Below are 137,958 nucleotides of genomic sequence, written 5' to 3' on the forward strand. Positions count from 1 at the left end.
ACTCATCTTGTTGTGCTGTGCTCACTTGAAAAGGAAGATGACACGGAGGTCCTTCTTGTGGGCAAATGTTGTCATCAAAGTCTGTCATTCTCTGGATTTATGGTGCTTTCAAGACAACTGGGAACTCTGAAAAAAAACAAGGTTGAATCATGATGACGTCAGTGATCTTCAGCTCATAGCTCTAGAAAAGGGCCCGAGTTCCGGATTTACAATTCAAATCAAAAATCAAATCAAATCAAATGTATTGGTCACATACACATGGTTAGCAGATGTTATTGCGAGTGTAGCGAAATGCTTGTGCTTCTAGTTCCGACCGTGCAGCAATATCTAACAAGTAATATCTAACAATTCCACAACAAATACCTAAAACACAAATCTAAGAAAAGGAATGGACTAAGAATATATAAATATACAGTATGAATGAGCAATGTCAGAGTGCACAGGCTAAGATGCAATAGACCGTATAGAATACAGTATATACATATTAGATGAGTAATGTAAGATGTAAACATTTTAAAGTGGCATTATTAAAGTGACTAGTGTTCCATTTATTAAAGTGGCCAATGATTTCAAGTCTGTATGTAGGCAGCAGCCTCTCTGTGCTAGGGATGGCTGATTAACAGTCCTTGCGATAGAAGCTGTTTTTCAGTCTCTCGGTCCCAGCTTTGATGCACCTGTACTGACCTCGCCTTCTGGATGGTACTGGGGTGAACAGGCAGTGGCTCGGATGGTTGTTGTCATTGATAATCTTTTTGGCCTTCTTGTGACATCGGGTGCTGTAGGTGTCCTGGAGGGCTGTTTGTGAGGGTTTTAATTGACAAGCCAAATTTCTTCAGCCTCCTGAGGTTCCCTCTGCTGTTTCCTGAAGTCTACGATTATCTTCATTGTTTTGTTGACGTAAGGAATATAACTTCTCACTCAACACCACAATCAGAGAGCCCTGACCTCCTCCCTGCAGGCTGTCTCGTCGTTGTTGGTCTGCAAACTTGATGATGGCCACGCAGTTATGGGTGAACAGGTAGTACAGGAGTGGGCTGAGCACGCACCCTTGTGTGGCCCTGGTGTTGAGGACGACTGACCACCTGGGGGCGGCCCGTCGGGAAGTCCAGGACCCAATTGCACAGGGCGGGGTTGAGACCCAGGGCCTCAAGCGTAATGATGAGCTTGGGGCGTACTATGGTGTTGAATGCTGAGCTATAGTCAATGAACAGCATTCTTACATAGGTTATCCTCTTGTCTAGATGGGATAGGGCAGTGTGCAGTGTGATGGCGATTACATCGTCTGTGGACCTATTGAGGCAGTAAGCAAATTGAAGTGGGTCTAGGGTGACAGGTAAGGTGGAGGTGAAATGATACTTGACTAGTCTCTCAAAGCAGTGAGTGCTACGGGGCGATAGTCATTTAGTTCAGTTACCATTGCATTCTTGGGTACAGGAACAATGGTGGCCATCTTGAAGCATGTGGGGACAGCAGACTGGGATAGGGAGAGATTGAATATGTCTGTAAACACACCATTCAGCTGGTCTGCGAATGCTCTGAGGATGCAGCTAGGGATGCCACCTGGGCCGGCAGCCTTGAGAGGGTTAACAAGTTTAAATGTCTTACGTCAGCCATGGAGAAGGAGAGCCCACAGTCCTTGGTTGTGGCCGCGTCGGTGGCGCTGTGTTATCTTCAAAGCGGGCAAAGAACATGTTTAGCTTGTCTGGCAGCAAGACGTCGGTGGTTGGTTTTCCTTTTATAGTCCGTGATTGACTCTAAATACTGCCACCTCCGTCTCATGTCTGAGCCGTTGAATTGTGACTCAATTTTATCTCGATATTGACGTTTTACCTGTTTGGTTGCCTTGTGGAGGGAACGACTACTCTGTTTGTATTCTGCCATATTCCCAGTCACCTTGCCATGGTTAAATGTGGTGCTTGGTGCTTTCAGTTTTGTGTGAATGCTGCCATCTATCCATGTTTTCTGGTTAGGGTAGGTTCAATTAGTCATAGTGTGTACAACATCTCCTATACACTTCTTGATGAAATCATCTCAGTGTACACGTCAATATTATTCTAGGAAGCTATCCGGAACATATCCTAGTCCCCGTGATCGAAAAAATCTTGAAGTGTTGATTCCGATTGGTCAGACCAGCATTGAATAGTCCTTAGCATGGGTGCTTCCTGTTTGAGTTCATGCCTCTAGGAAGGGAGGAGCAAAATGGAGTTGTGGTCAGATTTGCCGAAAGGAGGGAGGGGGAGGGCCTTGTATGCCTCCCGGAAGTTAGAGTAGCAGTGGTCCAGTGCGAGTGCTACAGTCAATATGCTGTTAGAATTTGCTTTGTGAAAATCCCTAGCTACAATAAACACACCCTCAGGATATATGGTTTCCAGTTTGCATAAAGTTCAGTGAAGTTCCTTGAGGGTCGTCGTGGTTTCGGCTTGAGGGGGGATATACACAGCTGTGACAATAACCAAAGAGAATTCTCTTGGGAGATTATACAGTCGGCATTTGATTGTGAGGAATTCTATTTCAGGTGAACAAAAGGACTTGAGTTCCTGTTTGTTGATACAATTACACCATGAGTGGTTAATCATGAAACATACACCCCCGCCCTTCTTCTTCCCGGAGAGTTGTTTATTCCTGTCAGCGCGATACACTGAGAATCCAGTTGGCTGTACCGGTTCTGACAAGATATCCCGATAGAGCCACGTTTCCGTGAAACAGAGTATGTTACAATCCCTGATGTCTCTGTGGAAAGCAACTCTTGCCCTGATCTCGTCAACTTTGTTATCTAGGGACTGGATATTAGCGAGTAATATATTCGGAAGCGGTGAAGGGTGCGCGCGCCTCCTAGGTCTGACTAGAAGACTGCTCCAGCTCCCTCTCCTCTGGCGGCGTTGTTTTAGGTGGGCCTCTGGAATCAGCTCAAATTCCGAAATGGATGACCGTTCAAAACATATTTTTCCAGTCGGAACCTGTTTTTTCCCCCGAGGTCCCAGTTGTCTTGAACTCACTGAAGTCAAGTTTTCGCAGTTCCGAGTTAACTGTTGTTTTGAGCGAGGCACAAATCATGCTTCATTGACAGCATGGCAAAGTTGAATGTTAATTATTTTAAACTTGGAAAAGAGACCCTTAATCCAAGATTTGGTTCCACACAGCCAGTCCACTAAATAGCAGGCTAGAGATTGCTTTGCAATGCTTGCAGTTAGCCACAGTTAGACTCCTTCCAAACTACTCATTGTTCAATTTGCGATTTCCAACTTGTTGTGAAATGTTTATATCCAATGGCCGTTGAGCACCGATACGTTTAAGCTATAATTTCTCTTCATATGGCAAGGATTAACAGTTTTTGCCAGTAGATTATCGACTTGATTCATGATGATGACTGCTAGCTAAGATTTTGAAAGTATGATTTTGACATGATCAGTCCAATCAATGCTGTTGATATAACGTAATTTGACATCCTTTTCTCTGTGGCCAATGACCTTGAGACCTCCTTGGATGGGCACTTCTAGTGTAACTCTATGGCAGAACCCAAGGGGCTTGAATTTTCCAACTCTACCCTTAGACTTGGCAGTCACGTTGAGCTAATCACGGCGCAACTAGAGAACATTACCAACACCTGCGCTCCGTATATTCCCGCTGGCTGCCTCACCACCACAGAAAGCATTGAGCTTAGGTGGCTGGAGTCTAAATCTTTTCCAGTCCTTCCTGATTTGGGATGGGGTCGTCCGACATGATTGTGTTCAAGTGCTTTTGAAGTCTGAACAATTCTTCATTATAATGTCAGTTAGCTTGCTTAACATTGACAGTATGTCAAAAACGTATTTGTTGTAATCTTTTGGTTGAAAGTGGGTAAAAGGTCAGTGGAGAAACATCAACATTTCATCATTTTATCAGAGTTTGGCACTTGTAAATCCGACTTCAAGTAGAATTTCTAGGAGGTTCCGATAACTCTGACACAGCATAAGGCGAAAGGTCAGGTCATAGGTTAGGTTTAAACGTAGATTCTGCGAGATGACGTAGATGCACAAAGTAAACAGTTATAGCACAGGAGGTTGGTGACACCTTAATTGGTGAGGAAGGGTTCGTGGCAATGGCTGGAGCGGAATGGTCTCCATGTTTTTGATGCCATTCCATTTGCTCCGTTCCGGGAAATTATTATGAGTCATCCTCCCCTCAGCAGCCTCCACTGAGATGTATTAGGTACATTTCCGCAACAACCAGAAGCGTTGAAGGCGAGACTAAACTTCTCCACTCTTTTGATCCGGTAGCTACCACGTTGAAGCAGTGTGAAGCGCACCTGTGCACATGCTCGGGTACTCTGTGTGAGAACAATGTCTTGCGTCTCATCTCAATCTGTGGTGCTGCAACATCACGCTTAGTCAACCTTTAAATTAGTGTGACCTGCCAGGTTCAGAAGCTTAAACTCCATTCGAAAAAAACGAGAAAACCCCATTCGATTTTTGCCCAAAATGTGGAGAAAAAAACCTAGAACTGAACATAAATCTGAACATATTTTAGTTTGTTTTGGAGTCAATGATAATTGTTCCAGTATAGTTTCAGTATTTTAAATGTGTTTGAATGATAGGGCAACATTTAGATTTCCGCCTAAATAGACATACCAAAACATTATTATTTTTTCATGAGATGACCATAAACAAACTGGTAATGCTGCATAATTTTATTAAGGTCTGGAACTCACCTTTCTGGTAATTTTTTTAAATAAATTGCTGAGGTGTATTCCCTTTTAAAGGTACAAGCTCAAGTACCCTACCCTTCAAAAGTTTACCTACAAAAGCATCCCGGAGTCACCTCGTCACTGTTGACATTGAGACTGGTGTTTTGCTGCAACTATTTAATGAAGCTGCCAGTTGAGGACTTGTGAGACATCCGTTTCTCAAACTAGACACGCTAATGTACTTGTCCTCTTGCTTAGTTGTGCACCGAGGCCTCCCACTCCTCTTTCTGTTCTGGTGAGAGCCAGTTTGCACTGTTCTGTGAAGGGAGTGTTGTGTATATTTTGGTGTATATTTTTTTGTGTATATTTTTTTTGGTAAACTCAGATTCTCTTTATCTAATAGTTGACTTTGGTTGAAGATCTGATAACATTCGATATAACAAAATGCAAAAATAGTGAAAATCAGAAAGGGGGCAAATACCTTTTCACGGCACTGTAGAAGCAACAGTCATTTTTCATACTTTGGTTTCTTAAAAGATCATAACATTTCATGAAACACATGGTTTTGACTGTTCATGAACTTTAATGTTGCACAAACTCAAGATAGAAAGATTATAGGCTAATGCCCAATGTAAAATTCCACGCACCACTCCCTCCTTATAAGGATGTTTTCAGACCCTTCAACCACATTTATTTAGGTCTAGCATTAGTTTAAAGATCAATATTTACCCGAAATATGAATGGCATTAATTACATTGTATAGAAGATGAAAGTGACTTCAAACAAAAAACAAAATTCTGTCAGCTTTATTGTTTCAAGACAAGTTAAATATGCATTTGTGTGTTATTAAAAAGGATGCATCATATGTCATATAGCAGTGGTTAATTTTAGTTGATAAATCTATTATACTTTTATATCAGAAATGATGATGAAATTATATCAATTAAAGAAAGATAGAAATGACAAAAACATGAAGTTATAAAATCAACCATATAGTAACCTAAACATTATACTGAAACATTGCATTACAATACACTATCAATATTAAACTGTCAAATTATTCAGATCAGTAATGTGGTGCTAACCGTTGCCTGGCTTGGATCAGAAAAATAGGCCCAGAGAACACAATTTCAACAAGAAAAAGAACAATGTATTCACTGAGGCCCAATTCTCAAGGGATGACAGCAGTGTATTGAGGAGGCAGGTGGTTCTGTTGAAACCCTGTACCCATATCGCCTCCCTCAGGACCCTTTGGGTAGTTCCCAGTCTGTAGAAACAACACAGTACATATATGACCTTAACTACTGTATAGTTATGTTCCAAATGGCACCCTATTCCTAATATATAGTGCTCTACTTATGACCAAAGCCTGCACAATATACCCTATATAGTATACTGGGCCAAAGTAGTGCACTATATAGGGATTAGGAAGCCGTTTGGGTTGCATGCTGATAGAAATTCTACAATAAAGAGATGTTAACAAAAAAGCAACAGTACACATGCTCAGTATCTTTACATTAAACTGATTACTTACTGGGTTGAGCATGCTTTGTAAACAACAGGTGTAGACTAACAGTGAAATGCTTATTTACGGGTCCTTCCCAGCAATGCAGAGAGAAAAATAGAAAAGGTTTTGAAAAATAGTAAAACAAGGAATAAATACACAATGAGTAATGCTAACATGGCTATATACACGGGGTAGCCGTAACCCTGCACAGAGTCGATGTTCAGGGGTACGAGGAAATTGAGGTAGATATGTGCATATAGGTAGGGGTAAAGTGGACCAGGCAACACAATAGATAATAAGCAGTAGCAGCAGCGTAGGTGATTAGTCAAAAGAGTTTGTGAAAAAGGGGGTCAATGCAGATAGTTTGTGTAGCTACTTGGTTAACTATTTAGCAGTCTTATAGCTTGGGGGTTGAAGCCGTTCAAGGTCCTGATGGTTCCAGACATGGTGCATCCATACCGCTTGCCATGTGGTAACAGAGAGAATAGTTTATGACCTGGGTGGCTGCAGTCTGAATATGTTTAAGGCCTTCTTCTACCACCGCCTGGTATAGAGGTCCTGCCAGGTCACTGCTATTCTCCTTATAAGCTGATTCATCGTTGTCAGTGATCAGGCCTACCACCGTTGTGTCGTCAGCAAACTTGATGATGGTGTTGGAGTTGTGCGTGGCCATGCAGTTGTGGGTGAACAGGGAGTACAGGACGGGACTAAGTACACACCCCTGAGGGGCTCCCGTGTTGAGAGTAAGCATGGCGGATGTGTTGTTCCCTACCCTCACCACCTGGGGCGGCAAGTCTGGAAGTCCAGGATCCAGTTGCAGAGGGAGGTGTTCAGTCCCAGGTACCTGAGATTGGAGTGCACTATGGTGTTGAATAGAGATTGCGGGATCTGTGGATCTGTTGGGACGGTATGCAAATTGGAGTGGGTCCAGAGTGTCTGGGATGATGGTGTTGATTTGAGACATGGCTCGCTTTTCAAAGCATTTCATGGCTACAGATATGAGTGCTAAGGGGCAATAGTCATTTAGACAGGTTAGCTTGGGTTTCGGCGGCTGGGTGTCCCTTTGTAGTCCATGATAGTTTGCAAGCCCTGCAGAGCGTAGTAAGATTCAATCAGTCCTGTATTGATGGTTTGCCTGTTTGATGACTTGAGGAGGTGGTAGCGGGATTTCTTAAAAGCGTCCGGGTTAGTGTCCCGCTCCTTGAAAGTGGTAGCTCTAGCCTTTAGCTCAGTATGGATGTTGCCTGTAATCCATGGCTTCTGGTTGGGATATGTACGTACAGTCACTGTGGGGACAACATTGTCAATGCACTTATTAATGAAGCCGGTAACTGATGTGATTAACATTGAGAAGTTTGATGAATTCCGGAACATATTCCAGTCTGTGCTAGCTCGTCTTGTAGCTTAGCATCCGCTTCATCGGACCACTTTCGTATTAAGCTCTTCACTGGTACTTCCTGTTTTGAGTTTTTGCTTGTAAGCAGGAATCAGAAGGATAGAGTTATGGTCAGATATAGAACAGAGGTTAAGGGCGGTTTATTTGCTTGCCAACATAGTCTTGTCAGGATGCCGGCTCGTTTGGCTTCTCTTGTGCCGTCACTTCCTCTTGAGTCCCAGGGCCTGGTCTGGAGTAAGCAGAACGTCCAGAGCTGCCCACTTGTTGAAGTAGAAATTGCCATCCAACTCAAGGTTAGTGATCTATGATCTGATGTCCAGAAGCTGTTTTCAGTCATAGGAAATGACGGAGACATTATGTACAGCAAAAGTTACCATCAATGTAAAAAAATAAAACACAATAATAGCAGAATTGGTCAGTAGCCCGTAAATTGTTTGCTATCCACTGCAGTGCCATCTGGTACCCAGAAAGCATGGGAGGATAGGAGCCATTTGGATTGTATAGTTTGAGTGCTTTTTGGGATATCACTTCTTGCAAACGGGGAGAAGTAACACATAATGTGATGGGTCAGGTCATAGGTTTGGTTAGCCCTTTTGGGCTCCCGAGTGGCGCAGCGGTCTAAGGCACTGCATCTCAGTGTTAGACTACAGACACCCTGGTTCGAATCCAGCTGTATCACAACTGGCCGTGATTGGGAGTCCCATAGGGCGGTGCACAATCGGCCCAGCGTTGGCTGGTGTAGGCCGTCCATTGTAAATAAGAATTTGTTCTTAACTGACTTGCCTAGTTAAATAAAGGTTAAATAAATGTAAAAAAAAAACATTTCTGTACATTGGAGTCATTCCATGTCCCTTTTGAATAGCTGAGGTGATTTGGTCAAGTGTAAAATGCTCCATCTACAAACAATTGATTCTTGATTGCGATGTGGTTTTGGGTACCATGAACACTCAGTTAAATTGTCATCCAAAAATAACCGTAGAAATACAAAAATATACACTTACTGTTTTCTGTTTTACCACACATTTCCACTGAGGTTTTTTGTGTAACACAAACTGTAAACCCCAATGTGCTGTCATTGCTATTTTATTTTAAGAAACCTGTTGCACTTAAAAACTGTTTGGGCTGCAGGGGCAGTATTGAGTAGCCGAATAAAAGGTGCCCATTTCAAACGGCCTCGTACTCAATTCTTGCTCGTACAATATGCATATTATTATTACTATTGGATAGAAAACACTCTCTAGTTTCTAAAACCGTTTGAATTATATCTGTGAGTAAAACAGAACTCTTTTTGCAGCAAACTTCCTGACAGGAAGTGGAAAATCTGAAATCGATGCTCTCTTCTAGGGGCTGCCTATTAAAGTCCTTGATATTTATTAGTTTAGATGCACTTCATACGTCTTCCACTAGATGTCGACAAGCAGTGAGAGAAGAAATTGAGTGTGTAACTTGATCTGGGCTCGCATAATAGCTCTTGGCATGACGTGTCACCAGTTTCCTGTTTTCTGGAGAGCGCGCGAAGGGACCTGGTTTTGCCTTCTGTACAGCTGTCGTTATAGACAACTAATATCTCCGGCTTTGATTTTATTTGATACATATGACAATATCATCGTAAAGTATGTTTTTTCAATATAGTTTCATTAGATTATTGACATTTTTTCGGGACGTTAGGCGTGTTGCGTTGTGTGCCTTTGTTCAGGAAGGAGAGCTTAGCGCCACTTTGCTAGCTTTCTGTGCTAATTGACTGGAGAAGAGGACATTCTAAATGCAAACAACGATTGTTCCCGACAAAGGACCCCTTGTACAACATTCTGATGAAAGATCATCAAAAGTAGGACCCATTTTATGATGTTATTTCATATATCTGTCGTACATGTGAACTAGTCGTTTGCGGCCAGGTTTTGGGTACTCTCTCGCCATAACGTAAACTGCATATCGTAATGAAGTTATTTTTAGAATTCTAACACGGCGATTGCATTAAGAACTAGTGTATCTATCATTTCCTATACAACATGTATTTTTTAGTTATGTTTATGAATAGTTATTTGGTCAGAATATGTGTGTCAGAAAAAGTGTCAGAAAAATATCCGGACGTTGTGGGAAAAAGATGCTACGTTAGCACAATGTATAATCACTGATTTCAGCTCTAAATATGCACATTTTCGAACAAAACATAAGTGTATGTATAACCTGATGTTATAGGACTGTCATCTGATGAAGCTTATCAAGGTTAGTCAAACATTATCTATCTTTTGTTGGTTTGTTACGATCGCTAACTTTTGCTACTGGGGAATGGCTTGTGTTTCTGGCTATTGTGGTAAGCTAATATAACGCTATATTGTGTTTTCGCTGTAAAACACTTAAGAAATCGGAAATATTGGCTGGATTCACAAGATGCTTGTCTTTCATTTGCTGTACACCGTGTATTTTTCAGAAATGTTTTATGATGAGTATTTAGGTATTTGACGTTGGTGTCTGTAATTATTCTGGGTGCTTTCGGTGCAATTTCTGATTGTAGCTGCAATGTAAACTATGATTTATACCTGAAATATGCACATTTTTCGAACAAAACATAGATTTATTGAATAACATGTTATAAGACTGTCATCTGATGAAGTTGTTTGTTGGTTAGTTTGGTTGGTTCTTGGTTAGTTAGGTTGGCTTTGTGCATGCTACCTGTGCTGTGAAAAATGTCTGTCCTTTTTTGTATTTGGTGGTGAGCTAACAAGAATATATGTGCTGTTTTCGCTATAAAACATTTTATAAATCGGACATGTTGGCTGGATTCACAAGATGTGTACCTTTCATTTGCTGTATTGGACTTGTTAATGTGTGAAAGTTAAATATTTCAAAAAAATATATTTTGAATTTCGCGCCCTGCACTTGAAGTGGCTGTTGTCATATTGTGGCCAGCCTCGGGCTTGCAGCCAGAAGAAGTTAATATTCCAGAGTTACTTGGTGATTTTGTTGTCATTACTCAAATCTGGACCCTGTAGTGGGACCAGATTTGAGTTATGTCAACTTGAAAATTCTGAGTAACCCCCCCCCACTAAGCCTTCCCAGTGTGCCTTTTCCAGTGAATTGTAGAGTTACCACCCATAACTGTATTTGTTAGTGACAGAGATGTGGTTGTTACATTTTTCACTCTCACTCTGTGGCCTTCACCTGTGAGTTGCAAGACAAATGTTATCATTATATTTAAACTTCATGAAAACACACGAGGCCTATCTTTACCCTATTTCAGTGGCCTGAAATGCATGGTTTACAGACCACATGAGGCCTGCAAGTAAGGTTGCAAATTTCCAGTAACATTCCCAAATTCCAACTGAGATTTCTGGAAAACCTGGGAAATTTACCAGAAATTTGCCACCCTACCTGCTAATCAGATTATGCTGGCTTGCAATGTGATGTTACAGAGTTACAATATCCAACAGTTTAACATTTGAATCGCCTGCAACCTGAATGAATAACTACTGCCAGGGTTAGGAGACAACCTAAGCCATTTATTAATAAACTAGAACAACCATTTTAGTAATGGAAGCAAAAAATCGAACTAAATGATTGGATTAGTTTAGAAAATGTGTTATGTTATTTAACTTTGTGTAGCACAAGATGAATCAATCATTCAGTCAAGGTACATGCATTTTTTATTTTTTATTCCTCCCCCAAAAACCTACATGCAGTAGAGCATGCTGGGGGATAAAATCACAACTTAAAAAAGTAGAGTTGTGTGACTTCTCATTTAGTTGAGTCAGTATCACATTAATATTTTAATAATAATTTAAGGACCGACGCTGGAGTCGAGAAGCAGGTACGGGGTGGGGTGTCAAACATTTAATGAGGAACAGACAAGGAACAAGACAGGAACAGCGTCAGCACACAGTTAACAAAACGACATACAAACATTAATGTGAAAACGGGAAACAGAGCTGGGGGACAGACAGATATAGGGAAGGAAATAACAAAGGTAAAAGGTTTCTTTCTTTTCTTCTGAGTTTCCATTAGCTCAGGAAGAGCAATGCAAAACACCTCCGTGGGAATCTGTGTTAAAACAGCGCAGAGTAAGTGTGTCTTTTTTATTTGTAAAATCATTTTGGGGTGATATGAAAGTAGAATTTTCCAAAACCGTATTGCACGCAGTGATTATTAACGGTTAGACAGAGCATCGGGAAAGTTTAACATGTTGGCCCTGCTGTGGTTAACTGTTCAAATTAGAACCCTATGGCTGTATCGGCTTGGGTTCTCAAGAGCTATGGTTAGGTTAAAATTATAAAGTCACAAATGGCAAAAATCACCAGGGGCTAATCATTTAGTTGAAAATTGTTGTGTTTTAGTAACTTTGATTAGCAGATGGTTCTGTTTGACTTTTTTTCAAGGTGATGGAAAAGTGTTTTAATGATGTATATGTAACGGATGTGAAATGGCTAGCTAGTTAGCGGGTACGCGCTAGTAGCATTTCAATCAGTTACGTCACTTGCTGTGAGACCTGAAGTAGGGTTTCCCCTTGCTCTGCAAGGGCCGCGGCTTTTGTGGAGCGATGGGTAACGACGCTTCGTGGGTGTCAGTTGTTGATGTGTGCAGAGGGTCCCTGGTTCGCGCCCGTGTCGGGGCGAGGGGACGGTTTAAAGTTATACTGTTACATATATAAACCCTGGATTGTATTAGCCATTGAGAGCTTTGAAGTTTAGCTCACATAATACAATGTGAAAGTATGCATTAAGGTGTCTGTAATAGAATAAACATGTCAAAAACGAATGTAGACATTAATAAAAGCATTTCGATAGCTTACATAATCTTATTTACATTGGAGGAGAAAAGCCAAGATGGCTGTGCGGTGGCTTCAATACAGCAACCCCTGTCAGTCATACAGGGTTTATACACACTGGTTCTATCACGTGCAACGACGTCAACGATTTTAATTGGACGACGCTTAAACTTCAACTCAAACGTTTTCTAATGTTCGCAAGTACGGACCCACAGAATTTCATCATACAGTGACCAATGTTTTGGTGATTACACATTTTAAAATGAAAGTTTTCGCAGTGGAAATGTAAAAAATTACTGCAGAAACTAAGAAACTACGACTCTGGGGAGATCTTTTTAATTCAAATTTTAGATAACAAGCAGCCTATTTGATATGGCGACCTTGCAGTTCAACCTCCAAAAGATGTCATACCTCGTAGTTGTTCTGAGGAGGGTAAGGTGCGTTGCTTGGAGTCATGCTGCCATGAGGTACCGGTATTTGATTCCCAATGATGAACACTTGCTAAAAGACAGACATGTCAATTTTAAGTCCATTTCTAGTAATTCATTATCGAATATACAGGTGTCATGACTGCTCAGTGCTCTTACAGTTGCCAAAACATACACTATATATACACAAAAGTATGTGGACACCCCTTCAAATTAGTGGATTCGGCTATTTCAGCCATACCCGTTGCTGTCAGGTGTATAAAACCGAGCACACAGCCATGCAATCTCCATAGACAAACATTGGCAGTAAAATGGCCTTACTGAAGAGCTCAGTGACTTTAAACGTGGCACCGTCATAGGATGCCATCTTTTCAACAAGTCTGTTCATCAAATTTCTGATATGATTTCGGTAGAAACTGTAAGCTCTCTCACCATCCACACACACACCATACCTTCAAACACCTGTGTCTTTATAGATCACCTGATGTGTGTTTACCACCATTTGTCTTCCCCTAGTGGTCGGGAGTGTAATTGCCTTAAAAATACCATAATATAAGACACACCCAAATTGGCTCTGACACTGGGTAAAGTTCATGATGCACTTGACCTTAACAAGGGGCCCAAGGAACAGTGGAAGAAAATTAGCCCAATAACATCAAAGATCCACCACCATATTTTACAGTAGGTATGGTGATATTTTCTGCTCTTGCGTTCCAATTTCGATGCCAAACTCACCACTGGTGTGTGTGGCCAATGAGTTATATTCATGTAATCCAACAAACGTAAACGCCTGGAGTTTGCTAAACGGCATTGGCACTTGGATTGAACCCTGTGATTTGATCAGATGACATGAACAAAGAGCTCTTTCGCCTCACACACACCAGTGGTGTGTTTGGTGTTGAAATAAGAATACATTAAGCAGAAGAAAAAAACATTAAATAAGTGCAGACGAAGGATGTCAATGATGTGGAAGTATTCTGTATGGATGAATGGTCTAAGATCCCTCCCAATGGGGTCTCCAAATCATAAAACATTTTAGAAAATGTGTCAGTGCTGTTATCCTTGCACAGTGAGGTATTGAAAACAGGGGTGTCATTAATATTGACCCATACCTGTTAGAAAAAAAAAATACTACTTGTTAAGCAAAAACACTTTCTCTGAGCAATTGTATTAATACACATTTTTGGGCACATACGATGCATCTCAGTATTGTATTATTTATTTTAAACAGTCATTTTTGCTCATTTTTATCAAGGGTGTCAATAATTTCGGGCCACACTGTATATGGAACTAGATTTCTATGTCCAAAGAAATCTATGTCCAAAGACTCACCTCAGGGGTGGAACGGCAGCACAGGCAGACAGCTCTGCAGGCGAATGACGAGACACAGATGGACACTATAAACTCCAGCAAGGAGAAAACAGCCAAAACACCTGATATTCCCTGGGACCTGACCTTTAGACAGATAAGAACAGGAAACAGCATTTAACTAGACTACACCTCCATTTTGGAGCAATTATGTACAATTAAACTTTGACTCCTGTTTCACTGTGGGCTAACAAGAAGTATAAGTAATAGCATCTATATAGCATAGCATCTATATAGCAACTCAATAGCATCTAATTCACTATTGCTTGCATGTTCGAGATATCACATATCTGCTCCAAATGGAGTATAATTTAAACGAATAAAAAACATTAAACAGTACGTACATTAGTCTAGTAATACGATTATAGATGATAAATACCCCTTTACCGATTTACAAATATCTCCTGACTAAAGGAATAAGCATTTGGTATATACCCGATACTGTTGACAGACAGAGGACGTAGGGTAGTAGACATAGGATGGAGGGTAGTATGAAGGATTGCCTGGATAGTCACAGTAGTACAAGAGGATCCCAGCACTGTCTAAAGAATGCATAATGGTGCCAGTAAGAGCAGTAACTGTGGCGACAACATTCATTCCAAGGGAGCCTTTTACCTAAGGGACAGAGAGCAGAAAGAGAACATGGGATTGAATGATTGGTTGTGAAGAATGAAATGCAATATAAAATACAGTGTGTTGACAATCATTATTGCAAGTCTTTATTAAAGGGGCAATTCGCAGTTGCTGAATCGTCAGTGCGGGAAAAGGAGGAAAACAAACAGATTGAATGAAAACATGAGTGCCTATATGTGAAGTAGATTCTATGTTGTTAAATAGAGTGGAACTATATAAATCAAAAGCCAAAACTTTATTGAGGCAAAAATAGTTGATACTGACCAGACATTTGTTCAGTTTGTTGTCAGCAGCAACAGTTAGAGAGCCTGCAACTACATACTGAGAAGGAACAAGGAAGAGATTATACAAGCCTACATACCAAATGGCACCCTATTCTCTACATAGTACACTACAAAAGTAGTGCACTATATAGGGAGTAGGGTACCATGTGGGACAAAAATATTTCTACAGTATGACCAAAATTCAAATTCAAGTTGAATTCCTCCCACATAGAAGTCAACAGAAACTGAAATGCATGAGTGTATGAATGGCACAGGCCTAGCCAAATACATATACATTGATAAAAGTCATTTGTTAAGTCATTCATTATACATTAAAGATTTTATATATATTTTTTAAATTGCACATACTGTATTGTTTTTAATGCATTTCTTTTCAAAATATGACGATTCAATTATTAGGATGTTTTGTTTGCATCACGACAGACAGGAAATGTAAGAAATTATTATTCGACAGAGCAGCTCACTCACAATGATAGATCCCCAGACAAATATTCCACTAAATACTCCAATATTGTCTACTTGTGGTCCGGCAGTCATCACGATTCCTGTCAACAGCATCATCAAACCAATCACGATCTGTACGGTCTGTGAGAGAAAAACAAAGCAGAAAATTCATTTTTCTCTTCGTTCAACCAAAATTAAAAATCGTTTTCAAATGATGTAAAACATAAATTCTTACTCCCAGCGCTTTTGGATGCCCTGCCCGGAAACTTCCCAGCACTGAAGAGACCGTCTGTCCCAGACAGTGAGGAGCAGATGCGACCCCTGCGACCCCCATCCCGTTCCCATAGGGGTAGACATGGGTGAATACCACCGCCCCGTTAGTGGTGGTTGTTTGAGAGCTGGACATCTTCAGAGGACAGAAGGATGTTTGTAGTACAGTAAGAGGTGATATGGCTGGTCAGCGGTGTTTTGTTGAGCCTCCTGCAAAGTTTGTACTCTACCTGGGACTTCCAGAAAATAATTTACCAGGAAATGTAATGCACAATAGGTGTGTGCGTCAGCCACTAATCCGACTTTGAACACTCCCCATTTAAATATGGGTGGGTGGTAGGCTGTGTGTGTCTGTGGTTACTGTATCATCTGTTTAGTTGACTAACTTCCTCATGGCTGAGCGACCTTTAGTTCATTCTTTATTGTCATAACTTCCCATCTTGGGCTTGAAGTTCCTTGCCTATAGAATACAGGCTATAAAAGAAACTCATACACTTCCATGAAAGTTGCATAAGTTTCTATTTCATGCTACATAGCATGGAAGTGTACACATTTATTGTGTTCCGTATAAGTAACCATCTTCAAGGTGTAGTATAATAAAGCAATTTAATTTAACCAAATACTTTGCCCCTCTGCGGGGAGACATCCTGAATTAAAGAAGTAGGTGAAAGAACCGGAACTGTTTATTAGTGATTGTTGGTGAATGGACATTAGATAATCATGACAAACAAAAAAGAGCTTAGTAAAGTGGAGTGTAACGGCAGCCTTCCCTCTCTTCATGAGAAGAGAGGGTGTAACAGGGATCGGACCAACACGCAGCGTAGCCAGTGCTCAACATGTTTAATAAAACGATAAACAGTGAAGACTTAACACGATACAAAATAACAAATGTGGCAAACCGATACAGCCCTATCTGGTGCAGAGAAAACACAAAGACAGGAAACAACCACCCACAAACCCCAACACAAAACAAGCCACCTATATATGATTCCCAATCAGAGACAACACAAAACACCTGCCTCTGATTGAGAACCATATTAGGCCAAACATAGAAACAGACAAACTAGACACACAACATAGAATGCCCACCCAGCTCACGTCCTGACCAACACTAAAACAAGCAAAACACACAAGAACTATGGTCAGAACGTGACAGTACCCCCCTCCTGAGGTGTGGACACCGAACGCACCCCCTAAAACTCTAGGGAAGGGTCTGGGTGGGCATCTGTCCGCGGTGGCGGCTCCGGCGCTGGACGAGGACACCACTCCACCATTGTCTTTGTCCCCCTCCTTAGCGTCCTTTGAGTGGCCACCCTCGCCACCGACCTTGGCCTAGGAACCCTCACAAAGGGCCCCATCAGACTGAGGAGACAGCTCCGAACCGAGAGGTAGCTCCGGACCGAGAGGTAGCTCCGGACCGAATGGCAGCTCCGGACCGAATGGCAGCTCCGGACCGAATGGCAGCTCATGACCGGAGGGCAGCTCATGACCGGAGGGCAGCTCATGACCGGAGGGCAGCTCATGACTGGCGGGTGGCTCTGGCGGCTCCTGACTGACTGGCGGATTTGGCGGCTCCTGACTGGCTGGCGGCTCTGGCGGCTCCTGACTGGCTGGCGGCTCCTGACTGGCTGGTGGCTCCTGACTGGCTTCTGACTGGCTGGCGGCTCAGACGGCGCTGGGCAGGCAGGCAGGCAGCTCAGACCTGCTGAGGCGCACAGTAGGCCTGGTGCGTGTTGCCGGAACTTGTGGTACCGGCTTGTAGACACGCACCTCAAGGCTAGTGCGGGGAGCAGGAACAGGGCACATTGGACTCTCGAGGCGCACTATACACCTGGTGCGTGGTACCGGCACTGATGGTACCGGGCTGAGGGCACGCACCTCAGGGCGAGTGCGGGGAGAAGAAACAGTGCGTACAGGGCTCTGGATACGCACAGTAAGCTTGGTGCGTGGTGCCGGAACTGGTGGTACCGGGCTGGAGACACGCACCACAGGGAGAGTGCGTGGAGGAGGAACAGAGTTCTGGAGACGCACAGGAAGCCTGGTGCGTGGTGTAGGCACTGGTGTTACCTGGCTGGGACGAGGAGGTGGCGTCGGATATACCGGACCGTGAAGGCGTACAGGAGCTCTTAAGCACCGAGCTTGCCCAACCTTACCTGGTTTAATGCTCCCCGTAGCCAGGCCAGTGCGGCGAGGTGGAATAGCCCGCACTGGGCTGTGCTGGCGAACCGGGGACACCATGCGTAAGGCTGATGCCATCTACACCGGCCCGATGAGACGTACTGGAGGCCAAGCACACGTACAGGAGACCGGGCTAAGCACACGTACAGGAGACTCCGTGCGCTTTTCCGCACAACACGGTGTCTGCCCGTACTCTCGCTCTCCACGGCAAGCCCGGGAAGTTGGCGCAGGTCTCCTATCTGACTTCGCCACACTCCCCTTTAGCACCCCCCCCCCCCCCCCCCCCCCCACCAAGACATTTTTGGGGTTTCTTCTCGGGCTTCCTGGCCAGCCGTGTTCCCTCATAACACCGGTTCCCCTTTGCGGCTGCTTCCGCTCTCCTAGCTGCCTCCACCTGTTCCCATGGAAGGCGATCCTTACCAGCCAGGATCTCCTCCCACGTGTAGCAACCCTTTCCGTCCAACACCTCTTCCCAAGTCAATTCCTCCTGGTACCGCTGCTGCTGTTGCTGCCGCTGCTGCCCGTTGCTACGCTGCTTGATCCGAGATTGGTGGGTTGTTCTGTAACGACAGCCTTCCCTCTCTTCATGAGAAGAGAGGGTGTAACAGGGATCGGACCAACACGCAGCGTAGCCAGTGCTCAACATGTTTAATAAAAACGATAAACAGTGAACACTTAACACGATACAAAATAACAAATGTGGCAAACCAATACAGCCCTATCTGGTGCAGAGAAAACACAAAGACAGGAAACAACCACCCACAAACCCCAACACAAAACAAGCCACCTATATATGATTCCCAATCAGAGACAACACAAAACACCTGCCTCTGATTGAGAACCATATTAGGCCAAACATAGAAACAGACAAACTAGAAACACAACATAGAATGCCCACCCAGCTCACGTCCTGACCAACACTCAAACAAGCAAAACACACAAGAACTATGGTCAGAACGTGACATGGAGTGTATATAAATCCTGAGATATCATGTAAACATAAGCTTATGTCTATCTTGCACCTCTCTCTCTCTCTCTTCTCCCCACTCTCTCCCTCATCTTCCTCTCTCCTATTCTTCCCTCTCATCCTCCCCTCCCCTCTCTTCCTCTCCTCCTGTCTCTTCCTCTCCTCTTTCTTCCAAGGTTTTTATAGTTTTGTGTTTTAAAAGTTGTAGAAACATCTCAAGGATGATCAATGGAAACAGGATGCACCTGAGCTCAATTTCGAGTCTCATTGAAAAGGGTCTGAGTACTTAAGTAAATAAGGTATATCTGTTTTATATTTGTAATAAATTAGCAAAAATGTCAAAAAAACAGTTTTCAATTTGTCATTATGGGGTATTGTTTGTAGATTGATGAGGAAAAAAATATTTAATCAATTTTAGAATAAGGATGTAACAAAATGTGTAAAAAGTGAAGGAGTCTGAATACTTTCCAAATGCACTGTATCTGGTTTAAAAAGGAAGGAAAATACAATCACGAGTATCAACTTTTGTAGACAATATACTGACGCACAGACAGTGCATTGCGCAAACAAAACAACCCTCACAATTTCAACTGGAATTACTTTTTTTACTTTTTGTTGAAAACAAATATTTGATTGCGAAGAGACTGTCACTGGCAAACATGGTTACAGACCCAACAACATTATATAGTATCTCCTCCTCATCAAGAAAAGCACATCAGCTAATTATAATACACAAAGTAAGCAAAACAATGAAATCATTCCAACATTGCCTAAAATGATGAATAAGATATTAATGAGATAGACCTATATAAGCTATATAACAATTGAGATGTACAAAATATTGCATAAGGGAACGATGAGCGGATAACAGGCAAGCCGTCATTTTGTTTAAGACGTTAATGAGTGAGTTGTTGATATACTGTAACTATTTGTTCAGCACTTTTTAAATGTACAATGACAGATTTCAGAACATGGGTCATTCTTACATTATTCTCCCTGTATACCAAGTCAGAACTGTAGGACAAATAACGGGGGCATATAAGCAGACAATGAAAGCTCTTACAATATTCAATAGATTACATTTCTCGAAAAACAGGCTACAGGTTACATGTGCACCACCTAGTCAGAACAGTAGGCTAAGTCCTGAGGGGGAGAGGGACCAAATTCTAAGGGTGAGACACATGGGCTACTAACAGCTTACTACACAACATACACTTACTATTACTTTCTTGGCTACAGTATACATATCTTCCCTGCATATTACAATACATTTTTGGACTCATCTTGTTGTGCTGTGCTCACTTGAAAAGGAAGATGACACGGAGGTCCTTCTTGTGGGCAAATATTGCCATCAAAGTCTGTCATTCTCTGGATTTGTGGTGCTTTCAAGACAACTGGGAACTCTGAAAAAAACAAGGTCGAATCATGATGACGTCAGTGATCTTCAGCTCATAGCTCTAGAAAAGGGCCCGAGTTCCGGATTTACAATTCAAATCAAAAATTGAATCTGTGCTGTAGGTGTCCTGGAGGGCTGTTTGTGAGGGTTTTAATTGACAAGCCAAATTTCTTCAGCCTCCTGAGGTTCCCTCTGCTGTTTCCTGAAGTCTACGATTATCTCCATTGTTTTGTTGACGTTGAGTGAGAAGTTATATTCCTTACACCACAATCCGAGAGCCCTCACCTCCTCCCTGCAGGCTGTCTCGTCGTTGTTGGTCTGCAAACTTGATGATGGCCACGCAGTTATGGGTGAACAGGGAGTACAGGAGTGGGTTGAGCACGCACCCTTGTGTGGCCCTGGTGTTGAGGACGACTGACCACCTGGGTGCGGCCCGTCGGGAAGTCCAGGACCCAATTGCACAGGGCGGAGTTGAGACCCAGGGCCTCAAGCGTAATGTTGAGCTTGGGGCGTACTATGGTGTTGAATGCTGAGCTATAGTCAATGAATGGCCAGTGTGCAGTGTGATGGCGATTACATCGTCTGTGGACCTATTGAGGCAGTAAGCAAATTGAAGTGGGTCTAGGGTGACAGGTAAGGTGGAGGTGAAATGATACTTGACTAGTCTCTCAAAGCAGTGAGTGCTACGGGGCGATAGTCATTTAGTTCAGTTACCATTGCATTCTTGGGTACAGGAACAATGGTGGCCATATTGAAGCATGTGGGGACAGCAGACTGGGATAGGGAGAGATTGAATATGTCTGTAAACACACCAGTCAGCTGGTCTGCGAATGCTCTGAGGATGCATCTAGGGATGCCACCTGGGGCGACAGCCTTGAGAGGGTTAACAAGTTTAAATGTCTAATTCTAATTAATTAAAAAGAATAATTCAACTTAATTGTGTTAATTTATTATGTGTCTGAGATTGTTTTAAATGGTGTCTGTGAAAGACAAACAATTTAGTGTACATTTTGTTTACTTTCTGCTCACTTTATTGCATTAGTGAGCCCTCAAGTGATACTTTAGCCTAATTTGCTACATAGGTGTCACGCCCTGGCCTTAGTTATCTTTGTTTTCTGTATTATTTTAGTTAGGTCAGGGTGTGACATGGGGGATGTTTGTGTGTATTTGTCTCGTCTTGGGTGGTTGTATTGTATAGGGGGTTTTGTAGAGTGTATGGGGTTATGTTCAGTGTAGGTGTTTAGGAAAGTCTATGGAATGCCTGGTTTGGTTCTCAATCAGAGACAGCTGTTTATTGTTGTCTCTGATTGGGAGCCATATTTAAGGCAGCCATAAGCATTAGGCTATTGTGGGTAATTGTCTATGTGATGTTGCATGTTTGCACTCAGTATTATAGCGGTCACGTTCATTTTGTATTGTTTGTTAAGTGCTCTTCGTTATTAAAAAGAAGAATGTATTTCTCTCATGCTGCGCCTTGGTCTCCTCACTACGACGATCGTGACAATAGGTCATCTGCCTTTTTTGCAATTATTTTGCATTGGACAAAAGATGTAACCCACAAATGTTGGCTTAGGTTTTCTTGCCAAACTAACAACGTCTTACTATATTTAAATTATTTTATTTGATTTCAACTAACTTGTTTTAATTCAATTAAGTTACGTCAGCCATGGAGAAGGAGAGCCCACAGTCCTTGGTTGTGGCTGCGTCGGTGGCGCTGTGTTATCTTCAAAGCGGGCAAAGAACATGTTTAGCTTGTCTGGCAGCAAGACGTCGGTGGTTGGATTTCCTTTTATAGTCCGTGATTGACTCTAAACACTGCCACATACGTCTCATGTCTGAGCCGTTGAATTGTGACTCCATTTTGTCTCGATATTGACGTTTTACCTGTTTGGTTGCCTTGTGGAGGGAACGACTACTCTGTTTGTATTCTGCCATATTCCCAGTCACCTTGCCATGGTTAAATGTGGTGCTTGGTGCTTTCAGTTTTGCGTGAATGCTGCCATCTATCCATGTTTTCTGGTTAGGGTAGGTTTTAACCTGTTTGGGCTGCAGGGGCAGTATTGAGTAGCCAGATAAAAGGTGCCCATTTCAAACGGCCTCGTACTCAATTCTTGCTCGTACAATATGCATATTATTATTACTATTGGATAGAAAACACTCTCTAGTTTCTAAAACCGTTTGAATTATATCTGTGAGTAAAACAGAACTCATTTGGCACAAACTTCCTGACCAGGAAGTGGAAAATCTGAAATCGATGCTCTCTTTTAGGTCCTGCCTATAAATGGGCATGATACGTATTAGTATACATGCACGTCATACACCTTCCCCTGGATGTCAAGAGGCTGTGAGAGAAGAAATGGAGTGTTTATCTTGGTCTGAGTTGGAATGAATCCTCTTGGAATGACGTGTCACCCATTTCCTGTTTTCAGGAAGACGCGAGAAGGAACCGGGGATTGCCTTATGAAAAGCTGTCGTTATAGGCGACTACTATCTCCGGCTTTGATTTTATTTGATACATGTGACCATATCATCGTAAAGTATGTTTTTTCAATATAGTTTAATCAGATTATTGAATTTTTTTCGGGAGTTTTGCCGTGTTCCGTTCTCTTCCGTTTGTTGACATGGAGAGCTTCGTGCCACTTGGCTAGTGTGCTTGCTAAATCGAGAGGGAAAAAGGACGTTCTAAATCCAAACAACGATTGTTCCCGACAAAGGACCCCTTGTCCAACATTCTGATGAAAGATCAGCAAAAGTAGGAAACATTTTATGATGCTATTTCATATATCTGTCGTACATGTGAACTAGTCGTTGGCGCCCAGCTTTTGGGTACTCTCTAGCTATACCGAAGCTGTATGTCGTAATGAAGTTATTTTTAGAATTCTAACACGGCGATTGCATTAAGAACTAGTGGATCTATCATTTCCTATACAACATGTATTTTTTAGTTATGTTTATGAATAGTTATTTGGTCAGAATATGTGTGTCAGAAAAAGTGTCAGAAAAATATCCGGACGTTGTGGGAAAAATATGCTACCTTAGCACAATGTATAACCACTGATTTCAGCTCTAAATATGCACATTTTCGAACAAAACATAAGTGTATGTATAACCTGATGTTATAGGACTGTCATCTGATGAACCTTATCAAGGTTAGTCAAAAATTATATATCCTTTGCTGGTTTGTTACGATCGCTAACTTTTGCTACTGGGAAATGGCTTGTGTTTCTGGCTATTGTGGTAAGCTAATATAACGCTATATTGTGTTTTCGCTGTAAAACACTTAATAAATCGGAAATATTGGCTGGAATCACAAGATGCATGTCTTTCATTTGCTGTACACTATGTATTTTTCAGAAATGTTTTATGATGAGTAATTAGGTATTTGACGTTGGTGTCTGTAATTATTCTGTCTGCTTTTGGTGCAATTTCTGATTGTAGCTGCAATGTAAAACTATGATTTATACCTGAAATATGCACATTTTTCGAACAAAACATAGATTTATTGTATAACATGTTATAAGACTGTCATCTGATGAAGTTGTTTCTTGGTTAGTTTGGTTGGTTCTTGGTTAGTTAGGTTGGCTTTGTGCATGCTACCTGTGCTGTGAAAAATGTCTGTCCTTTTTTGTATTTGGTGGTGAGCTAACATAAATATACGTGCTGTTTTCGCTGTAAAACATTTTAAAAATCGGACATGTTGGCTGGATTCACAAGATGTGTACCTTTCATTTGCTGTATTGGACTTGTTAATGTGTGAAAGTTAAATATTTCAAAAAAAATATATTTTGAATTTCGCGCCCTGCACTTGAAGTGGCTGTTGTCATATTGTGGGCGGCATCGGGCTTGCAGCCAGAAGAAGTTTTAATAGTCATAGTGTGTACAACATCTCCTATACACTTCTTGATGAAATCAGTAACCATCTCAGTGTACACGTCAATATTATTCTAGGAAGCTATCCGGAACATATCCTAGTCCCCGTGATCGAAACAATCTTGAAGCGTTGATTCCGATTGGTCAGACCAGCATTGAATAGTCCTTAGCATGGGTGCTTCCTGTTTGAGTTCATGCCTATAGGAAGGGAGGAGCAAAATGGAGTTGTGGTCAGATTTGCCGAAAGGAGGGAGGGGGAGGGCCTTGTATGTATCCCGGAAGTTAGAGTAGCAGTGGTCCAGTGCGAGTGCTACAGTCAATATGCTGTTAGAATTTGCTTTGTGAAAAGCCCTAGCTACAATAAACACACCCTCAGGATATATGGTTTCCAGTTTGCATAAAGTTCAGTGAAGTTCCTTGAGGGTCATCATGGTTTCGGCTTGAGGGGGGATATACACAGCTGTGACAATAACCAAAGAGAATTCTCTTGGGAGATTATACGGTCGGCATTTGATTGTGAGGAATTCTATTTCAGGTGAACAAAAGGACTTGAGTTCCTGTATGTTGATACAATTACACCATGAGTCGTTAATCATGAAACATACACCCCCGCCCTTCTTCTTCCCGGAGAGTTGTTTATTTCTGTCAGCGCGATACACTGAGAATCCAGTTGGCTGTATCGGTTCTGACAAGATATCCCGATAGAGCCACGTTTCCGTGAAACAGAGTATGTTACAATCCCTGATGTCTCTGTGGAAAGCAACTCTTGCCCTGATCTCGTCAACTTTGTTATCTAGGGACTGGATATTAGCGAGTAATATATTCGGAAGCGGTGAAGGGTGCGCGCGCGCCTCAGGTCTGACTAGAAGACTGCTCCAGCTCCCTCTCCTCTTGCGGCGTTGTTTTAGGTGGTCCTCTGGAATCAGCTCAAATTCCGAAATGGATGACTGTTCAAAACGTATTTTTCCAGTCGGAGCCTGTTTTTTTTCCCCCCGAGGTCCCAGTTGTCTTGAACTCACTGATGTCAAATTTTCGCAGTTCCGAGTTAACTGTTGTTTTGAGCGAGGCACAAATCATGCTTCATTGACAGCATGGCAAAGTTGAATGTTAATTATTTTAAACTTGGAAAAGAGACCCTTAATCCCAGATTTGGTTCCACACAGCCAGTCCACTAAATAGCAGGCTAGAGATTGCTTTGCAATGCTTGCAGTTAGCCACAGTTAGACTCCTTCCAAACTACTCATTGTTCAATTTGCGATTTCCAACTTGTTGTGAAATGTTTATATCCAATGGCCGTTGAGCACCGATACGTTTAAGCAATAATTTCTCTTCATATGGCAAGGATTAACAGTATTTGCCAGTAGATTGTCGACTTGATTCATGATGATGACTGCTAGCTAAGATTTTGAAAGTATGATTTTGACATGATCAGTCCAATCAATGCTGTAGATATAACGTAATTTGACATCCTTTTCTCTGTGGCCAATAACCTTGAGACCTCCTTGGATGGGCACTTCTAGTGTAACTCTATGGCAGAACCCAAGGGGCTTGAATTTTCCAACTCTACCCTTAGACTTGGCAGTCACGTTGAGCTAATCACGGCGCAACTAGAGAACATTACCAACACCTGCGCTCCGTATATTCCCGCTGGCTGCCTCACCACCCCAGAAAGCATTGAGCTCAGGTGGCTGGAGTCTAAATCTTTTCCAGTCCTTCCTGATTTGGGATGGGGTCGTCCGACATGATTGTGTTCAAGTGCTTTTGAAGTCTGAACAATTCTTCATTATAATGTCAGTTAGCTTGCTTAACATTGACAGTATGTCAAAAACGTATTTGTTGTAATCTTTTGGTTGAAAGTGGGTAAAAGGTCAGTGGAGAAACATCAACATTTCATCATTTTATCAGAGTTTGCCACTTGTAATTCCGACTTCAAGTGGAATTTCTAGGAGGTTCCGATAACTCTGACACAGCATAAGGCGAAAGGTCAGGTCATAGGTTAGGTTTAAACGTAGATTCAGCGAGATGACGTAGATGCACAAAGTAAACGGTTATAGCACACGAGGTTGGTGGCAATTTAATTGGTGAGGAAGGGTTCGTGGTAATGGCTCGAGAGGAATTGGTGGAATGGTCTCCATGTGTTTGATGCCATTCCATTTGCTCCGTTCCGAGAAATTATTATGAGTCATCCTCCCCTCAGCAGCCTCCACTGAGATGTATTAGGTATATTTCCGCAACAACCGGTAGCGTTGAAGGCGAGACTAAACTTCTCCACTCTTTTGATCCGGTAGCTACCACGTTGAAGCAGTGTGAAGCGCACCTGTGCACATGCTCGGATACTCTGTGTGAGAACAATGTATTGCGTCTCATCTCAATCTGCGGTGCTGCAACATCACGCTTAGTCAACCTTTAAATTAGTGTGACCTGCCAGGTTCAGAAGCTTAAACTCCATTCGAAAAAAACTAGAAAACCCTATTTGATTTTTGCCCAAAATGTGGAGAAAAAAACCTAGAACTGAACATAAATCTGAACATATTTTAGTTCGTTTTGGAGTCAATGATAATTGTTCCAGTATAGTTTCAGTATTTTAAATGTGTTTGAATGATAGGGCAACATTTAGATTTCCGCCTAAATAGACATACCAAAACATTATTATTTTTTCATGAGATGACCATAAACAAACTGGTAATGCTGCATAATTTTATTAAGGTCTGGAACTCACCTTTCTGGTCATTTAAAAAAAAAATTGCTGAGGTGTATTCCCTTTTAAAGGTACAAGCTCAAGTACCCTACCCTTCAAAAGTTTACCTAAAAAAGAATCCCGGATTTACCTCGTCACTGTTGACATTGAGACTGGTGTTTTGCTGCAACTATTTAATGAAGCTGCCAGTTGAGGACTTGTGAGATGTCCGTTTCTCAAACTAGACACACTAATGTACTTGTCCTCTTGCTTAGTTGTGCACCGAGGCCTCCCACTCCTCTTTCTGTTTTGGTTAGAGCCAGTTTGCACTGTTCTGTGAAGGGAGTGTTGTGTATATTTTGGTGTATATTTTTTTGTGTATATATTTTGTGTAAACTCAGATTCTCTTTTTCTAATAGTTGACTTTGGTTGAAGATCTGATAACATTCGATATAACAATATGCAAAAATAGTGAAAATCAGAAAGGGGGCAAATACTTTTTCACGGCACTGTAGAAGCAACAGTCATTTTTCATACTTTGGTCATCATACTTTGGTTTCTTAAAAGATCATAACATTTCATGAAACACATGGTTTTGACTGTTCATGAACTTTAATGTTGCACAAACTCAAGATAGAAAGGATATAGGCTAATGCCCAATGTAAACATCCACGCACCACTCCCTCCTTATGAGGATGTTTTCAGACCCTTCAACCACATTTATTTAGGTCTAGCATTAGTTTAAAGATCAATATTTACCCAAAATATGAATGGCATTAATTACATTGTATAGAAGATGAAAGTGACTTCAAACAAAAAACAAAATTCTGTCAGTTTTATTGTTTCAAGACATTAAGTTAAATATGCATTTGTGTGTTATTAAAAAGGATGCATTATATGTCATATAGCAGTGGTTGATTTTAGTTGATAAATCTATTATACTTTTATATCAGAAATGATGATGAAATTATATCAAATAAAGAAAGATAGAAATGACAAAAACATGAAGTTATAAAATCAACCATATAGTAACCTAAACATTATACTGAAACATTGCATTACAATACACTATCAATATTAAACTGTCAAATTATTCAGATCAGTAATGTGGTGCTAACCGTTGCCTGTATTGGAGCAGAAAAATAGGCCCAGAGAACACAATTTCAACAAGAAAAAGAACAATGTATTCACAGAGGCCCAATTCTCAAGGGATGACGACAGCAGTGTATTGAGGAGGCAGGTGGTTCTGTTGAAACCCTGTACCCATATCGCCTCCCTCAGGACCCTTTGGGTAGTTGCCAGTCTGTAGAAATAACACAGTACAATATATGACCTTAACTACTGTATAGTTATGTTCCAAATGGCACCCTATTCCCAATATATAGTGCTCTACTTATGACCAAAGCCCGCACCATATACCCTGTATAGTATACTGGGCCAAAGTAGTGCACTATATAGGGATTAGGAAGCCGTTTGGGTTGCATGCCGATAGAAATTCTACAATAAAGAGATGTTAACAAAAAAGCAAAAGTGCACATGCTCAGTATCTTTAAATTAAACTGATTACTTACTGGGTTGAGCCTGTAGAGTGCCAATAATGCATGATCATCACATCCTTGCAAGGTTATTATATAGTTACGTTTTAAATTACATGTATTTGTTTTCAATGTTTATTTTGAATTTAGTGTCAGTTAGGTTTTCAGAACAATATTGTTCGTTTTAATTTAGTTTACGTTGAATTAACATTTATATTTCGTTATATTATTCATTTTGTATTTTTAGTGTTAGGGACAGACACAAATCTAATTTGATACATGCTTCGGAAACAACAGGTGTAGACTACCAGTGAAATGCTTATTTACGGGTCCTTCCCAGCAATGCAGAGAGAAAAATAGAAAAGGTTTTGAAAAATAATAAAACAAGGTATAAATACACAATGAGTAATGCTAACATGGCTATATACACGGGGTACCCGTATCCTGCACAGAGTCGATGTTCAGGGGTACGAGGTAATTGAGGTAGATATGTGCATATAGGTAGGGGTAAAGAGGACCAGGCAACACAATAGATAATAAGCAGTAGCAGCAGCGTATGTGAGTCAAAAGAGTTTGTGAAAAAGGGGGTCAATGCAGATAGTTTGGGTAGCTATTTAGTTAACTATTTAGCAGTCTTATAGCTTGGGGGTTGAAGCCGTTCAGGGTCATGTTGGTTCCAGACATAATGCATCCGTACCGCTTGCCATGTGGTAACAGAAAGAACAGTTTATGACCTGGGTGGCTGCAGTCTGAATATGTTTAAGGCCTTCTTCTACCACCGCCTGGTATAGAGGTCCTGCCAGGTCACTGATCTTCTCCTTATAGGCTGTTTCATCGTTGTCAATGATCAGGCCTACCACCGTTGTGTCGTCAGCAAACGTGATGATGGTATTGGAGTTGTGTGTGGCCACACAGTTGTGGGTGAACAGGGAGCACAGGACGGGACTAAGTACACACCCCTGAGGGGCCCCCGTGTTGAGAGTGAGCATGGTGGATGTGTTGTTCTCTACCCTCACCACCTGGGGCGGCCAGTCTGGAAGTCCAGGATCCAGTTGCAGAGGGAGGTGTTCAGTCCAGGGGACCTGAGATTGTAGTGCACTATGGTGTTGAATAGAGATTGCGGCATCTGTGGATCTGTTGGGACGGGATGCAAATTGGAGTGGGTCCAGGGTGTCTGGGATGATGGTGTTGATTTGAGACATGGCTCGCTTTTCAAAGCATTTCATGGCTACAGATATGAGTGCTAAGGGGCAATAGTCATTCAGACAGGTTAGCTTGGGTTTTGGCGGCTGGGTTTCCCTTTGTAGTCCATGATAGTTTGCAAGCCCTGCAGAGCGTAGTAAGATTCAATCAGTCCTGTATTGGTTTGCCTGTTTGATGACTTGAGGTGGTGGTAGCGGGATTTCTTAAAAGCGTCCGGGTTAGTGTCCCGCTCCTTGAAAGTGGTAGCTCTAGCCTTTAGCTCAGTATGGATGTTGCCTGTAATCCATGGCTTCTGGTTGGTATATGTACGTACAGTCACTGTGGGGACAACGTTGTCAATGCACTTATTAATGAAGCCGGTAACTGATGTGATTAACATTGAGGAGTTTGATGAATTCCGGAACATATTCCAGTCTGTGCTAGCAAAATCGTCTTGTAGCTTAGCATCCGCTTCATCGGACCACTTTCGTATTAAGCTCTTCACTGGTACTTCCTGTTTGAGTTTTTGCTTGTAAGCAGGAATCAGAAGGATAGAGCTATGGTCAGATATAGAACAGAGGTTAGGGGCGGTTTATTTGCTTGCCAACATAGTCTTGTCAGGATGCCGGCTCGTTTGGCTTCTCTTGTGCCGTCACTTCCTCTTGAGTCCCGGGGCCTGGTCTGGAGTAAGCAGAACGTTCAGAGCTGCCAACTTGTTGAAGTAGAAATTGCCATCCAATTCGAGGTTAGTGATCTATGATCTGATTTCCAGAAGCTGTTTTTGGTCATAGGAAATGACAGAGACATTATGTACAGCAAAAGTTACCATCAATGTAAAAAAAATAAAACACAATAATAGCAGAATTGGTCAGTAGCCCGTAAAATGTTTGCTATCCACTGCAGTGCCATCTGGTACCCAGAAAGCATGGCGTGGGAGGATAGGAGCCATTTGGATTGTATAGTTTTTGAGTGCTTTTTGGGATATCACTTCTTGCAAACGGGCGGAAGTAACACATAATGTGATGGGTCAGGTCATAGGTTTGGTTAGCCCTTTTGGGCTCCCGAGTGGCGCAGCGGTCTAAGGCACTGCATCTCAGTGTTAGACTACAGACACCCTGGTTCGAATCCAGCTGTATCACAACTGGCCGTGATTGGGAGTCCCATAGGGCGGCGCACAATCGGCCCAGCGTTGGCTGGTGTAGGCCGTCCATTGTAAATAAGAATTTGTTCTTAACTGACTTGCCTAGTTAAATAAAGGTTAAATAAATGTAAAAAAAAAACATTTCTGTACATTGGAGTCATTCCATGTCCCTTTTGAATAGCTGAGGTGATTTGGTCAAGTGTAAAATGCTCCATCTACAAACAATTGATTCTTGATTGCGATGTGGTTTTGGATACCATGAACACTCAGTTAAATTGTCATCCAAAAATAACCGTAGAAATACAAAAAGATACACTTACTGTTTTCTGTTTTACCACACATTTCCACTGAGGTTTTTTGTATAACACAAATTGTAAACCCCAATGTGCTGTCATTGCTATTTTATTTTAAGAAACCTGTTGCACTTAATATTCCAGAGTTACTTGGTGATTTTGTTGTCATTACTCAAATCTGGACCCTGTAGTGGGACCAGATTTGAGTTATGTCAACTTGAAAATTCTGAGTAACCCCCCCCCCCCCCCCACTAAGCCTTCCCAGTGTGCCTTTTCCAGTGAATTGTAGAGTTACCACCCATAACTGTATTTGTTAGTGACAGAGATGTGGTTGTTACATTTTTCACTTTCACTCTGTAGCCTTCACCTGTGAGTTGCAAGACAAATGTTATCATTATATTTAAACTTCATGAAAACACATGAGGCCTTATTTTGAGGCCTATCTTTACCCTATTTCAGTGGCCTGAAATGCATGGTTTACAGACCACATGAGGCCTGCAAGTAAGGTTGCAAATTTCCAGTAACATTCCCAAATTCCAACTGAGATTTCTGGAAAACCTGGGAAATTTACCAGAAATTTGCCACCCTACCTGCTAATCAGATTATGCTGGCTTGCAATGTGATGTTACAGAGTTACAATATCCAACAGTTTAACATTTGAATCGCCTGCAACCTGAATGAATAACTACTACCAGGGTTAGGAGACAACCTAAGCCATTTAATAAACCGGAACAACCATTTCAGTAATGGAAGCAAAAAATCAAACTAAATGATTGGAATGGTTTAGAAAATGTGTTATGTTATTTATCTTTGTGTAGCACAAGATGAATCAATCATTCAGTCAAGGTACATGCATTTTTTATTTTTTATTCCTCCCCCAAAAACCTACATGCAGTAGAGCATGCTGGGGGATAAAATCACAACTTAAAAAAGTAGAGTTGTGTGACTTCTCATTTAGTTGAGTCAGTATCACATTAATATTTTAATAATAATTTAAGGACCAACGCTGGAGTCGAGAAGCAGGTACGAGAAGCAGGTACGGGGTGTCAAACATTTAAAGAGGAACAGACAAGGAACAAGACAGGAACAGCGTCAGCACACAGTTAACAAAATGACATACAAACATTAATGTGAAAACGGGAAACAGAGCTGGGGGACAGACAGATATAGGGAAGGAAATAACAAAGGTGAAAGGTTTCTTTCTTTTCTTCTGAGTTTCCATTAGCTCAGGAAGTGCAATGCAAAACACCTCCGTGGGAATCTGTGTTAAAACAGCGCAGAGTAAGTGTGTCTTTTGTATTTGTAAAATCATTTTGGGGTGATATGAAAGTAGAATTTTCCAAAACCGTATTGCACGCAGTGATTATTAACGGTTAGACAGAGCATCGGGAAAGTTTAACATGTTGGCCCTGCTGTGGTTAACTGTTCAAATTAGAACCCTATGGCTGTATCGGCTTGGGTTCTCAAGAGCTATGGTTAGGTTAAAATTATAAAGTCACAAATGGCAAAAATCACCAGGGGCTAATCATTTAGTTGAAAATTGTTGTGTTTTAGTAACTTTGATTAGCAGATGGTTCTGTTTGACTGTTTTTAAGGTGATGGAAAAGTGTTCTAATGATGTATATGTAACGGATGTGAAATGGCTAGCTAGTTAGCGGGTACGCGCTAGTAGCATTTCAATCAGTTACGTCACTTGCTGTGAGACCTGAAGTAGGGTTTCCCCTTGCTCTGCAAGGGCCGCGGCTTTTGTGGAGCGATGGGTAACGACGCTTCGTGGGTGTCAGTTGTTGATGTGTGCAGAGGGTCCCTGGTTCGCGCCCGTGTCGGGGCGAGGGGACGGTTTAAAGTTATACTGTTACATATATAAACCCTGGATTGTATTAGCCATTGAGAGCTTTGAAGTTTAGCTCACATAATACAATGCGAAAGTATGCATTTAAGGTGTCTGTAATAGAATAAACATGTCAAAAACGAATGTAGACATTAATAAAAGCATTTCGATAGCTTACATAATCTTATTTACATTGGAGGAGAAAAGCCAAGATGGCTGTGCGGTGGCTTTAATACAGCAACCCCTGTCAGTCATACAGGGTTTATACACACTGGTTCTATCACGTGCAACGACGTCAACGATTTTAATTGGACGACGCTTAAACTTCAACTCAAACGTTTTCTAATGTTCGCAAGTACGGACCCACAGAATTTCATCATACAGTGACCAATGTTTTGGTGATTACACATTTTAAAATGAAAGTTTTCGCAGTGGAAATGTAAAAAATTACTGCAGAAACTAAGTAACTACGACTCTGGGGAGATCTTTTTAATTCAAATTTTAGATAACAAGCAGCCTATTTGATATGGCGACCTTGCAGTTCAACCTCCAAAAGATGTCATACCTCGTAGTTGTTCTGAGGAGGGTAAGGTGCGTTGCTTGGAGTCATGCTGCCATGAGGTACCGGTATTTGATTCCCAATGATGAACACTTGCTAAAAGACAGACATGTCAATTTTAAGTCCATTTCTAGTAATTCATTATCGAATATACAGGTGTCATGACTGCTCAGTGCTCTTACAGTTGCCAAAACATACACTATATATACACAAAAGTATGTGGACACCCCTTCAAATTAGTGGATTCGGCTATTTCAGCCATACCCGTTGCTGTCAGGTGTATAAAATCGAGCACACAGCCATGCAATCTCCATAGACAAACATTGGCAGTAAAATGGCCTTACTGAAGAGCTCAGTGACTTTAAACGTGGCACCGTCATAGGATGCCATCTTTTCAACAAGTCTGTTCATCAAATTTCTGATTTGATTTCGGTAGAAACTGTAAGCTCTCTCACCATCCACACACACACCATACGTTCAAACACCTGTGTCTTTATAGATCACCTGATGTGTGCTTACCACCATTTGTCTTCCCCTAGTAGTCGGGAGTGTAATTGCCTTAAAAATACCATAATATAAGATACACCCAAATTGGCTCTTACACTGGGTAAAGTTCATGATGCACTTGACCTTAACAAGGGGCCCAAGGAACAGTGGAAGAAAATTAGCCCAATAACGTCAAAGATCCACCACCATATTTTACAGTAGGTATGGTGATATTTTCTGCTCTTGCGTTCCCATTTCGATGCCAAACTCACCACTGGTGTGTGTGGTCAATGAGCTATTTTCATGTAATCCAACAAATGTAAACGCCTGGAGTTTGCTAAACGGCATTGGCACTTGGATTGAACCCTGTGATTTGATCAGATGACATGAACAAAGAGCTCTTTCGCCTCACACACACCAGTGGTGTGTTTGGTGTTGAAATAAGAATACATTAAGCAGAAGAAAAAAACATTAAATAAGTGCAGACGAAGGATGTCAATGATGTGGAAGTATTCTGTATGGATGAATGGTCTAAGATCCCTCCCAATGGGGTCTCCAAATCATAAAACATTTTAGAAAATGTGTCAGTGCTGTTATCCTTGCACAGTGAGGTATTGAAAACAGGGGTGTCATTAATATTGACCCATACCTGTTTGAAATAAAAAAAAATACTACTTGTTAAGCAAAAACACTTTCTCTGAGCAATTGTATTAATACACATTTTTGGGCACTTAAGATGCATCTCAGTATTGTATTATTTATTTTAAACAGTCATTTTTGCTCATTTTTATCGAGGGTGTCAGTAATTTCGGGCCACACTGTATATGGAACTTGATTTCTATGTCCAAAGAAATCTATGTCCAAAGACTCACCTCAGGGGTGGAACGGCAGCACAGGCAGACAGCTCTGCAGGCGAATGACGAGACACAGATGGACACTATAAACTCCAGCATGGAGAAAACAGCCAAAACACCTGATATTCCCTGGGCCCTGACCTATAGACAGATAAGAACAGGAAACAGCATTTAACTAGACTACACCTCCATTTTGGAGCAATTATGTACAATTAAACTTTGACTCCTGTTTCACTGTGGGCTAACAAGAAGTATAAGTAAGAGCATCTATATAGCATAGCATCTATATAGCAACTCAATAGCATCTAATTCACTATTGCTTGCATGTTCGAGATATCACATATCTGCTCCAAATGGAGTATAATTTAAACGAATAAAAAACATTAAACAGTACGTACATTAGTCTAGTAATACGATTATAGATGATAAGTACCCCTTTACCGATTTACAAATATCTCCTGACTAAAGGAATAAGCATTTGGTATATACCCGATACTGTTGACAGACAGAGGACATAGGGTAGTAGACATAGGATGGAGGGTAGTATGAAGGATTGCCTGGATAGTCACAGTAGTACAAGAGGATCCCAGCACTGTCTAAAGAATGCAGAATGGTGCCAGTAAGAGCAGTAACTGTGGCGACAACATTCATTCCAAGGGAGCCTTTTACCTAAGGGACAGAGAGCAGAAAGAGAACATGGGAATGGATGATTGGTTGTGAAGAATGAAATGCAATATAAAATACAGTGTGTTGACAATCATTATTGCAAGTCTTTATTAAAGGGGCAATTCGCAGTTGCTGAATCGTCAGTGCGGAAAGGAGGAAACCAAACAGATTGAATGAAAACATGAGTGCCTATATGTGAAGTAGATTCTATGTTTTTAAATAGAGTGGAACTATATAAATCAAAAGCCAAAACTTTATTGAGGCAAAAATAGTTGATACTGACCAGACATTTGTTCAGTTTGTTATCAGCAGCAACAGTTAGAGAGCCTGCAACTACATACTGAGAAGGAACAGGGAAGAGATTATACAAGCCTACATACCAAATGGCACCCTATTCTCTACATAGTACACTACAAAAGTAGTGCACTATATAGGGAGTAGGGTACCATGTGGGACAAAAATATTTCTACAGTATGACCAAAATTCAAATTCAAGTTGAATTCCTCCCACATAGAAGTCAACAGAAACTGAAATGCATGAGTGTATGAATGGCACAGGCCTAGCCAAATACATATACATTGATAAAAGTCATTTTTTAAGTCATTCATTATACATTAAAGATTTTATATGTATTTTTAAAATTGCACATACTGTATTGTTTTTAATGCATTTCTTTTCAAAATATGACGATTCAATTATTAGGATGTTTTGTTTGCATCACGACAGACAGGAAATGTAAGAAATTATTATTCGACAGAGCAGCTCACTCACAATGATAGATCCCCAGACAAATATTCCACTAAATACTCCAATATTGTCTACTTGTGGTCCGGCAGTCATCACGATTCCTGTCAACAGCATCATCAAACCAATCATGATCTGTACGGTCTGTGAGAGAAAAACAAAGCAGAAAATTCATTTTTCTCTTCGTTCAACCAAAATGAAAAATCATTTTCAAATGATGCAAAGCATAAATTCTTACTCCCAGCGCTTTTGGATGCCCTGCCCGGAAACTTCCCAGCACTGAAGAGACCGTCTGTCCCAGACAGTGAGGAGCAGATGCGACCCCTGCGACCTCCATCCCGTTCCCATAGGGGTAGACATGGGTGAATACAACCGCCTCGTTAGTGGTGGTTGTTTGAGAGCTGGACATCTTCAGAGGACAGAAGGATGTTTGTAGTACAGTAAGAGGTGATATGGCTGGTCAGCGGTGTTTTGTTGAGCCTCCTGCAAAGTTTGTACTCTACCTGGGACTTCCAGAAAATAATTTACCAGGAAATGTAATGCACAATAGGTGTGTGCGTCAGCCACTAATCCGACTTTGAACACTCCCCATTTAAATATGGGTGGGTGGTAGGCTGTGTGTGTCTGTGGTTACTGTCTCATCTGTTTAGTTGACTAACTTCCTCATGGCTGAGCGACCTTTAGTTCATTCTTTATTGCCATGACTTCCCATCTTGGGCTTGAAGTTCCTTGCCTAAAGAATACAGGCTATAAAAGAAACTCATACACTTCCATGAAAGTTGCATAAGTTTCTATTTCATGCTACATAGCATGGAAGTGTACACATTTATTTTGTTCTGTGCTGTATAAGTAACCATTTTCAAGGTGTAGTATAATAAAGTAATTTAATTTAACCAAATACTTTGCCCCTCCGTGGGGAGACATCCTGAATTAAAGAAGTAGGTGAAAGAACCGGAACTGTTTATTAGTGATTGTTGGTGAATGGACATTAGATAATCATGACAAACAAAAAAGAGCTTAGTAAAGTGGAGTGTATATAAATCCTGAGATATCATGTAAACATAAGCTCATAGCTATTCCTGCACCCCTCTCTTCCTCTTCTCCCCCCTCCCTCATCTTCCTCTCTTCATATTCTTTCCTCTCATCCCCTCCTCCCCTCTCTTCCTCTCCTCTTTCTTCCAAGGTTTTTATAGTTTTGTGTTTTAAAAGTTGTAGAAACATCTCAAGGATGATCAATGGAAACAGGATGCACCTGAGCTCAATTTCGAGTCTCATTGAAAAGGGTCTGAGTACTTAAGTAAATAAGGTATATCTGTTTTATATTTGTAATAAATTAGCAAAAATGTCGAAAAAACAGTTTTCACTTTGTCATTATGGGGTATTGTTTGTAGATTGATGAGGAAAAAATATTTAATCAATTTTAGAATAAGGATGTAACAAAATGTGTAAAAAGTGAAGGAGTCTGAATACTTTCCAAATGCACTGTATCTGGTCTAAAAAGGAAGGAAAATACAATCACGAGTATCAACTTTTGTAGACAATATACTGACGCACAGAAAGTGCATTGCGCAAACAAAACAACCCTCACAATTTCAACTGGAATTACTTGGGTCTATTGCTGGACTTTTTGTTAAAAATAAATATTTGATTGCGAAGAGACTGTCACTGGCAAACATGGTTACAGACCCAACAACATTATATAGTATCTCCTCCTCATCAAGAAAAGCACATCAGCTAATTATAATACACAAAGTAAGCAAAACAATGAAATCATTCCAACATTGCCTAAAATGATGAATAAGATATTAATGACATAGACCTATATAAGCTATATAACAATTGAGATGTACAAACTATTGCATAAGGGAACGATGAGCGGATAACAGGCAAGCCGTCATTTTGTTTAAGACGTTAATGAGTGAGTTGTCGATATACTGTAACTATTTGTTCAGCACTTTTTAAATGTACAACGACAGATTTCAGAACATGGGTCATTCTTACATTATTCTCCCTGTATACCAAGTCAGAACTGTAGGACAAATAACGGGGGCATATAAGCAGACAATGAAATCTCTTACAATATTCAATAGATGACATTTCTCAAAAACAGGCTACAGGTTACATGTGCACAACCTAGTCAGAACAGTAGGCTAAGTCCTGAGGGGGAGAGGGACCAAATTCTAAGGGTGAGACACATGGGCTACTAACAGCTTACTACACAACATACACTTACTATTACTTTCTTGGCTACAGTATACATATCTTCCCTGCATATTACAATACATTTTTGGACTCATCTTGTTGTGCTGTGCTCACTTGAAAAGGAAGATGACACGGAGGTCCTTCTTGTGGGCAAATGTTGTCATCAAAGTCTGTCATTCTCTGGATTTATGGTGCTTTCAAGACAACTAGGAACTCTGAAAAAAACAAGGTCGAATCATGATGACGTCAGTGGTCTTCAGCTCATAGCTCTAGAAAAGGGCCCGAGTTCCGAATTTACAATTCAAATCAAAAATCAAATCAAATGTATTGGTCACATACACATGGTTAGCAGATGTTATTGCGAGTGTAGCGAAATGCTTGTGCTTCTAGTTCCGACCGTGCAGCAATATCTAACAAGTAATATCTAACAATTCCACAACAAATACCTAAAACACAAATCTAAGAAAAGGAATGGACTAAGAATATATAAATATACAGTATGGATGAGCAATGTCAGAGTGCACAGGCTAAGATGCAATAGACCGTACAGAATACAGTATATACATATTAGATGAGTAATGTAAGTGTACTATGGTGTTGAATGCTGAGCTATAGTCAATGAACAGCATTCTTACATAGGTATTCCTCTTGTCCAGATGGGATAGGCCAGTGTGCAGTGTGATGGCGATTACATCGTCTGTGGACCTATTGAGGCAGTAAGCAAATTGAAGTGGGTCTAGGGTGACAGGTAAGGTGGAGGTGAAATGATACTTGACTAGTCTCTCAAAGCAGTTAGTTCAGTTACCATTGCATTCTTGGGTACAGGAACAATGGTGGCCATCTTGAAGCATGTGGGGACAGCAGACTGGGATAGGGAGAGATTGAATATGTCTGTAAACACACCAGTCAGCTGGTCTGCGAATGCTGAGGATGCAGCTAGGGATGCCACCTGGGCCGGCAGCCTTGAGAGGGTTAACAAGTTTAAATATCTTACGTCAGCCATGGAGAAGGAGAGCCCACAGTCCTTGGTTGTGGCCGCGTCGGTGGCGCTGTGTTATCTTCAAAGCGGGCAAAGAACATGTTTAGCTTGTCTGGCAGCAAGACGTTGGTGGTTGGTGGTCCTTCTATAGTCCGTGATTGACTCTAAATACTGCCACATACGTCTCATGTCTGAGCCGTTGAATTGTGACTCCAGTTTGTCTCGATATTGACATTTTACCTGTTTGGTTGCCTTGTGGAGGGAACGACTTCTCTGTTTGTATTCTGCCATATTCCCAGTCACCTTGCCATGGTTAAATGTGGTGCTTGGTGCTTTCAGTTTTGCGTGAATGCTGCCATCTATCCATGTTTTCTGGTTAGGGTAGGTTTTAATAGTCATAGTGTGTACAACATCTCCTATACACTTCTTGATGAAATCAGTAACCATCTCAGTGTACACGTCAATATTATTCTAGGAAGCTATCCGGAACATATCCTAGTCCCCGTGATCGAAACAATCTTGAAGCGTTGAATCCGATTGGTCAGACCAGCATTGAATAGTCCTTAGCATGGGTGCTTCCTGTTTGAGTTCATGCCTATAGGAAGGGAGGAGCAAAATGGAGTTGTGGTCAGATTTGCCGAAAGGAGGGAGGGGGAGGGCCTTGTATGTATCCCGGAAGTTAGAGTAGCAGTGGTCCAGTGCGAGTGCTACAGTCAATATGCTGTTAGAATTTGCTTTGTGAAAATCCCTAGCTACAATAAACACACCCTCAGGATATATGGTTTCCAGTTTGCATAAAGTTCAGTGAAGTTCCTTGAGGGTCGTCGTGGTTTCGGCTTGAGGGGGGATATACACAGCTGTGACAATAACCAAAGAGAATTCTCTTGGGAGATTATACGGTCGGCATTTGATTGTGAGGAATTCTATTTCAGGTGAACAAAAGGACTTGAGTTCCTGTATGTTGATACAGTTACACCATGAGTCGTTAATCATAAAACATACACCCCCGCCCTTCTTCTTCCCGGAGAGTTGTTTATTCCTGTCAGCGCGATACACTGAGAATCCAGTTGGCTGTACCGGTTCTCACAAGATATCCCGATAGAGCCACGTTTCCGTGAAACAGAGTATGTTACAATCCCTGATGTCTCTGTGGAAAGCAACTCTTGCCCTGATCTCGTCAACTTTGTTATCTAGAGACTGGATATTAGCGAGTAATATATTCGGAAGCGGTGAAGGGTGCGCACGCCTCCTAGGTCTGACTAGAAGACTGCTCCAGCTCCCTCTCCTCTGGCGGCATGGTTTTTGGTGGGCCTCTGGAATCAGCTCAAATCCCGAAATGGATGACCGTTCAAAACGTATTTTTACAGTCGGAGCCTGTTTTTTCCTCGAGGTCCCAGTTGTCTTGAACTCACTGAAGTCAAGTTTTCGCAGTTCCGAGTTAACTGTTGTTTTGAGTGAGGCACAAATCATGCTTCATTGACAGCATGGCAAAGTTGAATGTTAATTATTTTAAACTTGGAAAAGAGACCCTTAATCCCAGATTTGGTTCCACACAGCCAGTCCACTGAATAGCAGGCTAGAGATTGCTTTGCAATGCTTGCAGTTAGCCACTGACTCCTTCCAAACTACTCATTGTTCAATTTGCGATTTCCAACTTGTTGTGAAATGTTTATATCCAATGGCCGATGAGCACCGATACGTTTAAGCTATAATTTCTCTTCATATGACAAGGATTAACAATATTTGCTAGTCGATTGTCGACTTGATTCATGATGACAACTGCTAGCTAAGATTTTGAAAGTATGATTTTGACATGATCAGTCCAATCAATGCTACCGTAGATATAACGTAATTTGACATCCTTTTCTCTGTGGCCAATGACCTTGAGACCTTCTTGGATGGGCACTTCTAGTGTAACTCTATGGCAGAACCCAAGGGGCTTGAATTTTTCAAACTCTACCCTTAGACTTGGCAGTCACATTGTGCCCCCATGAGTGACAGAACACTGAGCTAATCACGGCGCAACTAGAGAACATTACCAACCCCTGCGCTCCGTATATTCCCGCTGGCTTTTATAGGCTCAGAGATTAAATAGAAAATTATGTTGTGCTCCTATTCCACAGCGATACTATACATTTGACATTTTAGTCATTTAGCAGACACTCTTATCCAAAGTAACTTGGTGCATTCATCGTAAGATAGCTAGGTGAGACAACCACATATCACAGTCATACATAAACTAATTTAGGGTGTTGATTACTTATTGCTTTCTTCTGTGGAAATACAGAATTTGTATAAAAATGACAAATATACCAAAAGATAAATCAAGCATAGATGTACGACTGTTTAACCATGTTAATTATTACTGATAGATGATGAATACATGACAACTAGATACAAATATTTTATTAAAAATAATTCATACAAAAGTCAAGAGTTGGCTATAACATGATTACAAACAAAGTGAGTGTGTGTAAATGTTTATGTGCGTGTGTATTAATTTCCCATCATAAAAATTGATCCCCATTACCCACATTAACTGTGAGATTAGGTTAATTTGCCTAAATATCTTGAAATAACTTTTTATTTTAAAGAAAGATGGAGTGTGAAACCAAGGAGGTATTAGTTGCGCAATTTTACATCCTACTAGGGTGTTTGGTGCAGTATTTATCAAGTAAAAAAATGTGTGACTTGTTGTTTTATGTCAAAAAAAAGTCTGAGCTGCTGGGCAGGACTGTCTCACTGTCTGTGCCATCGGATAGATAGTAATAACCGCATCTGTTCATCCCGTGTTAGTGAACAAATTGACATTGTCGAAATCAAAACCGAACCTTCAGCTACATCCTGATGAACTCTTGTCCACAAATCTCCGTTTTGAACTATACCAAGACCAAAATTGACCTAATTGTACTTTTTAGTCAGGCACTTGAATAAATGTTTGACATATCGATGTCACATATGCCATTTTCGAAGAGAGAGGTTGGTTGTTCGATTCATTCCCACTTTAAAGCTTGAAATGGGCATGGTCTAATTGACTCAACAACCGAAAAATACACACATGTATCAAATGTTATCTTTCTTAATGAACCAGAAATACTGTAGTTATTTCTGGTTGCTCATCAAAGTTAGCTGACTAAATAACTAATTGATCTTGTTTTGAAGCATATTTCTCATGGCATCTTGGGTATTCCCTGTTGTTTCATTGTAAAATAATGTTGCAGACTTCATGATGAAGGCTCTACTGGACGTTGGATGTAGTTAGATGCTGCAGTTGGATGCTGAATGTACACTTGAACTGCTGCTTAAATAGATCCTTCAAACTTTCGGACATCCCATGGAACTCTGCGTTATCCTTCAGGGGAAAAAAGACAGACACAATTGTATTAAAGTTGCACTACGCAGAAGTCGCTCCTCCATTTCCTGGTTGCTAAAACTAATAGTTTGCCTAATTGTAGTTTATTTGACAAAATAAGCTAGTATAGTGTAGATAATCATTGTACCGTCTAAATCGCTGTGAAATATATTTTCCAAATGCAAAAATATTGTATTTTCAGCTGTTTGAAGCTGGCGTACAAAACCGAAAGTAAAAGACGCAAAAACAAAAACGTAATAATGGGAAGCATAGAAATAGCACACATAGAACAGATATACCGCTTCTTACACTTGCTTTCAAGTAGAATTATAGATCTATGACTCACATTTCTATGTGAACTTGGTCAATTTCCAAAAAAGTGACATATTGCCACTTTAATAGAAAACACAATAAAAAAGCTGGAAATGCAATTAACACAACTCATTTAGCCTAACGCAGCTTTGTTGTGGTTCAAACAAAAGTACACTTTCAAGTAAAGTTGATGAGCATAACTCCCAAGATTTCCTTCAGAATTTGTATCAGATTTTAGCCCTCAGTCTTCACATTCATACTGCAGGAGTGCAGTCTTACCCTGTTGAACGTGGCACAGTTGGTGAAGATAAGCAACACGTCAGACTCAAAGTGTTGCACTGACTGGTAGAGATTCTGCTGCAGCTTCTCCACAACCCTGTCCAGCCACATCGGAGTCTTTATCACACTGGTGTAGTTTCTCACCTGGCATTGAAAGGCAGTGATATATACAGACAGTAAAATAAGTTCATGTTGACACCCACATACAAACTCAAGACACTAAAAACCTACACAGGCAAGCATGCATGCACAGACGCACACATTTAAACACACAGAACTAAACAATACATACATTGATGCAAGGATCTTTCACAAAGATGTGGTCCTCATCTGCATGGTAGAGACACAGCAGGAGGTACTGGCATTCCTGTCAGAGTAAACACACAATTATTACACCCGTATGTGTCATATACCACTACTGCTCTAAGCGATTGCTACTTAAATACACAGTTCAAACAGAATTCATTCAGAATGTAATATTTCATGTCATGGATATTGTGACACTCATGATTGAATGATTAACTGATAAATTATTGCTTGATTCTCACCAGTAGGTGGTCAGAGATTCGGCAGGTCAAGGCTTCCTGGTAGGTCATTTGTTTGGGGTAGCGCCACGGCTGACTGGTCCTCAGTACACAATATGTACACATCCACTGAATATTATCCCTGTGTTGATACACCACATACACACAAAGCATGCACGCACGCACGTACGCTCACACAAACAAACAAACATTACAAAAGTGCACTAATAATAAGCTGACAGTTGAGTGTCCCCACACAGAACAAACAGATCTCTATCTCTCTCTCTCCCTCTCCCAGAACTCTTTTCACCCCAGCATAGCATCATCCACATTAGGAAGATGACATCTCTGATGGAAGGAGCGAGGACACTCATCACAGCATATCAAGCTGCCCTGGCTTCTACAGATGTAGCAGTCGTCATCGTTATCCTGATCGTGCTGCCAAGACAGAGAAGAGAGGAAGGTGAGAAGGAATTGGTTAACAATAATCCCTGATACAGTGATGTTAAGAAACATCCTGGAAATCATAATTACTACTGAAACATCTGTTTAAATGAGGTGATTGACTGAGAGTGGGTTCCACCGTATTGCTTGAGGGTAACTTACCACGTCTTTGGTCGTGATGCTGCACAGGTTGCATGGACACTGGACGGAGTGGATTTCCAAAAGCCCACTCTGAAAGCGAGAGACAAACAAAGATTGACGATAAATCAATCGACTACGGTTCTACTACAGTTGTTTAGTAAGAACAAAACACATCCCTCTCGCTCTGTTCTCTCTGTTTTTTTCGTTCTTTCTCGCTCTCACTTTCTGTTTTTTTTTCTTTCTCTCTATTTTTCTCTCTCTCTGTTCTCTCTCTCTCTGTGTACCTTGATGAGGACGCTGAGTGGTTTCCCATCCCAATGGATGTCTTTCTTCCAGGAGGGATCTGCCCGAGCTGACCCCTCCTGCACAAACTCCACCGGGGTCATCCAGCGCTGCTCCGATCGAATGCTCTTCCCACACAACCCTGGGCCACAGAGAGACAGAGACAAGTAAAATCTCACTTCATACATTAATAGTGTACTAATTTTGGACCAGAGTGACATAAGGCTTAGCTACAGAATTGTTAACGGGATATGTTACAGATTGGGTAATGGAAAGCCTTGCAAAAAATGTTTTAACTAATCTGTTATTGCCGATACTTTCTTTGCTCTTGATTTGGCATCTTATTAATGTCCGTGTCCAGTTTCAGGTGCCAAAAAACAGATTATATTCAGGGTTTACACCGAGTGAGTAGTTCCCTCGCCATTTTAGCTGCCATAAATCTTGTATTTCCCAACATCTTTGCAGGGACTAGTTACATTACATTTAAGTCATTTAGCAGACGCTCTTATCCAGAGCGACTTACAAATTGGTGCATTCACCTAATGACATCCAGTGGAACAGCCACTTTACAATAGTGCATCTAAATCTTTTAAGGGGGGGGGGGGGGGGGCAGAAGGATTGCTTTATCCTATCCTAGGTATTCCTTGAAGAGGTGGGGTTTCAGGTGTCTCCGGAAGGTGGTGATTGACTCCGCTGTCCAGTTGTTTCTATGTGGTTGTTTCTATGTGACCACGTGTAGAGGTAGACGTCAGGCCGTCAAACAGTGCGACCAAAACAAAGATCTACACACATGCAAGACACACTTATCACTCGATACAAAACGTGGATTTAACATCTTTCTGGTTTTGGAGAACCACCCGCAAATGGACACTGACATTTATAAGACACACTTTTTACCGAATCGAGAACAAAGAAAGTATCGCCAAGAACAGCTTAGCTGAAAGAGACTTTCCATTAAACAATCAGTAACGGGTATGGAGTATCACAATTATGTAGCTACTACATAGGGCTATGTTTATTACACCTCGAAAATCATATATGTACCAGATGCAAACCGATCCTTATGTAGCGTTCCATTGATGGCCACACAGGTGACTTTGAAGACGGACTTTCCCACAACACCATGGCTGCGTCCTGCACTGCTCTCTCCTCCAGCCGTGTTTGCCCGCTCTCCTCCCTGCATCTTCTGTCTTTCCTGCTCAGCTTCCTCTTCTTCATCCTCAAACGCATCATCATCGTCATCTTCGTCAGGTTTTGAGTCTGACATTGAAGTAAAGATTGAAATATAAACTAAGGTTTAGGGAAAGATGGCTTACTATATCAATGGATGAGTTTGAAGGGTCAAGCTTGTGTTATTCATGAAACCTTGTAACAACACACAGTTGCATTATCTTTACAATTGATATTTAGAAAGATAACAACATCCCCTTTACCAGAGCGTCATGTCTGAAGGATTCAGAAAGATTCTATTGAGATTGATGTAAATACCTGTGATTGAGTTTGCTGATTGGTTGGAGGGGAACGGTGCTTTCTTGGCCTAAATAGGACCAAAGTGACAGATCAGGTTAACACTGAATAGACCGTTTATTTACTTTGGTAAGAATATGTACAGTACCAGTCAAAAGTTTGGACACAACTACTCATTCCAAGGTTTTTCTTTATTTGTACTATTTTCTATGATTTAAGACATCGATAGGCTAAGAGTTTAACCACGTGGTATGTTTAAAAGATTCACAAGTCTGGTCTCAAACCTTTGCCCTCTCGTTATCGAGGGAAGCTGGTCTACTGAGAATTTCTCAAAGTTGGGTTTTATTCGGAATTGCAGAAAAGGGGCTGTCCCAGGATGCCTGACCCTAACTGGGCTCATGGGCGGTCCTCTGATTTAGTTCAACTCAAAAGGGAATTGGAGTTTCCTTCATTAAACAGTCCAAAATCACATTACACAATTTTACAAACAGTATCATACTCACTCATTCATCTTATACAACAATTAGATGTAAACCTCATATCTGAGGCTATTATATAAACAGCGTTATGGTAATGTGGCCGCCCCATCTCCCATGAGCTTCCCCAAGTTGTAACAAACGGACCAGTTCATAGCTGGATTCTTCACCGATCTTTTATACCTTCCCCGGAACGTAAATGTTGTTCGGACCCCAAGTTCTGGGAGGTGGAAGAAATTCCTTTGTTCTCTATGAAAGCTCCCTCTATCTCTATACTGTGTGGCCATAAGGCAGGGTCTTCCCTAGGAATTTACGACCTCACTGACCACAGCAGCCTAGTTGTAGGGGGCAGGGAGAGGGGGATGGGGCTTGCTGTACCCAAACAGGGCAACGTCATGACACTATTCTGATTTCAGAGCACTCTCGCGCAACGTTGAATATGGCAGTAAACATTGGCAAAAAAAAAAAAGCATAAATCTTCTTAGCACTAGGGGTCATATTATTTTTTATTTTTTTCAAATAACGTACCCAACGTAAACAGAAATTTTCTCTGGCCCAGATCGTAGAATATGCATATAATTTACAGATTAGGATATAAAACACTCCAAAGTTTCCAAAACTGTCAAAATATTGTCTGTGAGAAAAGCAATACTTATTCTGCAAGCGAAATCCTGAGAAAAATTTACCCGGAAGTGATATAAAAAAATAAAAATAACTTTGTTTCCTGGCCTGTCTAACCTCCATTTAAAGGGGTATCAACCAGATTCTTTTTCCAATGGCTTCCTCAGGCTGTGACCAGGCTTTAGACATAGTTTCAGGCTTTTATTTTGAAAAATGAGTGAGATGTTTCAAAAGAGGTCAGGTGTCCTCTGAATACTTCCTGCGCGCGCGGGAGGAGCTCACCATTTTCCCTTTCTCTCTTAATGAATAGGTTATGCTCCGGTTGAAATATTATCGATTATGTTTGTTAAAGACAACCTGAGGTTTGATTATAAAAAACATTTGAAATGTTTCGACGACCATTTGCCAACAGCATACCACCCTGCATACCACTGTTGGCTTGCTTCTGAAGCTAAGCAGGGTTGGTCCTGGTCAGTCCCTGGATGGGAGACCAGATGCTGCTGGAAGTGGTGTTGGAGGGCCAGTAGGAGGCACTCTTTCCTCTGGTCTAAAAAAAAAATATCCCAATGCCCCAGGGCAGTGATTGGGGACACTGCCCTGTGTAGGGTGCCGTCTTTCGGATGGGACGTCAAACGGGTGTCCTGACTCTCTGAGGTCATTAAAGATCCCATGGCACTTATCGTAAGAGTAGGGGTGTTAACCCCGGTGTCCTGGCTAAATTCCCAATCTGGCCCTCAAACCATCATGGTCACCTAATAATCCCCAGTTTACAATTGGCTCATTCATCCCCCTCCTCTCCCCTGTAACTATTCCCCAGGTCGTTGCTGCAAATGAGAACGTGTTCTCAGTCAACTTACCTGGTAAAATAACGGTTAAAAAAATAAATAAAAAAAAATTTAAAAAAAATCGGCTACTTTTTGGGATTTGTCGAACGGAACAGGGCTTTTGTTTTCTCAAAATTTTGCGCAACCCAAATGGCGTTTTTTTGTGATAAAAGTAATATTTATCGAACAAAAAGAAGATTTGTTGTGTAACTGGCAGTCTCGTGAGTGGAAACGTCCGAAGATTATCTAAGGTAAGCGATTAATTTTATTGCTTTTCACATTTTCGTGACCATGCTAATTTGGGGCTAGCTGATGTAGCATTGAAAGCTACACTCACAAAAGCTTGGATTTCTTTCGCTGTAAAATATATTTTCAAAATCTGACACGATAGGTGGATTAACAACAAGCTAAGCTGTGTTTTGGTATATTTCACTTGTGATTGCATAATTATAAATATTTGTAATAATATTTATGCATTTGGCGCCCTGCAATTCTAGCGGTTGTTTAGGAAAGTGATCCCGTACTAGGGATGCGTAGCGCAGAGGTGATAATAAATTGTTGCCAGCAGCACAGTTACAGTCACTAACGCTCTGGAACTTCACTGGACTCTATGTAAAATGGAAACTATATACCCAGAGGCTGCATCTATTGTAGCTGGGGATTTTAACAAAGCAAATTTGAGATCAACGTTACATAAATTTTATCAGCATATTGATTGCACGACACGTAGGGCTAATACTCTCGACCACTGCTACTCTAACTTCCGCGATGCATATAAAGCCCTCCCCCACGCTCCCTTCGGCAAATCCGAAGCCCATGTATCTAGATGCATATCGAATCGTTCATGAAAGGAGAGATGCGCATCCCTAGTTTTTAGTGGTCGCACCATATGACATTGAAAATGATCCCCTGTCATTAGTTAAATGTTAAATGTGTGAAAATTTTTTGAGATGCAATTATCTTTCTTCTAAACTAGGGAGTTCACTACAGTGTATGCTTTGATGTCGTATCATAACACATGGAGAAAAATTATGTTATGTGGTCAAAAATTGCATTCTAATTTTGGTTGCACCATATGTTTTTCAAATGTGCAGACAAAAGTATTTTAAAGAATATGATTCCTTCCTAGGTAAATATTTATACAACATTTCATAATATAATCACATACCCTTGTAAATGTATGCCAAAGTTATATAGATATTTACTGCTGTTATGAATTACACCAATTCACAACACTATTGTTGTTCAAATTCAACCTTGGCGGTTACAGCATATTATATTTTCACTCTTTGACATGCCAAACCTGTAAAAATTGATCATGCTTTATGATAAATTGATGTGGTGCCAAACAGAGGAGATTGTGTAGAAATGTGCTGCAAGAAGATGTTTTGTATTCATAGTTTTTTTTTTTTTTTTTTTTTTTAAATAAAGTCTTATCCTCGGACACAAAAAAACGTCAAGTAAATTGCCCATCTTCCTTTATGTGCACTCATTACCATGTTTATCTCTCAATATCACAAGGATGATGCAAGTGAAGTTTAGTCTACTGCTGTATCTTTAAAAGCAACCCACAGCAGTAACCAGGGTCAAACTCCCCGCCCAAGGGCACAAGTACAGATCCCCTACCCAGTCGAATCGGGGAACCTAACCAGCGACCTCTCGGCCACCGGCTCAAGCTCCCAACCGCCAAGCCACATTCTCACAGCTGTAATAAGCCGACTGTGCAAGGGGCAGTACTTCCAGGTTTCTAATTTCCCCTAATAAAAATATTTTCACTACGTTCAGACCACATAATAGGGCAAAAATATGTGATTATCAGTGGAGGCTCCTCAAAGGAGGAAGGGGACGACCATCCTCCTCAGTGATTTTCATAAAAAAAGAAATATAGTGAAATATTAAAAAAGTGATCCTTTTTAGATAAAACTATACTAAATACATTCACGTCAACAAATAATAGATTAAAACACACTGTTCTGCAATGACGGTCTACAGTGGCCTCAGCAGCACTCTGTAGGGTTGCACCATGGTGTAGCTGGAGGACAGCTAGTTTCTGTACTCCTCTACGTACATTGACTTCAATACAAAACCTAGGAGGTAATTATGACAACTTCTGGAGGATGTCCTCCATCCTACCAGAGCTCTTGCAGCATGAACTGACATGTTGTCCAACCAATAAAAGGATCTGAGAATGAATCTAGTACTGAAAGCATAAGCTACAGCTAGCTAGCACTGCAGTGAACACAACGTGGCGAGTAGTTGACTCAGAGAAAGACAATAGTTGAACAGTTTAGAATTTTTTTATTTCTTCCAAAATTAAGGAGAAGAAAGATAGAGCTATATTTGGATGTATGTTTTTTAACTTTCACTTTCACTTAGCTAGCTAGTTTAGCCTACTCAAACAGAGAGGGATGCTATGTTAGCTAGCTGGCTATGGCTATTCAACACTGGGTCTCTTCCAAGTCAACGTATGCTTTTGGTTTTATGAATTTATTACCACCGGGGCCCTCCGTTGAAACTATTACACTGCTTTCTGCTTTCTGACTGTACACTGTACTGCATGATTGTAGCGGGTTTACTAGTTCTAGTAGTTCTAGTTGACTATGACGTGACAACGATGTAGATTGTGTGTAGACGTTAGCGGTCATGATATGAAGGTTTGGCTTGGAAAAGTTATTTTGCCTTGTCACAGACAGCTGATGTGTTGTGCTCTGAAGTCCCCAAGCGAAGGGAAAAGGTGAGAGGAGGAGAGCGCATAGATAGGTGCGAGAAGGAATTATATATACAACGAGCAAAGTGATCATGCTGTTTTAATATGGCTGCTATGAAAGAGAACTGTGTTTACGCGTGATCAGGGGTGTATTCAACCACTGATTCTGTTGAAAAACGTTTTTTAAACGGAAGCAAACAGAACGAAACGGGGATAAACATACCTGAATTTGTCCAATAGAAACTCTAATTTGCAGCTGTTGGTCTAATGATTACACCTTAGATCAGCTAGATGGAGGCAAAATGTGCAAGGCGGTATTGAATGTCTGTCACCTTGATCACTCAAAATTATCTCGACCTGTAAGGTTGTAAACTTTCATTCCTAGGCTAGGTTGTAGCAACCTCATGATGGGTACAGGGAAAATTCTAGTATCATGTAGTAGCATAAACCTATTGATGTTACATTGAACTGGGTGAAGGGAATATGAATGACAGTCATCCAATATCATGTAATAGAAATAAGGCCATTCTCATAAAAAATACAATAATTCTTCCTCATCTTAAATGGCACTGACTGCCACTGGTGATTATACAGATATACTAATCAGTATATTTCATGTTGTTTGTCTGCATAATTTAAATCTAACACTTGATCAATAGTTATTGCTCTAGTATCCAATGGTGCCACTGGTGCCAATTAAATCTATAGTGCCATCAACTGGTCTGGGGCAGCCATCTAAGGTTGCAGTGATTTTATATTAACACAGCTTCTAAGGACATATACAGTTGAAGTCGGAAGTTAACATACACTTAGGTTGGAGACATTAAAACTCCTTTTTCAACCACTCCACAAATTTCTTGTTAACAAACTATAGTTTTGGCAAGTCGGTTAGGACAACTACTTGTGCATGACACAAGTAATTTTCCCAACAATTGTTTACAGACAGATTATTTCACTTATAAATCACTGTATAACAATTCCAGTGGGTCAGAAGTTTACATACACGAAGTTGACTGTGCATTTAAACAGCTTGGAAAATTCCAGAAAATTATGTCATGGCTTTAGAAGCTTCTAATAGGCTAATTGACATAATTTGAGTCAATTGGAGGTGTACCTGTGGATGTATTTCAAGACCTACCTTCAAACTCAGTTCCACTTTGATTGACCTCAGAAAAAAGACCTCAGAAAAAAGAACACAGAAAAGACCTCGGGAAAAACATATGTAGACTTCCACAAGTCTGGTTCATCCTTGGGAGCAATATCCAAACACCTGAAGGTATCACGTTCATCTGTACAAACAATAGTACGCAAGTATAAACACCATGGGACCACGCAGCCGTCATACCGCTCAGGAAGGAGACGCGTTCTGTCTCCTAGAGATGAACGTACTTTGGTGCGAAAAGTACAAATCAATCCCTGAACAACAGCAAAGGACCTTGTGAAGATGCTGGAGGAAACAGGTACAAAAGTATCTATATCCACAGTAAAACGAGTCCTATATCGACATAACCTGAAAGGTTGCTCAGCAAGGAAGAAGCCACTGCTCCAAAACCGCCATAAAAAAGCCAGACTACGGTTTGCAACTGCACATGGGGACAAAGATCGTACTTTTTGGAGAAATGTCCTCTGGTCTGATGAAACAAAAATAGAACTGTTTGGCCATAATGACCATCGTTATGTTTGGTGGAAAAAGGGGTAGGCTTGCAAGCCGAAGAACACCATCTCAACCGTGAAGCACGGGGGTTGCAGCATCATGTTGTGGGGGTGCTTTGCTGCAGAAGGGGCTGGTGCACTTCACAAAATAGATGGCATCATGAGGGAGGAAAAGTATGTGGATATATTGAGGCAACATCTCAAGACATCAGTCAGGAAGTTAAAGCTTGGTCGCAAATGGGTCTTCCAAATGGACAATAACTCCAAGCATACTTCCAAAGTTGTGGCAAAATGGCTTAAGGACAACAAAGTCAAGGTATTGGAGTGGCCATCACAAAGCCCTGACCTCAATCCTTTAGAAAAGTTGTGAGCTGAATTGAAAAAGCGTGTGCGAACAAGGAGGCCAACAAATCTGACTCAGTTACATCAGTTCTGTCAGGAGAAATGGGCCAAAATTCACCCAACTTATTGTGGGAAGCTTGTGAAAGGCTACCTGAAATGTTTGACCCAAGTTAAACAATTTAAAGGCAATGCTACCAAATACTAATTGAGTGTATGTAAACTTCTGACCCACTGGGAATGTGATGAAATAAATAAAAGCTGAAATAAATCATTCTCTCTACTATTATTCTGACATTTCACATTCTTAAAATAAAATGGTGATCCTAACTGACCTAAGACAGGGATTTTTTACTAGGATTAAATGTCAGGAATTGTGAAAAACTGAGTTTAAATGTATTTGGCTAAGGTGTATGTAAACTTCCAATTTCAACTGTTGATAAATTAACTTAAGCGTTAATCCAGAGGATGTGGTATATTGAAAGATTGGTCTCCTACCTGTGCACTCTTTCTTCTTTTAAAGTCTGGTGAAGTTAAATGACCTTCCTGAGGTTGGTGGGATGATGATGGGAGGGGTTAGAGAAAAGGGGGACAGATTGAATGGCATATCAGTGTACAGTTAGTTTCTTAATTAACAGAATTACAAATAGAGTTTAATGTAGCTGTAGTTTGTTGCTGTGTCTGTCCCAATTTGATGGTACAGGAAACACCTACATACTGTTGTAAGAGTAATAAATATTAAAGGGGAAAATCTGCCCATGTTTCTAAACCCCTCTGTCGCGTTATGGACTTTTTGTAAAAGCACTTTTCTCATGGAGAGCGTGGTGAAACGAAAGCGAAAGCTACGTCACATGGTTAGACAGTCCCCCGCTCACTGCAGCGCTAGATAGAATTTCGTGGAATAACACAAATATGCAAAAAATATAAACGTTCTGTCACAGCGAAAATACTAAATTTGGGAAGTCCAATCGATTGTGACATTTGGCATATAAATTGTATGTGACACATTTGCGTCGCAGGTTCACAATTTTTACATTTTCTGAGATCTCTGCCAAGAAAGGAAGAAAGGAGCCGATCTAATCCCGCCCCCCACTTTAAACTTTCAACGCCATTGGACATAATTTCACCCAGGCTCGTCACCAGTTTCATAATATTCGGGGCTCAGTCCTGAAGACCAGGGGCTGAGAGGTTTGTGGAATAGAAACAGGTTAGAATGCGCTTTTAACCAATCAGCATTCAGGATTAGACCCACCCGTTGTATAAATGTATAATGCTATAAGTGGCTAAAGGAAAATGTTCTACATTTAAAATCCTAAAACACCAAATTACGCTGACCTTATTATAAATCAGGCCATCATCACTCTCAATCGTAAATGATGATTCTTCACGTTTTACAGGTGAAACGCCCATAATGCATGCATGTCAATAATTTGATCCTTATCAGTTTCATGGGAATATGCATTTTGATCTTCTTGACTGATGTAAGTAAGCGTGGCTAACCGGCTGAACTAATCACATTTTAGAGCAGATAGTTAAACACAGCCACAGCATGATATAAAAAAGCAACATTTCAGCACAATCATCCTAAATTGTCTTAAGAAATTACATGGTGTTTTTGGTATAACCGTAGCCTGATATTATCATGCTATTAGTCGGGTTGTTATGTAGAATACTAATTAATCATTAAGTGATCTTGTGAGACATATCACCATTCTGAGAAATGGCGCATTCAGTTCACGACGTTTTTTTTTTTTTTTTTTTTTTTTTAACACCATTACAGCAGGTCCTGGTGAAGTCCATGATTTTCCCCTGCTAATCAACATTGTTTATCTTCCCTCTCTGACTGTATGTTAGGCCCCCCGGTGAATGGTGTGATCTGATCCTTACGGCAAAATATATCTACTAAAATGTGAGGGAAAGACAAGTGATTGTGTAACATAACGTCCACTTCATAAAATGAAAGGCTAATTTATGTTAAAAAATAATTCATTAGATAGTAACTTTCCTATAGTAGCCAGCTGACATCGAACATAACCTTGTAATTTAATTTATGTTGCAAATATAATAGATAGTCTAGGTTCTGATGTGGGTGAGACTTTGCTTCAGTAGACATTCCTCGAGCTTGTTATGTGTCTTGTTTTGTGCACGGTACTCGAGCCTGGAAGGACTCACAGCTGGTAAAAACCTTATAGCCTATTGCACAATATAATCCCAAATTCTAACAAAATACACCAGCGACATTATTTAGGAGATAAAAGGTTGTGAGCACAGTGTTTCTGATCAGATCAACAATTATCTTCTAATGTATTTGTGTGGCTACGATGCCATCTTCAAAGAGCACCGCTTGGTTTCCAGAGCATTGAAAGAGACCAATTAAATAGGCAACGACCGGGGTCTGATGTTGCTTCTGACAATATAGTAAAAGGCGCTTTGTGTTGGGTCTGGTGATGTGCTGAAGTCTGACGTAGGCCATTTTGAAAACTGCCGTTGTGTTTTATTTATGAGGAGCCCCCTCCTGTGTGTGTTGTTGCATGAGCTGGCTGCTTTTTCCTCCTTGCTTGGCAGAGATCTCAGAAAAGATAAAACTGTGAGCCCGCTACCCAAATGTATCACAGAAAATGTATATGCCATATCTCAAAATCGATTAGACTTCCCCAATGTAGTGTTTTCGCTGTGACAGAACGTTTACCTTTTCCGTAGATGTGCGTTCTATCCTAGCTCTGTGACGTAGCTCTCGCTCTAGCTCTCCCTCGCTCTCCCTTAATGATAGGGGTAGGGCCTCCCGGGTGGCGCAGTGGTCTAGGGCACTGCATCGCAGTGCTAACTGCGCCACCAGAGTCTCTGGGTTCGCGCCCAGGCTCTGTCGCAGCCGGCCGCGACCGGGAGGTCCGTGGGGCGACGCACAATTGGCATAGCGTCGTCCGGGGTAGGGAGGGTTTGGCCGGTAGGGATATCCTTGTCTCATCGCGCTCCAGCGACTCCTGTGGCGGGCCGGGCGCAGTGCGCGCCAGCCAAGTGGGCCAGGTACACGGTGTTTCCTCCGACACATTGGTGCGGCTGGCTTCCGGGTTGGAGGCGCGCTGTGTTAAGAAGCAGTACGGCTGGTTGGGTTGTGCTTCGGAGGACGCATGGCTTTCGACCTTCGTCTCTCCCGAGCCCGTACGGGAGTTGTAGCGATGAGACAAGGTAGTAATTACTAGCGATTGGATACCACGAAAATTGGGGAGAAAATGGGATAAAAAACAAAAATAAAAATAAAAAAATAAAAAATATGATAGGGGTGCGCACTTTGACAGACATTCCAACACCGAGTCAGAGGGGTTTAGCAACATAGACAAATGTTCTGTTATTGCCCTTTAAGACTATACAGTAATACAGACCTATGTAGGCCAACATCTAGACCAAGAGTGTAGTATGTGGCAACATTTTACAAATCTTATGGGCTTGATAAGAGTATGAAAAGCAGCTATATGCTGTACCTGGATCAGTTTTCCCAGAGGGGTGTCTCTACAGCGGACACTGTACTTCCAGTTCTTCCTGCTCTTCTTCCCCCCAAACTCCTCAAACCTACTGGGGGTTAACCAATGACCCTGGACCAAAATGCAACTTTCCCCTGAGACAGACCAATGAGGAAGTCAGATATCATACACACCAGGGTTTTATATTTTTCCTCAAATATAACATTTATAGTTTTGATTCAAGATTTAAATGAACACTCAGTGACATTACAGAACCCCAGTGTTAGTGTTAAGGTCTTAGGCAAGGTTATTCAGGCCGAACGACCCACCTTTGGCCAGCTTGTCCCTGTTGAGCATGCCCTCTTTGTCCCCACAGGTGACCGGGAGCTCCACCAGGAGCTCAACTGGGATCGGGAGCTCCACCGGGACCGGGAGCTCCACCGGGATCACCGAGCGCTGTGACTTATGGGTACTCTTCCGACCCGACACTAGAGCACAGAGAAAGACAGGTAAAAACCCTCTGTGGAAAGGAACATGGACCCCCCATTTTTTTTTAATACCTGGAATCCAAAAGGGTTCTTCAAAGAGTTTTCCTATGAGAACAGCCAAATAACCCTTTCAGCTTCTAGCTTTTACCATTTTTTAGAAGAGTGTAGTATATACCCAATTTAGCGCACAACTTTTGAGCAGAGTGACATAGTGTATAAGGTATTATTTTAAATGCAGACAGAGTGTTCCCAGTACCTCCAATCGTTTCTGACACATGGTAAAAGCTATAGGATTTTCTGATGTTTATCACATGTACAGTAGTTAAGAAAATTAACATATAAGAAAAGCAATGCCAGTAATACTATTCCTGCAATAATGAATACAGAGAATAAGTTCATTACTGGTGCCAATCGGTCCAGCGGTTCTGGAGAAGAAGACATTTAAAGTAGTCAACATGATTAAAAATAGTCCAAAATACATCGAAAGCATTTTGCATAATCAGTTGGATTTTGAGTTTTGATATTAGGCAAGCGTGTCCTCTTTGTCCTGTTGGTGGCACATTGGGCCCACAGCTAAACCCCGGCATTGCTGCTTGCAGCTGTAGTGTATGTTTGAAGTTACAGAGGGACTTTAGACTTTCTAACAAGGCCTCATCTCCCCCCCCCAACCAGCCTGGGACTCACCGTAGGTCGGCCTCTGGACCATCCTCTTCTGACTGGGGGTGGACTGGGTGGATGTGCTGGGCTGTTCCTCCTTCTTAGCACTCTCGCTTATCTTCTGTTTCCTCTTTTTCCGTCCTGTCTTCTTTTCCTCCTCCTCCTTCTCTTCCCCCTCCACCTTCCTCCCCTTCTCCTCTTTCCCCTCCTCTTCTTTCTCCAAGTTCTCTGGCAGTTTTGTGTTGAAGGTGAACGACCCTGGGATTGGATGCCGAATGAAACAAACATCTTCATATTCGAGTTATAGGCTGGGACAATCATATGGACCTCATAAATGGAAAGCATTTCAAGTATTCAAGTAACCTCAAACCATAATAGTAGTAGTAGTAACAAACACAGTGACATCCCTTGTGACTTGTACGACAAATCAAAATACTACCAGAGAAATAATAATAATACTAACAGAGAGAAAATACCCACTGACCATCCAGCAGGCTGTTTTGTAGCGTGGGGTACTGCTGAAGGAGGTGGTCCCTGAATACACAGCTCCAGAACAACTTAATGCTGTGAGGTCTCTCTGTCTCCAGCCAGTCCAGCACCTTGTACACGCCCTTCCCAGTGAGCAAAATTCAATTGAAAAGACGTCTATCAGCTAACCACATCATATGTTATAGCATTCTGGTGCCCGACATTACAGTGGACGATGTGGCATGCAAAAATTGGTTGATGCATGCAACATCTGAGCAGGGGAACACAACCCAGACTGGGGCAGTCCGGACTGGACAAAGTCCGAACTAATCATAGACATCTACTGTACACTACAGGTCAAAAGTTTTAGAACACCTACTCATTCAAGGCTTTTTCTTTATTTTTACTATTTTCTACATTGTAGAATACTAGTGAAGACGCCAAAACAATGAAATAACACATATGGAATCATGTAGTAACCAAAAAAGTGTTAAACAAATCAAAAATATATTTCATCTTTGAGATTCTTTCAATAGCCACCCTTTGCCTTGATGACAGCTTTGCACACTCTAGGCATTCACTCAACCAGCTTCATGAGGAAGGCACCTGGAATGCATTTCAATTAACAGTTGTGCCTTCTTAAAAGTTAATTTGTGGAATTAATTTCCTTCTTAATGCGTTTGAGCCAATCAGTTGTGTTGTGACAAGGTGGGGATAGGTCATACAGAAGATAGCCCTATTTGGTAAAATACCAAGTCCATATTATGGCATGAACAGCTCAAATAAGCAAAGAGAAACGACACTCCATCATTACTTTAAGACATGAAGGTCAGTCAATACGGAATATTTCAAGAACTTTTAAAGTTTATTAAAGTGCACTTTCAAAAACCACCAAGCACTATGATGAAACTGGCTCTCATGAGGACCGCCACAGGAATGGAAGACCCAGAGTTACCTCTGCTGCAGAGGACAAGTTCATTAGAGTTACCAGCCTCAGAAATTGCAGCCCAAATAAATGCTTCACAGAGCTTAGGTAAGATACACATCTCAACATAAACCGTTCAGAGGACTGTGTGAATCAGGCCTTCATGGTCAAATTGCTGCAAAAAACACTACTAAAGGACACCAATAAGAAGAAGAGACTTGCTTGGGCCAAGAAACACGAGCAATGGACATTAGACCGGTGGAAATTTGTCCTTTGGTCTGGAGTCAACATTTTGAGATTTTTGGTTCTAACTGCTGTGTCTTTGTGAGACGCGGTGTGGGGAATGGACAATCTCCGCATGTGTATTTCCCACTGTAAAGCATGGAGGAGGAAGTGTTATGGTGTGGGGGTGCTTTGCTGGTGACACTGTCTGTGATTTACTTAGAATTCAAGGCACAGGCCTCCCAGGTGGCGCAGTGGTCTAGGGCACTGCATCGCAGCGCTAGCTGCGCCACCAGAGACTCTGGGTTCGCGCCCAAGCTCTGTCGCAGCCGGCCGCGACCGGGAGGTCCGTGGGGCGACGCGCAATTGGCCTAGCGTCGTCTGGGTTAGGGAGGGTTTGGCCGGTAGGGATATCCTTGTCTCATCGTGCACCAGCGACTCCTGTGGTGGGCTGGGCGCAGTGCGCGCTAACCAAGGGGGCCAGGTGCACGGTGTTTCCTCCGACACATTGGTGCGGCTGGCTTCCGGGTTGGATGCGCGCTGTGTTAAGAAGCAGTGCGGCTTGGTTGGGTTGTGTTTCGGAGGACGCACGGCTTTCGGCCTTCGTCTCTCCCGAGCCCGTACAGGAGTTGTAGTGATGAGACAAGATAGTAACTACTAACAATTGGATACCATGAAATTGGGGAGAAAAGGTGGTAAAATAAAAAATAATACAAAAAAATTAAAAAGAATTCAAGGCACAGCATTCTGCAGCGATACGCCATGACATCTGGTTTGGGCTTAGTGGGACTATCATTTGTTTTTCAACAGGACAATGACCCAACACCGCCAGGCTGTGTAAGGGCTATTTGACCAAGAAGGAGAGTGATGGAGTGCTGCATCAGATGACCTGGCCTCCACAATCACCTGACCTCAACCAAATTGAGATGGTTTGGGATGAGTCGGACCGCAGAGTGAAGGAAAAGCAGCCAACAAGTGCTCAGCATATGTGGGAACGCCTTCAAGTCTGTTGGAAAAGCATTCCAGGTGAAGCTGGTTGCCAAGAGTGTGCAAAGCTGTCATCAAGGCAAAGGGTGGCTATTTGAAGAATCTCAAATATAAAATTGGTTACTACATGATTCCATATGTGTTATTTCATAGTTTTGATGTCTTCACTATTATTCTACAATGTAGAATATAGTAAAATAAAGAAAAACCCTTGAATGAGTAGGTGTTCTAAAACTTTGACCGGTATAGTAGAGTGCAGTACAGTAAAGTATAGTAGAGTACAGTAGGGTATGGACATTTTTGGTATAGGGACACGTCATCTCCACTTTCGAGTCTGTCCGACCAGGGCCGGCGTCATGGGCAGCCCCGTTATGGGTGGCGCGCGTCTCGTCATTTATTTGACCGAGACGCGCGCCGACAGAAAGACGCATAAATCTCAAATAAAGCATCCGTGCTTGTGAAACAGTGTCCCTCTGGTTAGTAGACCATGTATCTTGTGCTGTCTGGACAAAAGGAGTATGGCATGTCATACTTTTTCTGGCCAGACAGCATCAGACACACGGGCTACATAGTAAGATAGAGGGGCGCTGTTTCGCTTGCTAGTTTCAGCAGAGAGAAAGAGGCGATGCGAGAGGGCTCACTCTCTACAAAATCTGATCTGAATAAGTCCAATGCATTTCTATGGGCATAAGCAGACCTAAGCTTGTCACCTGCATTCCCGCCTTTGGGACAACGACAGGGCAGGGATATGAGCATCTCATAATTATATACAGAGCCACTTGTGTCATTATATTTCAGCCTCTTGCGAATTAGAAAGGAAAGTTGACGAGTGCACAGTACACTGTTCGTATGCTGGCTTCCCCTAAATTAAAATGATGTTTTGACAAAATTATATAATTATTCCTGTCTAAATAAAATCATTCAAAATACTTTACCAGAGAGTTTGACTTAGCCACAGATGATCATTAGCTTATTTTTTTATTTTTTAAATAGCTGTGGATAGACCTGTCTATTTGGGAAACCAGCCATTTGGGCAGCACGCATGGCAATAGGCCTAGTTGATTATTGAGTTGAGGCTGTCAGTGAAAAGCATCTAATATGTGTGAAGATAATGTGTCTTGAGTATAATTTAAAATGTTAAGACAAGAAGAAGGGGAGGGGTGTGTGGCGAAGATATGAGCGTCTCTCTCTCAAAATGCATGCACTCAGCTCTCCAGAATGTGCTCCGCTGTCTCCCACCAATTCTTGCGCATTCATGGTTTCATTGTGTGAGTTGTTTGCCCTTTGATTGTTTATTTTGATCAATTCCCCGTTACATATGTCACCAGTAGGCCTAGTAAATGTACCGTTAATCCCTGTAATTTGGTTACATTAATTTCTGTTAACACATGTATTAGAGTCATTTACCTTTATCATTCTCAGAGCGGAAACGTTGTTTGCAGAGTTCACAGCCTGCTACACTTGTGAGAAACAAGTTTTGGTTAATTTCATAACCATCATTTAGGAGTTTTATCATTTTTTTCATTGTCTTTTGTTTGGAGTGCTCCATGTGAGTAATGAGCATGTGTGTGGTTTCTCTGTCCTGATGACTTTGAGAGATTGTATGAGCCTGAGCACCCCAACCTGCTGAGTTGATACAATGTTGCATGATAGCTCAAGTCAAGACAAAGAGAAAGGGAGGCAGACAGGCTGAGTATAGTGATTCATGCGATTGAAAGAACCTGCATTTTCATCAGGATATTTTTAGACTGTTTTTATTTGTCGGCTTTAGGCCTATGTATTTAACTTAGTTGACAATAGAAGTTATAGGCCTACTGCTGCATTAGCCTATCGCCTAGGCTATGTCCCTGAGTTCCATGTGCTAATTTCTTTAGCCGCAAATGAACCTGTCACACCCTGATCTGTTTCACCTGTCTTTGTGCTTATCTCCACCCCCTTCCAGGTGTCGCCCATCTTCTCCATTATCCCCAGTGCATTTATACCTGTGTTCTCTGTTTGTTTGTTGCCAGTTCGTCGTGTCTCGTCAAGCGTACCAGCGAGGATTTTTTCCGTGCTCCTGGTTTTTCTAGTCCTCCCGGTTCCGACCTTTTCTGCCACCCTGTTTCCTCGGACTCTGACCTGGTTAATGAACCTCTGCCTGTCCTCAACCTGCCTATTGCCTGCCTCTTGTATTTAATAAATATTAGAGACTCAAACCACCTGCCTCTCCATCTGTGTCTCGCCCTGTGTCGTTATATGATCAAGGTGTATCAATGTGTCCATATGGCAATGGCGGGTGCTCTTGCATTAGTTTTTAATTTGAACTTCTCAAACTTTAAACTTCTCGATTTTAATTCAGATTTTTTTGATGAACCAGGTGACAATTTTGATAAATGAAAACGTGCATATAAAAATTATCCTAACTGGCAAACAGATACTGTAGGTAGAAATGGTAGGCTAAATTGTAAGCTACCCCAAACTTGAAACTCGAGCTGCCTATGGTCTTAATTATTATAACACCCATTAACTAAATTCGTGCACAAAAATCGGGCCGCCCATAGAAATCAAATGCCCATCCAACTGATTCGTTCTGGTCCTGGCCCTTTGTATGACTCCCATTGAGAAAGCGGAAATCACGGATACTTTTAAAATCAACGTGCCAGTTTTGCCGCGCCCTTGCTCCTCATCCGAATCAGTTTCTGCTGGAGGGGTCAAATACAAAACTATGGTCCAATTTGTGTTTTTTTAGGGTGGAGTGGAGTGATAAGATTATATTCTCTAGAAGAAACTACCATCTCAATCATCAGTTCACGTGACAGACATGAATATATAGACACACGTCAGGCGTCACTTATTAATGATTATCAACTCCAATTTCTACTTTTACAACATTCAGAGACCTGTTATTTCTGTTGTATCTAAATAGGAGAATGAATGTTACCGAAGATTTTCTCTACAATTTGTTATGTTACCGTTGAATGTCAGCGCTGCTTGGTTAAACGTTGAGTTAGCTGCTTTGTCTATAGAAGCTTGGGGGCCTCTACTGCTCTCACCTTATACATTTCCTCTGGAATGAGGTGGTGGTCTCGGACCTGATTAAGGAAGGTGTGTGGTTGCTCCATGCATAACATCTCTGCTCTACTACAGCGGAAAAACCGCAGTAACTGCTCATCCGTCAGAAAATTAAAAATGTCCATTGTAGTTTACCTCATCAATTCAGATTTTTTGTTGTTGAAAACTTGGTCCATAACTAAGGCAATATTTACCAAGTCACTTCGTTAACAATCAAACCGAAAATAGACAATATCCCGTTTGGACAAGAGGCTGTAGTCAAAAAGTTTAAGCTGTTACGTGTTGTTATTATTTTCGAGGGTAAAATAGATCTCCCGCCTACATGGAAGTCCGCCCACAATGACGTTTAGAAAGTGAGTGTTCATTGTACGGAACACATATTAGGAACATCACAATTCCTCCACCTGAGACACCCCTCTATAGTTACGTATCAACCCTGCACTAGTCAAGTGTCACCCCTCCTCAGAAAAGGTCAGTATTTGTTACATGTAATTGAAGTACGTATTTGATAACTTCTTCCAATGTATTTTGTAGCAAGATACTTCGAGACCTGTAATATGTATTTTCGTCAGGTAGCGTTGGTTTGAATCCCCAAACTGACTAAGTGAAAAATCTGTCGATGTACCTTTGAGCATGAAATTGAACCCTAATTGATACTGTAAATCGCTCTGGATAAGATTATCTATTAAAATGCTTTTCTATACCATTTTTCATAGCAATTCGTAATGTTGTGCCCCGCTTTTACCCTGCATTTGTATCAGAAGTCTGATGGTACTATGGTGTGATAAATGTGTCTGCTAAATTACCTAAATGGAAATGTAAAAATAACACTTGCAAAGCATGCTGGGTATTATGCTCATGAAGCAAGGACAGTAATAACCCCTAGTATTTTTTGCAATTGTTTATTTTTACATTTAGTTCATTTAGCAGAGCAACTTAGTCAGTGAATTCAACTAAGGTAGATAAACAACCACATATCATAGTCATAGCAAGTACAACGTGTTTTTTTTAACCATTAATGAGAATGTTGCTGTAGTGAAGGTGTGTACTTGCAAATGTTTTGTATTTTAACACTTTTGAAAATACAAAATACAATTTTGTATTTAAATTTTATATATTGCTTTTTAGAGTATCTGTATTTGTAACAAGATATATATTTTGCCCATCTCTGCCCCTCTTCCTTAACCCTCACCCACCCCCTAGTCAAGTATCAACCCTGCACGAGTGGAGTGTCACAACCCTCACCCCTGCATTGGTCAGGTATCACCCCTCTGCCTCACCTCTCTCACCCATACATCATTCAGTTCTCACCCTGGCAAACCACTTCTTTCTTTTTAAATCACAATGAGCATGTTTATTGGCTAAAATACATGTCAATTCAAAGAGCCAGCTAGCAATTATAATTTATCATCATGATGAATAAATTAATTTCAAAGATACTAGCAACAACAGCTTAGGGAAATGACATGTCTACATACACAAACTAGAGAACTTCACTTTCTTGCTAGAGATGTTATTTTATTTACAGGCTAGCTAGCACACAAACTTTACTGAAACAAAAATGTAAACATAACATGCAACAATTGAGTTACAGTTCATATGTGACCAGCCTGCACGATTCGGTCTGATGTAGCAAAATTGTCATTTTTTCTTACATTGAATAAAAGTAGAGACTCAGAGCTATAAAATGGTATATCATACACTACAATTGAGGAACAATGGGGAAGTAATTCTGCTTTGAAAGTTGATAAACTTGTAACCTCATTTTTGAGAAAATGGCCCTTGAATGTTTTGGTAAACCTACTGGATAGCTCTTCTTTGTCTACACCCATTCAGCATCGTTCAAAAAGTCTTAACTTCTTATGACTGAAGGGGCACTATTGAGTAGCTTGGATGAAAGGTGCCCAGAGGTGCCCAGAGTAAACAGCCTTCTCCTCAGTCACAGTTGCTAATATATGCATATTATTATTAGTATTGGATAGGAAACACGCTGAAGTTTCTAAAACTGTTTGAATGATGTCTGTGAGTATAACAGAACTCATATGGCAGGCAAAACCCTGAGAAGAAATCCAAACAGGAAGTGAGAAATCTGAGGTTGGTATATTTTCAAACCATTCCCTATTGAAATCCCATTGGGATATGAATGAAGATTCACTTCCTAGGGCTTCCACTAGATGTCAACCATCTATAGAAACTTGAATGAGGCTTATACTGTGTTGTGGGACTGAAGAAGAGTGGAATGAGTCAGACTACTGGCAGTCAGCCATTTCCCAGTCATGCGCATACCACATGATATCTTCCTGCGTTCCATTCCTCCTCAAGACACAATGGAATTCTCCGGTTGGAACTTTATTGAAGATTTATGATAAAAACATCCTAATGATTGATTCTGTACTTAGTTTGAAATGTTTCTTTGACCTGTAATATAACTTTTTGAAGTTTTTGTCACCAGCGTTTGGATAGGTGTACCAAACGCACTAACAAAAGTAGCTAATTGGACATAAATAACGGACATTATCGAACAAATCAAGCATTTATTGTGGACCTGGGATTCCTGGGAGTGCATTCTGATGAAGATCCTCAAAGGTAAGGGAATATTTATCATGTAATTTCTGGTTTCTGTTGACTCCAACATGGCGGCTAATTTGACTATTGTTCTGAGCGCCGTCTCAGATTATTGCATGGTTTGCTTTTTCCATAAAGTTTAAAGAAAAATCTGATACAGCGGTTGCATTAAGGAGAGGTGTATCTATAATTTCATGTGTATAACTTGTATGGCATGGTTGCCCTTAGTTTGAAGATGTAATCCAGAGACAGGTGTTTTATACAACAGCCTTCTGTGTTCTCTTTTCGACTCCCTCTGCATATTTACAATCAAACGCCAGAATTTTCTCCATCTCCTTAGCTATCATACATATAAAAACTTGGTCCTCCAGAAAGTGGATAGCAAACCTTTTGCAGTTCTACTACGTGATATATATATTTTTAAAGCAGCTTTAGAAAGGATTACCTACACATACTGACCAGCTCAATCAACCAATGAATCAAATGTATTTATAAAGACCTTCTTACATCAGCTGATGTCACAAAGTGCTGTACAGAAACCAAGACTAAAACCCAAAACAGCAAGCAATGCAGGTGTAGAAGCACAGTGGCTAGGAATAACTCCCTAGAAAGGCCAGAACCTAGGAAGAAACCTAGAGAGGAACCAGGCTATGAGGGGTGGCCAGTCTCTTCTGGCTGTGCCGGGTGGAGATTATAACAGAACATGGCCAAGATGTTCAAATGTTCATAGATGACCAGCATCTGGTCAGTGGTTTTCGAGAGTGCAACAGGTCAGCACCTCAGGAGTGCTGACCTGTTGCACCTCAGTTGGCTTTTCATAGCCAATCATTCAGAGTATCTCTACTGCTTCTGTTGTCTCTAGAGAGTTGAAAAAAACAGGTCTGGGACAGGTAGCGCGTCCGGTGAACAGCTCAGGGTTCCTTAGCCGCAGGCAGAACAGTTGAAACTGGAGCAGCAGCATGGCCAGGTGGACTGGGGACAACAATGAGTCATCAGGCCAGGTAATCCTGAGGCATGGTCCTAGGTCTCAGGTCCTCTGAGATATATTTAAGACGGAGAATAGTATGTTCAATAGTGAAGATAAATAACCTCATTCACGCGCCAACAAGACTATTTTTCTAATGAGAGACACCTTCTAGTTCTTCCAACTACTTGCTCGTTTTTCCCCAAAAAGCCTGAAACCCTTTCTAAAGACTGTTGACATCTAGTGGAAGCCATAGGAACTGCAATCTGGGTCTATTTGTGTTTCCCATAGGATAGCACTGAAATGGCCAGTGACCTCAAAAAAATAAATAATTCCGGATGGTTTTTCCTCTGGTTTTTGCCTGCCATTTCAGTTATGTTATACTCACAGGCATTATCTTAACAGTTTTAGAAACGTCAGAGTGTTTCTATCCAATGCTACCAAGTATATGCATATCCTAGCTTCCGGAAGTTTACTTTGGGCACATCAGTCATCCGAAATTCCGAACAATAACTAGGGCGCTAGCGGAACCCCTCGACAACATTCCGCTGAAAAAGCAGCGAGCGAAATTCAAAAATATTTTTTTGAAATATGTAACTGTCATACATTCACAAGTGCAATACACCAAATTAAAGCTTAGCTTCTTGTTAACCTGTTTGGGATAGGGGGCAGCATTTTCACGTTTGGATGAAAAGTGTGCCCAGAGTAAACTGCCTGCTACTCAGGCCCAGTTGCTAATATATGCATATTATTGGTACATTTGGATAGAAAACACTCTGAAGTTTCTAAAACTGTTTGAATGATGTCTGCTGGTATAGCATAACTCATATGGCAGGTGAAAACCTGAGAAATATCCAACCAGGAAGTGGGAAATCTGAGGTTTGTAGTTTTTCAACTCATCGCCTATCGAATATACAGTGTCTATATTGCATTTCCTAAGGCTTCCACCATATGTCAACAGTCTTTAGAACCTTTTTTGATGCTTCTACTCTAAAGGAGGGGGGAATAGGAGCTGAATGAGTCGGAGGTCTGCCAGAGTGGCATGAGCTGGTCACACGCGTTCACGTGAGAGTTAGCTCTGTTACATTGCATTTCTACAGACAAAGGAATTCTCCGGTTGGAACATTATTGAAGATTTATGATAAAAACATCCTAAAGATTTATTCTATACTTCGTTTGACATGTTCCTACGAACTGTAATGGAACTTTTTGACTTTTCTTCTGAACTTTCGCCTGGACCGGCCCGCGCGCCGTGAGTTTGGATTTGTGAACTGAACGCACTAACAAAAGGAGGTATTTGGACATAAATGATGGACTTTGTCGAACAAATCAAACATTTCTTGTGGAACTGGGATTCCTGGGAGTGCATTCTGATGAAGATCATCAAAGGTAAGTGAATATTTATAACGCTATTTCTGACCTCTGTTGACTCCAACATGGCGGATATCTGTATGGCTTGATTTGTTGTCTGAGCGCTGTACTCAGATTATTGCATGGTTTGCTTTTTCCGTAATTTTTTTTTTTTAAATCTGACACAGCGGTTGCATTAAGGAGAAGTATATCTCTAATTCTGTGCATGACACTTGTATCTTATATTAAAGTTTATGATGACTATTTTTGTAAATTGATGTGGCTCTCTGCAAAATCACCAGATGTTTGGGAAGCAAAACATTACTGAACGTAACAAGCCAATGTAAACTGAGATTTTTGGAAATAAATATGCACTTTATCGAACAAACATACATGTATTGTGTAACATGAAGTCCTATGAGTGCCATCTGATGAAGATCATCGAAGGTTAGTGAGGTTAGTGAATATCCCAGAGAGGTTAACTTAAACTCACTCACTTTTGTACATCGCGCTGGTCCGTACAATTGAGCTTATTTTTGCGCCCAAAAAACGTAATACTTCCAGATCAACTGTAATATCAATACCAATGTAAAGCACAATTTCTCCCCTTTCCAACAAAATCAATGACGAGTCCTTCATGATGCCCATCTCTGCATAATTCAAGAAGGCAATGAGCTCCGTCGGATCTTTTTAAAAATGGTGGGTGGGGAAGCTAAACCTATTGCGTGATAGTGAGAAGGAGAGATGTCGTGTGGGGAAACTGCTTTTTTTCACTCGATCTGTCCAACTTATCACCTTATTGCCTCTAAAATGTAAATAAAACACTATAAAGAGTTTATATAATGTGTCATTACATACCTATTTGAAGGTTTGTGTCGAATTTGAATCAGGCTTTTTGGGCGGTGCTAAAGTGATCTTCAGAAGTAAACAGCGGCTTTTGAGAGTCATGATAGCTTGCAGTGATGACGCAAAAATGACTAGGTATCCCACCTTACCCTGTCCCTGTCCCTTTCTTGTTTTTAAACGGTGAGATAAGTGCTACACCTGGTGGAGAGAGGCTGTAAGACAGAATTAGTTGCTTTCTGCGTGCTGTACGTTACGCCATGACACGTCACGATGTAACATACAGCGTCAGAGGGGTCAGTTTTTTAAACTTTTCTCCAATACTATAGAGCCATTACCATGTCAATCAACACTTGAATAGAAACATAGTTCACACCCCAGATTTTGGGGTCAACACAGTCACTACAGTCCCTTTAGTTTTCTTTGCAGCCTCGTTTGAATGTCGCGGTTGCGCACATTTGTATGGAATGTGGTTAGCCTACATTACCACTCCTTTCACCTCTCCCTGCCGTCTGCCACAATATTGATATAAGCTGTACAGGGCTCTGTAGCATCAAAAATATGTTAGACATTCAGATATATCCAAATAATGTTTATTTGTCAAAAACAAAAATACAAGGGCGTGTACAATATATGATGCTAACTAAAAAGGAGAACTGGGTATTCAACAAGAATGGTACTGTATATGGTAAAAGTAACATACAGTACAAAAAAATACACAATGAACAGTGTAGTACAGTTCAATGTGTCTCGGGTGTAGTAAAAGGCAGAGAACTGGTAGCTACGCATTGTTACTACAGATAATGTGATTTAACCAAATCATTTTGGTATCCAATATTGGGAGTTGCAGAATAGGTACTATTTGGTATAGCACAGAGAATGTTCGACCAACCTCAGCGATGCCGTCTTCGTCCTCAATTGGTGGAAACAGGAGTCTCAAAATGTCTGTGTCCAGTTGCAGGGGATGAGTTTGAATTTAGAAAATGCTCCGTTATTAAAATAAAACATTTTTGCTCCATGAAGTAATCCAACAGTGTACACCAACATCTTATCTATTTCTAGTCTTCTCTAATTGATCGAGACAGGTGAGTGTCCACCCTAAAGTGCCGCATGTCATTGTGACACACACACAGCCAGCCACAGCCACGCACGCACGCGCATGCACACACACACACACACACAGCCTATAATCAATGGAGAGAGTTCAAAGTTTCATGACTGGCTGACACACTTGCTATTCATGTCAGTGACATGTAACTTATTATCAGGAAGTCCCAGGTAAAGTATAAAGCATGACACACAACAACCAGTCAGATCCCCTCTTACACAAACATCCTTGCCTCCTCTGTGAAGATGTCCAGCTCTCAAACAACCACCACTAATGGGGTGGTGGTCATCACCCATGTCTACCCCTATGGGAACGGGGTGGGGGTCGCGGGGGTCACTTCTACCCCTCACTGTCTGGGACAGACGGTTTTCTCAGTGCTGGGAAGTTTCCGGGCAGGGCATCCAAAAGCGCTTGGGGTAAGAATTTTCAAATTAAAATGACAATTTTGGTTGAATGTAATGGAAGAACAGAAAAAAGAAATTTCCTGCTTTGCTCTTTGTTTTTCTCTCACAGACCGTACAGATCATGATTGGTTTGATGATGCTGTTAACAGGGATTGTGATGGCTACAGCCCCGTGGTTGGATAATATTGGAGTAGTCAGTGGAATATTTGTCTGGGGATCGATCATTGTGAGTGAGCTGCTTGAGCTGCTCTGTCTAACAATCCTTCCTTAAGTTTCCTGTCTGCCTGGATGCAAAACAAAACGTCCTCATAGTTGAATCACGTCACTTTAAAAATATATTTCTTTCATTTGAAGTAATGCTTTATAAATAATGACTTGTCTTAACTAACAATTTGTCTTAACCAAAGACTTTTATCAACATATATGTATTTGGCTAACTTTGGTCATACTGTAGAAATATGTGTGTCCCAAATGGCACAGTATTCCCTATATAATGCACTATGTAGGAAATATGGATACAGTATAAATATGGTGCACTATGTAGGAAATAGGGAGCCATTTAGGATCCAGCCTTGTATAATCTCTTCCTTGTTCCTTCTCAGTATGTAGTTGCAGGCTCTCTCACTGTTGCCGCTGACAACAAACTGAACAAATGTCTGGTTAGTATCAATATTTTTTCCCCAATAAAGTTTAGGCTTTTGATTTATAAAGTTCCTCTCTATTTGAAGACATAGAATCTACTATACGATAGGCCCTCATGTTTTCATTCATCTGCTGGTTTCCCTCCCAAAACACAACTAGTGGTGGGGCCACTGGCGTTAACTGTGGATTGCCCGTTTAAAGAATCGTAATAACAATGATAAGGAATAACAACATACTTAATTCGGTATTGCGTTTAATTCTTCTGAAATTTCCTTCCACAACCAGCCATTCCCATGTCCTCTTTCTGCTCTCTCTCACTGTCCCTTAGGTGAAAGGCTCCCTGGGAATGAATGTTGTCGCCACGGTTACTGCTCTTACTGGCATCATCCTCCATTCTTTAGATAGTGCTGGGATCATGTTGTACTGTGACTCTACATACGATTTCTGTCAACAGTACTGGGTATATACCAAATGCTTATTCATTTTTTACATTCATTGGCCTGGAGGTATTTGTAAATTGATAAAGGGTTATTTATCATCTATAATCTTTTATATTGTACTGTTGGATATTTTTTATCAGGCTAATTTAAATTATGCCTACATGTGACATTGGCAACATGGAAGCAATAGTAAGGTAGATAACTGCTATAAAGTTAGTTTATAGTTCATTTTAGTCCACATTGAAACTGAAAGTTCACAAAGTGCTCATAATTGCTACAAAATGGCGGTGTAGTTTATTTAAGTCCACATTGAAACTGGGAGAGTTCACAAAGTGTTCATAATTGCTACAAAATGGCGGTGTAGTCTAGTTAACTGCTGTTTCCTGTTCCTCTCTGTCTATAGGTCAGGTCTCAGGGAATATCAGGTGTTTTGGCTGTTTTCTCCTTGCTGGAGTTCATAGTGTCCATTTGTGTCTCGTCATTCGCCTGCAGAGCTGTCTGCCTGTGCTGCCGTTCCACCCCTGAGGTGAGTCTATAGACTTAGATTTCTGTCCATTTTTTTTTTTTTACAAAATGTTGTAAATCTCAAGGTTATCTACATTACCAAAGTTCTCTGATATTATGAGTTAAGTACATATTTCACAAGTGGAATTTCATTCCAAAAGTCTCACTTTGGGGTCACTAACCATTCCAGCCCGTGGGGCTACCGTGCATAACAGCGCAGTCGAAAGTGTGACGTAGCGCGTCAGGCATTGTTGCAAAAGGCTCATGAAGAAACTGAGGGCCAGACTTCTTAATCCACTGCCAATAGGACAGCTATGAGACAGGTATGTCTTGTTCCTGCTCTGTGTAGAGTATGGTGTGTTGTACTGGCTATACCTGAAGCTCCGAGAGGATGTTCCCGAGTTCTCCGAAACGAGCTAAGTAAACTACACCATGTGGAGTGAAGGCCGCCCAAAGCCAGAAAGGGCTGAGGGGCATTCACTGGTAACCCTATAAACCTTATCCTGTATAAAGGGGAGTTAGGGTTTAGGATCCCTTTACTAGAACATGTGGGAAGACAGCACCGTTAAAGGCAAAGGCAGTAAAGCGATCCATCTTACCAGGGAGTGTGGCGTCGGTAGTGGAACGTACACGGCACAAGGCGTAGATGTGGTTGGCCAGAGATGGATCCACCTTGAGAGGGCTGCAAAATCGGATTCCTCCATGTTGTGCATGTCCAAGTTCGGGGCGTCCTTAATTGGCATCTTGCCAGTAAGTGGCTTATCCCACAAACGTTTTTCGGAGACAAGCTGGGACAACAGGAAGCAGTTGCTTCGCGGTGGATGTACTAGTGGGAAGTGTCCTCCCATCGTACAGATCCGTTTCTCGGTTTCCGTTCCTCAGGGGAGCCGGCCACTTGATCTCATGTCTGGTGGCGGCTCGCTTAAGCTGTATGCGACATATTGGCACAAACCCATTACACCTTTTTGTTCATCCATGACCTAGCACCAGCTGGGCTTGGTCGTGGGACGGAAGAGCCACAGCGTCCGCTGGTGGCTGGGAGGCGAACAAGGCTTGAGCCTCTTTTTCAGGACTCAAATTCCAGAGTGCAACACCCTGGCACGCACCCTTCCCAAGCAGATAATGCATAGAAGGAGTGGATTCTTCTTAACAATCTTTGAACCACAAGCACAAGAACGTTGGGATTTGAGTGTTAGCCTCATCTTGGGTAAGGGTAGCGGTAGCGACATCCACAAATCAATACAAACCATATGAAACATAATATATCATACTAAATGGAGTGTCTAGGATTTACGTACAGAATCATTTGAAATGCTCTCTGATCACTTTGGTCATGTGGAGAAAATCAAGAACCAGTCTCGTAGAGCTCTTCAATGAGGAAGCGAACATGGACAGTGAGCTGGAGAGTATCGCTTTTATACAGGGTAAAGTTTTGAGACTTTCGGAACAAAATCTCACAGAATAAGTCATTGAAACAGATCTACATATACATGTAAGTCTTACTATACTGTAAAACATAAATATTAAACTAAGTCAAGTATGTTCTGGCAACTGTAAGAGCACTAAGCGTCCATGGCACCTCAAATAGTAGGAGGAGAACAATCAAGCTGAATGAAACTGTTACTATCATGTTTACATGAATACACTGTATTTTTGTTTAAGCAAAGACTTGAAATGGACTTAAAATGGACATGTCTGTCTTTTAGCAAGTGTCCTCCATTGGGTATCAAATACCGGTACCTCATGGCAGCATGACTCCAAGCAACGCACCTTACCCTCCTCAGAACAACTACGAGGTATGATATCTTGGCCGGTTGAATTTCAGGGTTACCATGTGAAATAGGTGGCTCAACATGAATATAATTAAAATATATATATATATATAAATAAGATCTCACCGGTGTCCTAGTAACTGAGTTTCTTGTGTCATTTAAAACATCCACAGTGTGTCCCAAGTGGCACCCTATTCCTGATATAGTGCACTCCTTTTTGACCAGGGCCTATGTAGTGAATCGGGTGTCATTTGGGATGCCACGAAAGAGATTCTGCAATGATTAAATATTATGTACTACAATTTTGACTCACCCTGTAGGCTAAACTCAGAATTCAGTTTAAATTGTAGATACTGTAGCATGTATAATGTAGCTTTATTGTACACAGCAAAGTCAATGGTATACATTTAACTTGAGAAGTCTGAAAGTGTAACATGTACACTATTTTCAGTCAACATATGAGTCCCACTGAACCATGTATATTCCCCCTCGAGACGATACCACTACGGCCCTCAAGGAACTACACTGGACTTTGTGCAAACTGGAAATCACATATCCCGAGGCGACATTTATTGTAGCTGGGGACTTTAACAAAGCAAATATGAGGGAAACGCTATGGAAATTATATCAGCACATTTGAAATAACACGTTTGAAAGTGTTAAAGATTTAACTCTGTTGCAGTGTTCCCCATTTAACTCTGAACGGGTCAAATAAACACTATTTTCAAAGTACGCTATGGAAATTATACCAGCACATTTGAAATAACACGTTTGAAAGTGTTAAAGATTTAACTCTGTTGCAGTGTTCCCCATTTAACTCTGAACGTGTCAAATATACACTATTTTCAAAGTACAAAGTATCTATAACTGGGCTAAAATGTAGCCACGTGTGCACATTTGTTCATATCCTTTGCTAGTTAGTGAATTATTAGCCCAGTTATAGATACTTTGTACAGTAGTCAGCAATGGGGAAGTGAATGCTTCCTAGAAGAGAACAAAACATGTGCATTTCAATCCATCTTTGAAAAGCGAGTCTTAAAGGGGCAGTGTTGTATTTAGAGACAGGCTTGAATAAACTAAGGAGACAATAGGCAGGGAGTAGAATATTTTGTCTGATTCTCTGTAATAATGGTATGGGGGGGAAAAATGAATTTTATTTTGTAAAGTGGTTTCTTACATCAAACAACAACAAAATGTTCAGTCACCTCCTTGTCTGAAGGACAAATGGATAAACAGGTTAATGTCAAGCTCTGCATGTTTTTTCCAAAAGTCTTATGGAATGTAGACCTACACTGAACACCACACATTGGCTGCTACTATAAGCTGAATGATAGAACAGCTATTTCCATGGTAAAATGGTATGGGATGCATTTTCTCCATTGTTCTTTATGTTAGGCCACTCTGGTAGGCCTCCATTATGATCAAATAGCCACACTAGCCTACTTGACCACTGTTAGAACTGTAACTTAAAGCAGGTACAGCCTCAGTGTTCACAATAAACATGCGCCATAACTTTCAGAAGTTCTGTGCAGCAGACCTGAAATTTGTCTTGCCGATTTGAGGGAGCATTGCTGGACATTGTACTTCCAAATATAGTTCAGATGTTGTACTTGTAGTTTCATCTGACTGGTAGCTTAGCAGGTAGAGTACGGGACTATAGAACGTTCAGGGACATGAGGGCATGAGGTCGAATTCTGGTAAAGGCACACTTTTTTTTAAATGTGAAACCACACTTTCTGCAAATTTTTGTTTAAAAAAAGTGTTTATTTAGTATACAGTAGTATAAGCTTCTGTCTTAAGCATCCTAAATAATGCCAAAGATTCAGTTTTTTTTAAATGGTCAACTGTAAGGCAAAAAATGGAAGCATGATGTGAATCTGGTTTCCAACTGATTTGTAAGCTACTAAAGCCAACCATTTACTGCTGCGCCACAGAGTTTTGCTGAAAATAGTGGGGGGAAAACATCTGTTCATCAAACGCTGCTATTTATTGTTGACCAGCAGATGTCACTAATGTGCATTGTGAACCGATAATGAATCTCTGAGTAATGAACCGTTTTTCTGCACAATTTCGTGAAAGCCTTCAGAAATCCTAGATTTCCCATCACAATTAATTATTGGCCTAGTAAGTGGCCTAGATTTACCCTAATTCAGTGGTGTTAGGAAACTCCTAGTTTACAGGCCACGTCAGGCCTGCAAGTTTCATTATACTGATTATGTGTAATTCTTATTGGAATCCAGTTAGGATATCCAACATTTTTTTATTCACCCTCAACCTACATTCAGAATGACTGTCAGGATTAGGAAACCTGATTATAAAAAATCACTACCTAAACAAATTAAACCAGAACAACCATTTCAGTAATGGTCCAATAAATCTAAGTAACTGATTGGATTAGTTCCGAAAAATGTATGTTATTTATCTTTGTGTAGCATAAGATTAATCAAACAATCAATCAATGTACATGCAAAATCACATATGAAAATTAATCCTAACAAAAACATCCTGCAGTGGAGCATGCTTGGAAATATGATAATGAATGGTGTGGTTTTGATGGGACTATTTTACTCTCCACAGTGTAAAACAATAAATCTGGTTATTAACTCCAACACTGGGGGTTATTTTACACCACTGAGTGTTAATATCACTCTTACAGAGTGATTGTAAACACTACAAATGTTACACTGAAAAATCAACACTGGCCAATTTGCTCATTTATTATCATTTGATGCATCTCAAATGGCATCCTATTCCCTATACTGCACTATACTTTTGACCAGTGCAGTATAGGGGATAGGGTGCAGGCTCTGGTCAAAAGTAGTGCACTATATAGAGGAGGGGGTGCAATTTGGGACATAACAATAGTCAAGGTCATATGATGTCCTGTGTTGTTTTCTCTACAGACTGGGAACTACCCGAAGGTTCCTGAGGGAGACGGTATGGGTACAGGGTTTCAACAGAACCACCTGCCTCCTCAATACACTGCCTGAGAAACAGGCCTGTGAATCCATTGCTATTTTTCTTGTTGAAATCATGTTCTCATGGAGACCTATGTTTCTGATCCAAGCCAGGCAATGGTTAGAAGCACCACATCACTGATCTGAATAATTTGACAGTTAAATACTGTTAGTGTATCGTAATGTTATATATGATCTTTTGGCTACTATATGGTTAACATTTTAATGTTTTTTCTGTCTCTCATAATTTTCTATAGAAAAATAGTAGCCTTCATTTATCAACAAAAATCAACCACAGTGTATCCTTTGTCAATGTTTGTAAATGACATGGGCCTATAATGATGACATTTATTGCAAATACATATCACTGAATAAACTGGAAAAAAAATGTCAAAAAATCGAGTTTTGAGTAACTTTTGTCTTCTGTAGGGTACAATGTAAGTAATGACAAAGTAATAAAGTAAATAAATTTATATTTTCGGAAGAGTGGTTGAAGGGTCTGAAAACATCTTGATAAGGAGGGAGTATTGGATGTTTGCATTGGGCATTAAATCCTTTCTGTATTGAGTTTGTACAATATTAAGCCTGGAGCCGAGGCTAGTGCAATAGGCCTATTGGGTAAATCTATATGAATTCAATCACTTTTTGACAGCACTTTTTGATTTGAACGAAAGCTTCCATACATTGTAAGAAGTGCTCAGAAAGTGACTTTTTGGACCTGAATGCCAAAACATTCGTGAGATAACGGTGCTCAAAGTTGATCCATTTTGCATACCCCACCATACCATGAGAAATGCATGTCTTCATCACTGGAAAAGTTAAATGTTTGAGATTGATATAATTTAAAATCTTGTTAACAGGGTTATCAAACAAAAAAAATCCCAATTATGTAAAAAAAAAAATGTTATCATCAATTATCTAAAAAGGCATAAACTCAGCTAATTTTTTCACATACTGTTTGTTGTGGCTTAGACGCGATTTTACATCATCTAAGATTTTTGTGTTGTGCACGCCATCAGTTGAGACACATCCGACTCTTGAATACAGGGTGGGTGTCATGTTTTGGCTGATAAATGTATACTAAATGGGAATAACGTAGACATTTCAACTTTTAAATGGTACCACAAAGATTGTTGGAGGTCTACACATCAGAGCATGTTGACTTGAATGGAAATGTATGTTTTAAATTATACTGTCAATCCTCCATAGACAAGCTATTGAAATCATAGAAATATAGATATTAGAATAGACATGACCATTTAAGTTGACATTCGATGGTGAGTGGACCGGCAGTCATCTTTGTAGTAGTAACTCCAACTTAAAATGTCAATTAAAATTCAGTTTCAATGGTGTACCAGCTAGGTCTATTCCATGGATTATATTTCTATGATTGAAATTACACCAACCCTGTATTAAGGAGCATGGTGTGTCCCAACCAAAAGCGGGCATAATACAAAAACCTCTGATTTTCGAAAAAAAACAAAGCTTCTGTACAACATATGCGAATATTTAAAAAATCGGAGTTTACGAGTTTTTAGATAATTTACCTTAAAGATGCATTATGCAGAAATCGCTCCGCCATGTCCTGGTTACTAAAATTCAAATAGATTGCCTAATTTCAGTTTATGTGACGAAACAAGCAAATATAGTGTATAGAATCATTGTACCATGTAAACCGCTGTGAAATATATTTTCCATAGACAAAAATAATGTACTTTCAGCTGACTGAAAAAAAGACGCAAAAATGAAACTTGCGAATGGGAAGCATAGAATAGTCCACATAGAACAGATCTACCAGTTCTTAGATTTGCTTTCAATGAGAATGACACACCTATAACACACATTTCTATGTGAATTTGGTCCAGTTACCCAAAATGTTACATATTGCAGCTTTAAAGGTTTAAAATATTATTTTTTTCAATAAATAATTAAATAGTTAGACAACACATTTGTAAGCTTTTAAATTATATCAAACTCAAACTCCAGTAATAACGACATTGATGTCTCATGGTATGGTGGGGTATGCAAAATGGCTAAATTTTGAGCACCATTATCTCATGAATGTTATGGCATTCAGGACCACTTATTCCATGGGAAAACATGTATGGAAAGTTGTATTTAAATCAAAAGGGATGCTGTCAAAAGGTGATTGCAGTAGGGTAAATCCCTCTGAATTCATACAAGGCAACAATAAACATGTCGTCCCCCATGAATGATGCGTTCTCCCTTGGGCCAATTGAGATATTGCGTGTGACTAACAAATGTCAGTTATCGTGTGTGACCACAGATTATGCATAATATTGACCAAATACTCAAGTGACCACCCTAACAATGAAAATAAACGTCTTCAAAAATGGATAATGCTAAAATTAAAGAGTACACTTTCTATGCAAAGAGGCACAAAATATTCTCCCGAATCGATTTTGTATGATTATCTACTCTATTTTCCTGATTAAATTCAATACATGAGCCTATCTGATCATCATAATTATTACTGCCAGATACATATTTCAGAATCTTCTAAAAGAACAAGAAGATGGCGCTTTAATGTTTCCTATATATATATACACATTTTTGCAATTTCTTTTTAGAAAAAAAATATATATATATACAGTTGAAGTCGGAAGTTTACATACACCTTACATACACCAAATACATTTAAACTCAGTTTTTCACAATTCCTGACATTTAATCCTAGTAAAAATTCCCTGTATTAGGTCAGTTAGGATCACCACTTTATTTTAAGAATGTGAAATGTCAGAATAATAGTAGAGAGAATGATTTATTTCAGCTTTTATTTCTTTCATCACATTCCCCGTGGGTCAGAAGTTTACATACAGTCAATTAGTATTTGGTAGCATTGCCTTTCAATTGTTTAACTTAGGTCAAACATTTCAGGTAGCCTCCCGCAAGCTTCCCACAATAAGTTGGGTGAATATTGGCCCATTTCTCTTGACAGAGCTGGTGTAACTGGGTCAGGTTTGTAGGCCTCCTTGCTCGCACACACTTTTTCAGTTCTACCTACAAATTGTCTATAGGATTGAGATCAGAGCTTTGTGATGGCCACTGCAATACCTTGACTTTGTTGTCCTTAAGCCATTTTGCCACAACTTTGGAAGTGTGCTTGTGGTCATTGTCCATTTGGAAGACCCATTTGCGACCTAGTTTTAACTTCCTGACTGATGTCTTGAGATGTTGCTTCAATATATCCACATAATTTTCCTCCCTCATGATGCCATCTATTTTGTGAAATGCACTAGTCCCTCCTGCAGCAAAAGCACCCCCACAACATGATGCTGCCACCCCCGTGCTTCACAGTTGGGATGGTGTTCTTCGGCTTGCAAGCTACCCTCTTTTTCCTCCAAACATAACGATGGTCATTATGGTCAAACAGTTCTATTTTTGTTTCATCAGACCAGAGGATATTTCTCCAAAAAGTACCATCTTTGTCCCCATGTGCAGTTGCAAACCATAGTCTGGCTTTTTTATAGCGGTTTTGGAGCAGTGACTTCTTCCTTGCTGAGCGGACATTCAGGTTATGTCGATATAGGACTCGTTTTACTGTGGATATAGATACTTTTGTACCTGTTTCCTCCAGCATCTTCACAAGGTCCTTTGCTGTTGTTCTGGGATTGATTTGCACTTTTTGCACCAAAGTACGTTCATCTCTAGGAGACAGAATGCGTCTCCTTCCTGAGCGCTATGAAGGCTGCGTCGTCCCATGGTGTTTATACTTACGTACTAATGTTTGTACAGATGAACGTGGTATCTTCAGGCGTTTGGAAATTGCTAGCAATGATTAACAAGACTTGTGGAGGTCTAAAATTTGTTTTCTGAGGTCTTGGCTGATTTCTTTTGATTTTCCCATGATGTCAAGCAGAGAGGCACTGAGTTGGAAGGTAGGCCTTGAAATACATCCACAGGTACACCTCCAATTGACTCAAATGATGTCAATTAGCATATCAGAAGCTTCTAAAGCCATGACATACTTTTCTGGAATTTTCTAAGTTGTTTAAAGGCACAGTCAACTTAGTTTATGTAAACTTCTGACCCACTGGAATTGTGATACAGTGAATTTTAAGTGAAATAATCTGTCTGTAAACAATTGTTGGAAAAATGATCTGTGTTATGCGTAAAGTAGATGTCCTAACCGACTTGCCAAAACTATAATTTGTTAAAAATACATTTGTGGAGTGGTTGAAAAACAAGTTTATATTATATATTTTTTTTAAATTGGGGTCGGCTTGCCTGTTTTGCATGTTATTTTGCCATTAATATGTGTCACATATCACTTTGCGATCAATGTAAAATATATATATATATCATTGAGTTAATAAATCTGCATACAAACAGGTTTGTATGGTTTGTATGAGATGGTTTGAGATGGTTTGTGAGATGGTTTGTAGTGAGCCAATTTGACTATAGATTATTGACAAGATGCCTTTCAGAGTAGAAGGTCGGATAAGAAATGTGTCGAACTGTGTTTCACCAGGAAGGGTGGGGAATCCTGGATCTATGCTGTGGACATAACTCCGGACTTGTAAGAAGCTAAAGCAATGATGTCTGGGGAGACCAAATTTAGCTGAGAATTGTTCAAACGTACTAAATGTATTGTTAATATACAGATCCCTGAATCTTTTAATACCGAGACTAGACCATGTTGAGAAAGCACCGTCAACCATAGATGGGGGAAAAGCTGGGTTTGAGGCTACCGGAGCCAAATAAGAGGTTGTCTGAAACCCAAAGTGGCGCCTAAATTGATTCCAGATCTTCAATGTTGTTTTGACACATATTTTTGGGGTGAAGGAGGCGTGAGAGTCTGTAACGGAGGAGTGAGCGAGGGAATACAATGATGCCGGTATAGATGAGGCGGCCTCCATCTCTAGCCAAATTGGGGGTGGGAATATCTCTGCTCTGAAACCAGTATGAATGATCCTAAGGTTAGCGGCCCAATAATAGAATCTGAAATCCGGTAGAGCTAGACCACCGTCTAGTTTGGGCCTCTGCAAAAGCTGTTTTTGTATCCTGGGGGCTTTTTGTCTCATTTAAAAGGCTATTATTACGCCGTCGATCTTTCTGAAAAATCTATTGGGAAGAAAAATTGGAAGGCACTGAGAGATACTGAATAAGAATTTAGGGAGAGTATTCATTTTAATAGAATTAATTATTGCGACTAAGGAGAGGTGTAGCAAAGACCAGAGTTCCAAATCGTCCTAGGTACAAAGTTGGTTTGAAAAAGGTTTTCAAATCTGATTGTGACACGTACCCCAAGATAAACCAAAATATTGTGAGCAATTTTAAATGGCAAGTTATGTAAAGGGGATTTTTTTTGCGGCCATATTAAGCGGCATCAATTCGCTTTTACTGAGATTCAGTTTATACCCTGATAAGTGACCAAAGGATGCGAAGGTGGCAAGGGCAGCAGGAACAGAGACAGAATGATTGGATGTGTATAATAATACATCTGCATATAAAGACAGTTTGTGTTCGTGTCCGTATCTGACTATACCTTTGATGGGGGCTTGGAGTGAAGTGCTATTGCAAGTGGTTCTATGTCGAGCGCAAACAGTAAGAGACTTAAAGGGGAACCCTGGCGTGTCGATCGTTGCAAAGGGAAGCAATCTGACTGAGTGTTATTAGTCCTGACAGAGGCTTGAGGGGATGAGTACAGAAGTCTTATCCAAGTCATGAAGTTGGAGCCAAAGCCAAATTTATTTAGAGTGTAAAAGGTATTTCCATTCCACCATAATCTATAATCTAATTTGTAGGTAGAACTGAAAAAGCGTCTGCGAGCAAGGAGGCCTACAAACCTGACCCAGTTACACCAGCTCTGTCAAGAGGAATGGGCCAATATTCACCCAATTTATTGTGGGAAGCTTGTGGGAGGCTACCTGAAATGTTTGACCCAAGTTAAACAATTGAAAGGCAATGCTACCAAATACTAATTGACTGTATGTAAACTTCTGACCCACTGGGAATGTGATGAAAGAAATAAAAGCTGAAATAAATAATTCTCTCTACTATTATTCTGACATTTCACATTCTTAAAATAAAGTGGTGATCCTAACTGACCTAATACAGGGAATTTTTACTAGGATTAAATGTCAGGAATTGTGAAAAACTGAGATTAAATGTATTTGGCTAAGGTGTATGTAAACTTCCGACTTCAACTGTATATATATATTTTTTTTAAATCTAAAAAGAAATTGCAAAAAATGTGTATATATATATATATATATTTGTTTTTTTCTAAAAATAAATTGCAAAAAATGTGGGGCTCAAAACAGGCCCCATCTGCCCTGAATTACGGGTCGCCACTGATTGTTTTAAATATAACCTTTAATGGCATCCCATAAAATGCAAGGATCATCGACTGAATTTTTGTTCATCATTATAAATTCATTAAATTCAATTTCAAATTGTTCACAGAAAGTAGGATTTTGTAGAAAGGAAACATTAAAGCGCCATCTTCTTGCTCTTTTAGAAGATTCTGAAATATTTATCTGGCAGTAATAATTATGATGATCAGATAGGCTCATGTATTGAATTTAATCAGGAAAATACAGTAGATAATCATACAAAATCGATTCGGGAGACTATTTTGTGCCTGTTTGGATAGAAAGTGTACTCTTTAATTTTAGGGTTATCCATTTTTGAAGACAATTATTTTCATTGTTAGGGTGGTCACTTGAGTATCTGGATCTATATTATGCATAATCTGTGGTCACACACGATAACTGACATTTGTTAGTCACACGCAATATCTCAATTGGCCCAAGGGAGAACGCATCATTCATGGGGGACGACATGTTTATTATTGCCTTGTATGAATTCAGAGGGATTTACCCTACTGCAATCACCTTTTGACAGCATCCATTTTGATTTAAACACAACTTTCCATACATGTTTTCCCATGGAATAAGTGGTCCTGAATGCCATAACATTCATGAGATAATGGTGCTCAAAATTGAGCCATTTTGCATACCCCACCATACCATGAGACATCAATGTCGTTATTACTGGAGTTTGAGTTTGATATAATTTAAAAGCTTACAAACAGTGTTGTCTAACTATTTAATTATTTATTGAAAAGAATAATATTTTAAACCTTTAAAGCTGCAATATGTAACATTTTGGGAAACAGGACCAAATTCACATAGAAATGTGTGTTATAGATCGGTCATCCTCATTGAAAGCAAATCTAAGAATTGGTAGATCTGATCTATGTGGACTATTCTATACTTCCCATTCTCAAGTTTCATTTTTGCGTCTTTTGTACATCAGTACATTATTTTGTCTATGGAAAATATATTTCACAGCGGTTTACATGGTACAATGATTCTATACACTATATTTGCTTGTTTCGTCACATAAAGTGAAATTAGGCAAACTATTAGAATTTTTCGCAACCAGGACATGGCGGAGCGATTTCTGCATAATGTATATAAACCACAAGAAACAGTATGTGAAAAACTTATCTGAGTTTATGACTTTTTAGATAATTGAGGATAACATTTCTTTTTTACATGATTGGGATTTTTTTTGTTTGATAACCCTGTTAACAAGATTTTAAATTATATCAATCTCAAACATTTAACTTTTCCAGTGATGAAGACATGCATTTCTCATGGTATGGTGGGGTATGCAAAATGGATCAACTTTGAGCACCGTTATCTCACGAATGTTTTGGCATTCAGGTCCAAAAAGTCACTTTCTGAGCACTTCTTACAATGTATGGAAGCTTTCGTTCAAATCAAAAGTGCTGTCAAAAAGTGATTGAATTTAAATAGATTTACCCAATAGGCCTATTGCACTAGCCTCGGCTCCAGGCGTAATATTGCACAAACTCAATACAGAAAGGATTTAATGCCCAATGCAAACATCCAACGCTCCCTCCTTATCAAGATGTTTTCAGACCCTTCAACCACTCTTCCGAAAATATCAATTTATTTACTTTATTACTTTGTCATTACTTACATTGTACCCTACAGAAGACAAAAGTGACTCCAAACTCCATTTTTTGTCATTTTTTCCCCAGTTTATTCAGTGATATGTATTTGCAATAAATGTCATCATTATAGGCCCATGTCATTTACAAACATTGACAAAGGATACACTGTGGTTGATTTTTGTTGATAAATGAAGGCTACTATTTTTCTATAGAAAATTATGAGAGACAGAAAAAACATTAAAATGTTAACCATATAGTAGCCAAAAGATCATATATAACATTACGATACACTAACAGTATTTAACTGTCAAATTATTCAGATCAGTGATGTGGTGCTGCTAACCATGCTAACCATTGCCTGGCTTGGATCAGAAACATAGGTCTACATGAGAACATGATTTCATGATTGGCCAGTGTTGATTTTTCAGTGTAACATTTGTAGTGTTTACAATCACTCTGTAAGAGTGATATTAACACTCAGTGGTGTAAAATAACCCCCAGTGTTGGAGTTAATAACCAGAGTTATTGTTTTACACTGTGGAGAGTAAAATAGTCCCATCAAAACCACACCCATCATTATCATATTTCCAAGCATGCTCCACTGCAGGATATTTTTGTTAGGATTCATTTTCATATGTGTTTTTGCATGTACATTGATTGATTGATTGATTGATTAATCTTATGCTACACAAAGATAAATAACATAAATTTTTCGGAACTAATCCAATCAGTTACTTAGATTTATTGGACCATTACTGAAATGGTTGTTCTGGTTTAATTTATTTAGGTAGTGATTTTTTTAAATCAGGTTTCCTAATCCTGACAGTCATTCTGAATGTAGGTTGAGGGTGAATAAAAAAATGTTGGATATCCTAACTCTGGCTGGATTCCAATAGGAATTACACATAATCAGTATAATGAAACTTGCAGGCCTGACGTGGCCTGTAAACTAGGAGTTTCCTAACACCAATGAATTAGGGTAAATCTGGGCCACTTACTAGGCCAAAAATTAATAGTGATGGGAAATCTAGGATTTCTGAAGGCTTTCACCAAATTGTGCAGAAAAACGGTTCATTACTCAGAGATTCATTATCGGTTCACAATGCACATTAGTGACATCTGCTGGTCAACAATAAATAGCAGCGTTTGATGAACAGATGTTTTCCCCCCACTATTTTCAGCAAAACTCTGTGGCGCAGCAGTAAATGGTTGGCTTTAGTAGCTTACAAATCAGTTGGAAACCAGATTCACATCATGCTTCCATTTTTTGCCTTACAGTTGACCATTTAAAAAAAACTGAATCTGTGGCATTATTTAGGATGCTTAAGACAGAAGCTAATACTACTGTATAACAAATAAACACTTTTTTTTTACAAAAATTTGCAGAAAGTGTGGTTTCACATTTTTTTAAAAGTGTGCCATTAAAAGAATTCTAAGAATTTGAATTCGAATTCATGTCCCTGAAAGTTCTATAGTCCCGTACTCTACCTGCTAAGCTACCTGTCAGATGAAACTACAAGTACAACATCTGAACTATATTTGCAAGTACAATGTCCAGCAATGCTCCCTCAAATCGGCAACGACAAATTTCAGGTCTGCTGCACAGAACTTCTGAAAGTTATGGCGCGTGTTTATTGTGAACACAGAGGCTGTACCTGCTTTAAGTTACAGTTCTAACAGTGGTCAAGTAGGCTAGTGTGGCTATTTGATCATAATGGAGGCCTACCAGAGTGGCCTAAAATAAAGAACAATGGAGAAAATGCATCCCATACCATTTTACCATGGAAATAGCTGTTCTATCATTCAGCTTATAGTAGCAGCCAATGTGTGGTGTTCAGTGTAGGTCTACATTCCATAAGACTTTTGGAAAAAAACATGCAGAGCTTGACATTAACCTGTTTATCCATTTGTCCTTCAGACAAGGAGGTGACTGAACATTTTGTTGTTGTTTGATGTAAGAAACCACTTTACAAAATAAAATTCATTTTTTCAACCCCATACCATTATTACAGAGAATCAGACAAAATATTCTACTCCCTGCCTATTGTCTCCTTAGCTTATTCAAGCCTGTCTCTAAATACAACACTGCCCCTTTAAGACTCGCTTTCAAAGATGGCTTGAAATGCACATGTTTTGTTCTCTTCTAGGAAGCATTCACTTCCCCATTGCTGACTACTGTACAAAGTATCTATAACTGGGCTAATAATTCACTAACTAGCAAAGGATATGAACAAATGTGCAAACGTGGCTACATTTTAGCCCAGTTAAAAATACTTTGTACTTTAAAAATAGTGTATATTTGACCCGTTCAGAGTTAAATGGGGAACACTGCAACAGAGTTAAATCTTTAACACTTTCAAACGTGTTATTTCAAATGTGCTGATATAATTTCCATAGCGTTTCCCTCATATTTGCTTTGTTAAAGTCCCCAGCTACAATAAATGTGGCCTCGGGATATGTGATTTCCAGTTTGCACGAAGTTCAGTGTAGTTCCTTGAGGGCCGTAGTGGTATTGGCTCGAGGGGGAATATACATGGTTCAGTGGGACTCATATGTTGACTGAAAATAGTGTACATGTTACACTTTCAGACTTTTCAAGTTAAATGTATACCATTGATTTTGCTGTGTACAATAAAGCTACATTATACATGCTACAGTATCTACAATTTAAACTGATTACTGGGTTTAGCCTACAGGGTGAGTCAAAATTGTAGGACATAATATTTAATCATTGCAGAATCTCTTTCTTGGCATCCCAATTGACACCCGATTCACTACATAGGCCCTGGTCAAAAAGGAGTGCACTATATCAGGAATAGGGTGCCACTTGGGACACACTGTGGTTGTTTTAAATGACACAAGAAACTCAGTTACTAGGACACCGGTGAGATCTTATTTATATATATATATTTTAATTATATTCATGTTGAGCCACCTATTTCACATGGTAACCCTGAAATTCAACCGGCCAAGATATCATACCTCGTAGTTGTTCTGAGGAGGGTAAGGTGCGTTGCTTGGAGTCATGCTGCCATGAGGTACCGGTATTTGATACCCAATGGAGGACACTTGCTAAAAGACAGACATGTCCATTTTAAGTCCATTTCAAGTCTTTGCTTAAACAAAAACACAGTGTATTCATGTAAACATGATAGTAACAGTTTCATTCAGCTTGATTGTTCTCCTCCTGCTATTTGAGGTGCCATGGACGCTCAGTGCTCTTACAGTTGCCAGAACATACTTGACTTAGTTTAATATTTATGTTTTACAGTATAGTAAGACTTACATGTATATGTAGATCTGTTTCAATGACTTATTCTGTGAGATTTTGTTCCGAAAGTCTCAAAACTTTACCCTGTATAAAAGCGATTCTCTCCCACTCACTGTCCATGTTCACTTCCTCATTGAAGAGCTCTACGCGACTGGTTCTTGATTTTCTCCACATGACCAAAGTGATCAGAGAGCATTTCAAATGATTCTGTACGTATATCCTAGACACTCCAGATAGTATGATATATTATGTTTCATATGGTTTGTATTGATTTGTGGATGTCCATCGTCCATTTTGTATGATATGTTATAAATTACAATTCATATGATATGTTACGAATTGCAATTTGTGCAATATATTACGAATTTCAATTTGTACAATATATTACGAATTTAAATTTGTACAATATGTTACGAATTTGCAAAACGTATGATATGTTACCAGAGCTGACAAGGTAAAAATCTGTCTTTCTGCCCCTGAGCAAGGCAGTTAACCCACTGTTCCCCGGGCACACCTTCAGATAGCTGCTAGCTAGCTAACACGTCTCAGCCTCGTGGCTATAGCGTTCTCTACTGTGCTAACCATTATTAGCCATCAGCCGCTGGGTTTCTTTCTTCACAATGGCTACCGCTACCCTTACCCAAGATGAGGCTAACACTCAAATCCCAACGTTCTTGTGCTTGTGGTTCAAAGATTGTTAAGAAGAATCCACTCCTTCTATGCATTATCTGCTTGGGAAGGGTGCGTGCCAGGGTGTTGCACTCTGGAATTTGAGTCCTGAAAAAGAGGCTCAAGCCTTGTTCGCCTCCCAGCCACCAGCGGACGCTGTGGCTCTTCCATCCCACGACCAAGCCCAGCTGGGGCTAGGTCATGGATGAACAAAAAGGTATAATGGGTTTGTGCCAATATGTCGCATACAGCTTAAGCGAGCCGCCACCAGACATGAGATCAAGTGGCCGGCTCCCCTGAGGAACGGAAACCGAGAAACGGATCTGTACGATGGGAGGACACTTCCCACTAGTACAACCACCGCGAAGCAACTGCTTCCTGTTGTCCCAGCTTGTCTCCGAAAAACGTTTGTGGGATAAGCCCCTTACTGGCAAGATGCCAAATAAGGACGCCCTGAACTTGGACATGCACAACATGGAGGAATCCGATTTTGCAGCCCTCTCAAGGTGGATCCATCTCTGGCCAACCACATCTACGCCTTGTGCCGTGTACGTTCCACTACCGACGCCACACTCCCTGGTAAGATGGATCGCTTTACTGCCTTTGCCTTTAACGGTGCTGACTTCCCACATGTTCTAGTAAAGGGATCCTAAACCCTAACTCCCCTTTATACAGGATAAGATTTATAGGGTTCACAGTGAATGCCCCTCAGCCCTTTCTGGCTTTGGGCGGCCTTCACTCCACATGGTGTAGTTTACTTAGCTCGTTTCGGAGAACTCGGGAACATCCTCTCGGAGCTTCAGGTATAGCCAGTACAGCACACCATACTCTACACAGAGCAGGAACAAGACATACCTGTCTCATAGCTGTCCTATTGGCAGTGGATTAGGAAGTTTGGCCCTCAGTTTCTTCATGAGCCTTTTGCAACAATGCCTGACGCGCTACGTCACACTTTTGACTGCGCTGTTATGCAAGGTAGCCCCACGGGCTGGAATGGTTAGTGACCCCAATGTGAGACTTTTGGAATAAAATTCCACTTGTGAAATACGTACTTAACTCATAATATCAGAGAACTTGGGTAATGTATATAACCTTGAGATTTACCACATTTTGTACAAAAAAATGGACAGAAATCTAAGTCTATAGACTCACCTCAGGGGTGGAATGGCAGCACAGGCAGACAGCTCTGCAGGCGAATGACGAGACACAGATGGACACTATAAACTCCAGCAAGGAGAAAACAGCCAAAACACCTGATATTCTCTGGGAGCTGACCTATAGACAGATAAGAACAGGAAACAGCAGTTAACTGGACTACACCGCCATTTTGTAGCAATTTTTAACACTTTGTGAACTCTCCCAGTTTCAATGTGGACTTAAATAAACTACACCACCATTTTGTAGCAATTATGAGCACTTTGTGAACTTTTAGTTTCAATGTGGACTAAAATGAACTATAAACTAACTTTATAGCAGTTATCTACCTTACTATTGCTTCCATGTTGCCAATGTCACATGTAGGCATAATTTAAATTAGCCTAATATAAAATATTCAACAGTACAATATAAAAGATTATAGATGATAAATAACCCTTTATCAATTTACAAATACCTCCAGGTCAATGGATGTTAAAAATGAATAAGCATTTGGTATATACCCAGTACTGTTGACAGAAATCGTATTGAGAGTCACAGTAAAACATGATCCCAGCACTGTCTAAAGAATGATGGATGATGCCAGTAAGAGCAGTAACCGTGGCGACAACATTCATTCCCAGGGAGCCTTTCACCTAAGGGACAGTGAGAGAGAGTAGAAAGAGGACATGGGAATGGCTGGTTGTGGAAGGAAATTTCAGAAGAATTAAACGCAATACCGAATTCAGTATGTTGTTATTCCTTATCATTGTTATTACGATTCTTTAAACGGGCAATCCACAGTTAATGCCAGTGGCCCCCCCACTGCTTGTGTTTTGGGAGGAAAACCAGCAGATGAACGAAAACATGAGGGCCTATCGTATAGTATCAATCAATCAATCAATTTTATTTTATATAGCCCTTCGTACATCAGATAATATCTCGAAGTGCTGTACAGAAACCCAGCCTAAAACCCCAAACAGCTAGAATGCAGGTGTAGAAGCACGGTGGCTAGGAAAAACTCCCTAGAAAGGCCAAAACCTAGGAAGAAACCTAGAGAGGAACCAGGCTATGAGGGGTGGCCAGTCCTCTTCTGGCTGTGCCGGGTGGAGATTATAACAGAACTATGCCAAGATGTTCAAAAATGTTCATAAGTGACAAGCATGGTCAAATAATAATCATGAATAATTTTCCGTTGGCTTTTCATAGCTGATCATTAAGAGTTGAAAAACAACAGGTCTGGGACAGGTGGCGGTTCCATAACCGCAGGCAGAACAGCTGAAACTGGAATAGCAGCAAGGCCAGGCGGACTGGGGACAGCAAGGAGTCACCACGGGCGGCAGTCCCGACGCATGGTCCTAGGGCCCAGGTCCTCCGAGAGAAAGAAAGAGAGAAGGAGAAAATTAGAGAGAGCCAAGATTTTCAAAATGTTCATAAATGACAAGCATGGTCAAATAATAATCAGGAATAAATCTCAGTTGGCTTTTCATAGCCGATCATTAAGAGTTGAAAACAGCAGGTCTGGGACAGGTAGGGGTTCCATAACCGCAGGCAGAAGAGTTGAAACTGGAATAGCAGCAAGGCCAGGCGGACTGGGGGCAGCAAGGAGTCACCACGGCCGGTAGTCCCAACGTATGGTCCTAGGGCTCAGGTCCTCCAAGAGAAAGAGAGAAGGAGAAAATTAGAGAGAGCCAAGATTTTCAAAATGTTCATAAATGACAAGCATGGTCAAATAATAATCAGGAATAAATCTCAGTTGGCTTTTCATAGCCGATCATTAAGAGTTGAAAACAGCAGGTCTGGGACAGGTAGGGGTTTCGTAACCGCAGGCAGAAACAGTTGAAACTGGAATAGCAGCAAGGCCGGGCGGACTGGGGACAGCAAGGTGTCAGCATGCCCGGTAGTCCTGACGTATGGTCCTAGGGCTCAGGTTCTCAGAGAGAAAGAGAGAACGAGAGAATTAGAGAGAGCATACTTAAATTCACACAGGACACTGAATAAGACAGGAGAAGTACTCCAGGTATAACTAACTGACCCTAGCCCCCCGACACATAAACTACTGCAGCATAAATACTGGAGGCTGAGACAGGAGCGGTCAGGAGACACTGTGGCCCCATCCGAAGAAACCCCCGGACAGGGCCAAACAGGAAGGATATAACCCCACCCACTCTGCCAAAGCACAGCCCCCACACCACTAGAGATTCTATGTCTTCAAATAGAGAGGAACTTTATAAATCAAAATCCTAAACTTTATTGGGGAAAAAATATTGATACTGACCAGACATTTGTTCAATTTGTTGTCAGCGGCAACAGTGAGAGAGCCTGCAACTACATACTGAGAAGGAACAAGAAAGAGATTATACAAGGCTGGATCCTAAATGGCTCCCTATTCCCTACATAGTGCACCATATTTATACTGTATCCCTATTCCCTACATAGTGCATTATATAGGGAATACTGTGCCATTTGGGAAACACATATTTCTACAGTATGACCAGAGTTAGCCAAATACATATATGTTGATAAAAGTCCTTGGTTAAGACAAATTGTTAGTTAAGACAAGTCATTATTTATAAAGCATTACTTCAAATGAAAGAAATATATTTTTAAAGTGACGTGATTCAACTATGAGGACGTTTTGTTTTGCATCCAGGCAGACAGGAAACGTAAGGGAGGATTGTTAGACAGAGCAGCTCAAGCAGCTCACTCACAATGATCGATCCCCAGACAAATATTCCACTGACTACTCCAATATTATCCAAACACGGGGCTGGAGCCATCACAATCCCTGTTAACAGCATCATCAAACCAATCATGATCTGTACGGTCTGTGAGAGAAAAACAAAGAGCAAAGCAGGAAATTTCTTTTTTCTGTTCTTCCATTACATTCAACCAAAATTGTCATTTTAATTTGAAAATTCTTACCCCAAGCGCTTTTGGATGCCCTGCCCGGAAACTTCCCAGCACTGAGAAAACCGTCTGTCCCAGACAGTGAGGGGTAGAAGCGACCCCCGCGACCCCCATCCCGTTCCCATAGGGGTAGACATGGGTGATGACCACCACCCCATTAGTGGTGGTTGTTTGAGAGCTGGACATCTTCACAGAGGAGGCAAGGATGTTTGTGTAAGAGGGGATTTGACTGGTTGTTGTGTGTCATGCTTTATACTTTACCTGGGACTTCCTGATAATAAGTTACATGTCACTGACATGAATAGCAAGTGTGTTAGCCAGTCATGAAACTTTGAACTCTCTCCATTGAATATAGGCTGTGTGTGTGCGTGCGTGCGTGCGTGCGTGGCTGTGTGTGTGTGTGTGTGTGTGTGTGTGTGTGTGTGTGTGTGTGTGTGTGTGTGTGCATGCGCGTGCGTGCGTGGCTGTGGCTGGCTGTGTGTGTGTCACAATGACATGCGGCACTTTAGGGTGGACACTCACCTGTCTCGATCAATTAGAGAAGACTAGAAATAGATAAGATGTTGGTGTACACTGTTGGATTACTTGATGGAGCAAAAATGTTTTCATTTTAATAACGGAGCATTTTCTAAATTCAAACTCATCCCCTGCAACTGGACACAGACATTTTGAGACTCCTGTTTCCACCAATTGAGGACGAAGACGGCATCGCTGAGGTTGGTCGAACATTCTCTGTGCTATACCAAATAGTACCTATTCTGCAACTCCCAATATTGGATACCAAAATGATTTGGTTAAATCACATTATCTGTAGTAACAATGCGTAGCTACCAGTTCTCTGCCTTTTACTACACCCGAGACACATTGAACTGTACTACACTGTTCATTGTGTATTTCTTTGTACTGTATGTTACTTTTACCATATACAGTACCATTCTTGTTGAATACCCAGTTCTCCTTTTTAGTTAGCATCATATATTGTACACGCCCTTGTATTTTTGTTTTTGACAAATAAACATTATTTGGATATATCTGAATGTCTAACATCTTTTTGATGCTACAGAGCCCTGTACAGCTTATATCAATATTGTGGCAGACGGCAGGGAGAGGTGAAAGGAGTGGTAATGTAGGCTAACCCCATTCCATACAAATGTGTGCAACCGCGACATTCAAACGAGGCTGCAAAGAAAACTAATGGGACTGTAGTGACTGTGTTGACCCCAAAATCTGGGGTGTGAACTATGTTTCTATTCAAGCGTTGATTGACATGGTAATGGCTCTATAGTATTGGAGAAAAGTTTAAATAACTGACCCCTCTGACGCTGTACGTTATATCGTGATGTGACGTGGTCCCGTGTGGCTCAGTTGGTAGAGCATGGCGCTTGCAACGCCAGGGTTGTGGGTTCATTCCCCACGGGGGGACCAGGATGAATATGTATGAACTTTCCAATTTGTAAGTTGCTCTGGATAAGAGCGTCTGCTAAATGACTTAAATGTAAATGTAATGGCGTAACGTACAGCACGCAGAAAGCAACTAATTCTGTCTTACAGCCTCTCTCCACCAGGTGTAGCACTTATCTCACCGTTTAAAAACAAGACAGGGTAAGGGGGATACCTAGTCATTTTTTGCGTCATCACTGCAAGCTATCATGACTCTCAAAAGCAGCTGTTTACTTCTGAAGATCACTTTAGCACAGCCCAAAAAACCCAATTCAAATTCGACACAAACCTTCAAATAGGTATGTAATGACACATTATATAAACTCTTTATAGTGTTTTATTTACATTTTAGAGGCGATAAGGTGATAAGTTGGAATAATCGAGGGAAAAAAGCAGTTTCCCCACACGACATCTCTTCTTCTCACTATCACGCAATAGGTTTAGCTTCCCCACCCGCCATTTTTAAAAAGACCCGAGGGAGCTCATTGCCTTCTTAAATTATGCAGAGATGGGCATCATGAAGGTCTCGTCATTGATTTTGTTGGAAAGGGGAGAAATTGTGCTTTACATTGGTATTGATATTACAGTTGATCTGGAAGTATTGCGTTTTTTGGGCGCAAAAATAAGGTCAATTGTACGGACCAGCGCGATGTACAAAAGTGAGTGAGTTTACGTTAATTGAGGAGAGATCTTGCAGGTAGCTGGCTCCAACCCCAAGCGTTATATGGACTTCCTGCCCCAACGAGAAAAGGCTGTGGTCGTTAAGCCAGGGAGTGCTTGGGGATTAATGAGGAAGCAGCCTGAACAAAGGGGCAGAGGAGGTGAGAGACAAGAGAGGTATGAAGAGTGAGTGAGTGAGTGAGTGAGTGAGTGAGTGAGTGAGTGAGTGAGTGAGTGAGTGAGTGAGTGAGTGAGTGAGAAGAGAGGTATGAAGAGTGAGTGAGAAGAGAGGTATGAAGAGTGAGAGAGAAGAGAGGTGTGAAGAGTGAGAGAGAAAGAGAGATATGAAGAGTGAGAGACAACGGAGGTATGAAGAGTGAGTGAGTGAGAAGAGAGGTATGAAGAGTGAATGAGAAGAGAAGTATGAAGAGTGAGAGAGTAGAGAGGTATGAAGAGTGAGAGAGAAGAGAGATATGAAGAGTGAGAGACAAGGGAGGTATGAAGAGTGAGTGAGAAGAGAGGTATGAAGAGTGAGAGAGAAGAGAGGTATGAAGAGTGAATGAGAAGAGAGGTATGAAGAGTGAGAGAGAAGAGATGTATGAAGAGTGAGTGAGAGGAGAGGTATGAAGAGTGAATGAAAAGAGAGGTATGAAGAGTGAGAGACAAGAGAGGTATGTAGAGTGAGACAAGAGAGGTATGAAGAGTGAGAGACAAGAGAGCAAAATCTGTGTGATTGCCCATTGTGACCATTGTGACCATGAGGGAGGAAAATGATGTGGATATATTGAGGCAACATCTCAAGACATCAGTCAGGAAGTTAAAGCTTGGTCACAAATGGGTCTTCCAAATGGACAATAACCCCAAGCATACTTCCAAAGTTGTGGCAAAATGGCTGAAGGACAACAAAGTCAAGGTATTGAAGTAGCCATCACAAAGCCCTGACCTCAATCCTATAGAAAAAGTGTGGGCAGAACTGAAAAAGCGTGTGCGAGCAAGGAGGCCTACAAACCTGACCCAGTTACACCAGCTCTGTCAAGAAGAATGGGCCAAAATTCACCCAACTTATTGTAGGAAGCTTGTGGAAGGCTACCCGAAACGTTTGACCCAAGTTAAACAATTTAAAGGCAATGCTACCAAATACTAATTGACTGTATGTTAACTTCTGACCCACTGGGAATGTGATGAAAGAAATAAAAGCTGAAATAAATCATTCTCTCTACTATTATTCTGACATTTCACATTCTTAAAATAAAGTGGTGATCCTAACTGACCTAATACAGGGAATTTTTACTAGGATTAAATGTCAGGAATTGTGATAAACTGAGTTTAAATGTATTTGGCTATGGTGTATGTAAACTTCCGACTTCAACTGTAGCTAAATTAACATAAGCGTTAATCCACAGGATGTGGTATATTGAAAGATCGGTCTCCTGCCTGTGCACTCTTTCTTTGATGAAAAGGGTATCAACAAGTACAAGTACTTCTTGTTCGATGAGTGTCTCACATTTAAACCCCACATAGAGGGTCTTGTGAAAAAGCTCAAGCCCAAGTCAGGGTTTTATTTTCAAAATAAGTCATGTTTTTTTTTTTTTAGCGAGAAAGAGACTTGTTTCTGCCACGTTCTCGCCTGTGATCGACTATGGCGATACCTTGTACACATTTGCCCCTGTGCCGTCATTACGTATGCTGGACACTGCTGAGGTTTGTTACGAACTTCAAATCCCTCACTCATCCCTGAAATGTTGAACTTTTTTGTCATTTCTCAGAAACTCTTATCCAGAGCGACTTACAGTAAGTAGTGAGTACACACATGTTCACACTAGTCTGCCGTGGGAATTGAATCCACAACCCTGGCGATGCCAGCGCCATCGTCTACCAACGGAGCTGCACGGACTGTTCCGTCCTTAGCTCTTCAGAGACTAAGTCATTGGTAAGTTGTTTTTTTTACAAGGCCATGCTAAGACAGCTCCCATTTGACCTGTGTACCTAAATTGTCCAACAGATTAATGACAATTATCGCCTATGCTCACAGGACAGTATCTCCTTGACGGTGCTTTTTTGCCTGTGGAGTGCTACAGTAGGTATAAAAGCAGTCCAGGACTCTGTCCCCTCTACTTGGAATGAGCTACAAAACGACTTGAAACTACAGGAGCTCGTCTCCTTGAGTGATTTTAAAGCTAGGGTAAAAACTATGGTGGAAAATGAGTTAGGGGGATGTCAATATTTTGACCCCTAGTTGAAACACTCCTCCTAAAACCAATGTGCCTGTTAAATGTGATAACTGATGTTTTTAAACTGTTTTGCGTTTTATGTTGTAAATGTTGAAACTTGCTCTTTCGGCCAGGTCTCTCTTGCAAAATAGAGTTTTCATCTCAATGAGACTAACCTGGTCAAATAAAGGTCAAATAAAGGTCAAATAAATACATCTCATATATCATCGTATCGTGGATTTTCACCTCATGGCTTGTCCGTAGGTGAGCAATGACATGGTCAGCTTGAGCTGGGTGCCCCCACTCTGCACTGAAACACGCATAACAGACAACGCACCAACATCACCGTAATGATCACACACCAGCATGCAGACCCTCAGAACGCACAGGCATAACACGTACATTAAAACGCAGGAAAGTCACGGGGTCTCCACAACGTTCAAGGGAAAATACACCATAATTACTTGTCATTGACTGCACTGATGGTGTTATTTTGGTAATAGTGTAGTATTTCCTGTGGATTTTTAAATACATGCAGTTACCCCAGTTCTCCACAGGAGGTCATCATTATGTAAAGTACAGAATGTGGCTGAACATCAAAAACTGTCTGCTATCAGTGGTGGTGATTCATAGAATCTAGGGGACTTTATAGAGGAGGAGGAGTAAGAAGAAGAGGAAGATGAGGAGGAGTATATGAAACGTGGCTATGGGCCAGCCCACACACAAGCTGATTATTGCATGAACTTTTATGCTCAACACAATCTCCATACAGTATTCAAAGTGTGTGTGTGTGTGTGTGTATGCGTGTGTTTGTGTGTGAGCATATGTTCGTGTGTGTGTGTGTATACGCGTGGGTGTGTGAGTGGGATTTTTTTTATGATCAGTGCAGGATTATACTGACTGACCTCAGAACAAAAGATCAGAGGAGCTGGAGATTTATTTATGACGTTCGATTATCTGGCTTTCACGTTTCTACTCAGATTGTTTCTTCCCTCTCATTCATTTGCTGCCGTTCTGGTTTGGTATAATCACTTTGTGGATTTTAAAGTTTAAGACTTGGAATCTTTTTGAGTGGTTTTAGTTTTTATCCTAACAGTCTATGGTTGAATGGTTAGTGTTTAAGAATTGCTTTTGGCTTTTGTTTGTTTCTTCAGATTGTGTGTTTAATTATTACACACACACACACACACACACACACACACACACACACACACACACACACACACACACACACACACACACACACACACACACACACACACACACACACACACACACACACACACACACACACACACACACACACACACACACACACACACACCCCCCAATCCCCAATCCCCTTCCCCACACACTCAAACCCATACACAGTGGCCTGGCACACAAAAAAATGCTGGTTTAAAAACAACCCAATTTGGGTAAATATTGGACAGAACACACGCTGGGTTATTTTGACCCAGTTGGGTTGGGTTGTGTGAATATGGATTATACAAAATGGGTTTATTTTACCATCAATTGTTTGTTTTTTACCATTAGTTGGAATGACATAGAATCTCCATAAGTTATTTTCAACGAGGTGTGGCCTATAGAGATGTAGGTTTCAGACAATTATTTTTGGCCACCTGTAACAGTAAATGTATCTCAAAGCCACGCCCCTGCTAAGCCACGCCTCTTGTCTTCTGAGCTCACCTACTGTGTCATATCTCTAACTCAGCATCAATAACTCATCACCCAGCATCAATAACCTAGCAGTTTTTAAAGAAAACAACCCAACTAAGTGACCCAACGCCTGCAACACAGCACTTAGTTCAACCAAACAACCTAGCATTTTTTGAGTGCATGCTACTTCCCTGTTTACATGTGAAAGATAAACAAATGGATCCCAACTAAGGCTTCTGAACATTCTCATAACAGACAGGATTTGAGGGCCATCAGAAAAGGTTTTACAGCCTCCCAGGGTAATCTCTTCATTCACTGTAATGCCAACTCTTTTGTGTATCTTGTGTATGTGTGTGCGTGTGCGTGTGACGTCTCGCTAGTGCTCCTCATGGAAGTTAGCACTCCTAAAGGAAGTTAGAGGTAGTTTCGCGAGCTAATGCTAACTAGTGTTAGGGTTGAATGGGCCCGTGGACATGAAGCTAGGTTTAGGATTGGTGTTATGGCTAGGCTTAGGGTTGAGCCGTGGTGTGGACATGAAGCTATGGTTAGGGTTATGGCTAGTGGTCTGTATAATTCAGGAACGGCATTGTACATTGAACAAAAATATAAATGCAACATGTAAAGTGTTGGTCCCATGTTTCATGAGCTGAAATAAAAGATCCCAGAAATGTTACATACACAAAAAAAGCTTGTTTATCTCAAATGTTATGCACTAATTTGTTTACATCCCTGTTAGTGAGCATTTCAAATTTTCCAAGATAATCCATCCATCTAAAAGGTGTGGCATATCAAGAAGCTGATTAAACAGCATGATCATTACACAGCTGGACCTTGTGCTGGGGACAATATAAGGCCATTCTAAATTGTGCAGTTTTGTCACACAACGTAATGCCACAGATGTCTCAAACTTTGAGGGAGCATGCAATCTGCTGACTGCAGGAATGTCCAACAGAGCTGGTGTTCATTTTTATTTCTGTACCATAAGCCAACTCCAACGTAATTTTAGAGAATTTGGCAGTACGTCCAACTGGCCTCACAACCGCAGACCACGTGTAACCACACCAGCCCAGGACCTCCACATCCGGCTTCTTCACCTGCAGGATCGTCTGGGACCAGCCACCCGGACAGCTGATGAAACTGTGGGTTTGCACAACTGAATACTTTCTGCACAAATTGTCAGAAACTGTCTCAGGGATCTGCGTGCTCGTTGTCTTAACCAGGGTCTTGACCTGACTGCAGTTCGGCGTTCCTGTGGTGGTGGGGTTATGGTATCGGCAGGCATAAGCTATGGACAACAAAAACAATAGGATTTTTATTGATGGCAATTCGAATGCACAGACATATCATGACAAGATCCTGAGGCCCATCGTCGTGCCATTCATCCATCACCATCACCTCATGTTTCCCGCCTGGCTGAGGTACCACCTTGGGATCTCTCGCTGGGAGCTGTATGACAAGAATTATCCTAGTGTTGCCGAGGTGACTCAACAGATGGCCACACAACACATCCTCAGCGCAGGTGAAAGGGTTGAGCAGGGGTGTGAACATGTAGCTAAGATTACGATTAAAATTAAGGTTAGGGTTGAGCCGGGGTGTGGACATGGTGAAGCGAAGGTTAGGGTTCGGGTTATGGCTAGGGTTAATGTTGAGCTGGGATGCGGACAGGAAGCTATCTTCCTCCTCACTGTCCTCCCCCTTATTCTTTGGCTTCAACTTCAGCAGCCAATCGTCTTCCAGCAGATGTGGGTGTGGCAGGTTGTACAACGGGTGGCTGAAGAGGGCCTCAAGCTTGGGGCGACTGTGGACCTGTTGGTTCCAATCAGCTTTTTGTCCTTCTCCTTCTCCTTGACCATGTTGAATGAGGCCTCCGCCTTGTGGTCTATGTGGGCGGCCATTTTGGTAAAGTCTCCATTCATGAGACTTGTTGGTAATTTGTGTGGGCTGCTTTGTGAGAAAAGGGAGTGAGATCTCCCCTGTTGTCCAAGGGGACTAGTTCCAGGAAAAGAGAAAGAAGAGGAGGAGGAACAGGGCGAGGTGGAGAGCCAGGGACAGATATGCCAATACCAGACAGACGGAATTAGAGAGACGTACCACGCCCTGCCTCACCATGCTGAGAGAGAGTGAAAACTTCAATTCACATTACCTCCAAATATAATGTGCTTTATAATATTAAAAACTCTGAAGGAGGCAGTTGTTGAGTCAAGAGTCATGACAGGTTAACAGGCATAAAGGAAACAAGAGGAAATATAACAGAGACATAGCCTATTAAGCAGGTGGACAGACAGACAGAAAAGACAGCCAGCCAGCTATCAAGCCAACCAGCCAGTATTCCTGGTGCTTCAGAAAGAGACAGACAAGGCCTCCCAGGTGGCACAGTGGTCTAAGGCAGTGCTAGCTGTGCCACCAGAGATTCTGGGTTCGAGCCCAGGCTCGGGCCGGGAGGTCCATGGGGCGACGTACAATTGGCCCAGCGTCGTCTGGGTTAGGGAGGGTTTGGACGGCAGGGATATTCTTGTCTCATCGCGCACTAGTGACTCCTGTGGCGGGCCGGGCGCAGTGCACGCTGACCAGGTCGCCAGGTGTACGGTGTTTCCTCCGACACATTGGTGCGTCTGGGTTGGATGTGTGTTGTGTCAAGAAGCAGTGCGGCTTGGTTGGGTTGGGTGGTGTTTCGGTGGACGTATGGCTCTCGACATTCACCTCTCCCGAGTCCATGCGGGAGTTGCAGCGATGAGACAAGACTGTAACTACTACCAATTGGATACCATGAAATGAGGATAAATAAGGCGTAAAAAAAAGAGACAGACAACTATGCAACCAGACAGAAACAGCCAGACAGTATTCTTGGTGCCTCAGAAAGAGACAGACAGACAGCGACCTGGCGCCATCCAGCTAACCAGACAGAAACAGCCAGACAGTATTCTTGGTGCCTCAGAAAGAGACAGACAGACAGCGCCAGACAGCTATCCCGCCACAGTATTCCTGGTGCTCCAGAAACACCTCTTATAATCTCTTCTCTCCATCAAAGCACCGCGAAATATAATCAATGTATTATTCAAGGCCCACCACTCCAACATTCAGAGCAGCAGGCTGGCTAATGCATTACTAACATTGTTTTTTCACAATGTGCCAAGAAGTTGTAAGACTCCATCTTCCTCTCTCTCTCTGGCTCCTCAAAATGACATTTGTAGTATATTTTCATTTGGTCCATTTTTCCCTTTCTCTCCCTGACAGACTGCTAATAGTGATCTGGTTATCTGTGTGGTCACGCTAGTTCAAACATAACAGAGGGAGGAGCCAGGTTAGAGGAAGGGACAATCATACACTTTACCCTTTTATTTTAGGATTTGTTTTTTTAGAACACCAGATACTTGCAATAGAAATACATATTTTAATGTGTAATTGGATTGAATTGTAGATGATGTATTAGACATGACACTCACGCACGCACGCACACACACACACACACACACACACACACACACACACACACACACACACACACACACACACACACACACACACACACACACACACACACACACACACACACACACACACACTCTGACGGGTCATCACCCACTGGCTCTCATTCTCTATTGACTGGCTCTCATTCTCTATTTTCAGCCTCATTAGTCTACAGCCCCCAGCCCTCCGTCTACTGAGCTTGCATGCCAAGTGGCACCCTATTTCCTATATAGTGCACTACTTTTGACCACCAAGTCCCTCCCTCCAGACACATAGTGTAGTAGTACGTCTCTTCTGACTTTACAAAGCACCCATGAGCACAGACCAGATCAAATATTTGTACTCCTTTTCTCCTCTCCTCTCAGCTTCATCCATCTCTCCTCAATTCCCACGCTCCCCCTTTCCTTTTCCCCTCCCTCCAGCTCTCTTACCTGCTGATAAATGCATTCTTCATCTACCTTTAAGTCCTTCCCTCCGTCCCTGATTACTTCCTGGTGGGGCCAGTTTATTCCCTAGCATGCTCTACAAAGTCGTTGTTAGTGAAACACCATAGCTATGAGAGAAATGACATGAATAATGCATATCATGGTCATTATAGGCTATTCCCTATAGATGTTCATAGATTATTTTTAACCCGAGGCATTTTTACGGAACGTGTTGAAACAAAAAGAGCTAGCGTAAATTTGTTGCTTTATTGTTTATTTATTGTTGTATTGTTGTTGTATTCTCTCAGTGTCTCTCGGATCTCTCTCTCTGACATGCATGCCAATACGTGCACGCACGCACGCACACACACACACACACACACACACACACACACACACACACACACACACACACACACACACACACACACACACACACACACACACACACACACACACACACACACACACACACACACACACACACACACACACACACACACACACAGACAGATCAAAGCTTCAAAGCCCGTCCTGTTTCCCTCAGAGCAGTTAAAGCTTAATGTAGGTTGCTTGGAAACGATCCAGAATTCTCACCATAATTGGAGAGTCTGTTACTTCAAACCAACCAGAAGATGAATCTGTAAGGTGTAGATCTGGACTAAAAAGAAAGGCATGGTACAAGAACAACGTTGACCTGATCTACTAATGTGTTGTACCTCAGAGACTAGGCAGACTTACTTATACAGTGTTGAGACAGAGAGAGGAAGAGAGACAGGAGAGAGAGGGAGAGTGTTTCATGTTACAGATGGTGGGTGAAGTGATGGTGGGGCCAGCAGAGAGATGAGGGTAGAGCTCTTTGATGGCAGTCACTGTGGGTTGCGCTGGTGGTTCAGTCACTCACGGGCTACCAATGAATATTTAATTTCAATCCAGTGAAAGAGAAAGAGAGAGAGAGAGAGAGAGAGAGAGAGAGAGAGAGAGAGAGAGAGAGAGAGAGAGAGAGAGAGAGATGAGAGAGTGAGAGAAGAAAAAGAGTGGGAGGAGAGGGAGAGATTAAGAGAAAGTAAGAAAAAAAGAGATGGAAGGAAATATGGAATGAAGGAGAAATATGGAATAGATGGAGTGAGGGGAAATATCATGCATGGGACATGAACAGCAAGAGGGGACATGTGGAATACCAAGACATAGAGCAGGAAACGTGTTAATTTGTCATGATATGACGGATCCAGAGATTACACACACATGCACACACAGTTAAATAATCCTTGTGTAATCCTGCATACCGGCATTCCGAAAGGACTGTCATCCTTATCCTTATCCCACCCTCAAAATGCCTTATTTCTTTAACCCCTTGACTCTTTTTCTCCATCAATCCATCCCTCTCTCTGTTCCAAGGCAACAGCTTGTGGGATAGTGCTCATCCTCCCTGTCTCCCACTGGGACAATCTGTCACTGGCTATAGAGAAAGAGAGAGAGTGTGTGTGTGTGTCAGTGTGTCAGACTGTGTGTGTGTTGGTGGTGAGAAAGAGAGCATGGAGGAAGTAGAGGGAAAATAGGAGGGGGAGGCCCCAACATGAAAAAAAGACTACAGTTAATTATAGAATACTACAGTACTTACAGTATAATTATATTCAGTTGAAGTCAGAGGTTTACATACACCTTAGCCAAAAACATTTAAACTCAGTTTTTCACAAATCCTGGCATTTAATCCTAGTAAAAATTCCCTGTCTTAGGTCAGTTAGGATCACCACTTTATTTTAAGAATGTGAAATGTCAGAATAATAGTAGAGAGAATGATTTATTTCAGTTAATATTTCTTTCATCACATTCCCAGTGGGTCAGAAGTTAACATACAGTCAATTAGTATTTGGTAGCATTGCCTTTAAATTGTTTAACTTGGGTCAAACATTTCAGGTAGCCTTCCAAAAGCTTCCCACAATAAGTTGGGTGAATTTCGTCCCATTCCTCCTGACAGAGCTGGTGTAACTGAGTCAGGTTTGTAGACCTCCTTGCTCGCACACGCTTTTTCAGTTCTGCCCACAAATCTTCGAGAAGATTGAGGTCAGGGCTTTGTGATGGCCACTGCAATACCTTGGCTTTTTGTCCTTAAGCCATTTTGCCACAACTTGCTTGGGGTCATTGTCCATTTGGAAGACCCATTTGCGACCAAGCTTTAACTTCCTGACTGATGTCTTGAGATGTTACATCAATATATCCACATAAATTTTCTGCCTCATGATGCCATCTATTTTGTGAAGTGCACCAGTCCCTCCTGCAGCAAGGCACCCCCACAACATCCCCGTGTTTCACGGTTGGGATGGGGTTCTTCGGCTTGCAAGCCTCCACCTTTTTCCACCAAACATAACAATGGCCATTATGGCCAAACAGTTCTATTTTTGTTTCATCAGACCAGAGGACATTTCTCCAAAAAGTACAATCTTTGTCCCCATGTGCAGTTGAAAACCGTAGTCTGGCTTTTTTATGGCGGTTTTGGAGCAGTGGCTTCTTCCTTGCTGAGCGGCCTTTCAGGTTATGTCGATATAGGATTCGTTTTACTGTGGATATAGATACTTTTGTACTTGTTTCCTCCAGCATCTTCACAAGGTCCTGTGCTGTTGTTCTGGGATTGATTTGCACTTTTCCCACCAAAGTACGTTAATCTCTAGGAGACAAAACGCGTCTCCTTCCTGAGCAGTATGACGGCTGCGTGGTCCCATGGTGTTTATACTTGCGTACTATTGTTCGTACAGATGACCGTGGTACCTTCAGCCGTTTGGAAATTGCTCCCACGGATGAACCAGACTTGTGGAGGTCTACAATTTTTTCTGAGGTCTTGGCTGATTTCTTTTGATTTTCCCATGATGTCAAGCAAAGAGGCACTGAGTTTGAAGGTAGGCCTCAAATGATGTCAATTAGCCTATCAGAAGTTTCTAAAGCCATGATGTCATTTTCTGAAATTTTCCAAGCTGTTTAAAGGCAGTCAACTTAATGTATGTAAACTTCTGACCCACTGGAATTGTGATACAGTCAATTATAAGTGAAATAATCTGTCTGTAAACAGTTGTTGGAAAAATTACTACTAAAATTACTACTAAAAATTACAACAGTAGCTGTCCTAACCGACTTGACAAAACTATAGTTTGTTAACAAGAAATTTGTGGAGTGGTTTAAAAACGAGTTTTAATGACTCCAACCTAAGTGTATGTACACTTCCGACTTCAACTGTATACTGAAAATAAATAATTTACTGAGTTACAGTTCATATAAGGAGATATAAAGAAATAAATTCATTAGGCCCTAATCTATGGATTTCACATGACTGAGCAGTGGTGAAGTCATTGGTGGGCCTGGGAGGGCAATAGTCCCACCCACTTGGTAGCCAGGCCCACCCACTGGGGACCAGGCCCAGCCAATCAAAATGAGTTTTTCCACACAAAAAGGTTTTATTACAGACATAAATACTCCTCAGCACAACCCTAGACGATCCTGCAGGTGAAGAAGCCGGATGTGGACAGGCATGGTTACACATGGTCTTCAGTTGTGAGGCCAGTTGGATGTACTGCCAAAATCTCTAAAATGACGTTGAAGGCAGCTTATGGTAGAGAAACTAACATTACTTTCTCTGGCAACAGCTCTGGTGGACATTCCTGCAGTCAGCATGCCAATTGTAAAACTTCAGACATCTGTGGCATTGTGTTGTGTGACAAAACTGCACATTTTAAAGTTGCCTTTAATGTCCTCAGCACAAGGTGCACCTGTGTAATGATCATGCTGTTTAATCAGCTTCTTGATATGCCACACCTGTCAGGTGGATGGATTATCTTGGCAAAGGATAAATGTTTACTAATAGGGATGTAAACACATTTGGGATGTAAACATATTTGTGCACAAAGCGTTTTTGTGCGTATGGAACATTTCTGGGATCTTTTATTTCAGCTCATGAAACACGGGACCAACACTTTATATTTTGCTTTTATATTTTTGTTCAGTGTAGTAAACTGTATACTTTAGAATACTATATTACAAACTGTAGTATCCTTCAACCATGTGCAGTACTTACTATAGATTTGTGTAGTATCCTAGAGAATACTATAGTAAATACAACAATATCATCTGCAAAAAAACACTGTAGTATATACTACAGTAATGTCCACAAAAACACTACAGTAAATACTGTAATATTTATGCCATAGTATACTATAGTCTTTTTTTCATGTGGGTGGATAGAGATGGAGAGGCAAGGGAGCAAATTAGAGAAAGCAGAGAGAAGACCTGAACAGAAAAGAGAGAAGGAAAAGCAATATTATTTTGCTCCAGCTGAATAGACGGAGAGAGAAATGAGACTAAGGCAGACAGAGCAACAAATAAAAGGAATACATGAGGGAAACAGATGACTCAGGGAGAGAGAGAGCGAGAGACTAGAGGGTTTTGGGTATTTGGGATGATTTAGAAGAGGAAAAGAGAGCTAAGATTTAAAACCACTCTTACTGCTTGCACTCAATAACAGTGAGGCGGAATATGGAGCAGTATATCATTCGTTCTCTAGTCTAGGAGATAGGACGCTCTTAGGTTCACTCACCCCCAGGGAGATAGGACGCTCTTAGGTTCACTCACCCCCAGGAAGATAGGACGCTTTTAGGTTCACTCACCCCCAGGGAGATAGGACGCTCTTAGGTTCATTCACCCCCAGGAAGATAGGACGCTTTTAGGTTCACCCACCCCCAGGGAGATAGGACGCTCTTAGGTTCACTCACCCCCAGGGAGATTGGACGCTCTTAGGTTCACTCACACCCAGGGAGATTGGACACTCTTAGGTTCACTTACCCCCAGGGAGATAGGTCGCTCTTAGGTTCACTCACCCCCAGGGAGATAGGACGCTTTTAGGTTCACTCACCCCCAGGGAGATAGGACGCTCTTAGGTTCACTCACACTAAGGGAGTCATTTAGCAGATGCTTTCATCCAGAGGGACTTACAGGAGCAATTAGCGTTAAGTGCCTTGCTATATAGATGTATTTACTTCAGAGCTTGTCCTATAGATAAGGACCACCAAGGGCCTAGCAGTAAATTGACTTCTCTAATATGAAACTACTACATCAAAGGGCAGATTGCTCTGTTGGTTGTTGCATTTTAAAGGGGGGGGGGGGGGGGGGGGGGGGTGAGTGAACCTAAGAGTGTCCTATCTCCCTGGGGGTGAGTGAACCTAAGAGCGTCCTATCTCCTAGACTAGAGAACGAATGATATACTGCTCCATATTCCGCCTCACTGTTATTGAGTGCAAGCAGTAAGAGTGGTTTTTGGTTGTAGTGTTAGCATCGTGGCTATTTAAAAAGGAGCTCTGCAGGGTTTTTGCCTTTCCTAGACCTCCAGCAGCCTCCCTTTTCCCTAGTCCACAACAGGGGTGTATTCAATGGCGCATAGCATAACCAAACGTTTTGCAACGGAAAAACAAAACAAGTGTTTCTTACTGGACAAATTCAAGTAGGTCCCTCCCCATTTCGTCCCATTTGCTTCATAGTGAATAGACACTAGAGACATACTGTATATATAAATCCCCAGTCCACATACTGTCATTCACTTTCAACAAACAACACCCAAAATCGGAAGATTTGAAAAAACTCTTCTTTTTTTTTATCACTTTCAGGAATAATTTCATGTGCAATGAATTTACGCAAACACACAGTGTTGTGAAGTGAAAACAACAATACAACGCATCAGTGTTATGGTACCTGGTGACATCCACAGTTGACAACATAAAGGTTTCTATGTGGCAATGAGACTGCATGCCTAGTTGATATTCATTGAAATGCAATGCCTAGGCCTAGAGAGTCCGAATAGCTCATGTAATATCATCAGTTGTGATACAAATTCAGAACAACGACACCTATCCATGACATTCTTATGACAGTGGTGTGACAGAAAATAACTATTTCAACAACAAGCTCTTTCATAAAAAGCCCATGAGGATCATATACAAAATCAGATTCCATCTTCACATTCAAATTCAAGTATTTACTGTACATTGAGAGGATATAAAAGTCCCTGTGCTATCTTATCAGTTATAGGAGGAGTAGAGACACAGACAAGGGTGGCTTATGGGACTCATGTCTGAAAGGTGAGGACTAAAGCTATACTACTAAAGACGGAGATAAAAATTAAAATATCTAGAGAGGATTGGAGAACAGAGATTGTGTGAATTGAGAGCAACAAGAATCTAGAGAGAGGATTAGAGAAACAGAGATAGTGTGAATTGAGAGCAACAAGAATCTAGAGAGAGGATTAGAGAAAGAGAGATAGTGTGAATTGAGAGCAATAAGAATCTAGAGAGAGGATTAGAGAAACAGAGATAGTGTGAATTGAGAGCAACAAGAATCTAGAGAGAGGATTAGAGAAACAGAGATAGTGTGAATTGAGAGCAACAAGAATCTAGAGAGAGGATTAGAGAAACAGAGATAGTGTGAATTGAGAGCAATAAGAGAGACTGAGAGAGAGTGCGTGCTTGTGTAAGGATGTTTTTCAGCAGATGGCATGGCAGCCCACCGAGACGACAGTGTGCCAACGTACAGGCGGTGTGGAGGAAAGACATGGAGCTGGACACATTTTTTTCTTCAAAAGGTGAGCATGAGGAGAGGATGAGAACACGCACGCCGCCTCGAGTTAAAGAAGTAGAGCAGAAAGCAATAGGGAAAGAGAGTGCAAGTGTTTCAGCCCCACTGAATTACGATAGTAGGAGAGACACCCGACTCCTTCATGCAGTGAACTCACTGTTCTGTAGAAACTATCACATCTGTATACAGATAAGACTTGGTCATTTTCATACTGTAGGTGCACACACAAGGCAAGAGTGTGACATGCTGATATTGAATACAATACATCAAGAGTGACTTAGCCTAATCAATCAATGACGTAAGGGACATCACACACGCTCGCAAACACATGTGTATACACACACACACACACACACACACACACACACACACACACACACACGCACGCACGCACGCACGCACGCACGCACGCACGCACGCACGCACGCACACACGCACACACACACACACACACACACACTCCATTCCCACCACGCACACACACCCTCCATTCCCACCACACATACACGATCAGTAAATGACAAAGAAAAAGACTGCATAGCTCAGAGATGGGTGAATCATCCAGGATGTGTATATAAATATATAAACACACTCGTTAGGTAGAGACAGACTGGATGGGAGGGGTGTGTGTGTGTGTGTAGCCTGTGTGTGTTTTGTGTGTGCTAAGCGCACTTCCACACACACACGGCCAGGCTGCCTCCAAAGAACATGTACAGCAGGTTCTTGACCTCGTGTGTCACCTCGAAGCCAAAGCCCTCCCCGATCACCACGTGCCACGAGCTGCCAAACTTTTTATCCATCGACTCCTTGATCATCTTCGCCGCATTCTGAAACGGAGAGAGCGAGAGAGAGGTTAGAGAACACACAGAAACCAAATCTGAAGCTGTAAACGTACATTTTCATGCAAATCTACTATTTGTCATCAATTCATGATGTTAGCGAAAATTCAGAGTTAAATGCACAGACGTTTAAAGTTATGGGATCCGGCATATAATAACTGGACCGTCTGGTCCGATTCCAAACCAAATCCCTGGCTCCTATCCCTAAGCCCTTGTCAACACCCCCTTGTGAATTTGAGAGTAAAGGAAAGGAGTTAGCAATATGGCTGAAACTCCATCCAGCCCACTGGGGGTAGAACACTTATCCATAACAAGCACCTGAGGATAGGAACGAGGGATCCATTTGGAATCGGGCCTATGAGGGAGGAGAGGAAGTGATGGAGGGGGTAAAATAGAGAGGGGAGGAGGAGAGAGACAGAGAAAGAGAGAGACAACCAGTGTTCTAGTCCAGATGGACACACAGGGTTGCTGGCATGAGTGGTGAGGCAGGCTGACACAATGCCTGACTGGCTGAGTGGGTGGATTACATACAGGCCTGGTTTTAAAAAGTGACTGGGTCGGATGAGTGGGTGGATTAAAGCAATATTGAGTGTGCTGTAATAATCAAGCTGCACAGTGAACAGACAGACATGGTCCTGACCTCATTGTTGGTGGCAAACTTCTCACAGGCTGTGACACACAGTTCCATTGTTTCCACTCTCATCTCCTCTGGCATGTCTGTGTGCTGTGAAGAAATCAGAACAATACATTACAACACTCACCATTTACTCCACGAAACCCAGTCACAACGCCTGTACTTGTGAACCACATATGTGTCACAGCAGCAAGACTCTCTCACCCTGATGAGTGGGAAGCTGTGGAGCCTCTTGTAATCAGCCTCCTCCTTCTTGCTCTCTGTTGTCTCTGCCATTCCCCTCTCCTTCTACAGAGAAAGCACACTCACATTTGAATGGAAGCATAGCCTTCGGGCCACAATGTTTGTCAAGTACTAGCTATGAGAAAAGGCTGAACTAAAGAGACCCTCCTAGTCCTGCTCACTTCGTCTTCGTTTACTTCTACCCATGACAACACAAGCAAGGAATGTAGTGACTGCAGGGTAGGTCACTATGGCCAGGAAAGTGACGTGCATGACATTGTCAAGCATATTTAGGCAATTATCAAAAATGTGCGAAAGGTATCCACAGGGTTGACTAGCTAACGTTAGCTAGCTAGCTAGTAACGTTAGTCTTTATACGTGTAACGTTAGCTATGACAGCCAACTTTAACAGGTAGCTACCTAACTAGACATCTTACTAAAGTATCTGCCTAACTAGCTAACTGTAACGTTAGCTAGTTATCTTGTGTGGGTTGTTGTCTTGCATTCTCACTAACAGAACGTTAGTTGCAATGCAATGCTGCAAGTTAATGAAATAGTTGCAATCATTGCACGCCGTTATGAGCCATTCTTCTTTGAAATGTACTTGATTATGGATAGCAAGTTAACTAAATAGCTAGCTAGATAACCTAGCTAGCTACTTACCTCTGGCTAGTTTATCAGGAGAAGCTTGGTCCATTTATTGTTGACATGGAAACATGTCGGCCATAGCAACCGCTTCTTTCGTCCCGCTCTCCTTCTTCTCCTTGTGCGTTTCCGGCAGACTAGACTCTGTCTTGTGTATTGCTACCATTCTCAGGTCGGAGTGCGAATTACATATTCAAATATGTAATAGCCTCACACCCGTAGCAGGCCGGTGGAATAGAGAAAATTTGAGCCCAAAATCGTTACAAGTGAAAATGTGTTTATAACTCAGCCAACTAACAGAAAAAAAGTGATCCTATCCTCAGCACACCGCCTGCAACAGGACATGCTTCACAGTCTCTACCTCCCCACAACTCACACCTCCCATCTGGGGGTTTACCCAGTAACAATGACCCAACCTTAGCCTTGTCAACAGAACCCCATCCCTCCTTTCACTCCCCAGGTATTCCTACGACCCTTCTCACAGAATTCTGGATAGAGAAAAAATGCCTTCCCCGCTGCTCTCTCTCCCACTCATGTTGCCACTCCTGGGTCAACCCTCCACTGTGATGCTCCCACATTCCACCCCCCCCCCCTAACAGGACCACCACATCTCCCTCCTCCTTCTTCAGAGCTGCCTTCGCTACCTTATTTGCATCAAGGCTCAGTGTAACATGGCAGTGTTGCCATTGTTTATAAAAGTTTTTCTTTGTAATGTCGAAATAGACATGTCTTCAACACCCATATCACACACTCACAAACTGTAAATATATGTGCTTATGTTGTACTAGCAATTGGCGCGAGAGAGCCTCAAATATCACATTCAATTGTACATATTCACTGTATACATGATTCACAGCAAAATTGGTTCCTGTTTCAATCACATCTTTGGTCATGTTCTCGTGGGTCAAACAAAAACACCCTAATGATTGGTTGACAATAGAGCCTCGCACAATGCATGCGATGGCTGCAGGATGAAGTTGGTGAAGAGCAACTGAAGAAATGTGCAGTCGACTGCAGTCATAACTTCATGACCTTTGGTCACATGCTTTTTGTAAAGTTCATGCAGTTGTTGCGTAAGTCTCACAATGTCTATCCCCAAAATGCAAGGCTTGACAAAAGTTATCTGCTCGAACGCACTCACTCTTTTCACAACACTTCGATACAGCTACGACTAAAAGTGATTTTTGTAGCAGGTTAGGAGAACCTTTGCGTTGAACCCTAACTCTTTTCCTAACCTTAACCTAATTATCCTAATCTGTTAAATAAATTCTCCTGACCTGGTTATAATAGTTGTCGACTGCATGAACTTTACATAAATCACTTGATCAACAGCAACTTCATCCTGCAGCCATCACCTGCATTGTGGGAGGCTCTATTGTCAAAAAGAAAAATCATTAGGGTGTTTTTGTTTGACCCACACAAACGTGATCGAAGATGTGACTGAAACAGAAACCAACTTTGCCACAATTCATGTATACAGTGGATTATGTAACATTAATGTCATATTTGAGTCACTCTCTGTCACCAATTGATTGTACAGTGTACACACATACAGTTGAAGTCGGAAGTTTACATACACCTTAGCCAAATACATTTAAACTCCGTTTTTCACAATTCCTGACAATTAATCCTAGTAAAAATGTCCTGTTTTAGGTCCGTTAGGATCACCACTTTATTTTAAGAATGTGAAATGTCAGAATAATAGTAGAGAGAATGATTTATTTCAGGTTTTATTTCTTTCATCACATTCCCAGTGGGTCAGAAGTTTACATACACTCAGTTAGTATTTGGTAGCATTGCCTTTAAATTGTTTAACTTGGGTCAAATGTTTTGGGTAGCCTTCCACAAGCTTCCCACAATAAGTTGGATGAATTTTGGCCCATTCTTCCTGACAGAGCTGGTGTAACTGAGTCAGGTTTGTAGACCTCCTTGCTCGCACACGCTTTTTCAGTTCTGCCCACAAATTGTCTATAGGACTGAGGTCAGGGCTTTGTGATGGCCACTCCAATACCTTGACTTTGTTGTCCTTAAGCCATTTTGCCACAACTTTGGAAGTATGCTTGGGGTCATTGTCCATTTGGAAGACCCATTTGCGACCAAGCTTTAACTTCCTGACTGATGTCTTGAGATGTTGCTTCAACATATCCACATACTTTTCCTCCCTCATGATGCCATCTATTTTGTGAAGTGCACCAGTCCCTCCTGCAGCAAAGCACACCCACAACATGATGCTGCAACCCCCGTGCTTCACGGTTGGGATGGTGTTCTTCGGCTTGCAAGCCTCCCCCTTTTTCCTCCAAACATAACGATGGCCAAACAGTTCTATTTTTGCTTCATCAGACTAGAGGACATTTCTCCAAAAAGTACCATCTTTGTCCCCATGTGCAGTTGAAAACAGTAGTCTGGCTTTTTTATGGTGACTTTGGAGCAGTGGCTTCATCCTTGCTGAGCGGCCTTTCAGGTTATGTTGATATAGGACTCGTTTTACTGTGGATATAGATACTTTTGTACTGTTGTTCTGGGATTGATTTGCACTTTTTGCACCAAAGTACGTTCATCACTAGGAGACAGAACGCGTTTCCTTCCTGAGCGGTATGAAGGCTGCGTGGTCCCATGGTGTTTATATTTGCGTACTATTGTTTGTACAGATGAATGTGGTACCTTCAGGGGTTTGGAAATTGCTCCCAAGGATGAACCAAACTTGTGGAGGTCTACAATTTGTTCTCTGAGGTCTTGGCTGATTTCATTTGATTTTCCCAAGATGTCAAACAAAGAGGCACTGAGTTTGAAGGTAGCCCTTTAAATATATCCACAGGTACACCTCCAATTGACTCAAATGATGTCAATCAGCCTATCAGAAGCTTCTAAAACCATGACATCATTTTCTGAAATTTTCCAAGCTGTTTAAAGGCACAGTCAACTTAGTGTATGTAAACAACTGTTGAAAAATTACTTGTGTCACGCACAAAGTAGATGTCCTAACCGACTTGCCAAAACAATAGTTTGTTAACAAGAAATTTGGGGAGTGGTTGAAAAACGAGTTTTAATGACTCCAACCTAAGTGTACGTAAACTTCCGACTTCAACTGTATCTATTTTCAGTTTGTGATATGGGGGTTGGAGAAATGTTTATTATAATAAACAATGGCAAAATTGACTTGTTGCACTGAGCTTTGCTGTTGTAAAACCACATCAGTATCCGACTGTCGGCTGTCGCAGATTAACCTCCCCCTACTTCGCTCGACTTTCGTCTACAGTTGGTTGCTTTCACCTTACCAATCAAACTAGCCCAGTGTTTCTCTTTCGTTCCATAGAGGAACGAGCAAGTGAGGGTATAACTTCCGGAAATAACTAAATGTATTCACTGTAGTCTCTAGTCAACATTGAAAACAGTTAATGTCCAAAAAATGTACAACCATTGAATCTATATGTTTTGACAAAGACATTTTATAATCTAAGGTAACACCAATTAATTTAGTCTGCTCAACTTGTTCAACAGCCACACCATTTATTACCAGATTCAGATGTGGTCTAGAACTTAGGGAATGATTTGCACCAAATACAATGCTCTTAGTTTTAGAGATGTTCAGGACCAGTTAGTTACTAAAACAGACCGCAACTCTTTGTTAAGGGTTTCAGTGATTTCATCAGCTGTGGTTTAATCATCAGCATACATGGACACACATGCTTTGTTTAAAGCCAGTGGCAGGCCATTGGTAAAAATAGAAAAGAGTGGAAAGCCTAGAGAGCTGCCCTACGGTACACCACACTTTTGAATTATGTTTGAATTAGATAAGCTTCCTTAAAAAAAAATATCTGAGTTATATTAGATAGATAGCTATGAATCCACAATATTGCCGAGGTTGAAAAGCCATAACACATTATAAAAAATTATATCAAAGGCTGCACTGAAGTCTAACTGTACAGCTCCCACAATCTTCTTATTATCAATTTCTTTCAATCAATCCTCCGTTATGTGTGTCAGTGCAGTACATGTTGAGTGCCCTTCTCATTAAGCATGCTGAAAGTCTGTTGTTAATTTTTTTTACAGAGAAATAGCATTATATTTGGTCAAATTTTTTGGGGGGGGTATCGTCGGACGAGGCCACAGTCTCCCCCGAACCAACCCCTGTCTCAGTCTCCAGTCTATGTGCTGGGGGGCTAGGGTCAGTCTGTTATATCTAACGTAATTCAAACTTTAAAACATTAAAACATTTCCATTTTGCTTAATTCTATGTAAAAATATGTTTATTTTCTGCATATCTAAGCATACATTTTGAGGTGTTTGTGTAACAGTATAACTTTAGTCCGTCCCCTCGCCCCAACCCGGGCGCAAACCAGGGACCCTCTGCACACATCAACAACAGTCACCCACGAAGCATCGTTACCCATCACTCCACAAAAGCCGCGGCCCTTGCAGAGCAAGGGGAACCACTACTTCAAGGTCTCAAAGCGAGTGACGTCACCGTTTGAAAGGCTATTAGCACGCACCACCGCTAACTAGCTAGCCATTTCACATCGGTTACATTTGTATCCTCCTGACTGGGGGTTATTTATCTCAAGAAACTAAATATGCTTAGCTGCATCGCTGCCAAAATGTTGGTAAAATACTGAAGGAATGTAAATCTCATTCAGTAGATTTAGTAATTTCTTACTTTTCTAAAGTCTACTAACCTTTCCAACAGGCATGCCAGCTAAAATAGTTAGTCAAGCTAGCTACTCTAACTTGATTGATAGCCTAAAAATGGCTTCTTGGTAGCTAGTTATGAGCTTGGGAGATTGGGAACCTATCTGGGTTAGCTAAAGCCAACTTCATAAAATTGCTAGGTGGCTAGTAGTATTACAAGTCTTCATGCTCTCTTGAGAACCTTGATGATCTAGTAATGGAGTCAGTCGGCAGTGGTGAGCGCTCTGAAGTTGAGCCAGTTCAGGATGTAGTGGGTCTACCTGCAGCAACAGGTGTGGTAGAGACTTCCAGCGTTTGCCCTGAGAGTCTTACCAAAGTTGATTTTGGACCGGTAGGAGTGAGATTTTTGGAAAGCGTGAATTCCTACTTTTTGGCCAACCCATATGTTGTTTCAAGTTGGGTAAAGGACAAACTGGATATGGTTACATCTGTGAAAGTTTTGAGAAGTGGAATTGTTGAGATTTTTGTGTATCTGCCTCCCAGAGGAAGTGGGTGCTTCGAGTCACACAGCTCGTGGCTCAAACTGTGGCCTGCTTTGCAGCAGCTCTGGAGCAGGGTGCCGCTAAACAGGGTGCTCAGTGGGGCAATGTTAAGTGTAGAGGTGGATCAAATGAAAAGGAATTTTCCTAGTGTTTGTGATGCCCGCCTTAAAATGTGATGTAGACCCGGTGGCAATGATGAGACTAGGAATACCCTGTCTGCCTTGTTGAGCTATGACACAGAGTTTCTACCTGATAAGTTCAGGTTAGGTTATATTTGCTATTCTGTGAGGGGCTATGTTCCGAACCCGTTACTGTGCTTTAGGTGCCAAGGATTCGGACATGTTGCAGCAGCGTGTAGATCTGTGAGATCCCATGCTGTGAGAAATGTGCAGAAGAGCATAGTCAGAGGGAGTGTACATTTGGGGTAGATACAGCACTGCGTGTCAACTGTGGGGGTCCGAATTGCCCTGTGAGAGAGAGACAGGTTGAGATTTTTAGCATTTCAGTGGGGAAGAAAGTTTCCTATGCTGAAGCAGTGAGGGTGAGTGAGTCGACTGGTAGCCCCCCAGTGAGTAGGCCTGAAGAGAGAGCGCCAGAGAAGATTAATTATAGTGAGGTTGGATTTTTTGCATTTATAACCATGGTGATCAACTGCACTGATGGAGCGGAAATCACAGAAGATAGATGTGGCAGTTGCAGCAGCAGAGAAATATTATGGTGGGAGAGATTTTAGTGCAGAAAATCTACAGGACGTTTTGAGAGGAGGTGTTCCATCCTCCCAGGCTGACAATCTGATAGGTAGGATCGTTTAGGGCCAAAGTAGTGGGATGGGGTGCTGGGGTTTTGGTATTCTGTAAAGATGCAGGGTTACATGGTAGTGAGATGGGGTGGTAGAGTTTTGGTATGGTGTATACTGTAGGTGCAGGGTTACATGGTAATGGGATGGGTTGGTAGTTTAGTGGTATGGTGTATACTGTAGGTGCAGGGTTACATGATAGTGGGATGGGGTGGTAGTTTAGTGGTATAGTGTATTGGTGCAGGGTTACATGGTAGTGGGATCGGGTGGTAGGTTAGTGGTATGGTGTATGGATGCAGGGTTACATGGAAGTGGGATTTAAGTTGTCCCATTCCCCTTTTCCTTTTTTGGGGGGGTGACCAAAATGTGCTATCCGCTCTCCGAACTGCGAAAGGCACGAATACACAACCCAGCGTATAGTCTGCCGGAGAACCAAACGAATAACAATGGTTGTGCATTTCTTTCTGCCTGCCAGAGCCCCCGTGCAACTAGTCTCAACCAATTATAATGATTTTTCATTCTCTGTGTTTGTGAAATAGTAATTGCAAGTATTCTCAGTACAACTTTTGTCTTGTGGCTGTGTGGACTTGGAGACAGGTATGCTTTTTATTGTGTACACAGTTGTGCATTGCTCCTTGCCTGATATTTATTGCACTTACCAGACTACAGCCATATTCATAAATGTATACATTGATTCTTTGTAGTAAAAGCTATGTATTTTTTATCATCCCGTGTTGTGTTTTTCCATATCCTGTACCCATCTCAGGTTTCCATTGACCCTGCCATATTCAAGCGCCTGTGGCTTAAAGAAAAGGCTTCAAACTGATGCTGCGTTTGCGTGTGCGTGTGCGAGCGTGAGTGTGAGTGTGTGTGTGTGTGTGTGTGTGTGTGTGTGTGTGTGTGTGTGTGTGTTTACAATTCAGTATGTTTGGAGCAGTGGTGTTTTAAATTGAGCCTGTGGCGTGTGTCCTGGACAGCACAGGATGTGACTGGCAGCAGTGTGAGGGTTTGTGTGTTAGTGAGTAACAGGATGGTCACTAAGTAGCCTAACACACACATAGTAGCTCATCTGCAAACAAAGTCCAAATTCATGCAATCACATTTAGAACTTGCACAGTGAAAATCATTGAATATAATTTCCTATTCATGTGTTATAGCCACCATCTAAGGCTGACATTATAATCAATAATTTTGAAACTGGGGGAGATGTAGTAGGTTATTAATTGACACCGAGAGGAAAAGAAAGGAAATACACAGTACTCACATTCGAAATAGACTTTATTTTTGGCCATTTGAGCTTTTCGGGCTGTGCATTTCAAAACCAGTGAAGACAAGGACATAAACACACATAGAGTATACCAACTCTGACAGGAAAAGAGAGGAAAAAGACAAAGATGCCAAATGTGCCTAAACATCGACCTACACATGAAGTCATTAAGTAAAAACCTGTTAACAAATACAGGTAATACAAAGAGTAATTTTCCAAACACCGGCCATAAGACATTGTTTGGTTAATAAAGAAAATATCTGGCTTGTTAATTTTCTAAGCTGTACAGTTTGCCACAACATCACAGAGACCATAGAAGTGCAGACATGAGCCGAACAGACCAGAGGCAGGCAAAACACTGATCAGACTGCAGAATGATGTTGGAATCATAACTTCAGCAGAGAAATGAATAGACATTACTTTAATATGGGTAAAGATACCCAGACAGGCACTTGCCACTAAGTCAGAACCAGGGACAGCGACAGTGACGTGCGGTCAGGGTAGGCAGGGTAGGCAGTGTGAAAATGAATGAAAAAAAAACGAATGAAAAATAAATAAATATAAATGTTATCAATAATTTAAAAAATTCTGCATGATCAAATAGATGTCAGTACTAGTACTACTACTTCCCAAATGTGCAGTGATCTGGTACAAAATGCACAAGGAGGCCAGGGGAAAGGCAAACTCGCCGTGTACCTTTCTCCAGCGCTTCAAAATCCAAACTCAATGAAAGGCATTGACATGATTTACACATTCGTGTTTCTACCTTATACTGCCAGCTAACGGATGCCGAAAGGCAGGTAGAGAGCTTTGCAAGAGGATAGCCAGAGCTCCTGCCTATGGATGTCACACACATTATCTGCTGCCTTTTTGATAGTTATATTAATTTTACTTCTAGCTAAAGTCAGCTGATTAGGATGGCTAACACATTGCATCTGAAATAGTTTTTTAGCGAAGCGGTGTGAAGACCAACACCTGAGTTTAGGGACCTACATCTAAAGAAGGGACAGAAAATAACACGATCATTTCAATCTGAGCGGTATCAACAGAACGACTGGCTCTGTGGCTGCAATGCTAGCAGCCGACTCTACTGCTTCCCCTGCCTGCTGCTCTCCACCAGTGACAGTTTGTGGACAAGAGTCGGTTACTGCGACTTGAACAATTTGTCTATGAGAAACCTGTCTCACGTCCAAAGCCAGATAGCTCTTAAGACATTTGGCAGCTGGCGGATAGATCTGGCGTTGAATGAACAACGGAGATTGAACATCAGCATGCACAATGCAAAGGTAAAAGAGAACCGTGAGATTTTGAAAGCCCCAGCTAATTGATGTTACAGCATGCTACCTAGGTAAACAGAAGTTGGCATTTTGCGGCAACGATGACACTGCCAGCACATCAAACAGGCCTAGGTGCCACTATGTGGAGCTATTACATTCCTTTATTGATTTTCTTTTTTTACAGTATGGTGGAAATTACAAGATTATGTTATAATGCTGTTATTGCATCAAATGATTGTTTTATACAACATAATAAGGGGTTGTTAGAATGCTCATCGGAGTGTTCTACCAAGGCTGGAAGAATGTCTTTGGGGATACCGCTTTCCAGAGCATGAGTTCATGTTCCTGTTCTATACGGTACCAGGGAGACATGGCTCCAGTACGGAGTTGGGGGGCCAAACACTGGTCTCTACACAATGAGTTCTCATGTTTTTACAGCAGGTACTGTCTGCTGTGAATTATAAGTATCTTTCGTAGAAAATCTTAACCTTGTGACCCCTTCCATACATCTGTTGTGTGTCATGCAGACTGACGGAGAATGGATTTTGCTATAAAATTCTGTGGCTGAAACAAGCTCGCTGAGTTCTCAGTGATCACCTCCAGGGGTGATTACCGACCAGCTCCACTACTGCAGTAATTAAATAATAAAGTTTGAATGTTTTGAAGGAATCTTAAAAGTCTCTCCTTTTGATTACAATAATTCCACCACAACAGTTAGCAACCCATCTAGAGACCGCCACCGTGTTTCCTTTTTGCTCCTGACCTATGATGGAATTTTCAAGGATATTGATGCTCTCCTGTGTTCTGCAGAACAAATTGATGGATATGGGTGTCTGCCATATCCAGATCAGTGACACAACGAAAGCACTGGGACGGCAGTGACACGACTTTGATCGTTTCTATGAGTGATTCGAGCAGAAATGCAATGATCTTGGCCTGGCACGAAGGGAAACTCGTAGTAAACAGCCGATCAGAGTAGAGAGGGGGAACAACATACTGGACAATATCAATGTTCAGATGAGAGACAGGTTTGACCACTTTGGTGAACTTAATTTCCTTGGCTAAGTGGACTGCAAAAAATGTGAAACAATGTCACAAAAATGTAACACCAGCAAACAAGAGCCTGTCTAAATATGCCAAGTACTTTTGTTAGACTTAAGGCTGATCTTGTCGAATTGCACAGTTCACAAATGGTACCAGACAAATCACCTGGACAGCTCCTCAGCTGACGAATGTACAGTAGCACTGTCTACTGTTATGACATTACATGTCTAATGACATCACATGTCTATCACATAGACCAGAGAAGTGCAAGTATACATCTCAGTCAGTAGTGCTGACTACTAGGCATTTTGTGTGTGTAGCGCTGTCTACAAGGAGACCTACTCGCTAGCACTTGGGTCGCTGTCTGTGGTGCTGAAAGTCGCCTGTTCGTGCAGGGCAGTTGCGTGGGGCACAAGCGATTACAGCCTCTGAAAGCGTGTCTAATGGTTGCGCCGCCTATCTGCTGCTGTTTGATGGTTGGTTGTGGTTGTTTGATGGTTATCGTTGTGATCGTGTCATACCGATAAACACAGCTTTATGAGCCTTTATGAGGCTCAGTAGAATGTGCCTGCCCGGCCTCAGACCTCACCGCACGTCGCAAGGTGTAGAAGATCAAGGGGGATTTCATATACATTGAATTATGTGTGTGCATTGATTCCTCAAATGAATACATGTATTGCAGTATAACGACGCATTTAAACCCGTTGTTATTTCTGTAACTTTTTACATTGAATATAAAAGCATTATATAAATAACACCGTTTATACATTTCAGTACAACTTGGTACCAAAACCTATTCTGGTGGTCTAGAAAGTATCAAACCTCGTGCTATACCATATTGTGCAACAAAGTTAACCAATAGGCTTGAGTAATACCACTGGCTAAGTCGAAGACATATTTTCTGGATCAATTCAAGCCACACGTTCACATTACTGGATACAGTTATTGAATTTAAATGAGGTGATATCTCTATATCTGTAGTTCTTATTAGTCACAGAGAATGATTAGCCATACTGTATTACTAGGATACAGACTATTTATACAAATGTTAACGGGAAGGAATATGAAAAGAGAGACAGTAAGAATGCTGTTTTTGAAACAAGTTGATACAAAAAAAGTACTTCACAAATCAATGCGATACAGACACGATTGTGTGTTCTTAATGTCTGCATATAAAATGTTGTATAAAATCATAATGTACACTTGAGTTATCCCCTTCAGTTAGACACAAGTCAGAGGATAGAGAAAGCTATAGATAGCCAAATTTTAGCTCCTGTTGAGAAAACAAAATGGGCTCCCATGGCCTAGTGCCTGGCCACAGACCGAGTCCAAAGCAGCAGTTCAAATGTAGAAGTACGTATGCCTAGCCTACCCACTCTCCGTCCTGTAGCTCTGAATAAACTTCACCAACAATAGATGTAAAACATAGATAAATAAAACATGCAAAGAAAAACAACATTTCCCCCTTGAGGGATAAATAGTCTTTATGAGTAGTTACGAAACCAGTGTTACTCCCACTTCTAATAATGTGCTTCAATCCCCTATGCCCTTACTCCCTTTCACCCGAGCTCCACCCGTCAATTTACTTCACAAATCCACAATGTACAATATACTGAACGTTGCAGATAGAAATGTGATGAATAGAGCTCACATGATTCCTTAATCTACATGTCAGTTAGGCATTCCTGCTGTTCTACTTAACAAGTCGTTCCGATAGAAATATGTTACCTCCACAATGTTTTGCCCTACTGAACACAGCTCAGGGCTCTCAGTCTCAAAGTAGAAATGCTGATGAAAGATCAACTTTGCCTATTAGATCATAATAAATAAGATTACATGTATAATATGACATGTACAGTCCTACTTATGGCTGGGAATTGCCAGGGATCTCACGACTATTACCACGATACTTAGGTGACAATACGATATGTATTGTGATTCTCACAATTCTATATGTATTTCGATTCGATACTGCGATTTTATTGCAATTTGATGTTCCAAAGATACTGCTCTCTTTATGTCTGCTGCAGAAAGACAAGAGAGCGTGAGAAAATTAGTTTAGATCAGGCATGGAAATAAAAGCATTGAAAACATGTTGCCTCACTATTTAAAAGGAAGATGGAGAGCAACAAAAAAAATGGATTTTTGGCGCAGGCATAGCTGACTAGCGCAAGCTAACGCTACCTAGCAACAATAACAAAAAGTAGCGCTATAATATCGTCCAAAATAGTATTGCGATATGTAACTGTATTGATTTTTCCCCGATCACTAGTCCTGCTCTGAGACGCTTCGTGAATAAGGTCCCTGGCTCCCTTCTCCTCACAGTGGGCTGTTGATGCGTTTAGCAGCGCAGGGCTCCCGGGGAACCTTGATGGCTCCTCCGAACACCTCTACTTCCCGGTTGGTCCAGGGGGCCACATTACCCTTTGGCTGGGGGCCGTGCTGGCTGCAGTGGGCCAGGCTGGACACCTCGCTGGGGGTCAGGACCCGCTCCCATACATTCCACTGGGATAGCTCCCCCACCAGGGCCTGGGACGAGTCGAAACGTCCGCCCAGAGTGTCCTACAGGCAGAAGGAGGTGGAGGAGTGAAAGGGGTGAAAAGAGGAAGGGATGTTTCAGAGTTTGGTCTAGTGGTAACTCCGGACTTGGCATTGCCCTGAGAGACTGGGGTTTGATGTTCAAGTCCCCCACTTCAACTCTGCATGTTCCTCTCATCTGCCCCCTTTCATTTCACCCCTGTGTCTATATCTCAATGAACAATAAAATATGTTCTCCTTTAAAAACAACAACCCCCTATAGGTCTATGCCGTTGCGGTCTCTTCCACCCATCACTCCTGACCTCACCAAAACACCAACCCCTCCATGTCTTACCTGTTCCTGCCCCAGGATGAGGACTCCCCCAGGCCTGATGTGGTGCCAGGCTGCCAGGCCCTGCCCCTCTCCTCTCAGCTTGCCCCCCTGGTAGGCCTGCCACGCCCCGCCTCTCTGGCTCCAGCTTACACAGATGTGGTGCCAGCTGCCCCGGGACAGGTTCAGAGGTAATTCCGCCGCCTAGGGGTGGGAGGACAACAGTGCGGGTTAGTATGAGTGTTAGTGCTATACTGCAGGTAATGCAGTGATACCGCAGACTATATTAGAGTGCAAATGAAGTATTTCAAATGGTACCAACAGCAAATCAATGGACAATCAATCATACGATGAAGTGGTTCTTAGTACTGATCCTAAACCATGTGCTGTACAGAGTATCCTAGACTGAAACTCAATATTATGTTAGATAAAAGAGAGTGCTTTTAAAGTGCTGATATCTTGATGCTTAACACACGGTGTGGAGACATTAAACAAATGTCCCCCTGGAATACATTAAGGCAGTTATTTTATTACAGTAACATTTGGGGACTGTAGCATTACTTTCTCAAAGGCACGGACTGCACTTCCTCAAGGGCACAGCCAGCTAGGTAGCTCTCTATGCCTTCCAGGCATCGTATTACCATAATGACATCATGCTAATCTACACTATACTCCTAGCTCTAGCCTAAACGGTGCTTTGTCTCTGTCCCAAATGGCACTCTAGTCCCTATGTAGTGCACTACTTTTGACCAGATCCTTGGTCAAATGTAGTGCACTACATAGGGACTAGAGTGCCATTTTGGTCGTAGACATCATTTCACAGTAAGCTCCCAGGTACTGTTATAGCTACAGCTTTAATTGTGCTGTGTCTAACTCAGTGTGCCCTAAAATACTGCTACTCTGTTTCCTCCATTACCTTGTCGTTAATGAGCAGCTCCACAGGGGTGTGCACGCCCTGCAGCAGAACTAGCTCGTTGGGCTGCTCCGCCACAGCGTAGGAGAAAGGGGTGCCGATGCCCCCCTCGGCAGGTTTCAGCCAGAGGCACACGGTGAAGGCACGCAGCTCAGGGATGGGGTGCTGTACCACCGCGTACATATAGTTGGTACGCGTTGGGAAGGACAGCTTGTAGCCCTCGGGGTAGGTGTACTCGGAGAGTCCTGGGGTAAGGAGGTATGGGTGGAGAAATAGAGAGGGAGGGAAAGAGTATTTGAGTAATGAGGTAATTCGGTAGGGGGGATGTTGAATAGACTTCTCTTATTAGGACTTTGTACTGTCTTTTGGGGGTTTATGCAATGGCTACATCACACATTTGACTTCCTTCCTGCCCCCAGGATATCTCATCTCTGTTCTATGATACTTCCACTTGGATTTTTTTTTCTTTTTTCTTATTCTTATTCTTATTCTTTTCTTTTTTCTTATTCTGTGTCATAATGTGTTGAAGACATTTTCATAGATTGATAATACGTTACCTTTCTGGTAGATCATTTATAGTTCATTGTCCCCGACTCGTAACCTCCCCCACCATATCAATTAATATCATTCAGGTATGAGTATCACTCATGACCGTTGATCTTCTCTTACACCTATCCCTCTGCCCCTTCTCTCACCCTCCTCCAGGCCAGCAATGCGGTGGTGTAGGGAGTTGATCCCCTGGTCAATCTCCTGCCTGTGTCTTTGGGATTCCTTTCGCAGGGCCTTCCTCTCCTTCTCCAGGAGTTCCAGCTTCCTCTCAAGCTCCCCCTCCAGATCCTCCATCCGTGGCCACTGCTCTGGTCCATCCCCTGCCCCGGCCTGCCCCACTAGCCCTGCCTCACCCCAACCATCAGAGGCCTCAGAGAGCCCACCACCACCTGCCCCTCTTGAAGTCACCGCAGTTGCTGCATCCGTGTGGTTGTGAGGGAACGCCAGCGGTCCGATATCTGACTTCATGGGAGGGAGTGTGGGAGAGAGGGAATGTGGGAGGGAGGGAGTGTGGGAGGGAAGGAGTGTGGGAGGGAGGGATACCGGTGCAGTGGAGGTATACAATTTGTTAATTATGTAGTACAATAGTAAAATCATGCCAAATGTAGCCTACACAATTGCAAAGCAGGTGAAATATATTTACATGCGCCCTGCACACACAGCCTTGTTTCAGAGGAATATAATCTGCAGGAAGCAGGAGTGTGCAGCTGTCAACTGTTTTTATCATGGAGCAGCTCACAGAAGAATGACATCGGTAGCCGGGAGGGTAGGACAGACGTTTCAAAATATCTACTAGTAAATGCTAATTAAGGCGACAATGGGTATGCAAACCAGGTATTGAAAAAGTTTGGTCCGAAGTCTTGGTTCGTAGATTATTTGTGATGTGCAATGCAGTCATCATGAGCTGTTTGCATCAGGGGCACAGGCATGAGTGGGCCTGGGTGGACACAAGCCCATCTACTGGGGAGCCAGGCCCACCCAATCAGATTGAGCAAAAACAGAAAAAGAATACATAATTATTACAAAAAACACAGTTCCACTCACCAGATGATGATCATTTGAAAGAATCCTTTCCTGCAGTCAATGACCAAAAGCGCCCTCTTTGGCCTCATGGGTGGAATGCTATTAATATTTGTCCTAATTTCATAATTAATTACGTTTTTTTTTTTTTTTACTACAATCCGGTGTTTCTATGTCAACAGTTTTGTTATATTTCAGTCTTCTGTGGTGTACATACAGTAAAGTGTAATACCGGGATGCAAACGAAACATTTTATACATTTCAACTCTATATCTGACATGGTACAGGTTTTTTATTTTATTTGTATTTTTTGACAATGTGTATGAGGTGTATACTTTTGTTTCAAAGTAGATTTGTTTGACTACCAAAAATCACTCTGTGTGACCCTGATTTAGTCCACTGCAGTAAAAGGTTAACATCTTGCTGAAAGTTATTCTTGAAAATTGAGAATCTCCTGTATGGTGCAACGGTCTAAAGTAGTGCATCTCAGTGTCACTACAGACCTTAGTTCGATTCCAGGCTGTATCACAACCGGACGTGATCGGGAGTGCCATAGGGCGGCACACAATTGGCCCAGCGTTGTCCGGGTTAGGGGTTGGCCGGGGTAGGCTGTCATTGTAAATAAGAATTTGCTCTTAACTGACTTGCCTAGTTAAATAAAATAAAACATTTGCAACAACATCCTCTTCGATAACAGCTGCTGCAAATTAGTCTACAACAAAAGATAGCTAGACTGTGGGAAAACTATTGCTTGCTATTGCACGATGGCCTGTGAGAAGAGAAAGTTTTTTGTTAAAACGATCCCACCGATTACAAGTCAAAATGTGATTGGTTGATTCCACTGTCACTCCAAAATGTTTCCCTAATACATTTGAATGGCAGATGCCTTCTTATCTAGGTTCTGATGGCCTAGACAATGGCTGACTTACCTAGCCCCAGAGATGACCAAAGAAAAATCCTGATTGAAGAGAAAAACATATTCAGTGTTAACCCTTTCCTTTCCAACAAAAACTGAAGAGAAATAAATCAGAACATAATTGAAAATAATAATAAAATTCGAATTTTTGTTATTATTATTTTATAAATCCTTTGCCCTTCTCTGAAGACATAGAAGGCCCTCATTGTTCCCCACTGTGTTTGGATTAGGAATAATTTGTAGAGTGGCTCTATTTGCCCTCAGCATGCATTTTTTTTCACCATTCTGAATGTCTAAGAAATCCATATGTTCGTCTGAAACACGAAGACAGAAATAGTTGACATTTTGAACTCTTATTATGGTGGCGACTTGACTAAATTAAATCATGGTCTTGAATTGGATTCAAATGTTTCTGGTCTCGGTCATGACTCGGTCTCGGACCCCTTGTCCCCCCCCCCCCCCCGATCTTGGTCTTGACTCTGACTTGATTTTCTCCAGTCTTGGTCTTGAATCGGTCTCACTTCAGGCGGTCTCGAACGCAACACTGGGAGCCAGTTCGGTTTTTAGAGCTGCACTCACACTTTTTAATGTGCTGTGATTAATGTGGGCCTTCGTGTTAGATAAGCACTCTAATCTCTGGAGTTTTTAAAAATGTTAATTATGCATAATCAATTATGTGCAGCAGGAAAAACAGAAAAAGTGCAGGGAAAACAAGTAATTAAAGGTCCTCGCAGTCATTAGTCAGCCAAGGAAAAAACACTACAACTGCAGCAAAACGAAGTGCAGTCAAATAGACACACAGACAATGCCACATCTTATTTACAGTGAGGCACTTGCTGTAAGATACACACAGAGCAGTGGTTCTCAACATGAGGTACTAGTACCCGTGGAGGCACCTCACCTTTCCACATGGAGTAAATGTGTTATTATTTGTTAAGACCAGTTCCAACGTGACTGGGGGTTCAGTGACCAAAGACGGTTGGGAACCACTGATACAGAGGTACACCACTGATATGGTATAACAGTAGTGTGCTAGGCAGAGGCTGCAAAAAGAATATGATGGTCTCTGCTCTTGACAAATATAGGTAACTGGTCGGATGAATGATTTATGATATTTTCTCCACAAGAAATGGTGTTGTACATCACATGTTGCTTGGCAGGCAGCTATAAAGCAGCTTCGTATTACTCTACCCTCCCCTCCCTCCTCCACCCCTCCTCTGCTCCTGCCCTGGGTTAGTTATATTGGGAAGCAGAGGTGGCTGGAATAACACATTCTCCGGTGTCTGTAGTTTAGGGCTAATAAATGATCCAGCAACGTCCTTGTTTTGGGGTTTTCCATGAATCAAAGTGGCTAAATTTAACTTGAGTTGTGAAGCAGGTTGAGAAGACGTCGTAATGGTGCAATAGCAACAAATGATGCCAAAATTAATGAATAGATTTTGGTGAAGTCACTGATTGGTTCCTCAACATTGTTTTGAACTCTAATGAGCTATTGCTAAGTCGAATATGATGCATCTAATCAATTTTAATGTGATGCATGTAGTCAATTTTTAGGGACAATAAGTTAAAGACATTGATATACAGGTAACTGCCAAAATAAAGGAAACACTTGAGTAAATGAGGGATATAAAGTCTATTGAATGCAGGTGATTCCACACAGGTGTGGATTCTGAGTTAATTAAGCATTTAACATCCCACGCTTAGGGTCATGTATAAAAATGCCCAGTTGCCCATTATTTGAAATCCTTGCTGTCAGGGATCCTTGGGACTTTGACATTAACAAAAATAGATCTCAGTGACTTTGAAAGATGGGGACTCAAAGGAGCATAGGAAGTTTAAAGTATGTGTGTGTGTGTATGTGTGTGTGTGTGTGTGTGTGTGTGTGTGTGTGTGTGTGTGTGTGTGTGTGTGTGTGTGTGTGTGTGTGTGTGTGTGTGTGTGTGTGTCATCAGATGTCAACCCATTGAAACACTTATGGGAGATTCTGGAGCAACGCCTATGACAGCGTTTTCCGTCAACAGCTGTTCTGGCAGCTTGCGGTGGTCCAACGCTTTATGTTGGTGTTTCCTTTATTTTGGCAGTTATCTGTAGGTGGTCATCTAACCTGATCTAATCCTGTCGCTGATTTCTATTAACTGGAAATGGTCTCAATTAAACAGTAAAACCACGTAGCCACACCCACACAGACATACTACCATCAGAGACGTGAGTAGAAATTCAGAGTGAGTGCTATCGAGGTCTGCCAAGCAGATCGACTGACTCACGAGAGGGTCAGTATTAGCCTATCCACTGCTTTATTTAAACATACAATAACAGTTCGTTTAAAATAAAGATATGTGATAGTGGAATTCAACACCAACAGACATGACACATGTTTCTCCCATTCCCCCTTACCTCCAGTTTCTCTATGCGGTCTTTCATCTGAACGATAGCCTGTTCCAGCTCGCCTACAGCCTGAGCGATGAGCAGCTGTGCCACAGACGACGACGGAGCACTGTCCCGGACCATGAGCCGGCCCTCATCTACCCTCTTACCTCCCCAGAGCCCCGCGCTACTCTCCGGGCCTCTACGCCCCTCTATTCCGCTCTCACACTCCGAAAGCTTGCCTGACAGATCCCTAATGGTCCGCTGGTCGGTGATAATCTGGTCCTTCTGCTGGAGAACTGTCTGTTTGAGCTCCTCTGCCGTGGTGCGGAGGTATCCCCAGTCCTCACCGGCGAACAGCGACGGGTCTTCGGCTTGTTGCTGAAAGTTTTTGGGGTTGCATTCTCCGGCGGGGACTGGGGTGCAGATAAGTCTGCTAACCTGCCTAGTTCCACCAATGTCGTCTGAGCCGCTGGGGACGTGGAAGAAAGTGGGCGCTTCTCCGTCCTGCGTTTCAGAACCATGGAGAGCGCCCAGTGGACCCGCTCGCGCCACGGAGCCCCCGGTGAAAGTCTGCTGCACTCCAGCGTCCGGAGAGTGAGACTGGTTGTCTGCCACAGGCTGCTGGGGAGATTCGGCAGCGGAGCCGGTATGGACCGCGGCGATGATGCAGATGACTGCTCCAACGAAGGCCACCATCCCGGCGGCCAAGATGATAACGATGAACTTCAGGTTGGCGGCGTCAGAAATCAATAATTATGAGAAAAAAAACGGAGGATTTGTCTATCTAGTTCAACAACACCGAAAAAGCGCAGTCTGAGTTTAAAAAAAATGTGCAGATCAAAAGATCCGTGAAGATATCACGAAAGACGCATCTTATGGCTTTGCTAGGCTATTAGTCAATACATAGGCTATGTTCCACTTCATTTATCAATTAGGCTATAATGAGTACAGCTACTTGCTCCAACCGTTTCTATCTCACCCCTCTGTCTCTTGGCTTCAGTGTTGTTCGGCTTCTTTATCTCCTTATCACAAGGACAACCAGAGAGAGAGAGAGACAGCGAGAGAAAGAGAGAGAGATAGACAACCAGAGAGAGAGAGCGAGAGAGATAGACAACCAGAGAGAGAGACCGAGAGAGCGCGCAACAGCATGCAAGTCAATATCAAGAGGCGGAAACGGGAGATGGTAGGAATGATATGAGACCGTGTCTCGCGTCACACAAAATGTAGATCGAGATGACAATAATTCAACAGTTTTGTGGTTTAATAACAATATAGTGATGAGCATTCCATTTCTTTGTGCATTTCATATGCTGTGATCGCTTGACGTATTTATGGCGATGAATGCATAACCTAAATAACAAAACAGGACAACCCGTGGAACTGTAGTATCCTAGGGTATCATCACGCTCGTACAGCGGGTTCTCATCGTTCTCGTCAGGGACGATGCGCGGGCACATAGCACACAATCTAGCGTGCGCCCCCATTAGTCAAATACAAGGTTCACGGGAGACAGGAAGACTGATGGTGTTGGTGCAGGATAACGAGAACGCGTGATAAACCCTATCAACCCTATCATAACCATGAGATCATTCCTAGCACGACCGGGTCATTTTAGAAAAGGCAATCTCAGCTGAACACAGCACATAGGTGCAGAGTGGTGTGTGTGTGTCCGTGACTGCACGGTGTGTGTGTGTGAGCGCGCGCTCTCTCACACATAAGTGACTGCAAAGGGAGATTATGGTGAGAGAAGAGTAATCAGCCTAGGTATGTTTATGGAAAGCTTTTCCTCTGTGAGGGAATAGTAGGTTCTATGTTCTAAAATATGTTTCAGAGAGAAGAAAATGGCCTAGACTCGAAGTGCGCCAACACGAGGCTCTGGGTTCGCATAATAGAAGAATAGTAAAATAGGCTGGTGTTGGCGCTTTCTCAGAGATCGAGGTTGAAGGTGAATTCAGATTAAAAAGAGTCAGAAAGGGAGATAAATTCAATGGATGACAGCCCAACAGTAACGGGGCATGAATCTGTTTTACATTTGATGAATCTGTTTCACATTTCACATGAATCTGTTTCACATTTCCATTAATAGATCTCAAATATGAAGTATTTTAGGCTACAGTTTTATCCATAAACAAATACATAGCTTGCCTGAATCCAGTCCAGGAGAGTTCAGTGGGTTCATTGGATCACCACAGGTGATGCATGTAATGACAATATAGGCATACAGCTGTGGCATCACATTGCAGCATTTATTAAACCACATCACCATTTAGATTTGGATACATCCGCATGCATTCCCTTACGAAAAAGCACATGATTTCACATGTAATGGATTTGAACTCGCCAATTTGTTTTTGGAGCACTTTATATATGACATTTCGAATATGAAAACGTGTTTTTGGAACACTTCACGTGACAACAAAAATGGGTCGTTATGATACACACAGTGCTTTTCACATACAGTGTTTTCAACTTACATATAAGTCAGTGGTGTAAAGTACTTAAGTAAAAAATACTTTAAAGTACTACTTAAGTAGATTTTTGGGGTATCTGTACTTTACTTTACTAGTAATATGTTTGACTACTTTTACTTTTACTTCACTACATTCCTTTGGAAAATAATCAGCTTTTTACTCCAAAGATTTTCTCGTTACATTTTGAATGCTTAGCAGGACAGGAAAATGGCCTAATTCACACACTTATCAAGACAACATCCTTGGTCATCCTTACTGCCTCTGATCTGGCAGACTCACTAAACACATTTGTAAATTATGTCTTGAGAGTTTTACATTTTTAAAATTTTTAGATATATATATTTATTTTTTGTTAATATTTTTTTTATGTCTGAGAGTTGTCTGAGCGTGCCCCTGGCTAACAATAAATAGAGCATGTAGCCGACTGGTTTTCTTAATAGAAGGAATTTGAAATTATTAATACTTGTACTTTTACTTTTGATACTTAAGTGTATCTTAGCAAATACATTTACTTTTGATTCTTAAGTATATTTACAACAAAATACTTTAAAACTTTTACTCAAGTAGTATTTTACTGGGTGATTCTCACTTTTACTTGAGTCATTTTCTATGAAGGTATCTTCACTTTTACTCAAGTATGACAATTGGGTACTTTTTCTACCACTGCATATAGTACACACATGACTACATTGTGTATGTTTATTTGTGCAGTAATTATTAATCATTATATCCTAACCAGGGATTTGAACTTGCCATTCTGAACTTCATGCTATGCCACCATATCTCTGTCAATGACTGATTTCACCTGTATTCCTACACTTTGGACTTCAAAGGAAATCTCAGCTTTGTTAAAAATACACTCAAGAAAAAAAAAGTTCAAATCCCAGGTGGGGTCATATTTTAGATCTACTGTAGAGCGTACCTCACTTTAACACTTTAACACCGTCATACCATCACTTTATTTATGATGGTTTGGGATGGTTTGTGTCACGCCCTGACCGTAGATAGCTTTTTATGTCTCTATTTTGGTTTGGTCAGGGTGTGATTTGAGTGGGCATTCTATGTTCTATGTTCTATGATTTTGTATTTCTATGTGTTGGGCCGGGTGTGGTTCTCAATCAGGGACAGCTATCTATCGTTTTCTCTGATTGAGAACCATACTTAGGTAGCCTTTTTCCCACCTGCATTTGTGGGTAGTTGTCCATGTGTAGTTGCCTGGGAGCACTACGTTGGCGTCACGTTCTTCGTGTTGTTGTTTTGTTAGTTTGTTAAGTGTTCTTCGTTTAATAAAAATAAGTATGTACGCTCACAACGCTGCGCTTAGGTCTCCTCCCTTAGAAGATTGTGACAGTTTGATACCATCTAGGACCATCACGGGATATTCTGATGACTTGTAAAACAAATGTCTTCAGAAAATCCTAACCTGGTCCTTATGGAAAAACCACATTCATTTTATGTGATTACGTGTTTCACGTGATTACATGTGATCTCATGAGAAGGTAATGTGATAAAGTGACAACATGTAAAGCAACATGTGATGACATGGTGTGTACATAAAATAAAGTGTGTACATAAAACGTATTAAACATGTCTGTAAGAAGATGGCGACGGAGGGTGGCAGTATCATGTTGTGGGTGTGTTTTGCTGCAGGAGGGACTGGTGCACTTCACAAAATAGATGGCATCATGAGGGAAGGAAATTATGTGGATATTCTGAAGCAACATCTCAAGACGTCAGTCAGGAAGTTAAAGCTTAGTCGCAAATGGGTCTTCCAAATGGACAATGACCCCAAGCATACTTCCAAAGTTGTGGCAAAATGGCTTAAGGACAACAAAGTCAAGGTATTGGAGTGGCCATCACAAAGCCCTGACCTCAAACATATAGACAATTTGTAGGCAGAACTGAAAAAGCGTGTGCGAGTAAGGAGGCCTACAAACCTGACTCAGTTACACCAGCTCTGTCAGGAGGAATGGGCCAAAATTCACACAACTTATTGTGGGAAGCTTGTGGAAGGCTACCCGAAACGTTTGACCTGAGTTAAACAATTTAAAGGCAATGCTACCAAATACTAACTGAGTGTATGTAAACTTCTGACCCACTGGGAATGTGATGAAAGAAAATATATCTGAAATAAATCTTTCTCTCTACAATTATTCTGACATTTCACATTCTTAAAATAAAGTGGTGATCCTAACTGACCTAAGACAGGGAATTTTTACTTGAATTAAATGTCAGGAATTGTGAAAAACTGAGTTTAAATGTATTTGGCTAAGGTGTATGTAAACGTCTGACTTCAACTGTATATCCTACCAACGGGACATGAAAAACTCTAATATCTTATGTTTCACTGAGTCGTGGCTGAACGACAACATAAATAACATACAGCTGATGGGTTATACACTGCATCAGCAGGATAGAAGAGCAGCCTCTCGTAAGACAAGGGGTGGCAGTCTATGTATATTTGTAAACAACAGCTGTTGTACGATATCTATGAAAGTCTCAAGGTTTTGCTGCCTAAAGTAGAGTATCTCATGATAAGCTGTAGACCACACTATCAACCAAAACAGTTTTCATCTGTATTTTTTTGTAGTTGTCTACATACCACCACAGACAGATGCTGGCACTAAGACCGCACTCAATGAGCTGTATACTGCCATAAGCAAAAGGAAAATACTCATCCAGAGGCGGCACTCCTAGTGGCCGGGGACTTTAATGCAGGGAAACTTAAATCTATTTTACCTCATTTCTATCAACATGTTAAATGTGCAACCAGAGGGAAAAACACTCTATACCACCTTTACTCCACAAACAGAGACGCGTACACGCATTGACGCATTGACTCTTTACTGGTACCTCCTGTATATCGCCTGGCTATTGTTATTTTACTGCTGCTCTTTAATTATTTGTTACTTTATTTCTTATTTTTTTTAGGTATTTTTCTTAAAACTGAACTGTTGGTTAAGGGCTTGTAAATAAGCATTTCACTGTAAGGTTGTATTCGGCGCATATGACAAATAAAATTTGCTTTGATTTGATGAATCTAAACATGTGACAACATAGAGGGAATTCTATTAACATGAGCCACGGTGCACCCGGCTACGGCCGTGATGTGAACAGGCAAAAGCGTTGAGGGAGGAGCTCCCTTCTCAAATGGAACAGTAATCTTCTCCGCTCGTTCATCTTGTCAACAAGGCAATGTGGTGCACCGTTCAGAAGCATAAAACATATATTTTCCATAAAATATATGATTGAATTCTCAAACTAGTTTTCATTGCTAAGGCAGATAAAGCATTTTTGTCAAAATTAATCCCTTTTGCATGTAACAACACAGAATTATACTTATTTTTCCACATCACTTTTGCTTTGAGCCAACTTCGCCATGGGCTTTGAACGGGGCACCTGGCTCACACCCGGGAGTCAGCCTGGTTCTAGAATATATGCAATCACTTGGTATAAACTCCTCCCACTGGGGCAACCCATGCCAGATAATCAAATCCTCTCAATATCTCATGTGAAGTGGTCCAAAAACACATGCTTGCACATCATTTGCCTAGCGGTTCAAGCGTTGGACTAGTAACTGAAAGGTCGCTGGTTTGAATAACCGAGTCAACAAGGTGAAACATCTGTTGATGTGTCCTTGAGCAAGGTGTGAAAGGTTCCAAAAACAAGTTTTCACATGAAATATCACGTGAAGTTTCCCAAAAACATATGATTTCAGTTTAATGGTATCACATGTTGAAATTTTTCATCCCCAAGTTGTCACATTTCTTTAACATGAGATCATGTTCGCACATGTGCTCACATGTTGTCACGTGCAGTTTCATGTTATCACATGAACTTCACACAAGAATTCATGTCGTTTTTCCATAAGGGATTACATGCATAATAAACTCAGCAAAAAAAGAAATGTCCTCTCACTGCCAACTGCGTTTATTTTTAGCAAACTTAACATGTATAAATATTTGTATGAACATAACAAGATTCCACAACTGAGACATAAACTGAACAAGTTCCACAGACATGTGACTAACATAAATGGAATAATGTGTCCCTGAACAAAGGGGGAGTCAAAATCAAAAGTAACAGTCAGTCTCTGGTTTGGCCACCAGCTGCATTAAGTACTGCAGTGCATCTCCTCCTCATGGACTGCACCAGATTTGCCAGTTCTTGCTGTGAGATGTTACCCCACTCTTCCACCAAGGGACCTGCAAGTTCCCGGACATTTCTGGGGGGAATGGCCCTAGCCCTCACCCTCCGATCCAACAGGTCCCAGATGTGCTCAGTGGGATTGAGATCCAGGCTCTTCGATGACCATGGCAGAACACTGACTTGCAGGAAATCACGCACAGAACGAGCAGTATGGCTGGTGGCATTGTCATGCTGGAAGGTCATGTCAGGATGAGCCTGCAGGAAGGGTACCACATCATTGCCTGCAATGACAACAAGCTCAGTCCGATGATGCTGTGACACACCGCCCCAGACCATGATGGACCCTCCACCTCCAAATCGATCCCGCTCCAGAGTACAGGCCTCGGTGTAATGCTCATTCCTTTGACGATAAATGCAAATCCAACCATCACCCCTGGTGAGACAAATCCGCGACCCGTCAGTGAAGAACACTTTTGCCAGTCCTGTCTGGTCCAGCGACAGTGGGTTTGTGCCCATAGGCGATGTTGTTGCCGGTGATGTCTGGTGAGGACCTGCCTTACAACAGGCCTACAAGCCCTCAGTCCAGCCTCTCTCAGCCTATTGCGGACAGTCTGAGCACTGATAGAGGGATTGTGCGTTCCTGGTGTAACTCGGGCAGTTGTTGTTGCCATCCTGTACCTGTCCCGCAGGTGTGATGTTCAGATGTACCAATCCTGTGCAGGTGTTGTTGCACGTGGTCTGCCACTGTGAGGACAATCAGCTGTCTGTCCTGTCTCCCTGTAGCGCTGTCGTAGGCATCTCACAGTACGGACATTGCAATTTATTGTCCTGGCCACATCTGCCTCCTTGCAGCATGCCTAAGGCACGTTCACGTAGATGAGCAGGGACCCTGGGCATATTTCTTTTGGTGTTTTTCAGAGTCAGTAGAAAGGCCTCTTTAGTGTCTTAAGTTTCATAACTGTGACCTTATTTGCCTACCGTCTGTAAGCTGTTAGTGTCTTAACGACCGTTCCACATGTGCATGTTCATTAATTGTTTATGGTTCATTGCACAGGCATAGGAAACAGTGTTTAAAACCTTTACATTGAAGATCTGTGAAGAAATTTAGATTTTTACAAATTATCTTTTGAAAGACAGGGTCCTGAAAAAAGTGACGTTTATTTTTTTGCTGAGTTTAGTTGTATGTATTGCTGCTGCATAGACCTATGTCTGTAGGCAGCCTTTAGGGTTCCATTCAAACTGTGAAGGGTTTTAGAGTAGGGCAGGGGTTGGAAAACCTTTTGGCTCGAGGGCCACATCGTGATTTTGAAATTTAACGGAGGGCCACATTTTTGGGGGACTAATTGTTTGTTAAAATCAATTTGTGGGGTCCTCCCGAGTGGTGCAGCAGTCTAAGGCACTGCATCGCACTTCAGACCCAGGTTCGATCTCAGGCTGTGTCACACCTGGCTGTGACTGGGAGACCCATGAGGTGGTGCACAATTGGCCCAGCGTCGGCCGGGTAAGGAGAGGGTTCGGCAGGCTGAGATTTCCTTGTCCCATTGTGCTCTACAGACGCCTGTGGCGGGCTGGGCGCATGTACGCTGACACGGTCGCCAGGTGTACGGTGTTTCCTCCGACACGTTGGTGCGGCTGGCTTCTGGGTTAAGCGGGCACGGTGTCAAAAAGCAGTGCGGCTTGGCTGCGTCGTGTTTCGGAGGATGCACGGCTATTGACCTTTGCCTCTCCCGAGTCCATACCAGAGTTACAGCGATGGGAAAAGACTGTATCTATCAATTGGATACCACAAAATTGGGAAGAAATAATAATGTTTAAAACATTTTTTTTTAATGTCTCGCAAGCCGTATTGAAGTGCCCGGCAGGCCATACTTTGCCCAGCCGATGGT

At 41.5% G+C, this 137,958-nt stretch overlaps 7 protein-coding genes and 1 long non-coding RNA gene across 11 annotated transcripts; 2 read left to right on the top strand and 6 right to left on the bottom strand.

The window, feature by feature from the left end:
- Positions 1–5,454: 5,454 nt before the first annotated feature.
- Positions 5,455–15,993, bottom strand: LOC129822355 (membrane-spanning 4-domains subfamily A member 4A-like). The gene is made up of 7 exons (XM_055880580.1): positions 15,721–15,993; positions 15,510–15,626; positions 15,022–15,078; positions 14,560–14,739; positions 14,089–14,211; positions 12,740–12,829; positions 5,455–5,930 (listed from the first exon to the last, which is right to left on the bottom strand). Exons 1-7 carry the CDS (start codon positions 15,889–15,891, stop codon positions 5,835–5,837), a joined length of 834 nt encoding a protein of 277 aa, XP_055736555.1. The 5' UTR covers positions 15,892–15,993; the 3' UTR covers positions 5,455–5,834.
- An 11,731-nt stretch (positions 15,994–27,724) lies between these two features.
- Positions 27,725–36,558, bottom strand: LOC129822363 (membrane-spanning 4-domains subfamily A member 4A-like). Its single transcript, XM_055880591.1, has 7 exons — positions 36,373–36,558; positions 36,162–36,278; positions 35,674–35,730; positions 35,214–35,393; positions 34,743–34,865; positions 33,391–33,480; positions 27,725–28,146 (listed from the first exon to the last, which is right to left on the bottom strand). The coding sequence occupies exons 1-7, from the start codon at positions 36,541–36,543 to the stop codon at positions 28,048–28,050; spliced, it is 837 nt and encodes a 278-aa protein (XP_055736566.1). The 5' UTR covers positions 36,544–36,558; the 3' UTR covers positions 27,725–28,047.
- A 5,145-nt stretch (positions 36,559–41,703) lies between these two features.
- Positions 41,704–72,815, bottom strand: LOC129822370 (nuclear body protein SP140-like protein). 3 transcript variants are annotated; one of them, XM_055880613.1, is made up of 16 exons: positions 62,974–63,297; positions 61,349–61,396; positions 57,824–57,950; positions 57,367–57,597; positions 56,524–56,682; positions 56,216–56,349; positions 53,235–53,282; positions 46,138–46,186; positions 45,694–45,909; positions 44,652–44,791; positions 44,389–44,457; positions 44,093–44,220; positions 43,807–43,924; positions 43,551–43,625; positions 43,259–43,402; positions 41,704–42,667 (listed from the first exon to the last, which is right to left on the bottom strand). In XM_055880613.1, the coding sequence occupies exons 1-16, from the start codon at positions 63,115–63,117 to the stop codon at positions 42,554–42,556; spliced, it is 1,944 nt and encodes a 647-aa protein (XP_055736588.1). In that variant the 5' UTR covers positions 63,118–63,297; the 3' UTR covers positions 41,704–42,553. The 3 variants fall into 3 exon arrangements, with proteins under 3 accessions (XP_055736588.1, XP_055736578.1, XP_055736597.1); XM_055880603.1 differs by lacking the exons at positions 61,349–61,396; positions 62,974–63,297 and adding an exon at positions 72,412–72,815; XM_055880622.1 differs by lacking the exon at positions 61,349–61,396 and having other exon boundaries at positions 62,974–63,296.
- On the top strand, positions 53,578–62,136 carry LOC129822397 (uncharacterized). Its single transcript, XR_008754484.1, has 3 exons — positions 53,578–53,943; positions 56,571–56,703; positions 57,564–62,136. It is a non-coding gene; the product is annotated as an uncharacterized LOC129822397 (long non-coding RNA).
- LOC129822385 (membrane-spanning 4-domains subfamily A member 4A-like) lies at positions 63,383–76,924 on the top strand. Of its 2 annotated transcripts, XM_055880642.1 has the most exons (9): positions 63,383–63,463; positions 64,196–64,252; positions 70,068–70,238; positions 70,336–70,452; positions 70,829–70,885; positions 71,197–71,328; positions 71,712–71,834; positions 73,519–73,608; positions 76,488–76,924. In XM_055880642.1, the coding sequence occupies exons 3-9, from the start codon at positions 70,068–70,070 to the stop codon at positions 76,572–76,574; spliced, it is 777 nt and encodes a 258-aa protein (XP_055736617.1). In that variant the 5' UTR covers positions 63,383–63,463; positions 64,196–64,252; the 3' UTR covers positions 76,575–76,924. The 2 variants fall into 2 exon arrangements, with proteins under 2 accessions (XP_055736617.1, XP_055736608.1); XM_055880633.1 differs by lacking the exons at positions 63,383–63,463; positions 64,196–64,252 and having other exon boundaries at positions 68,821–70,238.
- A 10,482-nt stretch (positions 76,925–87,406) lies between these two features.
- LOC129868960 (membrane-spanning 4-domains subfamily A member 4A-like) lies at positions 87,407–92,704 on the bottom strand. Its single transcript, XM_055943343.1, has 6 exons — positions 92,492–92,704; positions 92,278–92,394; positions 91,845–91,901; positions 90,091–90,222; positions 89,585–89,707; positions 87,407–87,564 (listed from the first exon to the last, which is right to left on the bottom strand). The coding sequence occupies exons 1-6, from the start codon at positions 92,660–92,662 to the stop codon at positions 87,469–87,471; spliced, it is 696 nt and encodes a 231-aa protein (XP_055799318.1). The 5' UTR covers positions 92,663–92,704; the 3' UTR covers positions 87,407–87,468.
- A 15,243-nt stretch (positions 92,705–107,947) lies between these two features.
- On the bottom strand, positions 107,948–111,622 carry LOC129822401 (dynein axonemal light chain 4-like). The gene is made up of 4 exons (XM_055880662.1): positions 111,306–111,622; positions 110,625–110,708; positions 110,427–110,510; positions 107,948–109,774 (listed from the first exon to the last, which is right to left on the bottom strand). The coding sequence occupies exons 2-4, from the start codon at positions 110,694–110,696 to the stop codon at positions 109,610–109,612; spliced, it is 321 nt and encodes a 106-aa protein (XP_055736637.1). The 5' UTR covers positions 110,697–110,708; positions 111,306–111,622; the 3' UTR covers positions 107,948–109,609.
- A 6,889-nt stretch (positions 111,623–118,511) lies between these two features.
- Positions 118,512–130,824, bottom strand: LOC129822404 (neuronal pentraxin-2-like). Its single transcript, XM_055880668.1, has 5 exons — positions 129,480–130,824; positions 125,296–125,611; positions 124,604–124,845; positions 123,712–123,891; positions 118,512–123,401 (listed from the first exon to the last, which is right to left on the bottom strand). Exons 1-5 carry the CDS (start codon positions 130,146–130,148, stop codon positions 123,159–123,161), a joined length of 1,650 nt encoding a protein of 549 aa, XP_055736643.1. The 5' UTR covers positions 130,149–130,824; the 3' UTR covers positions 118,512–123,158.
- Positions 130,825–137,958: the final 7,134 nt, after the last annotated feature.

This window comes from Salvelinus fontinalis, chromosome 2 (genome assembly GCF_029448725.1).
Source record: "Salvelinus fontinalis isolate EN_2023a chromosome 2, ASM2944872v1, whole genome shotgun sequence".
NCBI lineage: Eukaryota > Metazoa > Chordata > Actinopteri > Salmoniformes > Salmonidae > Salvelinus > Salvelinus fontinalis.

Bases quoted from the DNA above. Each gene is read 5' to 3' on its own strand.
- LOC129822355 (XM_055880580.1), bottom strand. From the start codon at position 15,891: ATGTCCAGCTCTCAAACAACCACCACTAACGGGGCGGTGGTATTCACC. The intron at 14,740-15,021 runs GTCAGTATCAAC...TCTGTCCCTTAG, and splicing joins ACAAACTGAACAAATGTCTG to GTAAAAGGCTCCCTTGGAAT. The intron at 12,830-14,088 runs GTGAGTCTTTGG...TCTGTCTTTTAG, and splicing joins GCTGCCGTTCCACCCCTGAG to CAAGTGTTCATCATTGGGAA.
- LOC129822363 (XM_055880591.1), bottom strand. From the start codon at position 36,543: ATGTCCAGCTCTCAAACAACCACCACTAACGAGGCGGTTGTATTCACC. The intron at 34,866-35,213 runs GTATATACCAAA...ATCTGTCTATAG, and splicing joins CTGTCTGTCAACAGTATCGG to GTCAGGGCCCAGGGAATATC. The intron at 33,481-34,742 runs GTGAGTCTTTGG...TCTGTCTTTTAG, and splicing joins GCTGCCGTTCCACCCCTGAG to CAAGTGTTCATCATTGGGAA.
- LOC129822385 (XM_055880642.1), top strand. From the start codon at position 70,068: ATGTCCAGCTCTCAAACAACCACCACTAATGGGGTGGTGGTCATCACC. The intron at 70,886-71,196 runs GTTAGTATCAAT...ACTGTCCCTTAG, and splicing joins ACAAACTGAACAAATGTCTG to GTGAAAGGCTCCCTGGGAAT. The intron at 73,609-76,487 runs GTATGATATCTT...TTTTCTCTACAG, and splicing joins CTCCTCAGAACAACTACGAG to ACTGGGAACTACCCGAAGGT.
- LOC129822370 (XM_055880603.1), bottom strand. From the start codon at position 72,660: ATGGGAGGACACTTCCCACTAGTACATCCACCGCGAAGCAACTGCTTC. The intron at 57,951-72,411 runs GTAAGATGGATC...CTCACTGGGAAG, and splicing joins TACCGACGCCACACTCCCTG to GGCGTGTACAAGGTGCTGGA. The intron at 46,187-53,234 runs GTAGGAGACCAA...GGTCCTATTTAG, and splicing joins AAAGAAGAAAGAGTGCACAG to GCCAAGAAAGCACCGTTCCC.
- LOC129868960 (XM_055943343.1), bottom strand. From the start codon at position 92,662: ATGTCCAGCTCTCAAACAACCACCACTAATGGGGTGGTGGTCATCACC. The intron at 89,708-90,090 runs GTATATACCAAA...ATCTGTCTATAG, and splicing joins ATTTCTGTCAACAGTACTGG to GTCAGCTCCCAGAGAATATC. The intron at 87,565-89,584 runs GTGAGTCTATAG...TCTGTCTTTTAG, and splicing joins GCTGCCATTCCACCCCTGAG to CAAGTGTCCTCCATTGGGTA.
- LOC129822401 (XM_055880662.1), bottom strand. From the start codon at position 110,696: ATGGCAGAGACAACAGAGAGCAAGAAGGAGGAGGCTGATTACAAGAGG. The intron at 110,511-110,624 runs GTGAGAGAGTCT...ATTTCTTCACAG, and splicing joins ACAGCTTCCCACTCATCAGG to CACACAGACATGCCAGAGGA. The intron at 109,775-110,426 runs GTCAGGACCATG...TCTCCGTTTCAG, and splicing joins AGTTTGCCACCAACAATGAG to AATGCGGCGAAGATGATCAA.
- LOC129822404 (XM_055880668.1), bottom strand. From the start codon at position 130,148: ATGGTGGCCTTCGTTGGAGCAGTCATCTGCATCATCGCCGCGGTCCAT. The intron at 124,846-125,295 runs GTGAGAGAAGGG...TCCTTACCCCAG, and splicing joins CATTGCTGGCCTGGAGGAGG to GACTCTCCGAGTACACCTAC. The intron at 123,402-123,711 runs GTAAGACATGGA...TTCTGCCTGTAG, and splicing joins TCATCCTGGGGCAGGAACAG to GACACTCTGGGCGGACGTTT.